The sequence below is a fragment of the Nansenia antarctica genome (assembly GCF_963989245.1).
Source record: "Nansenia antarctica genome assembly, chromosome: 8".
Classification (NCBI taxonomy): domain Eukaryota; kingdom Metazoa; phylum Chordata; class Actinopteri; order Argentiniformes; family Microstomatidae; genus Nansenia; species Nansenia antarctica.
Window position 1 is genome coordinate 8,530,272 of NC_137678.1, and position 105,666 is coordinate 8,635,937.

The following is a 105,666-nucleotide window of genomic DNA, read 5'->3' on the forward strand; positions in this document are numbered from 1 at the left end:
AACCCTAACCCTAGTTTTCCCACATGTACCGTATTCCCACATGTACCGTAACATTGAAGGAAGTTATACTATTTCAATTACTGTAACTCTCACCCACCCCTGTGGGTGAATGCGTACTTCAGAATGGTCAATAGATCCCTTTAGAAAGAAGTCGATTGTCCACACGTAAGATCAAGTTCGAATTACTGTACTGTAATGTCTTTTAGTTATATAGTAAAATTAGCCAAGCATTACAGTAAAACATTCATGAAGAACATATACATACTGTAAAAGGATATTTTCCAACAACATACATACTGTATTTTCTGTAGATTTACATACTGTTCATATGAAACACACAAATCTATGAATGCCCAATACTCTACAGTGATATATTCTGAGAACAGATACTGTAAGGTTTCTAATGTGCTTGGGCAGTTGTGAAAAAAAAGAACATTCTCACACACTGAACATTGTGTTTTCAGTTGTTTTGTTGTAGTCTGTAATGATGCTTATAGTGTTTACATTTTTGTAGGCTTTGAGCAGCTGTTTTGGTGTGAAAGTTTGAGTTTTGAAGAGAGAAGGTGTGGTTTTGTTTATGTAGCTTTAGAAAAGTGTGTTGTGTTTAGAGTTTTGGGAAAATGGAGGAATGTTTTGTGAAATGTGTTTTAGCAATTGAGAAAAACTGTGATTACATTGTGAACCAAGATGGTGAAATCATGTCACATAAGCAACTAACAAATCTCTATGGAGATGGAAGAGGTAAGTAGTTGTCTAAATAGCCACTACTGACTTCAGCTAACTGTAGCCACCCTTCTCCCTGCATTGCGGGTCAAAAGTGACCGAACTTCGTTTGTAGTCATAAATATTGTGTTTTTCATCCAATTGCCTCAAGACCTTAGGTTATCCTCCACACTAGGCCTCTGAACATGTACAATTGATGATCACCACTTGCATTGAATTTTGAGTGATTTATTCAACAGTGACACACCCATGATGTTTTCGGTCATAATTGACCGCCATAGGAAATGAATGGGTATGAGTATATTATGTTCATCCTGCAGATAGAAAACATCTCCACACAGACACACTCGCACAGACACACTCACACAGACACACTCACACACAGACACACACACACCATGTTGATGTTCTGTTATGGTCTTTTTTTGAATATTTCTTTTTCAATAAATGTTCATTGAGGAAAACAGTATCAGTGTCTTGTTTTATATTCTGACTGTTCAAATGAGATGTCAACCATCAAAGTTGGATAAGGGGATCCAGAGATATCACTGCAATACACTCCGGCCAACTTTGACCGAAAATAGTATGGGAAGGGGGATATGAAAGTACACAATGAAACACTGGCTTCTCCTGTATCAAATCAATACATCCCATACATCATTGGAACGGGGAGATTCTCAGCTACAACACTAACTAAAACATCTCCAATAAACACAGCCTACATGGCAAGCATTTTTATAATATACAGTAGTGTACAGTAAACACTATCTTTGAACTTACTGCAAAATTATAACATGAAATTCACCATCATGTCAACCATCATGTCAACCATCAAAATTGGATAAGGGGTTCCGGAGATATCACTGTGCAAAACACACCGGACAATTTTGACCGAGAAAGACATGAGGGTTTGAGTGAACGGGAGCAGTAGACAAAGTTAAACATCGCACGGCCAAATCAACTCAATTAACTTTCTGACTTGTTTGGTGTTTGGTTTACTTTGAGGTGATTTGGCCCAAGACATTTTTTTGTCGACTGCTCCATCTTTGTGTTAGCCATAGTTAAAGTTAGCTGAAGTTAGTGGTGGCTATTTAAACTATTTAAATTTCTCCTAGCCCATAGACTAGTTTCAGTGTAAGGAACCATCTGATTATAAGATGTAAAAGAGTGAATTATCCCTTTAAAATATTCCATATTCGAAGTGATCTGTAGTCATAGTTTACACTTCAGTAAGGCATGCTAATAGTGTCCACTGTGTCATTAAGAATGTGGGGGAGCATGGCGCGTTCTGGCCTGCAGAGAGAGCCAGACTGTTGGTGGGGGATGGATGACGATCTGATTACGGACAGGTGTCAGTAATCAGACTCGTTATCCAACCGGTCTTCTTAACCTGTGTGAGTTTGTTCCCCCGGCAGTGAGCAAGGCAGGGAGAACCTGCTACACGGAGAGAGAGAGAGAACATAATGTTCAACTTGTTGCTCTGGCAGAAGAACTTAAGGAGAGGGACAGAACACTGGACGGTCTGAAGGAACGAATGACTTCTCTCACTGAGTCTGAGCCACACAGGACTGACCATAGTCCACACACAGCAGTGAGCACCCATGACCGACAGCAGGATGATAACGTCTCTCTACCAGAGAGAGAAGAGTCCAGTAGCCAAACACAGCCAGATGGGCCCATCAGACCAGATAACCTCTCTCTACCAGAGAGAGAAGAGTCCAGTAGCCACACACAGCCAGATGGGCCCATCAGACCAGACGGCCCCACTGCAAAAGTAGACATTGTGATACTAATCGATTCAAATGGAAAATTCATTGATGAGAAAAGGCTTTTCCCCAGGCACAATGTGGTAAAGTTCCGCTGTCCAAACACAGAGGCAGCAATGGGTATGCTATCTGAGACTCGCCTTGGATCCCCAAGCCATATCCTAATCCACACAGGTACGAATGACCTTAGAGCGCAACAGGAGAGAGTGGCCCTGTCTCTTAGAGCTGTCGCCGAGAAGGCATGTCACACCTTCCCCAACTCTAAGATAGTGATGTCCACCCTGTTACCAAGGAAGGATTTCCACCCACAGATGATACAAAAAGTGAATGTCAGCATCTCCAGAGACTGTGAAATGTGGCCAAATGTCCACGTTGCCCACTACCCCTATATAACGGTGGACGATCTTTATGACCCGGTTCACCTCCACAAAGAAGCAGTTCCACTGTTTACCAAGACACTGAAAGATGTCACACTAAATCGACGATCAACACCCAACAGGAGGAGCAACATGGGAGTCTCGAACACTCAAACAACAGAGAGACCAGCCAACAGCATGCCGAGGAGAGCCTTCCAACACAGGCCCAAGCAGCAGCACCTACAACCACCACCACAGCACAGACGTCAGGACAACATCAGTCGTATGGATGAAAACCAGTCTGCACCCAGACCCAGGACCTCACCACCTCCAAGACATGTCGTACCACCACCTCCGCAGCAGCAGCAGCAGCAGCAGCAGCAGCAGCAGCCAGGCGGACTGTCCTATGCTGATGTGGTCCGAGGAGCAGCAGGCCCCGCCCACAGCGAACTGAGAACCATCCAGGACATGCTGAGCACTTTATGCTCTCATCTAATGGGCCACAACCAGCGGCAGTGGTCATTAAGCAGGTAATGCTTGTTCATGAAGTAAAAAAAAAAAAAAACATATCTAGGCTACATGCCAAGTTACATTGTAAATATGTCATGTTCTAGACTGTTACTTCTTTCTTCTCAACTTAAAATGTCAATTTGTTACAGTGTCAATGATACAATCGTTTAGCATATCAGTTTGGAATATTCAGGGTTTAAATTCTTATTTATTTGGTTTAAAAAGCAGAAATCTTGAATTTTTAGACAAGGTTACTGGTGTTGATATTGTTATTTTGCAGGAGACTTGGTGCAAAGGAGATGTCCCTACTGGGTGCCCTCCTAACTATAGAGAGATTATAGTCCCATCAACTAAACTAAATGGAGTCACCCAGGGCAGAGACTCTGGGGGGATGTTGATCTGGTATAAGTCACAACTAGCTGACTCTATAGAAATAAAGAAGAAAGGGAAAAATCACATTTGGTTAAAAATACAAAAAGATATAATTTCCAGCGAGAAAAGCATTTTTCTATGCGCAATTTATAATCCCCCAATAGAGTCTCCATATTTCAGTGAGGAGATTTTCTCCATCATAGAAGAAGAGATCAGTCATTTCCAGGCCCAGGGATCTGTGCTGATCATGGGAGATCTAAATTCTAGGACTGGTGAGGAGGTAGACTTTACTAGTACTGAAGGTGACAGTTACATCACTGGAGATAACCTTCTTTTTCCTAACCTTACCAACAGGAATAACTATGATAAAATCACAAACAAGAGTGGAAAACAAGTGCTGCAGATTTGTAGAGCGTTGGGCCTGTACATTGTCAATGGAAGGCTGCGAGGGGATTCTTTTGGACGGTATACGTATTGTTCAAGACTTGGAAGCAGCACCGTTGACTATGCTATAACAGATTTAGACCTAAACTCTTTGAGAGCCTTCACAGTAAAAGAACAATCACCTCTATCAGATCACTCCCAGATCACTTTATATCTAAAAAGGGCAGACACAGGTAATATATGTTCTCAGTCCTGTAATCTGTATAACATAAAGAGGAAATACAGATGGGCCCCAAACAGTCCGGAGCAGTACCAGAATGCTATGGTCAGTGAGTCAACACAGTCTCTTCTAGACTCCTTCTTGTCCCAGACTTACCCTCAGAATACTGAAGGTGTAGAGTGCTGTCTGGCACACATTAACCACATATTTGATCATTTGGCCTCATCCTCAAACTTAAAATGCAAAACAAAACAACAAAAGAAAACAAACAGGGAAAGGTGGTTTGATTTAGACTGTAAATCCATTAGGAAGACACTAAGAAATATCTCCAACCAAAAACACAGGAATCCAGAGAGTCAGGAGTTACGCCTTAGTTACTGTGACACTTTAAAGCAATATAAAAAAACACTGAGAACAAAAAAAGACCAATATTTACAAAACCAACTAGAATTAATTGAAGAGTCTCTGGGATCAAATAAATTCTGGGAAAACTGGAACTTATTTACCAAGAAACATAAAAATGAACAATCAATTCAAAATGGTGATACATGGAAAACACATTTTGGGGATCTTTATAGAAAACCTACAAAGAATGAAGCCCAAGAGCAGATCTCAGATAAATTGAAAACCTTTGAAAGAGTTATTAAGGACTATCAGACCCCACTGGATTTCCCAATCACTGAATTAGAATTGGAAGACAAACTAAAGGTTCTGCAGAACAAAAAAGCATGTGGGCCTGATGGCATCTTAAACGAGATGATAAAATATACCAATAGAAAATGTAAATTGGCCATTCTAAAGGTATTCAACTTGGTACTGAGTGTGGGTCATTTCCCTGAAAGCTGGAGTGAGGGGCTGATTACACCCATTTTCAAGAATGGAGACAAATTTGATCCAAACAACTACAGAGGTATCTGTGTAGGTAGTAACCTAGGGAAGTTATTTGGCAGCATTCTAAATTCAAGAATTATATATTTCCTCACAGAGCACAATGTCTTGTGCAAAAGTCAAATTGGATTCCTCCCAAATTATAGAACATCTGACCACATTTTCACCCTACACACACTAATAGATAAATACACAAATCAAAACAAAGGAACAATTCATGCATGCTTTGTCGATTTTCAGAAAGCTTTCGACTCAGTTTGGCATGAAGGTTTACTTTTTAAATTAATAGAAAGTGGAATAGGGGGAAAGTCATATGATGTCATTAAATCAATATATGAAAATAATAAATTGGCTGTTAAAATTGGTGATAAACACACAGACTTCTTCCCGCAAGGGAGAGGGGTGAAGCAAGGATGTAACCTCAGCCCCACCCTCTTCAATATATATATTAATGAACTGGCACGGTTATTAGAACAATCACCAGCACCTGGTCTCACCCTTACTGACACAGACATTAAATGTCTCTTTTATGCAGACGACCTAGTCATACTGTCCCCAACTAAAGAAGGTCTTCAGCAAAGCCTGAACATTCTTCATCAGTACTGTCAGACTTGGGCCCTGACAGTAAATATGAAGAAGACCAAAATTATGACCTTCCAAAAGCGATCACGGTTACAGAAGAATCAACCAGTGTTCAAAATAGGTGGGACCCAAATAGAACGGACAAATACCTATACATACCTAGGTTTACAAATTACTTCCACTGGGAATTTCTGTGCAGCTGTGAAGGAACTCAAAGACAAGGCAAAAAGGGCTTTTTATGCCATCAAGCGTTCAATTCAAATCCAAATTCCAATTAGGACATGGCTCAAAATATTTAAATCAGTTATAGAATCAATTGCATTGTATGGCAGTGAGGTATGGGGTCCCTTATTACAAAGTGATTGGGCAAAATGGGACAAAAACCCAGTTGAGATCCTGCATGCAGAGTTCTGCAAAACTATTATCAGGGTACAAAGAAAATGCCCAAACTCTGCATGCAGGGCTGAATTAGGCCAATATCCTTTACTGCTAAATATACAGAAAAGATCTATTAAATTCTGGAGCCATATTAAAAAGAGTGACCCTGCCTGTTACCATTATAAAGCCCTTGCCTGCCAAGAGTTGAACATCCAAAAGAGCCCCCTCAGTCAGCTGGTTCTGAAACTAGCTGACCTCTCACCTTCTGACATCACAAACCCCAGACAGCCTCAGTGCAGCTACACTATCACTCAGAAGATTAGACCTAACCAAATTATAACTAAAGAAAAAGATAAATACATCACATATTGGAACGAACTCACACAATCACAACACAAACTAGAAACATATTTGGCTCTAAACAGACAGTATACTGTGGCAGACTACCTAACCACAGTAACTGATAAAAACCTGAGAAAGACTTTGACAATGTACAGACTGAGCGATCATAGTCTGGCAATAGAGAAGGGCAGACACAGACAAACCTGGCTGCCCAGAGAGGAGAGGCTGTGCTGTCACTGTGATGACGGAGCTATAGAGACAGAGTTACACTTTTTAACACAATGTAAAAACTACACAAATATTAGAGAGGAGTTCTTCCCAAAATTTGAAACTAATTTCCCAGAATTCCGAACTATGACAGAAAGGGAAAGATTACCAGCCCTTCTGGGGGAACAGAAAGAATGTGCAGTTTTGGCTGCAAAATATGTCAATTCCTGTCACAAGAAAAGGGACAACCAGTAGGACATACAATATGCCATGTTTTATTCTCTGCACCACCTGCTTTATTTTATTTATATTATTTTTATTTATTTTTTCATGTCATTGATATTATGTTGTTATGTTGTTGTTCGTCATATCTGTGATTGTGCTTTGGCAACACTTGTAAAACGTCATGCCAATAAAGCCTGTTGAATTGAAATTGAATTGAATTGAGAGAGAGAGAGAGAGAGAGAGAGAGAGAGAGAGAGAGAGAGAGAGAGAGAGACTGCACCCCACGAGCGAGCAGATCCCCAAAGGGGAAGCTGACGCCGCAGCGATTATTATTATCTGCTTGTGTTTATTATTTTGAAACAGAATCCCGCCAGCACTTCAGTGACGTACGCTGCGCTTTGTAAGCGAAATAAACGCTCTGATTGAACCGTTCCTCTGTGTCGACCTCCCTCTGTGCCTAGAGACTCTTACAAAGAGCCTTAGTTATTGGGTTAGTGTTACAGATGTACTACCTAGCTCAGCTCTCTTAATAATACTGAACAGAACAAGCTGTTTTTGACCTTGATGGGGGGGCCTTGTTATCCAAAGGCTCCCTGGAGTCAACTCCATTACAAAGAACAATACTTCATCTCACAGTAGGTGCGTTTCCATAAAACATTCTGATTCGCATTTCGAGGTGATCGGCATCAGTTTGAGATGATTCGCATGAGAAGTTTCTCAAGGCCTTTGAGGATCCAATCACACACAGGGAGATACCTTCAGATACATTCACAGTCCAATATCAGTTCTCACAATTCCAAAGGTATCACTTTTAAAGTCCAGGCAGTGGATGTTTAATACATGGATGTTACTTGTCTGGCTTTAGTTCATAATGAGATATCTTTTATTTAATAAAACAATGACTATAGTTATGTAAAACAATAAATACCCCATTATTTCCTTACAGTGATACACAACTTCAGATACAAAATAACAAATAAGTGATACATGTAATCTCAGTCGGTTGTGAATTACCCAGAACATTGGGAATTCATAAATTGCTGCATTTCATTATATCCTATAATTTACCTTTTAGTTTCCTCTCTGTAAACGCTGTCTAAGCTGTATGGTAAATATTACAGTAATGTACGCCTACTTAAGGTCACTGGCAATAGTGGATAATATTCAACACAAAAACATACATTGCAGAATTGTGGAGTGCATAGAAACAATCCAGTTTCCGAGGTCATGAATGCACCGTGTCATAGGCCTATTGTATGTTAGGTTATAGGCTATTATTTTCCCTTCCCAATATTACCATCGATTGAAGAAGTGAAATGTACCTTTCAGGATGATATTAACGACCTTCTTAGGTTGTGCGTAAAGGCTCTCCTTTTTTTAGGTATGCATATTTTCCTGTATCTATAGTATACAATGTTTAAGATATTTATAACCTATCAAAGACATGCATGGTTGCATGATGTCATTAGTAATTAGCACATGAAATAGCTAGTTTGCCTCCTTGATCTCCTTGTCAAGTCCTCCGAACACTCCCATCTACTGCTCTGCCTATATTGGTGGAAAGCAGTGGCGGACTCAGGCTGTTTGAAGGGCAGGGGCGAAAAGAAAAAAAGGGCACCTACTGCACAACATGGGACCCCATCAGTTTAGACCATCGGAAGGGCAGCCAATAGGGCACATCCTCTAATTTCGCCACTCAAAAGGGCACTTTAGTGCAACGTTTTTCAACTGTGGGGGCACATGGTCAAGTTTAGACCATTGGAGTTGCACCAATAGGGCACGTCCTCTCCTTTTCGCCACTCAAAAGGGCATTTTTTTCCACTCAAAAGGGCACTTAAGAGAGACGTTTTTCAACCGTGGGGCACTAGGATGGGGCGGTCGCCCCCCCTGCCCCCCCCCCCCCCCCCGAGTCCGCCAGTGGTGGAAAGTCTGTGTTGGTCGGAGCAGAAGCAACTTGAGGGTGACACCAAATGACCAAAAAAGGTCTTTGCACAAGGTTTTCATTCTGCCACTATTTCGCGAAGCAGATTGAAGCCCGATGAGCTCAAAACAGAGCTCTCCATGTAAGATCGGATCGGTGCCACCCAACTAAAGACACAGCAACGTGGATTTATCGCGAAACCAAAGTGGTCTCACTAGGTTCCGAGGTTTAACACTAGAACAGCCACGAGGGGTCATTATGACCCCTGGGAGTAAAGAAACATGTTATCTCTTTGCACTCGATCAAATTTCAGGACCCTCCTTTCATGCCTTTTCCTAGATATGTGCGTTCTACCACCCAGTATATTTACTAAAGCTATTTTGCAGTTTTTCTGTGTAGGAGGCAGGCTAATTTACAAGCGACCAACTGTGGTCGTTGTGTGTAACTAGCAGCTCGAGCATTGTAAAGAGGCGGGTCATTTAGTAGGTAAAAAAGGCACGGCTGTTCTAGTGTTAAAAAAGAAAATGTAAAAAAGTAATATATATTTAAAATAAAAAAATAATAATGCAATCAATTGTTATTTGTCTAATGTGCTATCTGTATTTGAACCTGCTGGTGACAGCCGACACTCCGTAATGCGCATGGAGTGCTTCGCCAGAAGAGGTCAGTTACTATTGGTTACATGGTAGAAAACACTTAAGGCCAATGCACACGGCGTGCGATTTTGTCGTGTGCATTGGGCTTTACTCCACAAACTTTACATGTGAATCAGTATCACAGGTGCAATGTAAACCAGTCAACTGTCAGTTTTTTGGGAACATCCGCAAACCCTTGATGAATCTGCCCCGAGTGTGAGTGTGTGTGTGTGTGTGTGTGTGTGTGTGTGTGTGTGTGTGTGTGTGTGTGTGTGTGTGTGTGTGTGTGTGTGTGAGAGAGAGAGAGAGAGAGAGAGATACGTGAAATGCATACTGGCAATGACAACAACTTGGCTTAACTTCCTATTTCTACTCATAGGCCGTGTTCGAAATGGCATACTAGCATACTGCATACTACATACTCAATGGGGGGATTTGTCAGAAACAGTGAAGGTTTGATATCGTTTGCACCTCACGGCTATACGACTCCGCCGAATTCGTGAGCTGAGACGATAGCGCTGGGAGGGTGTTTTCATTTAATTTTCTTCAATACTTTTTTCCTGTTTCATTCCACTTTATTACACATAACTTTATTTACATATGGACTTTAATGTTTAGATTTTTTGTCTGGATTGTTTGAGTTAATACCAAAGTCTGGTGCAAATTTCACTTGAATAGATTTAGGCTACTGACAAAATGTTGATGTATTCAATACTTATTTCCCCCTCTGTATATTCCCAAAATGTGGCCAGTTTATCAAAATAACCCATTTATATCTGATCTGACCTTTGTTTTCCACTTCTGTAGGCTAACATTCGCTAGCTACGTTACCGTAGTTACCGGTAGATACCTTTACTGCGGGGTTCGACAGAAACATATTAGTTAAACAAGTTGTAACGATTTGGGGGCCAATATCTTTAGCTAGCTAAAGTAACTAGCTTACTATGTGGTTGTCTTAGAAGTTGGTAAAAGAACAGGATTAAAATAAATATATATGAGCAATAACATATAACAATAAAAAACCAACTTGTTACATCTGAAGCTACAATACTGGGACCATTCGTGACTGGGCTACAGGCAGTCAAATACTAGGCGAACGTGTGTGTAAGACACTAATAAACTTGGATTTTATGCATTTCAAGTGGCATCTTTCTAATCATGACGACGTAGACATGTCTAAGAATGCATTTCACCAAAATAGTACATTCCCAAAATAGTGAAAATACGCTCATCCGTGATCAGACTTAGCTGAGGTGCTGCAGCTGTAGAGTAGCAAAAACGAGTGCAAAAAAGCAGAAAAAGCACCCAAATCTGTAAAAATATATATATATTGCGAGCTTTCGTTCTCTTCAGGCAATCGCATCATGTAAAGCAGTATGACGAGTTTGTATGACGCAGTTTGATGAGACTGAAGAGACGCACAATGCATTCTGGGGAAGTATCCTCACGCCGCATACTCAGAAATGTTGGAGGATTTAGTATACATCCGGGCATTTCTCACGTATACACATTTCACATACTATGCAGTGTGAACGCACTACATACTCAAATCTACATCATACATAGTATGAATAGTTACGCTAGTATGCTATTCCGAACACAGCCACACACTATGGCAAATGCATCATCAACGCAATATTTTTAGATTCATGATTAAACGGTAAGTGACACCATGAATTGCATAATGGAACACTTTGCAGCTATATCGTGGCTGAAAGCTTTGTGACGTATGCTGCCTCCCAGATTGACGCCAAACCAGATTGTAAAGCTTTGACAACGTTGCAGGTAAGCAGATACGATGTTGACACCAGCCCATAAAAACCTCAACCAAACTGATCCAGAAGCAGTTGTGCTGTGGGGGACCATACTGAACCATACACCATTTCAAATACAGTTTGCCAAAAGGGCCATTATAGTTCTCTGGAGCATAGCTGCATAGCTGAATATCTGCTCTCCTGACCGAGCATGACTTTCCCAATAGCTTTGTAGCACTAAGACTATCTTAACCTCCATTGCCTATGAATGGATTTAAGATGATTTCAATGCTACGAATCATTCAGGAACCCTATCGTTAAACGTATTGTTATTGTTGTTCATTATTGTTAAGTTGTAAACCAGCTAAATCCTAACAGAATAAGGCAGTGTAGTATATTTTTACTATGAAGTGTATAATAATGGGCCTGTATTCTTGCTTTTGGCTCTGTAAGATTCTACTGAAAATGGGGGTTTTATGACAGCTTGTAAACACACACACACACACACACACACACACACACACACACACACACACACACACACACACACACACCCTTTTTTAGCCAGATGACCAAACACACACACACACACACACACACACACACACACACACACACACTGACCATGACCATATAAGGATAAAGAACGGGGGAAAGGCTCATTATTGGCTAAAGAGGCTAGGAACAAGCTGTAGAATCTTCTTGACCAGACCTCTGTTTTTGGTTGGGCCAGGGGGGAAGGTATTTGCATATGAAAGGGTATAAATCCCCTGGGCAACAACTGTTCTGTCTCTTGACTTCCTGCGACCCCCGCCCAGATGACCTGATCTCTAGACCAGACGACCATATGCTGTGTAACCGCCTTGTTTGAATAAATAGTCTTAAACTGCTCAAGAACTATTCTTCATTTTTAGCAGCCAACAGATAACTTAATAGACAACAGCAGTAAGGTATGACCTTTCATCAGGTATGTGTGTGTGTGTGTGTGTGTGTGTGTGTGTGTGTGTGTGTGTGTGTGTGTGTGTGTGTGTGTGTGTGTGTGTGTGTGTGTGTGTGTGTGTGTGTGTGAAATACGGGTGACATTTTGACAGTGCAAAACCATGGAGCCGTTGTCAAACAAGACCCAATCACTTCAAATACCCATCATAGCACTTATTTTAAAACATATGGGCTACTAGTGTTCGATTTTAAAGGTATTATCAGCAATATGACATCATTCATTAACAATGGGGTGAAGATATCATAGAAGCAGGATACCACTATTCAGGATACTACTATTCACCATATTTTTGCATACCATTATTCACCTAAAACTATTTTGCTTTGAAGCTTACCCACATAGGGATGAGCCAATAGTGGAATTCTAAGAAGATTTTTGTTAGGTTGTCGTTTATGGCTAAATGTAGACAGTGTGTTAATGTTGTCATATTCCTGAGTTTACCTTTAAAAGCCTGAATAGAAAATAAAATAAGGTTGTACAGAGCAATGTTAAAGAGATACAGCTACTATTGGATGCAATACTATTTCTTTCTCTACTACTACTTTTTGCATTGTAAGGATTCCCTAGCCCTCTTGCCTCTATGGACAGTAACATGGTGTCTGTGGGTTTCACAGCCATCAGACATTTTGACTACTTTTTAAAAATCATTTTACAGGTATGTATTGCATGTTTGTATTGGTTAGGTTTGTCTGTATTGATACTTTGATGTAGAACTCTTTGGGTTCTACTGTACTCTACAATTATCTCTCTGAAGGACCTCATTTCTAATTAACCACCAGTCCCTCCAGTCAGACACCCATAGATACTATATATCATGAACAATACCTTTCACAATCCATCTGTCCACTCCTTGCAGATCTTTAAGAGAAGGAACAGAAAAGCTTATAGGAACTAGGAGGCCCACCTCTACAACATAACCATTTTAAACAGCGTCTTTGAGCCCTTTAGCTGTACGCTTCTGCAGGGCACACAGGTCAGTAAGCTGGGCCCCGCAGCCAACGTCCACAACGCAGTAGTCTGGTGAACACAGAGAAACCCTATAGTTGTATTCTAGAATACACTTTTATTCTTCTCGTGGAAAAAGTAAACGGGTAACTGTGGAACAACAGGGATGATGTAGATCCAATGGAAGTTCAAGGGACGAATCATCCAGAACAGAGTCCGACTGAAGCCTGGAAAAGGCTTCAAGTCAGCAACGGTGGCTTGTTGACTTTGGTGGTCAGACGTAGACGCCCTCGGGGTTCAGGCTGGATGAGACAGGGTTCTGGAGGGCGCGGAGGTCACTAGGGAGGAGGCGGGAGGAGCACTGGAGTTTCAGCGAGCCTAGGGGAGGAGGGAGGCAATGGAAAGAAGAATAGTCGGTGAATTAATCAATCAGTCACTCCATCAATATCTTTACGTCATCAAAAGTTAAACACAATAAATCGGCCCCTTGGTCTTAGTCTGAGTTTCTCTATCTGGGTATTCATATTAGGGGTGGGCATCGACGATCGATAATTGATCGATAAGGATCTTGGTCGATCACAAAATAAAACATTTGGTCGATCACAAAAAAAAAAAAAAAAAAAATCCCCATGGGCAGTTAAAAAAAACGGACATTGGTTGTATTAACATTGACCCCCCCCCCCCCAGGTTAATCAAACTGTGTTTCCTCCCTGTGGTCTGAAAACAGAAACATATGTGGTTGATGATTTAATTCCTGATGGCATAGTTGAGTCCTTCGGTGAGCTCAGAGAGACAGACAGCCTCCCTACAAACCACTAAAGGAGCAACGCTTTGTCTTTAACAAAAGTACAAGAGGTCATTCTGCGGGTATCTTGGACACAATAGTCCTTGATGAAGTCTGTGTCATAAAACATTGACATAACCAGCTAAATAAATAAAGTAAGTCAATCCACTAGAGGGCAGTAGTAACTCATATACCATGGTTATTGGGCTTGGAACAAAATTCAGTGGGTTTTGGTCAGGTCTGGCTTGATTTGTCTTCTTTTTATTTTATTTTACAGTTTCTTATAAATAGTGACACTTCTTTTTTTGGGGGGCAGTCTCACTCTTTTATTGTGATAGAGATAGTAGAGATTTTGACAGGAAGGATGGGTGAGAGAGAGAGAAGGGATGACATGCAGGACATGTCCACGGTCGGAATCGAACCGGGAACCCTGCGGTTACATGGTCGACGCTTAACCCGTTACGCCACCTAAGTGCCCCTGACACTTCTAATAATTGTGACATTGGTGTGAAAATGGGTCCCCTATGGTGATCTCGCTAGGACGCTGCTTGTGTGTCAGTCTGCGTGTCCATTCAAAAACCTAGGGACCTAATCAAAACCAGTGACTCTAGTAGACCAGTAAAACAGCTGAGACACTTGTCTTACCTGTATTATCTTCCACTGTATCTGTCTGGGCTGGCAGCACGGAGACCTTGGTGCCCGTCTGCTGGATGAATTGCTGAAGGTTCACCTGTCTCAGCTCCTTGGTCAGCTGCTGCAGGTTCTGCTCTCTCTCCTGTTTCACACAATCAGTCAACCAACAAGTCATTTCATTGAGTGTCCCAGAGAAAGAGTTCTATAATGCATTCAAATGTTCTGTATAAAAAAGCTCAAATCTGTAATGATAAAACTTAGGGTTAGTTACTTTATTTTTTTCCTTCTCTTTATTTTATTTTACTTGTACTCTTTAGTTGTATCCTTGTAATACCTGACTATGTTGTATTTTGGGAATTGGAACTAAATCATACTAAACATGTATGCCTGGCAGCTTGTTTGTTTGTTTGTTTGTTTGTCTTGTGTATAAAACTGAAAATAAAATATTAAAAAACAACAGTACGGTAACTTGGTTTCCTGCGCGATATAAAAAAACAAACAATCTTAAAGTCTTAACGACTTAAGAAGTGAGTGAACATTTTGAAAATGTCAATTTAATAATAATTTAAAAAAAGTTCTGCTCTCCCCATTTCTCACCTGCAGCTTCTTGCTGGACTGTCCCAGGGAGCGCTCCAACGCTCTCCAGCTGCTCTCCAGCTGGGCCGTGTGTCGGGTCTGCAGGTCCAGCTCCTCCCTCACCTTCCCCACCTTGGCCTGGACCTCCTCCTCGTCGGCCCGCTGGCTGTGCTCCGCCTCCTGCTGCAGCTGCTCCTGCTCCAGCCCCGCCCCCAGGCCCTGGACGCGGGCCAGGTACTGGCCCAGCCGCGCCTCGCAGTCCTGCACACGGCCGCGCAGGTCCAGCAGCTGCTCCCGGAGCTGCCACTCGCTCTCCTGCTCCACCTGCAGCTCGTTGTGCCAGAACTCCTCCTCCTCCGTCTCCACCTCGTTCCTCCGCAGCTCCTGGTCCAGACGGAGGAGCTCTTCCTCTAGTCCACCGCTACTCTCGTCACCCCCGTCTCTGCCGACGCCACCGCCGCCGCCCTCTACGCTGCTCTCCCAGCCCCACAGCTCAGCCTCACAGCAGCAGAGCCTGTTCTCCAGGAGCTGGAGCTTGTCCTTCTGGAGACGCACCAGGCGAGCCAGCTCACAGGTGGGGCTGGGGGGCACGGCCGGCACGCCGCCACACCTGCTCGGGTTCAGAGCTCTCTGCTGCTTGGCTTTATGTGTAGGAGGAGATATGGATGGATGGATTGATGGATGGATGGATTAAGAACATTTAGTTTGACAACCAACTAAGGAATAATAGCCTTTCAAGACAATATATCAGTATTGTAATTAGGATTGGACGGTTTTACGGTTAAACCGAAAACCAAAAACCAGGGTTTCTAAACATGGGAAAGGTTTTTACCAAAACTGTCATAAAACTAGACTTTTAAATGTGTTATTATTATTTTTAATATTTAATCACAACGTCATAAATTGTTACATATAATAAACGGCATAAAAGTGTGTGGTTGAAGATGCTATGGAAGTGATTTTTTAAACAATGTCAATAAATGAACTGTCTAAAAAGACGTGTCACATGACAGCTTTTCCTCAGAACGGAGAATTAGGGAACAGTGTTGCCTGATTGGGCGTATTCCCGCCCAATTGGACTACCGGTACTTATGATCACACTGGGCAGTTTTTAGACAGTGGTTGGGCTGGAAACCAATCCCATCTGGCAACACTGTTAGGGAAGCGAGATACTCCCTTAAAAAGCCTTACGGACTAAACAGACTAGTCTTGATGCAACTTTCATGCCCCCTGTGACGGGGTACATTGCAGACCGCTACACACCGCTACGGTCTGCAGGATAAAATACAAATTGTTTTTGGTAGCACATATGCCTGAAGAAGGCCTATGAAAGACCGAAAGCTCGCGCAATAACGTCGCCTTGGATGAAGGATCACATGGAAGGAGATTAATAAGGGATCATCGGAGAAAAATCACGGAACCTGTCAACATATTGCTTCCGCTTCCATTGCTATGCCGATGACATCCAACTCTACCTCTCCTCCAAAACCATCTCTATGGGCAGAGATATGTGCCACTAGAAACTGAATTTGAATTACTGACATTTGAATTTGAATTGCTCAATTTGAATACTTAAATGGAAAAAAAGTAATTTGAATCACATCATTTGAATGTGTATTGTTTAACTTGAATAACTGAATTGAAAAACTGAATCTGAGTAGCATAATTTGAAACTGAATTTATTTGCTTTCACAATTCAAATGCGCTGCCACACAAATACAAATCCTAAAATTGTCAGACATCCGGATCCTTCAGGAAGAGCAATCGAGCGCTGATTGACCTAACTCCTTTTCGACCAATCAGCACCTTTCATTAACGTACCCAAGGAAGTTTAAAGAACGCACTCCCAGTGTTGCCAACTTGTCGACTTTATCGCTATATCTGGCGACTTTCCAGAGCCCCTTGGCGACTTAATTAGTCAAAAGCGACCAGCGACAAATCAAGCTACTTTTCCTGGTCATTTGGGGAATTACTGTAAAGCATCTAACATATCCCGTGTTCCGCGGTTCACGTTACAACCGAGCTCAGGAGAGACGAGTAGACCTACAGTCTCCCTGGAGAGACCCTGGTGACGCGAGGTTAGCCTACAGCGAGGGTTGCCGTCTTCTCCTCTCCCTCAACACTCACTCACGCAGCCAGTCTGATAGCAGCCTCGCGGGAGCGTACCGTTGTTCCCCGGGTCCTCGGGAGGGGGTGGGTGCGCTTAGCCTCACTTCCCGGGGTGCTATCGTCGAAAACGACACCTCAGTATGTATAGTATATATTTGTGAAACTATGAAGTATTTACAGTGTGTTGCGACTGTGCTTCCGGTGTTTTCGACACAAATGTATTGTAGTAATATAATAGGGCTCCATTCTTTGAAATTGGCGGCTCAACTATGTCATTTTGAATCCCGGTTAACCGAGAAACTGCGGTTATTTTCGTCAACGGTTTCTCAGTTTAAAAAAAAAAAATGGAAACCGTCCATCCCTAATTGTAATTAATAAGATAAAACATGAAATAAAAAAACACAGAAAAAAAACACTTTCAACAAGGCCAAAGAGCTCCAGTCCATGTACGTACCTTCTGTGTCCCGGGCCTTCCCGAAGATGTCTCGCAGCCCCTTCGTCCCGCTGGTGAAGGTGAGCGACTTACGCTTGGGCTCCCTGCGCTTGAGGGACCGGTCAGCGGCTGACGGCCGTAGCTTTGACAGAGGGGGCAGGCTCTGGCGGTAGAGGCCGAGCTCAGGGACGCAAGTTGAACCGCCACCGGGCCGTTCGCTGAGGGAGGGACCGGTCCGCTGCAGAACCAGCTGCACGTCACTGGCATACTGGCCCCACTTGTTGAGGGACACCACAGGGTTCTCCCCTGGGGCCAAATGACGTTCTGTCTCTCTCCATCTCTCGATCAAGGTGTATCTGCCAGTGCGCCCTGTGAAAAAGGGAGGAGGGGCTAAAGATCAGATTTAACAGGACTGGAATTGATAGATTTGCATAGCAACTGTGTAATGTGTATTGAACCGACAAACTATCCGCCCTGAACATTTTAAAATAGAAAGCGCATTGTTTTTCTTTTTAAACCACAACATTTTAGCTTTTTAAACCATAACACTGTTTTTTATTATTATTTTTAAATGACTGGACTTTTTAAATAGGCACTACATTTTATAAACACTGCTATGTCTGTCTGTTTTTATTGTATGTATTAATGTATGTGACCTATGTGTGTTTTTAATGTGGAACTGTATTCTTGAGCTGCACTTCTGCCTGTCGAAGGAGAATTTCTGTCACTGTGTGACAGACAATAAAGCTATCTTGAAGCTTGAATCTATAAGCCTAGTTTGAAGTATGATGTTCTATTTGCAGCTCAGGTTTTCTCAAGGCTCTGCGGAACACTCTCCCACGAGATAACATTGGGGAGGACAGCGCTGGCATCTAACTCTGCACTCAGACAGAGAGATTGTGTTCTGTTCACTATGTTGTATCTTTCCTTCAAGGGTCGCTTGGGACGGGGTGGCGTTTTCATGGGGGTATATTAAGAGAGCTGTGACTCTCATTCTTTGTGTGTTCAGCTGATGCATTCTCTGATTAAACAATTGGAACTTCACTTAGGGTTTTTGGACTCTTTGTTTGTTAAAAGGCTAACTTTTATCTTCTAATAATCGTAGTTTTATCAGAGTGCAGCAGCTTTCCAGTGACTCAACAGTGTTTCTGCCTTCCAGTCTTTTGTCTTACCCAGGCAAGGTTCTCCTCTCCTGCAGTTAGACACACAGCCCCAACCCCTTATCTGAACCCAACCTCAGCAAAGAGCAGAGAACCCATTCCGTTCCACAACTGACATAGTTTGTCATGTGGGTTTGACTTAACACTAACACACGGTGACCCCTGTGAGTAAAAAAAAAGAATTCCATCTTTGCAGTCGATCCAATTTCAGGACCCTCCTTTCATGATTTTTCCTCGATATGTGCGTTCTACCACCCCAGTATCCTTACATTTTCAAAATCACTTCAGGATAAGATAGTATAAAGCTGTTTTTCTGTGTAGGAGGCAGGCTAAAAAAGAAGAAGCGCCCTCTAGTTATCTCTGTGTGTAAATAGCAGATTGACATTCTAAAAAGGGGGTCTATTTGACTAGTAGGAAAAATAGGCACGGCTGTTTTAAGGAACGTTTTTCAAAATTGCTTTCAGGCTGGGGTTACAGGAAGGTTCAATACAATTCTAACCCCAAAATGTGTGTGTTTGTCCGTGTGTGTGTGTGTGTGTGTGTGTGTGTGTGTGTGTGTGTGTGTGTGTGTGTGTGTGCTCTGCTGTAGATAAGACCTACTACAAAGGCCACTGTTTGTCCGTCCCCCCCCCCCAGCAGGGAGCCACATTAAAAGAGCACATTCCCATCAGTCACTATAGCTGAATCTGGACGAAGGCCTTTCACATCAAAGATCCCTGGGCCAGACAAAAGCCTGGACATGTACAAAAGAGGCCGTGGGCCATAAGTCCTGCCCTGCTGTCAGAGTGAAAAGACACAAGCGTCTAACTCTCACAGACAAGCATCTGTGCACGGATCACAACGGAACAGTGTGCCAAAAAACCCTACCTAGTTTATTTATAAAAGTCGACAGAATTTCACTAGTGACTTCGCAAAACTGTTGGTATTGATCACTCTGATACAACTGATACTGGTAACTGATACATTCAATAGTGTGCGATGAATAAGTGAAGCGACAGAGGTCACAATGAGAGCAAAAAGGTATCGGGCCTCCGTAGACACAAGTATGGTGTTCGAATGAGTGCCTTAATATAATAATATACACCATTTAGGTGACACTTTTATCCAAAGCGACTTACATTGCAATGTAGTGCATACATTTCAATGTATAATGGTCCCGGCAGTAATCGAACCCACAACCTATGCGTTGTTAGTGCCATGCTAGCGCCATGCTCCACCAACTGAGCCAGAGAGGACCTCTTTACTTCACCTATGGCCTGGGCCAGCGCTATCACCACCTCCTGGCATGTGGTGAGCTCTGTGACGCCACACACGACCCGCTGCACCCCCTCCACCCACACCTTCAGCTCCATGCCTCTCATCTAGGGGGCCTCATTCCTCCACCACTCCAGAGGGCGCTGTTTGTACTCTCTCTAGCATCCTGCAGAAGAGAGAAAGAAAGAGTGATGTGCTGGACAGGATCAAACTTTGAGCAGTTGTCGGCCGGCGTCATTCAATACCTGTTGCATGATGGGGATAAAATTATGTCACACTTCGTGAGCTTAGAATGATAAGGTTCTATCTCCGTTTAGGGTAGTTCAGAGATATTGAGCGTCAAAGTTTTTACATTCCATTATGTTTTGTGAGATGGAACCTTTGTATTTGATTAATTACTAACTCAAAAATGTCAACTTTTAAAAAATAACACCACGCAGGCATTAATAAACACCTAATGGATCAGATTATGTAAAAAACTCAATTTTGACCAAAAAGGAGATAGAACCTTATAATTCTAACGTCACGACTTGCTAGAAAATGCAATGCTGCATGAGATTTACCAGAGTTGCGAGATCACGGCTCACCTGGTTTTCAGAGCGAGGCCGCTGTGGAGCTTCTGAGTCAATTCTCACAGGGAGCATAGAGCAGCATAGAGCAGCATGTGCCTTCAAGGCACTTTTCATGACCAATCATGAATGTTTTCTTTCACTTTTGCGTCTTAATATTGGTCATATTAGTGTCATTTAATATACTTAAACTTAAGTATATTTCAACTCAAGTATTACAGAAATATAACAACGTATATCTTTTCTTCACTTGGGGAAGTGTGCCTGTTAGAATGCAGTCCGTCTCTGAATTCATTTGTTTCTGCATCAAGTTCTGATTTAGAGACGAAATTGTTGAGAAGCGGTTACATTAACCAAATGCTATTTAATCAGAGAAGAAACTGTAGAGACTTTAAGCCTACGTGTTACACAACGCTCAGTCAGCTGTTTGAACAAGTCTGGATGGGAAAACTGAATGGGGGTTCACAGAATACATTTGGACCAAACCACTTTGCCTCTCTATTCAATAGAGTCTATTGTACCCAACACTTCTGCATGTCACCCTAATGATCCATCCATCTATCTGCAGGGTTCCCACACCTTCTGACACATCAAAGTCAAGCACCTTTCAAGGACTTTCAAGACTCAATTCCCTCAAATTCAAGGACCCAACACGGCATAGTTTGAGACAGATCTAGATGAGAATTTATATACCGGTAATAGGAACTATCCGCTCACAGACAACAATTAAAAAGAGGCTTTTGAATGTGTGAACACTAGATGGTCTCTTGCCTTCTCTACCACAGCACAGCAAAACTATATATTGTGAAATATGTGTAAAGTTACTGTGTTAAGTTAAGCAATACAGAGACTTATCTACTATAATTATGTAAAAAAAAAAAAAATATGAGAGAGAGAGAGAGGGGGGGGGGGATTCAAGCACTTTCAATGACCCATGTCTATTTTCAAAAACCTTTAAGGCCTTTCTTTTCTTTTCTCAAATTCGCAAACTTTCAAGGAAGGATTTCAAGGACCCGTGGGAACCCTGTATCTATCTATATATCTATTGTTTGAAGCAAGTTTTTTTGCCATTGGATGATTTGTGATTTGTAAACTATAATTTAGGATGTGCTAAATCTTGATAGTTTTTATTGTTATGGTTATGTGGTTAGGTTATAAATGCATGATTGAGAACAGCATTAGCAGTACACATTATCATTAGAGTATGGTTCTGTTCCAATGTGTTTCTATGTTCAAGGCCTCAGCCAAGCCTCAGCATTTTCATTTGGTAATGTAACAAGAAACGTTGCTTTGGCCCTTACGTCCTTACGTTAGGACTGACGAGCACGTTCACACTGCTGACAGAAGCACCTCAGCTGAAGGCTCATTACAACCCTGTCATGGACGTGACAGCAGGTCTCTTGGTGCTACAGTGCTAATCTGAACGAGGAGGGCTCCTAGGCTAATGCGCAGATGCAAATGGTTTTGTATCATTTTATACTGAGAAATGTAAGTCTCTCTACAGTTTGGCGAATCTAGCAGCACTCAAGGAAGGCCCATTTCCTTCCTGTAAGGGATGGGCCAAGATCTGTGGCGCAGTGAATAATTCTGACTATGGACAGGGCCCATAACTTGTGTAATCACAGATTTTTAAATATGATTGGTTCCCAAGAATAGTGACCTCATGACCAAGGACAGTTCTATAAATATGAGTCCCACCCATCATTGGGGGCTTTTTGCTTATTGGTCTGCTCATTTCTCTCTGCGCTCATGTAACTTTGCTTAATAAAAGGCCTCTTTGGAGACAATTGATCTAAGCTCTTTGTGCTTTATAAGTTTTACTAAATCTATTAAGAATCAATTATATCCCACAACAGTTTAACTCTCATTTTCCCCCAATTGGAAGAACAGTAATTATTTTTCCTGTCCTGTTCCTATAATTACACATAACACATAAAACACAACAGAAACTCAACTCATGTTGACTTATACTCACAGTCTACCCGTATTCCTGTCACCTGTGTCTACAGCAGCAAACCACGCCACTCTTGTCTCCAGACAATGCAGACTTGTTCCTTCTGCTGGAGAAGCAGAGTGATTTGTATCTGTAGACGGTTACTGCAGACTCCCTGGGCTCAAAGTGCTACAAACACTGTAAATGGGGATGTGCACAGGTGGGGCTGGTGGCCTTGTGGATAGTGAGTTGGACTGGTGATCAGAAGGTCATGAGTTCAAATCCGACCTGGGAACACCACCACTAGTGTACCCCTTGAGTAAGACACTTAACCCTAAATTACTCCAGGGAGACTGTCCCTGTCATCTCTAATTGTAAGTCGCTTTGGATAAAAGCGTTAAAATGTAAACAGCTCAGGGGGATGAGAGCGAGGCAGGCAGGGGATGTGTTTGGACGTATGGAGGGGGTGGTGGTATAGGGGAGGTGTGAGAGGGTGTCCTTTCCAGTAGATACAATAGGGGGGAACTCTAGCCCCGGAGTATCCAGCACCATATGATTCCATCAACAGGATCAAAAATGACAATGATGAGGACTTCATTTTAGAGACACATACTGTAGGAGTTTTGCTTTATCAAAAACCTAATAGAGCTGAGTTCCCTGCAAATTCTCCCTCTTTCTATGTTGTGTTTTCAAGATCTGTCTTGTGTTAAGTGTACATGAAATCACCCCTCCTCTAAGATTGATGCACACTTAATTGTGACCATTTCACAATAAAAGGTCAGATCTTCTTTAGCATTGATCCCCCAATTCTGGTGGGTCTCTACCGAGGGTCAGAGCATGTCCTGGGCATGACCCGTGGTCTCTGGCAGCTGAGGAACCACATGTTTTCCCATGAAGTATTCGGTTGTTAAGTCGTGACGTGTTTCCGGGTCCAAAGTTGGCTGAGGCGCTCTCTTCGAAATGCCTCAGTAATAATAATAATTCATTATATTTATATAGCGCTTTTCCGAGGCTCAAAGACACTGACAAATATGGGAAATACGGGAAAGTGCTGCGTCCCTTGTTGTATGAATAGATCCGAGTCTAAAAAAACGCTTTAGTACACTGGTACTCTGGTGCGGTTTGGACCCGGAAATGGCTAAACGTCACGTTTGACGTCAGACTTAACAACCGAATTGCATTGTCTGAGCTGGTCTGGCCTCCACTAAAAACCTGGAGCTAAACCTGGCTCCCTTTAACACACATCCTCTCCATGACATGGGGGATATGAAGGGGGAGGGAGAGCTATAGTTATCCATGAAAGGTTCACTGTTTTGTTTTCAAGCTTTACAAGGGGTGGGCGGGGGGGGGTTGGGGAGTTGAACCTAGTTGGTGCAGTTGTGTCACAAGATTAGATGTTTGAGGATATCATTCATAAATGTTAGTTGTTTTTTGGGCAACAACAAACAATAAATGTGCTGTTAAATAGTAAACAAATGCAGGTATATTGTCAGTGAGTTTTGGTCTGTAAAACAAAGATGAACAGAAGCGTTAGACTAATGATGAAATGTTAAAGGGGTACAAGGACGTGTTCAGAGGTTGGGGGGTTCCTGTAACAAGTTGCACACAAACAAAAGAGGAGGACCGTCCACATGGGCAGCACTGGCATGACTGGATGCAAACAATCCCTCACCATGGCAACCAGGCCCCAGCTTTGTTACGAGCCTAACACAGCTGACTGGACTTGTTGGCCTCAGCCTGGGAAACAGCCACCGGTAATTAGGAAACAATCCTGCTTTTCTGTTTCTGTCCCTTCTTTCTTTTTCCTTTCTAATTCTCTGTGGTCAGCGAAGGGCCACAAGTGGATTTGACTGGACTGGTACAAACAATTCATGTCACACCTAACCAGCGGTAATTACTTTTCCCCTCCAGTTTTCTTTCTGGAGAATGTTTTGTCCAAGCGATACAACATTTTGGACACACTTCTTACTTAAACCAGACCTTAAACCTTAAAGACTTAAACCTGGTCGCTACTAGCTTTGTTCTGCAGGATTGGTTGCATAGCATAGCAACCAAGCAGCTAATTATTTGAGCCACATTCATGGAACGGAACTCGAGCTGAAATTATCGTGAATTATCAAAACTAGTCTGAATTAGTTCTAATCGCCCTTCGTGGAACAGGGCCCAGGAACCTGCTGCAAACCAGTTTTAATTGAGTCAGGCCAGTCTAAATGTAACACATGTTAACATCTGTAATGTTACTTTTAATCTTTTCCTGTATAATATAGCCTACAGAAAGAAAGAAAGAAAGAAAGATCCAAGTAGATAATGTCATAGAACTGAAGGAGGGTTGTTGCATCTCCAGGCACACATCCGGCAGTCCTCCATGGTCCTTAAACATATATTAACCCCAAAAAGCTGTTAAAGAAAAGGAATATAGCTATCCATCTTGTCATGTTGCCCTTTTTTAAAATCAGGTGCATATATATATATATATGACAGCAGCTGGTGAAAGCAGGAACAAGTCGGCAACCGACCAAATGTTGTGGACATTTATTTTGAAAAATGTAAATAAATGTCAACGTTGTTGAAAATCAATGACACACTCGCTACTCAAGCCAAAATATTGCACTGCAATGGATTCGGTGAGTAACATTTTTCTGAATAAAAGTCTGAACATTTTGATTGGTTGCCGACTTCACTTGTTCCCGCTTTCACTAGCTGCTGTCACATGACTGATCATTATGCATGCCATACCATGTCAGGACGTCCAGAATAAATACAGATGACCTCATGGATGTAGTGGGGAATTTCTGCATCTCAGGCTGTCAGGGGCGTATCTGTTATCAATATTAGAGCACAAAATGGGCACATTGTAACACTCAATATGGTTTTAAAATGTGTTTAACCATAGCTTCCCCGCAGCCAAAAACAGAGACATAATAACATAACAGTGGGTGCATTCAAAAAAACGACCATGAATAAGAACACTAGCTAAAGCATTCTAGTAACAATTTCAGCTTAAACTGACTAGCTAGTTACGGTTAGCTCCATCATTGAAATCTATTTCTAAATCTGGCCATCACTGGATGTAGGCTGGATGTAGGCTAGTAGAACCAGAACCCTAGTAGGCAGGTCAAACCTTTTTTCATTATTAATACATTTCTGGGAAATAACATTTAAACTGAAAAACAATGATATATTTTGGTATTTAACAATAGTATTTGCATCGAAAACATATACATCTCAAGCTCACTCTAAAATGACCTTTTATATTAGGATTTTACACTACGCTTCCTGTTTTCTTCCTGTTCGCTGGGTAAGTTGCCCATTTTCATTACAACATTTTTTGTTATTCAACTGTTCAGTAATTCCGAGCGGTGGAGGAGGTTGAAATTCTGAGTGAAACTGTCTCACTCAAATGAATGGAAATGAAAGGAAATCGTTGACACTATTTAACATCCTCTTGGTGCAGAAGCCAAAACACCTTCCACTGCATCGCTCCTGGTGAGGAAATGTCAGCCTCAAAAGTTGAATTTAAGCAGCTTGGTAGAGACTAGAGAGGCCATAAGCCATTAACCCTGTAAGACTAAGCTTCTGGAGGGGCGAGGGAGTAGTAGTACACACAGGCAATCTGCCATGCGTTTTTACAAGTTATATCTCAGGAATTAAACTATATTTACTATACTTACTACTATATTTCTACAAAATAAAAAAGCAGGAATACAATAATTCCGTTTTTTTAACTACATAAACCATCGTTAGAGAGGATTCTGGAGGAGCCTGTCTTATTTAAACCTCGGACATTTAGGGTTAGACGTTTGGTTTGCTCTTGATTGTTGAAGTGAGTGGGATCGCCAGGGTGAGATCAAAAGCGCTCTCTGAGGCCTTCAGACAGAAGTATGAGTCTGGGAGGGGATTTAAAAAGATCTCCAAACAATTAGAAATCAGCCATTCCACTGTCCTGAAAATAGTTTACAAGCCTGGATTTTCCTTTAGCGACGTTAATGGAATTCCCCCCAGGCCCCAATGTTTCAAATATGTTTAGGTATCCTAATACATTTAAACGAGTGACAAAATATGCTCTTGTTTGCCAGTTAGTGCAATGATATTAAGGCTGTCCCCGACGACGTATTTACATCGCTTTACCCCGAAAGGAGTCCCTGGACACGAAATGACCGAAACATTGTCCCACGAGAGCAATAACGTTTTCGATTCTATTCAGTTTGTTTTCATCTTTATCCCATCACCACCCTAATTTTATGACATTATTATTTTTTATTAGTTATTATTATTCATTATATTATTATAACAAAAATAAACAATACAAAAATAAAAACGTAATATATGCACCTTCAGACACTCAAACTATTACAACACACAATTCGTCACATAACCTTGGGATATCAATCAATCAATCAATCAATAAACGTTCCATGCCGCAGTGAAGTTCTGTGTCGCTCTAAATGCCATCATCATCATCGTGGGAGCAGCGACATGTCCAGTCTAAAACATCTACTGTACCGACGGGTCAAGAACATACCTCTGTCCAGCCGCAGTGCTGGGGCTAAACACAGAAGAAACTCCCGTCGTTCTCCAGTCCCACAGTGCTTTGCCAATTGCTTGGAATTTGCTCTTGGATGAAAACTGCTAAGCCTGACTCCTTCACTGCATGTTATTGTTTGGATCCGTCAAACGGTTTAAAAGTAGTATCAACCTCGTAACCAAGGCTAGGCTATACATCATCAAAGTTTGCAGTGTGCGCTTGTTTAAAGAGCGCGTTCTAGGACACAGCGAGATGTGCTGCGCATCTTCTCAGTACACAAGCCTGGTAGTGGTGCACTCGATTACCTTCTCAGGACAAGCCTGTTAGTGGTGCACTCGATTACCTTCTCAGTACACAAGCAGCCTGTTAGTGGTGCACTCGATTACCTTCTCAGTACACAAGCCTGGTAGTGGTGCACTCGATTACCTTCTCAGTACACAAGCCTGTTAGTGGTGCACTCGATTACCGCCGGCGAGCCTGGACGTACGAGACGGGAGAGGAGGAGTTGAGTACTTGGCCGCTAAAACTCGAGCATCGGGAGCCGGGGAAGGTGAATCGTCACCAGTGAGAATTGTCAGCTTGATGTTCCACAAATCACAACAATTATTTCTCTAACCAATTCAAACAGTGTGAGGACACTGTCTCATTTGCTTCCGAGGATGTTAGGGTTGCTAAAGTGCACAGACCGTCTATGAGTTTCTCCTTCAATGCTTATCGTCACCATGTGCGTTTCTTTATTGTTTTACGAAGGACTCCTCCCGTCACAGCACCAACTTAGTAGTAGTAAGGAGCGGGTGGGGTGGTCCGGCGTGAAATCGAGAGCAAACTCCACCCACCGGAGAAAAGAAAGAAAAAAAAAATCCAGGCGAGAAAACGAGTGGACCCAATTACATTGTAACGGAACTGGGACACCGCAAGGCATTGTGGATCGGGTTAAAGCTGCAATGCACTTACCAATTGGAGCCACTGGGCCAGAAGCTCTCACTGAAAGTACTGACAAGCATCACTTTGATATAAGACATGACAATGACATTTTGATGACAGGGCAAATTGTCCTTTGTGTGTTTGGCACTATTATGATGAGCCTTTGAATGCCAGTATAATTAAATTCAATAACAAGTCTGAGACAAGTTACCCCCTGTCCATATGGATGATTAATTCTTGGCTTTGTTTCTTTCTTTCTATGTTTATTTCTTTTTTTGTAGGCCGTAGCAATAAAAAAAAAAGACTATGACAGAATCGCCTTCGACTTTAAGCCCCTCAAGGCCTCAACTGACGAAGATCCTTGGCTTACATGTCTGGGATAACCTGTCTGCAGTGGGCAGTAATGACAGGCTAGATAGCACCATCGCATCAAATGCGCTAATAGGCATTTACTGCAAGTGAAGGGCAATCAATATCTAATTTTGAAAAGTGTTTAATACAATGCACCCCTAAATAAGGTGCAACAATGCACCCCTAAATAAGGTGCAACAATGCACCCCTAAATAAGGTGCAACAATGCACCCCTAAATAAGGTGCATTGCATAAAAAATAAATGCACCACTTTTTAACCTTATATTAATTATCTCCAGCACCATACCAGTGTCTACATACAGTGCCCTCCATAATAAGAATAAGAATAATAACCTTTATGTGTATAGCACTTTTCCTGCAAACGTTGCAGCTCAAAGTGCTCCAATCATTATATAATCATAATTTAATTATTTAGTCATTTAAAGGCAATATTAAAAAGATGGTTTTTAGTCTTTACTTGAACATATGTGCTGAGGTTGCATCCCTAATGTAAACTGGCAGTAATATGCATTAACCACAGGTTGTCCCGCCACTTTGGGGGTCAGTCAGGCGCGTGTCCCCAAACTGTGACTACTGTGAGTAACAACCTTACCATAATCATTGCACTACTTTGAGAGGAATTCTTAATATTGTAACGATCCTGTATGAGGCCCCGTTAACAGCTCCTCCAAGGGAGTTAACTCTCTTGGTCTAATGGTTAGCGCGGCCGTCGGTTATGTGGGAGGTCGGGGTTCGACTCCTCTCCAAGACTTCTCCATCACAGTGGAGAACTCTACTGTAACCCCCTCCCTGACAGCCAAGAACCTTGGAGTGATCCTGGATAACCGACTATCCTGTGCGGAGAACATTGCAGCAACGGCTCGCTCCTGCAGATTCCTCCTCTACAACATCAGAAGGATACGACCATTCCTTACCAGAGAGGCAGCGCAACTCTTGACCCAGGCTCTGGTCATCTCCCGCCTGGATTACTGCAATGTACTCCTGGCTGGGCTCCCCGCTTCAGCCATTAGACCTCTGCAGCTCATCCAGAATGCTGCTGCCCGGCTGGTATTCAACCTCCCCAAATACTCGCATGTCACCCCTCTCCTTCGCACCCTGCACTGGCTCCCGATAGCAGCTCGCATCAGATTCAAGACCCTGGTGCTTGCATACCAGGCAGCTAAAGGGACAGCCCCTGCCTACCTGAAGGAAATGGTAACCCCCCAAACCCCTGCCCGCTCACTCCGTTCCTCCACCTCGGCTGGCCGACTGGCCCCACCTCCTCTACACAGCAGTCGGGCTGCCCGATCACGTCTCTTCACAACACTGGCTCCCCGCTGGTGGAATGAGCTCCCCACGTCTGTCAGAACGGCAGAGTCACTACCCATCTTCCGTCGTAGACTGAAGACCCATCTCTTCAGGTTACATCTTAACTGCTCCTCCTGAGACATCTTCTGACCCTCACCACTACGTCTCCTAAAGACACCCGCTTTCCCCTCTACTGTGTCCCTAAGAACTTCTATTGCCCCCCTTGTACTGTTTCTCAGTTTCTCCAGTAATATTTTTTTTTTAAAAGTTTTAGTAGAAGGCGATAATAGGGAGAAGGTTTTTCCTTCTATCAGTGGCCCCGGGCCCGAGCTAGAGTACTCTTCCTGCAACGAATAGTGGACTGCTGATTCACATGCTTAGTATTCAAATGTATTGATTGTAAGTCGCTTTGGAATAAGGCGTCTGCTAAATGCCAAAAATGTAAATGTAAATGTAAATGTAAAACACACACCCTAGTAGCTACATACAATGTGCAGTTTTTATTTTATTTTACAAACATCATTGGCAACAAACATACAGTTTAGGGGCAGGAGATGGGCACCTGCCCAATGGTAATTAGGTTTTGGGTTTGTTTTGGTGGAATTGGTGGTTTTTAGACTGTAGTTAGGCTGGAAATTGTCAATCCCATCTGGCAACCCTGTGCGGCTCGTTAGTCCGGGCGCGTGTCCCTCACTGTGAGTAACAACCATAATCTTGTAATCATTTTACCACTTTGCTGTAGATAAGTCTGTTGTTTGTTAGTTGGTTGAGTTGTTTAGAATTGAGACTGTTTAAATTTCTGAAGCTGTCATCTCTGTATTTTTAGAGGAAGCGCGCGAGAGATTCAGGAGCCTGACGCCTCTGATGGAGGTGTACTTGATCCTTCCTGTGAGCACTGCAGTGTGCGAGAGAGGCTTTTCTGCAATGAAGAGGGTCAAAACCGACTGGAGGTCAAGCCTCTCCTCCCTTCAGCTCCAAAGGCTTTTATTCTTGTCTTTGGAAGGCCCTCCACTGGAGCAATTTGATGCAGAAACGGCGGTCCATATGTGGTGGACCACCTGTCAACGAAGACGTCGGCCAGGATTTAACCCTTGGGACTTTAGGAGCGGGCTGGAGGAAGATGTATTAATTTGAAATAAAGGAGGGAGGGAGGGGTGGAGGGGGCAGGGTACTTACCCAAAGCACTTTTTGTACATAATTCATATTCTTAATCGAAAAGAATCGCTGATTACCCTTTCATAATAATTTAAAGTAATATTGTTTAATGAATAGATTTTTAAAATAAAGGATACGTCATTATCAAATCAATAATAGTCACATTTGTTATTTGCACTAACATATATTGTTTTTACAAACATTTTGTATTCGGACAAGTAACTTGAGCTCTCGGACAAGTAAAAGATAAGTTCACTTGTCCGAAGGACAAGTACCTGAAAAAGCTTAATGTCAAGCCCTGCTCAATATCTCTGAACTACCCTAAACGGAGACCCTTATCATTCTAAGCTCACGACTTGGCAGGTTCTGGTTCTGGCCAGACATAACGGATCAACCTCCTCTGGGTGTGGCATGGTTGGTATGGTAACAGTTTTCACATGTCACTCTCGGGTCGTACTAAAGAGAACCTTCCAGTGGGGTCCGGGATGAACCACCTCTCCCACAGGTCCAGATGGACGCAGGGGTAGTCCCAGGGCTTGAAGCGGCCGTTCCAGTGCAGCAGGTGCGCCCCCTGGAGGTAGGTTTCAGAGTAGCGGGCGTCTGGGCTCCAGCCTTAATAAAGGAGAGAACAGAATAAGAAACTCTTCTTTTTTAGCATAAAGAGCGATGGATAGTTAGAGCGCCTTTCACTTTCTTTCTTTACGACCATTATCACTCTCTGAATGGTGTTGGAGAGTTTTTGCCCAGATTTAATACTTCAATATTTTAGGGAGGAATGAAAGAACCCCCCCCCCCCGGAGATTTGGTCAAGACGAGATGGTCTCACCCAGGTGTCTGACGTGCCACAGGGGATCGATGGTTGTGTATTTGTCATGGAACACGATCAGCATGGGTGGTGTGGCCACCCCCCCTGCCATGGCACTGCTGTACAGGTTTTCCCTAGTGGGGGGGGGGAGAAGGAAGTCACTTGTTAACATCTCAAAGGAATAGAGTAGCTGAGTTGGAACTGAACTGGGGGGGTAACAATCTCACACAATCAACAGGGTAGGTTAGGTATGGTAAATGGTAAATGGACTGCACTTATATAGCGCCTTTTTTGCTGCTCCAAAGCTGCTCCAAAGCTGCTCCAAAGCTGCTCCAAAGCGCTTTACAACGGCCTCTCATTCACCCATTCACACACACATTCACACACCAATGGCGGCAAGCTAGCATGCAAGGTGCCGGCCAGCTCACTGGGAGCAATTTGGGGTTCAGTGTCTTGCCCAAGGACACTTCGACATGTGGCCAGCCGGGGCCTTGAACCGCTGATCTGCCGACCTTATAATCATTAGACGGCGACTCTACCTCCTGAGACACAGCCACCCCAGTGGTATGGTCACGGTCAACAGTCAACACGTTCTGTGCTCACCTGAAGTTCTCTTCCATCCATTTCTCCAGCTGTTTGGTGATCTTCTGTTTCTTCCACTCCTTCATGTCGGCCACAAACACCCCGGGGTTGAAGGAGCAGTCGTTGGGGTTGATCCCCAGGTCCCTCACTTCCTGCTTCCTGTAGTCCAGGAAGCCCATGTACGTGGTCTGTGAGACAGGCTCAGAAGGGAAGGATCATTCCATTATTGGGTTGACAAACAAGGGGTACAGCAGAGTTGGCTACTGTATGCTGATCTGAGGCCAGCTGGCCAAGTTAACGTCACTGGACGTTACTAACGTTATGTCGTTACTGAATAAAATAATGTGGTATTGTGGTATGTGACTTCTCTGGATAGCCTAAGGTTAGATAACCTCATTTTTAGCTCAAGCAAACCAACCATCTGAGCATTTTCTTTTCAACTATTATGTAAATTGAGCAAATACTCCCCTCTAGTGGATTATAATAGTACTACAGGCCCAGTCACATACCTGCATGCCCACACTGCGCACCATCTCATGTGTGGAGGGCAGATCACAGTCGGTGGCGAAGGCAGCCGCGTGGCCTGGCTCCAGCTTGGTACGGTACAGATCCTGGATATCGCCTGTAGTCAAGTATCAGTGTTGTTTCAATACAAAAAGTTATTGAAATAATAATAATACAAAGGCTCATATACAACAGCACCTGTCTCTACCTTTCTCTCTCTCTCTCTCTCTCTCTCCATAACTCTTCTAACTCAACAGACATTTTTGTACCTTGGACAATGATGTCGTCGTCTAAGTAGATGACCCTTTTGTGGTTAATGTCGAGGAGAGGCAGGTAAAAGCGCACAAAGTTGAGCTGCAAAACAATTAGGAGACGTTATTTCAACGTAGGGACGGTGCAGCGGTAAAGGTTTGGGACTGTTGGTGTGTGTGCGTGTGCGTGTGTGTGTGTTGGTGTGTGAGCGTCGGTGTGTGTGTTGGTGTGTGTGTTGGTGTGTGTGAGCGTTGGTGTGTGTGTGTGTTGGTGTGTGTGAGCGTTGGTGTGTGTGTTGGTGTGTGTTGGTGTGTGTGTTGGTGTGTGTTGGTGTGTGTGCGTGAGCGCATGGACACCTGAGCACTTACCGGATGCAGCAGCTCCGGCCTGGATGAGTCAGGCTTCACCTTGCCCTTTAGAACCATGGGGTTGAACTCCAGAATCTTATATTTGATTCCCTTTAGTTTGGTTTTCTCTATATATAGTCTATGAGGGACACATAGAAAAACACAGAATAGTATAATAATACAATTCAGTACAATTTAAAACAGAGTGCCTCATAATAATAATAATAATAATAATAGCTTTAATTTATATAGCGCCTTTCAAAAACCCAAGGACGCTTTACAAGGGAATGATGGGACTGACAAAACAGAAAACAAACAAAGCAAAAACTGAAACAGTGACTAGGGGCCAAAGGCCTTGGAGAACAGATGTGTTTTGAGGGCTAGTTTGAAGGAGTCCAGGGTGGGGGCGTTGCGGATCGCTATGGGGAGAGAGTTCCAGAAGGTGGGAGCTGCCATGCTGAAGGCTCTGTCCCCAAAGGTCCGTTATACCGTTACACGACAGTGATGTAAACAAAGGAATGGGGGGGGGGGAGATTGCTATGACTAACCTAACCTTGTTTGTTTGATGGCATCGCGAAGAGTGACAATATAGAAGAACACGCTGGCCTCTGTGTTGCTATAGATACTGTTGATGGTGGCCATGGCCCCGCCCATGCGCTCCTCCGACGCACAGATGATCACTGGGATGTCGCCGTCTGCCTCTGGCGCTGTCTCCACGGCAACTATGTTTGCTTTTGGGTCCTTGGCGAGGCCTATGTGGGACCCTGGAAGCCAGAGGGAAGTTGCTTTATAAATGACCCAGCAACTTTCCACCTTGTTTTCAACGGGAAGGATGCGTTTCATCATAGCGGTGGACCTTGCTGTTGTTGTTTTTTCTTCTTCTATAAAACAGTGTTTGGTGGAAACAGCCCTTAACACAGTCCATGAAATGACATTGTATTTTTTTTATTTTATATATTTTTGTCAGCTTTTATTGAGACAGTAGAGATAGACAGGAAGGATGGGGGAGAGAGAGGAGGATGGAGACAGTAGAGATAGACAGGAAGGATGGGGGAGATAGAGAGAGGAGGATAGAGACAGTAGAGATTGACAGGAAGGATGGGTGAGAGAGAGAGAGGAGGATAGAGACAGTAGAGATAGACAGGAAGGATGGGTGAGAGAGAGAGAGAGGAAGATAGAGACAGTAGAGATAGACAGGAAGGATGGGGGGAGAGAGAGAGGAAGATAGAGACAGTAGAGATAGACAGGAAGGATGGGGGGAGAGAGAGAGGAGGATAGAGACAGTAGAGATAGACAGGAAGGATGGGGGAGAGAGAGAGAGGAAGATAGAGACAGTAGAGACTGACAGGAAGGATGGGGGAGAGAGAGGAGGATAGAGACAGTAGAGATAGACGGGAAGGATGGGGGGGGAGAGAGAGGAGGATAGAGACAGTAGAGATAGACAGGAAGGATGGGGGAGAGAGAGGAGGGATGACATGCAAGATATCAGATGTCAGAATCAAACCAGGAACCTTGTGATATGGTACACACATTACGCCACTAAGCGCCCCAACATTGTATGTGTGTAGTGCTTGTTGCTTGTTCTTTGTGCCAGGGCTTTTGTTCCTTGGCTTGGCTGTAAAGTACCTGGACAGAGGCCCTCAGGTAAGTGTCTGTTTAGAGTGGGACCAGTTGGGACCAGTTCTCACCTGTGTGAGGGGATTTACCTGTGAGTTTAGGGCGTGGCGGGGCCCGGAACAGCTTACTGTGGAGGAGGAGGACCACCATCAGGACGAGCAGCATCAGGAGGGTACGGTTTACTGGAACACCACAGAGAGAGAAGGTTAGTAGCCTGTCAGCGGGTAACACGAGGGGACTGAATTTTAAAATAAAGTTTTAAGATGCAGTTTCCCATCATTTTCTTCCTGTATACCGTATTCTTACAGACTGCGTTTTCATTATTATTATTTTATTTATTTTATTTTTGGGGATTATTATTATTTTTAATTGTTTATCTTTGTTATTATTTGTGGCCCAAATCATACCTGTGGGTGGGGGTGGGGGGTTAAAAAAGAAAGTTAATAAAAAATAAAACAGGGAAACAAGGACTCTCTATGGAAGTGATTGATATGCATCTGTATTGTTTTTTCTGATTATTACTGTTATTACTTCATGGCACTGACTGATTACAACTTGTTTGCAATAAAAGGGTTAGGGTAAAAAAAAATAATGATGCAGTTTCCCCACCTCCCTCCCTTAAAATGTCACTAGTCCAAAATCAGAATGTTCAAATCCTGGTTTCCGCTATAATGCTGTCACTGTAACGAAGGAGGTAGAAACGATTTGGCATCTGCATCCAATCAGAAGTCTTTGAGCCATCCTCCGGGTGCCATAACTAATTCTAACAAGTAACCCACATCTCCCACACAGCCCTACCACGTGTCAGAGGCCGTTCAACTGACTCATCAATCTTAGGCTGGCACATTCCCTGCATAACTCTGGCTGTTTCTTACTGCCTCCTCTACAACAACTAAATACTCCTCAAACTCATCCATTTATTTCACCTCACTGGGAGAGAATCAGTTTAGATGTCAGGCATCAGCTCCCCTCTGCATCACAACTCTTTGGTTGAGTAACAACCATCTGTGAACTTTTTTTTTTTTAATCACTTGAGTTTTTATTGGGTTTCAGCATAGACATGGACAGAACATTGTTTCGTCCCTGTCTGTTTTTGCTTTGTGTTTGTGTCTGTGTGTCTCTCTCTCTCTCTCTCTCTCCCAGGTGTTCGTGATCCCTTGATTGTCTCCCTGTTAATCATCCATCATCAAGTCCACCTGTGTTCCTGTCCTGTCAACCGATCACCTGTCTACCTGTTCCCTATATATGTGGCTGTTTGTTAGTTGTGTAGGTGAGAGGGGTGAGGTTATGTTTGTTTCATTCTATTCTATTCTATTCTATTCTATTCTATTCTATTCTATTCTATTCTATTCTATTCTATTCTATTCTATTCTATTCTATTCTATTCTATTCTATTCTGTTAGTATATTAGTTGGTTGCTACATTTGTCTGTCTAGTGTTTGTTTGGGTTACCTATGGTCCCCGGTTGCCTTATCATGGGAGAGGGCTAGGTAAGATACCCTGGGGTTTACACCACATCATGTAGGTAACTGTTTGTTAAACACACTAGGTAAGAACGAGCGGATGTCACTCATCCTTTGTAGCAGTTAGATTTAGGTTCCGGGTAGATTAGTTAGCAGTTCTGTACATAGGTAGATAGGTTAGCTTAGAGGTGTAGGGAAGCATAGGGCTGGGGTTTTATTGTGACACAGTTCGCAGCCTTCTCCCTCCCTTCCTACCCTCTGTATATTTTCCCCGGTTTAGTTTTTGTATTATCCTTCCCCCCCATGTTTCTTGTTTATTTGTATGTCCATGTTTTCACCTTATTATTATTATTAGTTGGCAATAAATCATTTTCTTTAAAAGGTACACCTTGTTGTCGATCTGACAGTATTTGAGCACCACACACACACACACACACACGGTCAGTTGCTTCACCAGTGCTTGTACACAGGCTATGTTGCAGTCCTCCCTCCTCCCTAGTCTTACATCTGAGGGTGGACGTAACAAACATCATATCTACATCTTATGATAAAACAAAGGGTAAAAAAACATAGCGTAACCCCCCCAAAGAAAACATAACCTTTTTTTAAGTTAAAAGGAAAGGAAAAAAAGTGAAGAAATAAGAAGTCCGGAGATGTTTCAATCAACATGTTACTGTTAATATATTTTGAATGAGTATTCAATTAGAAGGTGTCATGTATCTGTGAACTTTCTAAGTGCTCTAGAGCTAGGTCAAAGTCAACATTATGCCAACATAGCCAATTGCTAATGGTTACATCATTTGTTGAATGTGAAAAGCAGAGAACTGAAATGATGAAATGATGAAATGGGACCCTTTTACAGCCCCTCCTTTCTGGCTACCTCATCAGTGTTGAAGAACATTCAAGATTGGCATGCACGCACGCACACACCTACACACACACACACACACACACACACACACACACGTACACATACACATACACACACGCACATACACAAACACACACACATACACACACACACACACACACACACACATACACACACACACACACGCACACATACACACACGCACATACACAAACACACACACACACACACATACACATACACATACACACACATACACATACACACACGCACATACACAAACACACACACACACACATATACACATACACACACACACACATACACACACACACACACACACACACAGACGTCATTTATGGTGTTGGATGCATTCCAGCTCTGTGGGGGAACACTACCCAGGGAAGCAGGGGGTTCTGCCCGTGCTCTGTCATACAATGGCTGCATTGAGCTCTGTTGCAACCACAACTTAGAGTTAAGCAAACCTTAATATTTATCGACAACAATGGATTGGTTTTTTTGCTGTATTTTTTGTGTTTTTTTGCTGTATTTTTTGTGTTTTTTTGCTGTATTTCATGGACTGTACATTCAATACATACAATGGACTGTACATTCAATACATTACAACTATGACCATTGAATGATGTACAAAAGCACACGCCAGAGAGATGGGAGTAGCAGATATACAAAATCATGTTGCAACTCACTTTTCCTCAGAAGACCCATTTTTCATTGTTCTTCCAGCAACATCTGCAAAGACAGACAGACAGACAGTGAGACCTCACAAAGACAGACGGAATGACCGTCGCAAGGGAGCACCATTATTCCTTGGCATTGGAGCTTAGTTGGAGATCCAACCAAAGGGGTGTTACTGTCTCTACACACATAAAACCCACTAGCTCCTGGGGATGTGAGACCCATATTCTCCATCACAGCTGTTAAAGAAAGGAAACCCTGTCTGGTCCCCTTACATGCAGCATCTACCAGTTATAGCATAAGTATCTACCAAACAATCAAGTTGGGGTAGGAGTTAGCAGGACTTGATAGGAGTTGATAGGAGTTACTTGGCAAATCGAAAGGGATCATATATCTAGTTTATATAGCTTATATATTTTATCTAGTTTATATCTTTTAGATCAGGATTACATACACAGTATAATAGCACACTGCAACAAGACAATACACTTAAAAGACAATGTCAAATGCGTGACAATGTTATCCAAAACATATATGTGTTATATATACATTTTAAGGTAAAAAATCCATACTGTAAGATTTGGGCTATAGCAACACATGATAAGCTCCAGCTTTATTAGATGACCTCTGTACAGAAACAGCTTGTACCTGTCACATCCAGCTCATCCAGAAGAGGCTGGTGCGTGTCACACATGTGGTTGTAGTTTTACGAGGCCTCTCGGGCACGTCCTTCCTGCTGGCATTTTTCAGTAAGCTGTTGTTGCTGACTAACTTTATCGTTTCGCTGACTGGCTTTATTGCTATTGCTGCAAACCTCCCCCTCATTTTGGGATGAAAACCAAATAGTATGAGAGAGTTTATGGAATCTATCCAACTTTTTAATATTGCCTTTAAATGACTAAATCATTACATTATGATTATATAATGATTAAAGCACTTTGAGCTGCAACGTTTGCAGGAAAAGCACTATACAAATAAAAGTTATTATTATTATTATTATTATTATTATTATATAGACACGTGATTTGACAAGATGACTTTTGTTTGGTTTTGGATTGACAGAAACAACATTTCATATGTGAGTCATTCATACCCTGGCCTGTATGTCTCTAAGATTTAGGCTCTATGGACCAGTTTCCCGGACAAAGATTAAGGCTAATCCCAGATTTACCAAGTGAATTTAATCCAGTACTAGTTTTAATCTGTGTCTGAGAAACCAGCTCTCTATGTAGTATAAGAATATGTCAGTTAGGAAACATACAGCTGTGAATGAAGGTCTAATCTCTAATACATCGACCAGGGTCTTTTGGGGGGGTAGGGTAGGGGGCAGTTTCTCTACAAACAAACAAACAAACAAAACAAAAAGAATCCTTCTTCTAGCATTATGACTGCCAGTGGCCCCTGGCCCGAGCAGAGATTACTTTCCTTGCCATGACTGATGGATAGATGATTCACTTACTTAGACAAATGTATTTGTTGTAAGTCGCTTTGGGATAAAGACGTCTGCTAAATGCATGTAAAATGTATATGTAAAGCATATGGCATATGGCGGTGGATATGGACAAGCACGGTTTCAGAGGGAGAGAACATATAGTACTATCACACTTATCTAATAACTGTACAGAGTTTTAAGAGAGTATAAATCTGAAGAATAACCTTGACTATCCATCCTTGAATCCATGCATTATATATATAGGCCTCCGAGATTATCATTAAATAAACATAGATAAATTGGAAATTAATTAAAAGGGGTGTGTCAGTCTCTTCTGGCTCCGGAGCAATGAACTGCGCTCTTTTTCAAAGCTTTTCAACATTTATTTCTAGGCATTTTAACTAGTCTAGATGCATAGAAAATAGTGAACTTACCGAGAGAAGGTGTAACTAATTATTCCCACCACATAGGGAGATGTTCACCGGTCTCTGTGTCTCATGGTCTTTAATAACGGTTCGCAGAGAATAACCTCCCCCTGCCCAGAGCAAACCGCAACTTTTTTTTCTTCTTTTTTTTCGGAAGTTCCTTTCCAGATGTGCCTAATCTTGGTCATCTGGACAGGCCAGATGGCTTGTCTTTGCTGTAACTGGGGGAGATAGAAATATAGTAAATAAAGATAAAAGTATAGTGTTCTACACACAAAGGCTGCTTATACGTGATTAAGATAATGTCAAGGTAAGCCTATTATAATATAAGTATAAGTATAAGTATGGCCATTTGACCAATTTGTTCTTTTGGCATATGGCGGAGGGAGCTACAAATGCACAAGCACTTATGTGTTCATTCAGTATAAAGGAATAACCAAAATAAATCTTAAACACACTAAAACTAAACTATTGTCAGTGTCACTCGGTCATTATGGGTATCGTCACTATCAAGGACTACAAGTCCCAGTCCACAGTTCTGCTACAAGGGCGATCAAAATGTGTCACATTATGTCATACCGACAGCATGTTTGAGGTATTTTCAGGATACTCGCAAACTGATTGTTGAACAGTATTGATACCTTTATTGTTAAAACCTTGATTTTTCAGTCACGTGTACCGTTTGTTTTAATTTTGTTGCACTGTTGAGGCAAGCACTAAAGCAGAATAACAACAAAACGAGAAGGACATTGGTTGGCCAACATATTAATATGATATCCCATTGCATTTGTTTAGAAAACACGGAGTGACGTTCCACTTTATAATAACCTACAGATATATAATTAGTCTGAGTCAAACTTGGACAATTTCACATAGAGCTCGCTTCAGTCGTTTAACTTGCGATGGTGGAAGAGAGTGCATTTAAACATTTAATCAAGCTTACTCAGGATGGTGACTTGTGCATGCTCCGAAAGGAATTGGGTGACAACACTGTCGCACGCGCTGTCAACAAGAAACATTTGGGGAAATCGGGCGATACGTTGTTGCATTATGCCGCCCGTCACGGCCACGTGGACGTAGTCCAGTTTCTAATCAAGGAGATCGGGATGGACATGGAACTGTACAATAACCATTACAAGAGACCTCTGCACGAAGCTGCGTCCATGGGGCAAGGCGAATGCGTGAGCTACTTTATTGCCGAAGGAGCCAAAGTAGACTGCTTAAAAAAGGCTGATTGGTGAGAGACATAATTATGCTTGCACTACATTTGATATTCACATAAATATTCAATATGTATACGATTTTAAATCACGGTGCTTTCATCCCCTTCGATAGCTCAGTTGGTAGAGCGGAGGACTGTAGAGGCTAACTGCTGAGATCCTTAGGTCGCTGGTTCAAATCCGGCTCGAAGGAATTTTTTTTGAATGGCTTGTGGGACATCCCGGTACTAACATAATACTGTCCCGGCGTATCCCATCAACGTCGCTAAAGGAAAGTCCAGGCTGATTTTGATCAGTCTCGCTAGATTTATCAACAAAATAAGCCTGGATTTTCTGTTAGCAACGTCAATGGAATACCTCCCCTCCGGGAAAGCCAATGTACCAATATGGTTATAATCACGACCACCCCCCCATCCCCTCTCAGGACCCCTCTGATGATGGCCTGCACTAGGAGGAACCTGGGGGTCATCCAGGAACTGCTGTCCAACGGAGCCGACCCTACACTGAAGAACAAGGACGGTTGGAACTCCTTCCACATAGCTTGCAGGGAGGGGGACACCGCAGTGATACAGCACCTCCTACTGGCCAATCCTGCCGTTTGGAAGACAGAGAGCAAGACTCAGAGGACCCCCCTGCACACTGCAGGTATGCCTGTACTACACTGTAATGCTGCCCCATGAAGCAGTGGTGTAGTCTAGTGTTTTCTAGTGGGTATACTGTGATTTTTCCCTCCCAGCCTCATATCGTTCATTTCGGCATTAAAATAAATAATAATAATAATAATAATAATAATAATACATTTTATTTATATGGCGCCTTTCACGGCACTCAAGGTCGCCGTACAACAACAAATCTAAAAACAGCCACAAAATTCAAAACACAAAAAACATAGAAATATACAGTATAAAACATATAGCCAGCAGCAGAGCAGCACGGGAAAAGCAAATCAACAGGGATACGCCTGCGTAAACAGGTGGGTTTTGAGGTGAGTTTTAAATGAGATGATAGAGTCAATGTTCCTGATGTCGGGGGGGAGGGAGTTCCAGAGGCGAGGGGCGGAGCGGCTGAAGGCTCTAAACCCCATGGTGGACAGACGGGCTGGGGGGACGGTCAGGTTGATGGAGGAGGCAGACCTGAGGGACCGGGTGGGAATGTTGATGTGGAGGAGGTCGGACAGGTATGGAGGGGCGAGGTTATGGATGGCCTTGAAAGTGTGGAGAAGGATTTTGTAGTTGATGCGGTGTTTGATGGGGAGCCAGTGGAGTTGGTGTAGAATGGGGGTGATGTGACTGATGACAGGGGTTCTGGTGACAATACGGGCAGCAGCGTTCTGGACCAGTTGGATCTTGTGGAGGAGTTTGTGGGGGAGACCAAAGAGAAGGGAGTTACAGTAATCTAGGCGGGAAGTGACGAGGGAGTGGACCAGGATTGCGGCGCTGTTGGGAGTGAGTGAAGGGCGGAGGCGGTTGATATTACGTAGATGGAAGTAAGCAGACCGGATGGTGTTGTTAACGTGGGAGTGGAATGAAAGGGTGCTGTCGAGGACGACACCCAGACTCTTAACCTGGGGGGAGGGGGAAACCAAGGAGTTGTCTATGTTGAGGGTGAAACTGGGGTGCTTGGTGAGTGTGAGTTTGGAGCCAATGAGAATTACCTCTGTTTTATTGCTGTTTAGTTTGAGGAGATTTGAAGTGAACCAGGATTTAAGTTCCTGTAGGCAGGCACAGAGGGAGGAGGGAGGGAGGGTGGAAGTGGGTTTGGAGGAAACGTAGAGCTGGGTGTCGTCCGCATAACAGTGGAAATGAATGTTGTATTTACGGAAAATCAGACCAAGTGGGAGGAGGTAGATGATGAAGAGGATAGGGCCAAGGACAGAGCCCTGGGGAACACCAGAGGAGAGGGGGGTCGGATGGGATGTGAATGATTTTAACTGTATAAACTGAGTGCGGCCAGAGAGATAGGAATGGAACCAGTGTAGAGGGGTGTCAGATATACCAATGGAGGCTAAACGGTTAAGGAGGGTGGAGTGCGATATAGTGTCGAAAGCGGCGCTCAGATCGAGTAGGATGAGGATGGATAAGAGTCCGGAGTCAGCTGCCATCAGGAGGTCATTTGTGATTTTGAGGAGGGCTGTTTCTGTGCTATGAAGGGGGCGGAAGCCAGACTGGAACTGTTCGTAGAGGTTATTGTTAGAGAGATGAGTATGAATCTGTAAAGCCACCACTTTTTCCAAGATTTTTGAAAGGAATGGCAGGTTGGAGATGGGACGGAGGTTATTGAAGATGTTGGGGTCTGAACCAGGTTTCTTCAGAATTGGTGTTACAGCTGCGGATTTGAGAGATGATGGGACAGAACCAGAGGTGAGGGAGGAATGGATGATTGTAGTTATCAGGGGCAGGAGAGAGGGGAGGGAGGCTATGACCAGGGAGGAGGGCAGGGGGTCAAGTTGGCAGGTGGATGGCTTGGATTTCCGGATGAGTTTAGATAAATCGGCAGCAGAGGGGAGATGGAAGCAGGAGAGAGGTACAGAGAGGGGGGGATGGGGAGATAGGGGAGATGGACAACTGGACATAAGAGGGGTCAGTTGCTGGTGGATGTTGGCTATTTTTGAGTTGAAAAATGACATCAGGGAGTTACAGTGGTCAGTGGAGTAGAAGTGTGGGGGAAGGGAGTCGGGGGGGCGGAGTGAGTTGTTGACCACTGAGAACAGGGCCCTGGTGTTCCCAGCACCAGCAGTGATTTTGTCTGTAAGATATTGGGATTTGGCTGAGGAGAGGGCGTCTTTGTAAAGGAGGATGTGGGCATGGTGCATCTGTTTGTGAACAGTGAGACCGGTTTTTCTTGAAAGCCGCTCCAGCTGACGTCCATTTGGCTTTCAGCAGACGTAGGTGAGGGGAAAACCAGGGGGCAGAATGGGGGAATGAGACAGTCCGGGTTTTGAGGGGCGCGAGTGAGTCCAGCAGAGTGTGGAGTCCATCATTGTAATGAGAGACGAGCTGATCAGGGGTGCATGGGGGGGTGATGATGGGGAAAGTGTCGATGCCTGTTATGAGATCTGCTAAATTAATATGTTTGATGTTGCGGAAGGACATAGTACGTGACTGTTTGGTTTTGGATAGAGACAAACTTAAGTTAAATGAAACAAGCATGTGGTCAGAGATGGGGAGGTCAACAGCAGAACAGTTGAGGGGAGTGACACCTGAGCAACAGACCAAGTCCAAAATATGACCTTTAGAATGGGTAGGGAAGTCAATTATTGTTGGAGACCAAAACTGTCCAGGCAAGAGATGAAGTCCTTAGTGAGAGCATGATTACTATTATCCATGTGAATATTTAAATCACCTAACAGAATTATGTTGGATGAGAGTGAACAGATGTGCGCTGCCTGTCTATATAACGTTATATATATCTAAATTACAGGTTATAAGGCTGATCTGTGCATGATAGTGCTGCATTTTGGCATATTTCATGTCGCATCTCCCCCCGTTGATGGTATATGACGCTATAGTCAGTCCCAATGGTCCAAATAGTGCTTTGTAACACAGACGGGGTGAATTTTATGAATGAAAGTGAAAGTTCTGTCACAAAACGCCGTTACGTATCCTCACACATTTTGAAGTGGGTATATGGAAATCCTTGGCCTTTCCTAGTGGGTATACGGCGTAGTCCTGCGTATCACCTAGACTACACCACTGCCATGAAGGCATGGTAGGCCTAACTGATGTCTCACAAAGGTCTGGGGTATACACAGCTATGGAGATGAATGTAAAGATTCCTCCTTTTATACCTCAGGTTTTCCTTCTGTTTCAGCGATGCACGGCTGTGAAGAAGTGGTCAGCGTCCTGTTACAGAGGTATGCTTGCCTGTGTTTTTGTGTGAGACAGACGGTATATATGGGCAAGGAGGATACTGTCAATGTGTGCCAGTCAGTGTGTTTTTGCAATTTGAGTTGAGTTGACAGAGTCAGAGTGAGCCACATATAATGAAGCGTCATCGTGTAGTGGTGTGTTAGACTGTTTGTAGTAGTGCTGACTGACGCTGCCGCTTCCCTGGCTGGTCCCAGGTGTGCCTACGCTGCTGACTGCAGAGACAGCTGTGGGGTAACACCCTTTATGGACGCAGTGAGGAACGGACACATCTCTGTGGCCAGACTACTGCTGGAGAGGCATCAGGTACAGGGGGGAAATTATTCCGTTAGAAATACAAACCTATAATATATAGATATTATCTGACATTTAGAAGATTGAGTGTGTGTGTGTGTGTGTGTGTGTGTGTGTGTGTGTGTGTGTGTGTGTGTGTGTGTGTGTGCGTGTGCGTGTGTGTGTGCACGTGTGTGCACGTGTGTGTGTGTGTGTGTGTGTGTGTGTGTGTGTGTGTGTGTAGGCCTCTCCCATGGCAGCAGACATCCTGGGGGCTCGGCCAGTGCACCAGGCTGCCGTCACGGCCCAGCAGGAGGCGCTGGAGTTCCTAGTGAGGGACCTCGGTGTCGACGTGAACCAGAGAGCCACTGACATGCAGCTCACTGCCATGCATTACGCAGCCAAGGTTAACTCACAATCTCTATCTATTGTATCAAGGCAGAGACTAAACCAAATTGAGACTGGATTCCTATACAACAGGCAAATGGTGGGGGCGTGAACGTCTCTGTTTATATTTCTGCATTTAGGAAGGCCACACGAGCACAATGAAAACACTTCTCCACTTAGGAGCAGACCTTCACGCCAGGGACAAAAAGGGAAGAACCGGTAAGCAGCAACGCACTTTGTCTGCAACAATAATCAATGGCCAACACATGGAAATCAAAGTTTCAACCACAAGCAAAACAAGAAATTCTAGTTACAGTATGTCATGCTGAAGATGACATTAGATGCTAGGGGTTCTAATTTAAGCTAACCCTTCTGTGTAAGCTAATTATCCTGATACAAAGAGCTCAAACTACAAAACACACACAGCTGGTCTCTAATGCAGGTTGTTGAGCTGTGTCATCAGGCAGGGCAAAGCTGTGTGTGCAGGTATAATATACAAGTTGCGCCAATAAGATTAGGCTAGATTCGATTAGATTCAACTTTATTGTCATTGCAGAGTACTATACAACAAAATGCAGTTTAGTATCCAACCAAAAGTGCAAATAGTGATATAAGGGCATGACATAAATAGAACAAGAATGGTAGTGATAGGTGACTATGCAATATACAGTATGTGCAGAGGTAGTATTGTAAACATCAGTTAGAGGTATATACAGTTATGGGCTATACAGTTATGAGCTATGTACAATTAGGTAGTAGCTAATACAGTGAGGTAGTTTATGTACAGTATATCTAATGTGTAAAAGTATAAAATAATCTATATCAGGAAACATGAAGATGAACATGAACAATAAGCAGTCAGTCATGGGTGTCATTTCGTGAGTTTAGAATGATAAGGTTCTATCTCCGTTTAGGGCAGTTCAGAGATATTGAGCGTCAAAGTTTTTACATTCCATTATGTTTTGTGAGATGGTACCTTTGTATTTTATTAATTACTAACTCAAAAATTTAAACATTTTAAAAATAACACCACACAGGCATTAATAAACACCTAATGGATCAGATTATGCAAAAAACTCAATTTTGACCAAAAATGGAGATAGAACCTTATAATTCTAACGTCACGATTTATGTCTTACTGCCTTTCCTTCTCTGTCCACCAGCTCTTCACATAGCGTGTACCGGGCAGCACGCAGGGGCGGTCAGGGCTCTTCTCCAGCTGGGCCTCGCAGACACCCAGGACGCCTCGGGCACCACAGCCAAGCAGCTCGCCAGGAAACCCGACGTGCTCAGTGTGTTTGAGTGCGACTTCACGTAAATTAAAAGTCTCAATGAAGAAATCCAAATGGGATTGACATAAGAGCTAAATGACACCTGAATAATAAAGGTAATCCTAAACCATGTGGACGTATTATATATTCAAGATTCAAGATTCAAGATAGCTTTATTGTCTGTCACACAGTGACAGAAATTCTCCTTCGACAGGCAGAAGTGCAGCTCAAGAATACAGTTCCACATTAAAAACACACATAGGTCACATACATTAATACATACAATAAAAACAGACAGACATAGCAGTGTTTATAAAATGTAGTGCCTATTTAAAAAGTCCAGTCATTTAAAAATAATAATAAAAAGTCCAAAGTATCCAAATATATGGATGTTATGAGTAGGGATGCTCCGATCTGGATTTTTGGGGCCGATACCGATCACCGATTTTTTTCCTCAAGATCAACCGATACCGATACCGATACCGATTTTTAAAAAAATACATAACTGTAGGCCTACTGACTGGATAGCCTACATATTTTTTGCTTTTTAGACAAAAGTTTTGATCCATTAGGCACCAAGCAAACGCAGACCCATTTTTATGGCATAGTAAAAGTCTGGCCTATCACCCAGTTAGGGCCTGAAGCCCAAGTCAGTCGATATGGCTGTATAAAAGACATCATAAACGTGGCCTTCATGGTTTACATACTGTTACGTCCTCCTATGTTTTCTGTTCAGTTATCTGTCTTCCCCAGGGGGGAAAAAAAAAAAAAAAAAAAGATCGGTTTTTGCGATCGGCCATTTTTACCGATCACCGATCGAGTCATTTGGAGTGAAATCGGCCGATTTAAATCGGTGGCCGATAAATCGGAGCATCCCTAGTTATGAGTGTAGGCAATGCATGATTGCTCTTCAATGTACTCCGGGTGAGGGTGAGCAGAGTTATAAGAAGATGGAACCATGCAAATAATGGATTGATAGGACCATAGACTTGATATATAATGGACCATTCAAAAATATTGCTATCTATTTATAGGAATGTGTAAATTCAGTTGACAGAATATACAGATCATATTTTGGGACATTATATGCCTGCTGTGTGACTGCGGGCATTCAAAGGTTTAGATGCACTTAAGAATGTGTAAGTGTCGAATTAGAATGCTGTGTGTGAGAGTTTGTCACCACCAGACCTACTGACACACCAATAAGCAGACTTTGAAGGATGTTATGAGGAGCCTGTGTATCAGGAAATACCTGCTTCGTAAAGGTGGAGGTGAATCATATCCTACAATGACAACACATAGTGGACTTAAGGCACTCACACACAGTATATCAAACACAGCTGTGCACACGCACTAGGCTGAAAGTTGTGAGTGAGTGTCATTAAACCAGACTGCAAACAAAAGGTTGTTAGTAAGGTGATAAACAGGCCAACAATATGACGAATATTGAATATTGTACATGTTACGGTACATGTGGGAATACGGTACATGTGGGAAAACTAGGGTTAGGGTTAGGTGCTACGTCGACTTGGTACATGCTGGCATGTCTAACCCTAACCCTAACCTTAACCTTAACCCTACCCCTACCCCTAACCTTAACCCTAGCACCGTAGCACCTGACCCTAACCCTAGTTTCCCCACATGTACCGCATTCCCACATGTACCGTAAACATATACAAATTCATAAAGCAGGTCTTAGTGACCATTATGTTTCAAACGATGAAGAAGCAGGTATGAATTAATGATCAATGTCGGTCTGTCTCCACACACAACCTGACACAGACCTCCTACGTCACTGACAGAAGCGTTAGGCTCCTCCCCCACCGTGAGCAAGTATATCCAGCTGCAGACATCAAATCCATCACCCGGAAACGTGATGGACCATACGTCATCATACCGCGCCTGCATATTTGCATAGACTACGTCTTTGATGTCTGCAGCTGGACCCTTCTCCCCTTCTCACCGTGAGGCTCCTCCCCCACCGTGAGGCTCCTCCCCCACCGTTAGGCTCCTCCCCCACCGTGAGGCGGAACCGCTCGACGCCGAGCCGCAGCCCCTCTTTCATTCCGAGAGCTTTGCTGATCTCCATTTTTTCTTCGGGCCGAAATAATTCAGGAAAAGAGAAGCAAAGACTTGGAAAAATGAATGAAGAATACGATGTTATCGTCCTCGGGACCGGACTGACGGTGAGCAGGAACACCAGACCGTTCCCCTGTGCCTTTATCTCAGCGATTAAGCTAAACAACCTGCCAAGACGCTTTAGACAGAGGATAGAGATGATAGCTAGCTAGCTAGCTAAGCTAACCGTGGTTTCCTCCTTGGCTGGTCACTGGGAGTAGCCCTGAGCCTAGCCTGGCTGGGGCCTCGACACACACTAACCTTAGCCAATTGACTTCCTCTCACGTTCCAATGCCACATTTTTTGCATTCACACATGTTTCTTAGCAGGTTGAGATGATTAACTCACACGCGTATATTTGAATGCATTATCCACCCCAGGTACTAAAGATCAATTAGCTTAGCTTAATGATCACAGTCATAAAAACTGGTTGGTTAGCTAGCTCAGCTAAAGTGGCTATCGGACAGCTAAACGCGTCATGCTTTTGTGTTAGTGAGCTGTGGGCTGCTAACGTGTCACGGGCTGGTCGTGTTAACGTGTTTTAGCTTCAGAAGCTGTCAGGTTCGGTGTGTGGATAGTTGGCGTTTTAATCGGGATTTCCCTATCGACTGTTTAACACATTTCTCCCCCGTGTGATAGAAGTTTTTAGTTGAAGAGGGTTTTAAAGGCACTTGGGGTTTCCCGACCGTACCGACAACAGGCTGTGTGTGTTTGGGGTGGAGATCTGACAGCATCGCGTGACGTTAGAATTAGAAGGTTCTATCTCCATTTTTGTCAAAATTGAGTTTTTTACATAATCTGATCCATTATGTGTTTATTAATGCCTGTGTGGTGTTATTTTTTTAAATGTTGACATTTCTTAGTTAGTAATTCATAAAATACAAAGGTTCCATCTCACAAACATAATGGAATGTAAAAACTTTGACGCTCAATATCTCTGAACTACCCTAGACGGAGATAGAACCTTATAATTCTAAACGGAGATAGAACCTTATCATTCTAAACGGAGATAGAACCTTATCATTCTAAACGGAGATAGAACCTTATCATTCTAAACGGAGATAGAACCATCTCATTCTAAACGGAGATAGAACCTTATCATTCTAAACGGAGATAGAACCTTCTCATTCTAAACGGAGATAGAACCTTCTCATTCTAAACGGAGATAGAACCTTATCATTCTAAACGGAGATAGAACCTTATCATTCTAAACTGAGATAGAACCGTATCATTCTAAGCTCACGATAGGCTGGCAACATGTTCCTCTAGCCTGGCCATGGCGCAACACTGTTAGATGGTTTATTGGGTATTGATTCATATATGAATATAGCCTCACCCCGTCATCTCTACACCTGCCTACATCAGTGGAACCTCTCTATAGAAGCCGTGGGAACAGCGTCAGCTAGGCAGCGTTATTGTCTTATTGTTTGAAGTTGATCGACTTACTATTACTATACTATTACTATACTACTAATACTATTTCAGTGGCAGGATATTCAGTTCCTGGGATGATCGTGTCCCTGTCGCGCGTTTTCTTTTCTTAATGCATTTGGAGTGTTTTGACAATGACAGTTATCCATAAATGCCCTCGGTAGCCTTTAATTTGTTTCAATCGATATTACATTGCCCCTTCTTTGCTCAGAAAGGCCCTTCTTTTTACCCCAGACGTGAACAACTCGTGATAGGATCGACCGCGCTGGGAGGACGCGGAGAGGCGACGGTGTCAGTTGAACGCTTCCTGTCTGTCGGGCGTCATCGGCCTGGGTCCTAGTGTGTGTGTGGGTTCACATCGAAGGGGAAGCTATGGCTGTAACCCATGCTGTTGTTTTCACTTAGACGTAAACACAGACAGACAGACACAGAGGGTTGTATTATAGGACTTTGGTCGACATCTGTCCCCTACTAAGGATTAGACGAGGGAGTTTATAGACACTTCTGTTACACCACCATCACTTAATAGCGTAGGCCGGCAGGTCATGTAATCTCATTTAGGTGTTTTGCTTTTCCTGCTTTTCTTGATTTTACTCACAACAATGTACAGAATAGCCCAGAGTGCATAGCAGATTTGACAGCGATTCAATCGTTGTTGTTTGTGTTTCCTTGTTGTCACATTCCAAGATGACGTCGTTTAGGAATACCGTACTCCATCCAAGAATAACGTAGAATCTGAATCCCGAGCAACCATATTATTCTGTGTGTTCTCTAGCAGGATGTCAGGCTTCTGGCTGGTCAGCTGTAGTGATTGGGGTTGGCAGCAGGGTAGAGGGGGTTGGATTTAGGGTTGGTGACTCCTGTGTTGTTTTAGTTAGCAGATGGGTGTGGTTCTGTGTGCACAGAGGAACTGAGAGTACAAGGTCAATTCAGTTCTGCAAAAGTCAGACATCCTTAACATCTGAGGTATCACATAGCTGGCAAACGCAAATATAGAAGTATACCACACTGAAGGGCTTAATCACTCTGCTGCAATCCAAAGGTATAGCATAGGCTAGTCCTGTTGCCCCACCACCAGCCACCACACGCAGTGATAATGACTAAATTGTGGTCTATGTGGTTCCCCTTTGTGGTTGAGGAAGACTAGGGAGGGGAAGGAGAATTGTCTTGTTCTGTGAATGTATTGTCTTGGTTCTCCTCCCTCTGCAGCTGAGGCCTTACTAGTCTAGCATCCCCCTCCTTCCCGCCTCTGAGGCAGGGCAGTAGGCTGGGCTGGAGGACGGCGCTGTCCATCTGTCCCCTGCTAGGAAGGGAGGGGTGTCATGGACACCTCCATGACACCACTACATGGCAGTGTGCCTCATGTCATCTAATTTCCAGGCGAGCCTTTGTCCTGACAGAGGGGGGGGGGGGGGGTCAAAGAGGAGATGAAATATGTTGTCGGTAGAAGATTAAAGTGACACGTTTTGAGCATCATCCAATTAGAGACAGAGGCAAGAGAGGACGGTGGAAGGTTCTTTTAGAGTTCCAGAGCCAAACCCAAACCCATGGAAGAGTTTTAAAAAGAAATGTCAAGGTGGGCAGACACTCGGTCTCTCGGTCGACTTTGTCCCAGCGTGTCGCATGTCATGTGACTGTGGTGTTCTGATCTTCAGAGAGCCTCCCGATGCCTCGCCAGCCTCTGACGGAGCCACAGAACCTGTCACTTGCCATAAACCTACCTGTTTTCTTTTTATTGGGCTGCTGTGTTAAAGATTTAACCTCAGTCTGTGTTTTATTGACTTGAATCTGCAGAGTCACTACCCATCTTCCGTAGACTGAAGAGCCATCTCTTCGGGTTACACCTTAACTGCTCCTCCTGAGACATCTTCTGCCCCCCAGCACTGCGTCTCCTGAAGACACCCACTTTTCCCCTCTACTGTGTCCCTAAAAACTGCTATTGCCCCCTTGTACTGTGTCTAATATATATATATATATATATATATTTTAAAGAACTTGGTTTAGAAGAAGGTGATAGAAGAAGGTTTTTCCTTCTATCAATGGCCCCGGGCCTGAGCTGGATTACTCTTCCTGCTACGACTGGTGGATTGATGATTCACTTGCTTCGTATTCAAATGTATTGATTGTAAGTCGCTTTGGAATAAGGCGTCTGCTAAATGCCAAAAATGTAAATGAATCTGCCTGCGTTTTGAATGGGTTTCTTCCCCTTGTGATGAGGAGACTGCCCCCCAGCTGCAGGCTGTATCATAGCCTTGGCCTGTATTTGTAGAAGCAACAGCAGGGCAACTTGAATCACATGTCACTGACAAGGACTCACAATGACACGTCAGATTTGTCTTCCAGGCATTTGTTGCCATGTTTTTCTTTTTCTTTCTTCTTCCAAGATGTTTCCTCTCCATGTATATTTAACGACCTCACGAAAACAAGGACTTAACGCCACCCAACCAGAGAGCAGAACAGTCTTACCTTCCTTGCTCCTGTGTTCTTCCCATACGAAGAGGAAAATATTAACAGCTTCCTTTTTCCACATGGTCGAGTTGCGTTTGCCGAGGTATTTTTCTCTATGAATCCTCCAGGCACGGTTTGGACTTTCAGCGGCAATTCAGTTATGGTGCCGTTCTGGGTGAATAGCAAGCTAGGCTAAATAGGCTATACTTGGTAGTAATTGGTGCGAAAAATTGTAATCCATTCCTATAATGTACAGGCTCTTTTAACTTCATTAGGTTACACTGTAAAGGTGTAGGCCTTCTGAATTGGAGCTATTTGCATAATTGTATCACTCTTGTCTATTTTTAAAAGGGCATATGTGGTTGTTTGTGGCTTGTGAGATGTGCACACTCTTCAACAGTGAATGTGAACAGTGCAGGACAGAAAACCCAACTCTTTACTTTCTTGTGGCATCAGGGTCTCCTTCTGAGTGGACATTGATTTTCCCCTAAGAGACCTGTCAGTGTTGTTCAGCTCAGCAGGCCGTCAGCCCCCAGCTGGTGTGATGATGTAGGAGAGTCTCGTGCTCCGCCAGCCCCCTTCCCCTGCCCAGCTGTGCTCATGGCCTGAAACTGCATTCACTGTTTTATAGTTTAATATCTTAAAGGACTAGGCTATGTTACAATTTAGCCATGTGTCATTCATACATCGGAGATGGTGACAATAGAGGAGACACTGATTTCAAACATGTCGGTCTTGAAATAAATAAAAACCTCAGGCCTCAACGTGGTCATTGTCTCTTCTCTAGATGAAGAAATGTTACTGCCACTTACTGACCCTCATGTTGGCCTAGTGAAGGGGTTTACTGCCACTTACTGACCCTCATGTTGCCCTAGTGAAGGGGTTTACAGGACTGTTATTATGGGGTGGCTGTGGCGCAGGAGGTAGAGCTGGCGTCTAATGATCGCTAGCTTGGCAGATCAGCGGTTCGAGCCCCGGCTGGCCACATGTCGAAGTGTCCTTGGGCAAGACACTGAACCCCAAAATTGCTCCCAGTGAGCGGGCCGGCGCCTTGCATGGCAGCTTGCCGCCATTGGTGTGTGAATGTGTGTGTGAATGGGTGAATGAGAGACCGTTGTAAAGCACTTTGGAGCAGCAAAAAAAGCGCTATAAAAGTGCAGTCCATTTACCATGGTGGGTCAGAGTGACCCAGGCGTAATAACAGGGGGCCGGGTGCTGTTTTCGTCCCCCTGACTCCGGTCCTGAATTGCCGTCATCTGAAAGGGACAGACTGAGGCGAGAGGGAAACAAAAACAATAGCAACCGTGTCATTTCCTGTGTCACAAATGGAACGCTCTCTCTGGCCCTGCTACGTACACCAGGGGGGTGTGGGTGGCAGGGTTCCGTGGTGTCCTGTGTTTGTGTTGACAGGGACACGGGCCAGTCCCCCCACAACCATGTATGAAATGGGCCATCTTTTTTCCCTTGGCCACAAAACCCCATCATGCACTGCTTCCCTCCTGTTGCAATCACATTATTTTGAGTCATTCAGCAGATGAAGCCAACAACTGTTGGGATTCTTTTTACAGTACACACAAATCATACTTTCAAGTCCATAAAACAATGACCAAACAACAGGTCAGACCCCGTCTCCTACCATCACTCTATCTTCATGAGATAACTCACTCACTTCTGTGAGTATACCGTGGTTCATTGGAGCTTTTTCTTTTGTATAAATAAAGTCCACATAATCACATGATGCGTGAGTTTTTTTTTTTTTTTTTTTTTTACTGCTTCTACAAACCCAACTGCTGTAATCGTATTAAGAACCACTAGCAGTGGGAATTCCAGAGTGAGTCTCACTCACACACACACACACGTTTCCCCCCCGCAATACCGGGTAGTGGTAACTAACATCACACACACACACACACACGGCCACTCCACTGCCATGACCCAGGAATGCTAATGCTAATCCTATCCTACCAATACACAGGGAGATGTCAAAAATGCGGTGGTCAGGCACGGGTTGTGGTGTGATCGTGCCTAAATTCCGTCCTTTAAATGGAGCGTGGTTTTTGAACTGGTAGGTCTAGCCCTAACTCCTGATTCTCTGCCACTGCATAGCTTTAGCTTCAGTGGCTCAATGCCTTGATTTTGTGGTGGCACTTACACTTACAGTGAAGACAATTCTCTTCCTAGAATGACAGAGGGAGAATGTTAAATAGAGTTCTATATCGTGGAGCTCCGCCCCATAGGGGAGCTCTGCTCCTATTGGTTTACCCCGCTACCTAAAGTAGCCAATGACTGAATTTTTCGATGCCTGCGCCCGCCCTGGGGTGCTATAAAAGGGGCGTCCTTCGTTCCCTCATTCTGCCAAACATACAATACAGCCGGGTTTGAACAAGTCGAAGTGGGCCAGCAGCCCTATGGGGCTCCGCTCCACTCATAGAACTGGAGTCTATCTCCATAACTATCGTTCTGCTTTCTGGAAGTCTGGAAGTTTCTGGAAGTCCTCCCTACTGGTAATGTGAAGCAGCCTGGAAGTCTTCTACTGAATGAACTATGAACTCTGTGGCTATGCCGTCCCTCTCCTGCCGTCCTATCAGACGGCCAGAACGTTGGTCAACCCCAACAGCCTTACTCTTGTCATTACGATAACTGTACATAAGTCCACGACTCTCGCCTAGTAACACTTCTCATAATTTCCTGTCGTGCCAGTAATAATGTTGATCAAACATAGTCGGTTTATGACTTTCCATTGATACCGCAATCATGACAACCACTGGATATATAGGACCTAGAACATTGGACATAGCCAGTGATCAGATCTAAGCACAAACAGTCAGTGGAGGTTATGCGTGGGGAATCCAACAACATTTCGTGAGCTTAGAATTCTAAGGTTCTATCCCCGTTTAGAATGATAAGGTTCTATCCCCGTTTAGAATGATAAGGTTCTATCTCGGTTTAGGGTAGACTAGTTCAGAGATATTGAGCGTCAACGTTTTTACATTCCATTATGTTCTGTGAGATGGAACCTTTGTATTTTATGAATTACTAACTCAAAAATGTAAACATTTTAAAAATAACACCACACAGGCATTAATAAACACCTAATGGATCAGATTGGGTAAAAAAAACTCAATTTTGACCAAAAATTGAGATAAAACCGTATAATTCTAACGTCACGATTTGAAGAGATGATTCTGGAGATCCTGCCAGCTGGACCAGCCCGCTGTGGCCACTGTCTGTTATCAGATCAGAGCGTGAAAAGACAGAGGCAGGCCAGACAGGGCACACATTCATTACTTTCACTAAGAGTCATTACTGTTAACAACGCCTTAATGTCTCCTCTCTCCCTGCGTGTTTAAACTCGGCTGTGTCAAACGGGAGGGTTTTGGTGCATTTAACTACCAGAACAAACCCTAGAATGTTTTGTGCTATATCTGTCCTATGGCAACAATTACAAAAGATATCCCTAACCTTGCTCAAACTCTTATTTCGACAAGATCCAAACCCCACAGCTCAAAGATGGTAGTCAGTATCTACAGTAGTTCTTCTTTATTTTGAGTTAATTTACTTTTCGATGAGTCATTACAAAATGCGGCTGTGGCACAGGAGGTAGAGCCGCCGTCTAATGATCGCAAGGTTGGCAGATTGGCGGTTCGAGCCCCGGCTGGCCACATGTCGAAGTGTCCTTGGGCAAGACACTGAACCCCAAATTGCTCCAAGTGAGCGGGGCCGGCGCCTTGCAGGGTAACTTGCCGCCATTGGTGTGTGAATGTGTGTGAATGGGTGAATGAGAGGCCGTTGTAAAGCGCTTTGGATAAAGGCACTGTATAAGTGCAGTCCATTTCTAATGTGCTTGACCTGTGTACTATTGGGCAGCGTATCTGTGATTGCAGTCAGTGTGATACTCAACCCTCTTCTCCTCGTGTGTCTCGTCCCACAGGAGTGCATCCTGTCTGGGATCATGTCAGTGAAGGGAAAGAAGGTTCTGCACATGGACCGCAACTCCTTCTACGGGGGGGAGAGTGCCTCCATCACGCCCCTGGAGGATGTAAGTCAACCTCTGACCCAAAGTGTGTGTGTGTGTCTGTGTCTGTGTGTTGTGTGTCTGTGTCTGCGTGTGTCGAATGATAAAGCATGGAAAACGGAACAAAGAACTTGTCGTAGGAGTCTAGCGAATTGTAATATTCTTCCAAATTGATGAGGACACGTGATCAGCGTGATCTCCAAGCGTGGTGCCAAGTTGCTGCTTAACTAAACCGGATGGTTAAACGCTGTTGAACTGTCTCTCCCATAGCTCTATAAGCGCTTCAGTCTCCCAGGCACCCCACCGGAGACCATGGGAAAAGGCCGGGACTGGAATGTGGACCTCATCCCCAAGTTCCTCATGGCCAACGGTAAACACCACTAATCACCACCACACGGGTTATTATAACTCATGACTCCTCCACAGGCCTCACGTTGAAGAGGGGACAAAACACCCAGCCATGTCACACCAGAATAATACAGCAGCCTGTCATGGCCAGATTCCAAAGCGCAACCCATCCTGTTGCCTAGCAATGACTGCTGTAGATGCGCTTGATAAGATGTTCGGGGGAGAGAGAGAAAGAGACACAGAGAGAGAGAGCGAGAGAGAGCAAATAGGAAGGATTTAAATTGCGGTCTTTATTCTTTCTCTATCATGGATTTCTATGAAATGTTGTGTGCTGTCAGAAGGGGTCTCCTAGCCTGTATTGAAGGGGTTGTAAGGCTGACGGCTCTCCTGTCTCTCACCCCTTCAGGTCAGCTGGTCCGCATGCTGCTCATCACACAGGTGACCCGTTACCTGGACTTCAAGGTGATCGAGGGCAGCTTCGTCTACAAGAAGGGCAGCATCTACAAGGTGCCGTCCACCGAGACGGAGGCCCTGGCGTCCAGTGAGTAGCACAAGGCGGATGTGGGGAATGAAGCATGTTGGGTTTGTGTCTGGTCAGCTCAGCAGGGCTCGACATTAACGCCGTTTTACTTGTCCGGAGCAAGTAAAACTTTCGCCGGGTTTGTTTGCGCGAGCACGGCGACGCTGCTGGATCCTGGATATGTTTACCTGTCTAGTCTGGCGCCTCCGCCGTCTGTTGTTCTTCCTGCACACAGGTAAAAATATCCGGGATTTAGCAGCGTCGTCGTCAGTATTGACTTTTAGGAAGACTTAATGGCTTGTTATTGTTGTTGTCAGGTACATAACAGCTTTATGAAGTGTTAACTTTATTAAATTTGTTTTTCAGATTTTATCCCTTTTTCACCCAATTTGGTATCCAATTGAACCCAACCTAGCATCCAATTATCCCCTGCCTATTGCGTAGGATCCGCCGCACGACCCCGTGGCCGGCAGCCCCAGAGGAGATCGCCAGGCAGACTAGCTGACTGGCTTCTCGAGCCCAGCACCGTTATTCCGGCACCCCGGGGGCGCTGTTGCGCGACGGATCCTTGTCCGGAAATAGTCCTATACCGCCCTCTGGAGCGGCCGCTCAATATGCCGCTCCCTGTGTGCCCTGGCCATATCTGGGTCTGGCGAGACCGGGATTCGATCCCAGTCCCCGGTGGGCAGCTTGCACTAGTGGCTAGTGCTTAGACCGCTACGCCACCGCGGGGCACTTGAAGTGTTAACTTAACAGAGTGTCACTCCAGTTTATGTTTTTGAACGTTTTTGGGACGTAAATGTGAGATAATTAACTCTTTGACTGCCAGCCATGTTCAGAGCGGAGAGCTCCACACTGCCAGACTTTTGGGGCATTTTTGCTGAACTTTGAAGACCCACCAAATATTGACTTTTCGGACTACATAAACATTGAACATATCTACCAAAACTTTAGACTCTCTTCTTTCATCAGAAAAAGAAAGTTTGTTTCTAGCCTCTTTGAGTGTTTAGAAATCGGCCGTAGAACATAGGGTGGTTTCAGCAAAAACACCTGATTTTGACCAATAAACAGAGAAAACGAGCTTTTTCTGCAGAACTTTTTTTTTTTTTCTCTGCACTTTTTCTGTATCATCCGACTCTGAACTGTTTGAAGAGTCGCGCGATGCTCCGCAATGCTCCGCTCCGCGTCGCAATGCTCCGCGCCGCGTTTGGCACATACCCTGATCCGTTTCGCCATTACTACAACCCACAGCAAGCCACTTCCTTCTCCAGGCTTTTATCGAACTACTGCCCCCATCTGGGACCGAAATACATTACACCCAAGTCTGAAATTCACTCGCTAGGTGTAGAACATGTCAATAACGCGATCCCCGCGATTTTTTTTTCTTTTTTCTATAAGACGCCAATTGGCGTCTTTGGCAGTCAACGTTACTATTCTATAAGACGCCAATTGGCGTCTTTGGCAGTCAATGAGTTAAGCAATATCACACAAGAGGAAGTGCTGTTATAGTGAATATCAGCACGGCTGTGATTGGGTCGTAGGTACGAGGCCGCAGCCCGAGTAGGAAGACAATCACAGCCGTGCTGATATTCAGTATAACAGCACGACCTCCAGTGTGATATTGCTTTTATACAACAGTTCTACAGCGCCATTTATTAGTTAACAGTAATAAGCGACAACAGATTATGATTTGTTTGTTTATTTAATCATAAAAATTAAAATAAAATAGTTCCACAACTGAACTTCAAATGGACTGTTGCCTAGTAACCTGAACACAAACATGTAGTCTAATTAACGGTCATTTAATAGAACATCTGTGCGGCGGAGTGATGCATATAATTAAAAGTCCCAGTGCGGTGTACTGCATATCAGCACTCATGGAATGCCTCTTGTCCAATCAAATTACTTGGTCGGAACTAACTGTTGTATAACATTCGCTAACGATAATGCAACTCTCATCTCGTCTCATCTCCAGGTCTGATGGGTCTGTTTGAGAAACGGCGCTTCAGGAAGTTCCTGGTTTTCGTCGCCAACTATGACGAGAACGACCCCAAAACCACGGAGGGCGTGGACGGCAAAAAAACATCCATGAGGGACGTCTTTAAGAAGTTTGACCTGGGACAGGACGTCATCGACTTCACGGGCCACTCCCTCGCCCTCTACCGGACAGACGAGTGAGTGACCTCGTTACCAGAGCCGCCCTCCGTTGCGACCAAAGAAACATCCACCCTCTTAGATGACATCACACCGTTTCATAGCAGTCATATATGACACCTCCCTGGTCATATCGAACCGTTAACAAGCCGTTGAATTTTTCAGAATGACTTTTTCTTTAAACCGATGATCTCCCCTCCCCTTTCAGGTACCTGGACCTGCCCTGCATGGACGCCATAAACAGGATTAAGATGTACAGCGAGTCTCTGGCCAGATACGGGAAGAGCCCGTACCTCTACCCCCTCTACGGCCTGGGAGAGCTGCCCCAGGGGTTCGCCAGGTAACCTCCGCTCGGGTCCTGACCTCTGACCTTTCAGGGTTCCACATTAACGGTTTGCCTGAGTAAAAAACATTCACCGGGTTTGTTTGCGTGACAGCGACGACGCTGCTGGATCCTGGCATCTGTATGTCGGTGTGCAGGAAGAACAACGGACGGCGCAGGCGCCAGACCAGACTAGACGATCGTGGAGTGAAGATGTTATTAAAGCGTACGCGCAACCTGTCCACCTGTCTGGTCGAACAGCGCGTACGCTTTAATAACATCTTCACTCCACGATCGTCTAGTCTGGTCTGGCACCTGCGGAGCAGTCTGGGTCCCGGATCCAGCAGCGTCGTCGGCGAACAAACCCGGCAAATGTTTTACTTGAGAGAACGTGTACAGAGACTGAGAACGTACACAGAGACTGAGACAGACCTTTTCCAAAAACTGATGTCTGTGGTGCTGGTGTAAAGCCAGTGGGAAGTACAGAAAGACTGTGTAAGGTAGGGAGATGAAAGGTATATGGAAAGTTAGATCTTTACCTTTTCTTTTTACTGTTTTCCCCTGCTTTTTCATTCTATGCATGTATATGTTTTTATTTATGTTTTTATATTCACTTTATGTTCTTATTCCTGTTGTAAACAGGGCTTAAAGTTCTCCGGCACTGTGCCGGATTTCCGGCGCGGGGGAATTTTGAGCAAAAAAAAAAAAAAACTGCAATTGCGGCATTGCGCCGACGTGGTGGCGGGAGCGCTGTTTCACAAATTTATTTGTATTTCTTTTTATTTAACCTTTATTTAACCAGGCAAACATGTAAGAACAAATTCTTATTTGCAAATGCAGCCTGACCAAAAAGCAATGGCTCTTTGGGGGGGGGGGGGGAGCTAGAAATAAAACAAGGTTAAGTAATACAATAAACAATAAAACAATAAAACACTGGCAAATACAGATGCATTAAAATACTAACAGTCAGAGAGAGGGGAGAGAGACGGAGGAGGTAGGGGTGAGGAAGAGCGGAGGTGAGGGATAGCGGGGGTAGTGGAGCAGGGGTACTTAAAATGAGGCAGTGATGGGTTATGGGATGGGTGAGAGACGGTGATCAACAGGTGCATTGATCGACTATGGTTCGCTGCAGGATTTGTTTGAAAGCAGTGAGTGAAACAATATTCTTTTTTTTGTTGTGGTTATTATTTATTTTGGTAAATTATCAAACAACAAACATCTAGACGTCACAACAGGGCCTCACACCGTCACACAGTTTTCATAGAGTAGATTTTCACAAGAGACTGGGTTGCATGTTATGATCATTAGAACTTGGTATCGATGTGATTTCTCATGTAGATTGAGTCCTAGGTCCCTAACCGTAACCCTACATCTAATATAGAAGTATTAATGTCCTCCTACATCTAATATAGGAGTATTAATGTCCTCCTTCATCTAATATAGAAGTATTAATGTCCTCCTACATCTAATATAGAAGTATTAATGTCCTCCTACATCTAATATAGAAGTATTAATGAAGACCTACATCTAATATAGGAGTATTAATGTCCTCCTACATCTAATATAGAAGTATTAATGTCCTCCTAAATCTAATATAGGAGTATTAATGTCCTCCTACATCTAATATAGAAGTATTAATGTCCTCCTACATCTAATATAGAAGTATTAATGTCCTCCTACATCTAATATAGGAGTATTAATGTCCTCCTACATCTAATATAGAAGTATTAATGAAGACCTACATCTAATATAGAAGTATTAATGTCCTCCTACATCTAATATAGAAGTATTAATGTCCTCCTACATCTAATATAGGAGTATTAATGTCCTCCTACATCTAATATAGAAGTATTAATGAAGACCTACATCTAATATAGAAGTATTAATGTCCGCCTACATCTAATATAGGAGTATTAATGAAGACCTACATCTAATATAGGAGTATTAATGAAGACCTTCATCTAATATAGGATAAATAACAAATAAGTTAGCTTTCGTGTTTGCTAGCGAAACAGCTGATAGTTGATGTTGACTGCTTAAGGAGAATACATATTTGAAAGTACAGAATGCCTGAGAGCCTTATATTGCATTATATTACATTATATTTTGAATGGTCATCTGGTGCCTGAATATTGTTTTTTCCTTTACATATATAATGACATTTCCACCATAAATTGATGGAGAAAGGGCACAAATTGATGCATATCAATTCACCAGAATGCAAGAAATTAAGTGTTTGATGTTTAAGGACCCCCAGACAGCCCCGCTTCATGGGTCCCCCCCGATGTCAAACACCACTGGTACCACCTCCGCCTAATTTTGAGCCAGGAAAAACCCTGAGTAGTGACGGGAAGCCTTATGGGACGTGGTGCCAAGAAGGAGAATATAAGTCATAGTGGCTTAATAAGTAATCAGTTTGTTCTTTTAAAGACATGTATATATTTTATTCTGTATTGTTATAGTGATAGTGGCTTAACTCTTTGACTGCCAGCCATGTTCAGAGCAGAGAGCTCCACACTGCCAGACTTTTGGGGCATTTTCGCTGAACTTTGAAGACCCACCAAATATTGACTTTTCGGACTACATAAACATTGAACATATCTACCAAAACTTTAGACTATCTTCTTTCATCAGAAAAAGAAAGTTTGTTTCTAGCCTCTTTGAGTGTTTAGAAATCGGCCGTAGAACATAGGGTGGTTTCAGCAAAAACACCTGATTTTGACCAATAAACAGAGAAACGAGCTTTTTCTGCAGAACTTTTTTTTTTTTTTTTTTTGCTGCACTTTTTCTGTATCATCCGACTCTGAACTGTTTGAAGAGTCGCGCGATGGCCGCAATGCTCCGCGCCGCAATGCTCCGCGCCGCGTTTGGCACATACCCTGATCCGTTTCGCCATTACTACAACCCACAGCAAGCCACTTCCTTCTCCAGGCTTTTATCGAACTACTGCCCCCATCTGGGACCGAAATACATTACACCCAAGTCTGAAATTCACTCGCTAGGTGTAGAACATGTCAATAACGCGATCCCCGCGTTTTTTTTTTCTTTTTTCTATAAGACGCCAATTGGCGTCTTTGGCAGTCAACGTTACTATTCTATAAGACGCCAATTGGCGTCTTTGGCAGTCAATGAGTTAATAAGTGATGCAATCAGTTTGGCCTTTTAAAGACATCTAAATATATTATTTTATTTTGTATTAAGTATAAAACAGTATTATGAATGAATGAATGAATGGTCTTTATTGTCATTACAGTTTTTCCCAATTGCTAAAACACAAAAGCCAATTCTCTAAACCAAATGACCAGTTCTAATAATAATAATAATAATTCATTGAATTTATATAGCGCTTTTCTGAGGCTCAAAGACGCTCTAAACACATTTAATAAAACTAGCTCCCAAACACAATCCTCCTTTTCTCATAAATCTAAACACATTTTGTCTTGCTAAAACACAAGTTGCAAAAAACTCTGCTCAAATTCTCAAATTAAAGCTCATGTGATGCAAAATGCTTGCCACAGTCAGCAAAATTTGAACACAATGAACACACCTGGCTTCATTCATTAAACATAACGACTCAAAATTTACGACACTTGTTGCAAATTATTATGGTGTGTGTGTGTGTGTGTGTGGTATAGTTCCATAAATAAATAAAAAAACATCACACCCTGAACATTGTTTTCAGTGAGTATTGTTGTGTGTAATGGATCCTCTGTAGTGTTTGCATTGAGTTGTGATACAGTACAGTATTGTACATGTTTTTTCAAACCTTTATTTACGTAAAACTCGATAGGACAACAGTGCAACAACTTCACGGCTGAACTTTAGTAACATTTCGGACATCATATGCCATTTAAAGGGGGGAAATAGATATCTCAAAATGCATGACTATCATGCAAAATCAGCCTTACTGTAATGTAAAATATGTAATGTTAGATATAACGTTAGACAGGGAGCGCAGATTTATTTTTCTGCATGACTATCATACATGTGGGAAAACGGGTTGGGGTTAGGTGCTAGGGTGCTAGGGTTAAGGTTAGGGTTAGGATTAGGGTTAGGTGCTAGGGTTAAGGTTAGGGGTAGGGTTAGGGTTAGGATTAGGGGTAGGGTTAGGGTTACGGTTACGGTTACGGTTAGGGTTAGACATGCCAGCATGTACCAAGTCACCCTAGCACCTAACCCTAACCCTAGTTTTCCCACATGTACCGTATTCTCACATGTACCGTAACATTGAAGGAAGTTATACTATTTCAATTACTGTAACTCTCACCCACCCCTGTGGGTAATTTGCGTACTTCAGAATGGTCAAGAGATCCCTTTAGAAAGAAGTCGATTGTCCACACGTAAGATCAATTTCGAATTACTGTACTGTAATGTCTTTTAGTTATATAGTAAAATTAGCCAAGCATTACAGTAAAACATTCATGAAGAACATATACATACTGTAAAAGGATATTTTCCAACAACATACATACTGTATTTTCTGTAGATTTACATACTGTTCATATGAAACACACACATCTATGAATGCCCAATACTTACAGTGATATATTCTGAGAACAGATACTGTAAGGTTTCTAAAAATGTGAACATTGTGTGTTTTCAGTTGTTTTGTTGTAGTCTGTAATGATGCTTATAGTGTTTACATTTTTGAAGGCTTTGAGCAGCTGTTTTGGTGTGAAAGTTTGAGTTTTGAAGAGAGAAGGTGTGGTTTTGCTTATGTAGCTTTAGAAAAGTGTGTTGTGTTTAGAGTTTTGGGAAAATGGAGGAAAGTTTTGTGAAATGTGTTTTAGCAATTGAGAAAAACTGTAATACAGTACAGGTACCATACAACAAAATGTAGGAGGGGGGGCTCCCCTGGTGCTCGGAAAAAGACTAAAAACACGAGGGCCAAGGGTAAAATAAAAAAGGGAAAAGAGCTGGTTTACATAAATAAAGGCTATGTACACTATCTACTATACTACTATACTATACAATAAAACACTGTGCTGTACTCTATGCTATGCTATAAATATCCTAACTTTTCCTATATCTGAACCTTATGTACACAAGGGTTGTCATATTGCACATTCATTTAAAGTATTAATGCATTTTAACATTGAGACATATATTTTGTATTGACTATAAAATAGTATTAATGCATTTAAACATTGAGACAAGAAGCTGTCTTCTGTACCCGCTCTCCCAATATCTCAAACTGTGACCCCCCTCCCCAAGAAAAAGTTTCAGGCACAGGATTTTTTTCCCACTTTAAGCCCTGTGTAAAGCACTTTGAGCTGCATTTCTTGTATGAAAGGCGCTATATAAATAAAGCTTTACTTACTTACTTACTTGCCCCAGGCAATCGGTCAACCGTTAATGTGGAACCCTACCCTTTTGGATCTCATTATCAATTGATAGAAGAAATAAATGCTAGTCAGCTAAATGAATAGAATACGCCGGAATCTAGAACGGTGTGCGTCTACTTCGTATGTCTATTGTCGGAGAGTTTGAACCATCTCTCTAAATTGAAGTGTGTCTCTCTTCCCTCCAGGTTAAGTGCTATCTACGGAGGCACCTACATGCTGAACAAGCCCATCGAGGAGATCGTCATGGAGGACGGGAAGGTGGTGGGAGTGAAGTCTGAGGGAGAGGTAAGAGAGACATCTCTCCCTGTGATGGACGCTGTACACTCAGCACGAGAGTTGAGGGGGGCATTAGGGGGGATGAGGGGGGGTGGCATCCCCCCCTGAAATAAAAACGGTCAAAATCATCCCCCTTCTAAAACTGCCATCCCCCCCTTTCCATCCCTTATGTCATTTTATCAATGAACGTGGCATTACTGCTATTTCAACATTTAGTTTTGCGCATATTGAGTAAAATACTGTGGGGGCGAGGGAGGGGGCACGCACACATGCAATGACATTTCTACCACGTCACCGACACTGAAGTCACTGACGCTGTGGGGATGCTACAATTGTCCCCATGATAAAATCCACCATCCCCCCCAGATCTTCTTTTACAACTTGAGTACTGTGTACACTGTATAAGCTTGTTATGTAATACTAATGCTTGACCTCTGACCTCTCCCTCAGATAGCCCGCTGTAAGCAGCTGATCTGCGACCCCAGCTACCTCATGGACCGCACCAAGAAGGTGGGTCAGGTGATCCGAATGATCTGCATCATGAACCACCCCATCAAGAACACGAGCGACTCCAACTCCTGCCAGATCATCATCCCCCAGAACCAGGTCAACAGGAAGCACGGTGAGGAGCCCCCGCAGGAAATGATGTCACAAAGGCACAAAGCCGGCTAAGATAGAAGTAGGATCTGAGGTTCTATGACCTTCTATGACCTTCTATGACCTGCACCCGACCGCTCTGACCAGTTTAAAGGTTTAGACGTGTGTAAATGTGTGGGTTCTCTCTCCATGCAGACATCTACGTGTGCATGATCTCCTACGCACACAACGTGGCGGCACAAGGGAAGTACGTGGCCATCGTCAGCACCACGGTGGAGACCCCCGACCCAGAGAAGGAGCTGAAGCCTGCAACGGACCTGCTGGAGCCCATCGAGCAGAAGTATGAGAGCGTGTGTGTGTGTTTGAGAGGGAGTGTGTGTGCGTGTGTGCGTGTGCTTAAGAGGGAGCGTGCGTGTGTTTGAGAGGGACCGTGTGTGTACGTGCGTTGGAGAGGGAGAGTGTGTGTGTGTGTGTGCGCGCGTGCGTGCGTTTGAGAGAGAGAGAGAGTGTGTGTGTGCGTGCGTGCGTTTGAGAGGGAGCGTGTGTGCGTGCATGCGTTTGAGAGAGAGAGCGTGTGTGTGTGCGTGCGTTTGAGAGAGAGAGAGAGTGTGTGTGCGTGCGTGCGTGCGTTTGAGAGGGAGTGTGTGTGCGTGCGTGCGTTTGAGAGGGAGCGTGTGTGCGTGCGTTTGAGAGAGAGAGCGTGTGTGTGTGTGTGTGCGTGCGTGTGTTTGAGTGGGAGCGTGTGTGCGATTGAGTTATTATTGGTGTCAACGTCACGTCTATGCATGTTAGTGAAACACCTAACTGTGTTCTCTGCTGTCTGTCTCTGCAGGTTTGTGAGCATCAGTGATCAGTACGCACCAACCGACCTGGGCGACGAGAGCCAGGTGGGTCCACAGCACGGCCGTCGCTCCTTCTGACTGTTGTGTCTAGGGGTGGGCATCGACGATCGATAATTGATCGATAAGGATCTTGGTCGATCACAAAATAAAACATTTGGTCGATCACAAAAAAAAAAAAAAAATTTTTTTTTTTTTTTTGTGATCGACCAAATGTTTTATTTTGTGATCGACCAAGATCCTTATCGATCGTCGATGCCCACCCCTAGTCTGAAGTTTTGACTCGTGGCTCAGTCAAAACCCAGTGACGTCCTATATGCTTTATTCGATAGTAATAAGAGAATGGTGTTTTTTGATATGCCTCTTACGTCGTAACAATTTATCTTGCTTTTTTTCGATCTCTTCATCCGCGCAGATCTTCATCTCCCGCTCCTACGACGCCACCACTAACTTCGAGTCCACCTGCGACGACATCAAGGACATCTACGTGAGAATGACCGGCACAGAATTTGACTTTAACGAGATGGAGCGCAAGAAGAACGACATCTTCGGCGACGCAGCTGACCAGTAGAAAATTCAACGTCAACACTCCTGAATATCAGATAACAAGCCGCCGACAACTGAAATCTTCAACAAAAAAAATGTAAAAAAGAAGAAAAAAAAACAAAAAAATATGTACAAAAATTGGGCTGGCTGATGATCCAAGTATATGTTTTGCCCATTATGAAAGTTAATGATATAGAGTTAAAATATAGCATCGCTGGATGATTTTGCTTTTTATAATCACATTCAGACAGATATTGCACTGAATATTGGATAATACCCTACATTCTTCTTCATCATGTATCTGCCAACTCTTCTCTTCTAGACGAGGGCATGTAGTCCAAAGATGCCAAATCGATTGAACTATTATATCTAATATAAAACAGCAACGCAAAGTGGTTTTCTGGGAGTGGGAGGGTCAAATCAATCTTATTCAAATACGGAAATAAAGTAACCATGTAAATGCATAAGTGTTTGGGGGACATGAAATGTGAATGTTATTTTTTTCAACAGATCTAGTGTTCTTGTGAGGGAGGGAGGGAGGGAGGGAGGTGGATTGGCTTCTTCCATTCGTATTCAAGTTGGGTTCTCCTTACATAAGGACAACCCAGTGTTCCCAGCGAAGCTTCATCTGATCACCACAATAACCATATACAGAAGGAAAGCTTTTAATTGTATTTCAGTGACCAGCTCAATTACATCCCCCAGTCATTGTGGTGTCTGATAGTGCAGGGGGCTTGTTGTTCCCCTGTCTTAGAGTGGCTGACCTCCAGCCTCCAATCAGGCCTGGGCAAGGCATTATACTGTCCTTAGGCCATGCCACTGAGCAAGTATAGCCCAGCGGCAAGGCAAACTACCCAAACCTGTTTTGCAGCAGCTTGTATCAGAGGAGATGCAATATGTCCTTTACTTCTAACAAAGAAATTATGAGAAAGCCAAGCGGTTTGAAGCAGGTTGGGGGAAATGTGGTAAAGTTGACTGTAATTGCTTTAGAAGGACCAAATGTCTACTATGGCAGTATTGATATGATCAGGGCCCTGTGTGAAAATGTCATCAATGTTTAAAAAAAACAACAACAACAAAAGAAAACGATTTCAAAACATGGGGCTCAAATGATTTCTGTACTGCACAGTAAAAATGAACTTGTGAAAAACCAACTCTGTTTATTTCCTCTTGTTGAATGTTCTGCTGTGAGGGAATTCTGCTAGGTGTGACGGACCTCTGGGCCTTTGAGTTTAAACTGCTGGTATTAACTACCGTAGTATTAACTGGTAGTGTTAACTGTATTAACTGGTATTAACTAGTATATATAGGTTCTATCTCCGTTTAGGATAGTTCAGAGATATTTAGCGTCAAAGTTTTTACCTTCCATTATGTTTTGTGAGATGGAACCTTTGTATTTTATGAATTACTAACTCAAAAATGTCAACATTTTAAAAATAACACCACACAGGCATTAATAAACACCTAATGGATCAGATTATGTAAAAAAAACTCAATTTTGACAAAAATTGAGATAGAACCTTATAATTCTAACGTCACGATACGTCAATTCCCATAACTGGAGAAGTTGATTCTTAAAAGCACCCAGTACCAGGGGTGCAAACGTGTCACCTATCTGCTAAATTAGCCGTTTTTATCTCAAAATATGTCATCCATTTGAATTGTGTAGATCTGCAAAAAATATATTTTGGGTGGGGGGGGGTCTGTCTCATCCAAGTCACATGATGCGCGAGCTAACTAATCTCCCTGTCTGCTGAACTCTATTGCTGTTGAAATAACCTTAAGCTTCAGGCAGCTAGGTACAATTCCAGACAGCATAGAGAACACAGTCACAGTAAACTGTTTTCGAAGTAATTCTGCAGGTGTTAAGGTCAGGGCTGCCGCTACTTAGACATGCATCATTGTTAAACCACCGTTAGTGCTAGCGGTATCTATTTAACACCATTAGTGCTAGCGGTATCCCCCCCTAAGGTTAGCCACACAAAGAAAATGGGTCACCTTTTTGGGCCATCACCAGTTTGCATAAAAACCCTGCAGAGATGGGTGTTCGGCCTACGAGAACACAGTCACGGTAAACAGTTTTCAAAGTAATTCTCCAGGTATTAAGGTCAGGGCTGCCACTACTTACACATGCATCATTGTTAGACCACCGTTAGTGCTAGCGGTATCTATTTAACACCATTAATGCTAGCGGTATCCCCCCCTAAGGTTAGCCGCCCAAAAAAATGTGTCACCTTTTTGGGCCATCACCAGTTTGCACCCCTGCAGTACATTTCAGAGCCTTTTCTACAACAGGCGTCTTCAGTTGAGTGACAAGTTGTCAGCTTGGTAAAACCATTGCTGTGTTCCAAAATGCTTTGTTGCACTCTATCTAGAGTGAATACCGTAGTTTATAAAGTCTAGATAGAGTGCTATTTTGGAACACAGCTCCCATGTAGCCTATGTATTTTGCATTGGACATTATGCTTCGTTAGAGGCACATTTTTCTCAATGTCAGATTGCAAAGGATGATTTTGATTTTGAGTGATTGCAAAATGGCTCTTCTGAGAATTGTAGCTCCTGATCTCCTGAGATCATAACTGTTCATTGCTGATCCTTTATACAGATGATTAAAATGCATTAGATAAAGTTATAACATACCTATATATACAGAGAGTATCCTGTCTATGATCTCCTACCTGCTATCTCCTTCTTGTAGTTCTCTTTAGAAGACAGAGACAAAGGATGAAGTCGAGATGGATTTCGTAGATTACTGGAAATAGTGACGGGTCGCGAAGGAACCGGGTATTTGAATCGGCTCTTTGTGGTCAACGTTATCGAGTCGCGAATCTGAAGAGTCGTTCAAATCAATACAATGTTACAGACTTTAACATATAGCTTATACATTTCTAGAGCTGAGAATACATGGGTGTTTTTGACAAATGAACACAATACTTTTATTCTAATCTAACTTCTTGACTCTCGCATCCAGCAGGCCCGTTACTTTCAAAGCACGTGTGTATCTGTGTAAGTGTGTGTGTGTGTGTGTGTGTGTGTGTGTGTGTGTGTGTGTGTGTGTGTGTGTGTGTGTGTGTGTGTGTAAGTGTCATTTTTTTTTTTTTTTGCATGATATCAGCCGAGTCCAGTTAAAACAGATGGATCCTAATATTTTTTAAATGTTTTTATAATACATACAATACATCATTTATGTGCACAAGGACCAATGAGAACGTAGTCAAAATGATGATTTTAACGAGGAGCCGTTTGGGAGACGAACGAACGGCTCTTCTCAGTGAACGCAGCCGAATGATCCGACTCACTGAAAAGAAGAAAACTCGATCAGTTTCGTTTTCAACAAAGTTGAACAACGTCTCAGAACTGGAGCTATAGCTCCTCCCATAGCGATTTTGTTGTTATGCAAAGAGTACTGACATTTTTCAATAAATTAAAACTAATATTTAATATCCTACTCAAGTAGCTACTGTGTAGCTGTCAGATTTAAGGAATACACGTACCATTTAGGTTAATATACCCACCCATACTGTAACTCATGTGAACCTGAACCTTCATATGTGTAGCGCCCCCATGTGTTAACAGAGAGTAACTGCAGCTCTTAACAGCATCTGACCTGTGGCTGTCATGATGACATAATATAAGTAGTTATGGGGTAATGATATCACTCTCCAAGCTATTAATCTCCTGTGACTATTGTATACGAACAACACATATACACCATGAGAGAGAGAGAACGAGAGGGAGAACAACAAGAGAAAGCCAACATGGATGGGAAACTTAATGGGAAACTTAAATACCTTACATGGTATGATTAATTTTGAAGCCACTAATCCACTTGTCCTAAGAGAAACCCTACCTTCAGGGAGTCATCATTATTATCACATGTCGTTTTGGATAAAAGCGTCAGCTAAATGAATACTATGAAGTGTTCAGCTTTGCTGATCACATTCTTAGTTTAGGCCGCTAGATGGCGACATTGGTGAATTAAATGAACTACACTGTGTAGGTTGAACAGAGTGCTGTAGGCTGTTCTTTCTTCCCACTCCCTAGGTGTTGCCACATAAAAGCATTATAGAGGGTCTAGATCAGTGGTTCTCTAACCTCTCCTCGGGGACCCCCAGCCACTCCACATATTTGATCTGTTCCACCACCAGCACACCTGATTCAACTAATCAAGTACAAATCATAACTGCTTATTTCATAATTGTTACAGGCCTAATGACAATAACATTGAATCTAATCTTATCTGATAAAGCTAAACCACATAGGATTAACCAGTTAGCAGGCCTGTGAACAAGATGAACACTATTTACACTGCGCGAAACGGCCAAATCCATAACGCATCCAACAGCCTAGATAAAAATCCATATATAAAACTATAAGATGTTCATTAACCATATATCTCTTGCTGTATGGGTGTATAGCCTACCTTTTTGTCTTCCTTAGAAAAGGGCACTTCAATAGGAGGCAGTGGAGATATACACTCACTGAACACTTTATTAGTAACACCTGTCATCCATGTACCCAACCTGCTTTGTGTCAACAGTCCAAGCTGGTGTAAAGTTCAAGGGGTTTCTTTGGCACACTTTGGGCCCGTTAATACCAATCAGCCATCGCTTGAAGGCCACTGCCTATTAGAGTATTGTTTCTGACCATGTGCATCCCTTCATGGCCACAAGGACCCATCTTCTAATGGCTACTTCCAGCATGATAATGCAGCATGTCGCAAAGCAAAAGTCGTCTCAAACTGGTTTCACGAACATGACAATTCAGTGTTCTTCAGTGGCCTTCCCAGTCACTGGGTCTGAAATCCAATAGAAAACCTTTGGGATGTGGTAGAACAGGACATTCACAGCTTAAAAGTCCACCTGAAAAATCTGCAGGAATTGTGTGATGCAATCATGTCATCATGGGCCAGAATCCAAAGGAATGTTTCCAACAATTGGAATGAATGCCACAAAGAATTGAGATTGTTTTGAGAGCAAAGGGAGGACCTTCCCAGTATTAGTATAGTGCACCTAATAAAGGGTTCATATATAGTATATACTGTATAATGTATAAGGGTATAATATTATTCAGAGAAACTCTCGTATACAAAATGACACAAAACACCAGGAGAAAGTAAAAATAAGCTTTTTAATGACTGCATGAAAACCATGTTCATAACATCATTTAATAGTCCTAAACCAGAGAACCAAGGCTTATACATCGCTGCATCAAACCAAACCAGTTCTGGTAGTATTAACTGTATTAACTAGTATTAACTGGTAGTATTAACTGTATTAACTGGTAGTATTAACTGTATTAACTAGTATTAACTGGTAGTATTAACTGTATTAACTAGTATTAACTGGTAGTATTAACTGTATTAACTTATTCCAGTTTGGCCAGCAGCTGGTGGATATCCTCTTGGCCATGATGCACTCCTTTGAGTCCCCTGGGAACGTTGCGACAGGAGGACAGGCTCAAGTAGTTTAGAGCTGTAGACTGGCCGATGATTAACCTGCAAAACACAGAAAACATAGGATTTTCTGATTTGAGTGGTTGCTGTAGAGGGCAATAGGGGTAGGTAGTGAATAGTGAATTGGACTGGTGATCAGAAGGTCATGAGTTCAAATCACTAGTGTGCCCTTGTGTAAGGCACTTAGTCCTACATTACTCCAGGGAGACTGTCCATGTAATATGTAATTGTAAATCGCTTTGGATAAAAGTGTCTGCTAAATGGTTAGTGTAAAACATTTAAATAATTAAGGGCAGGTCACAAGTGTTGCGATTCAAAGTAGTAGTAGTTTTTTTGTCTTGTTATGATAAACCAAATCAGGAGACATATCCAACACAATATCTTAAGTTAAAAGTATTGGATTCATTAGTAGTTTCCCCCAATAATGAGCTTTCAGTTGAATGGTGGAGGTTGGAATCAGATGTGGTCTACCTGAGGGCAGATGTTGTGACCTTGGTCCCCTTGAGGTTTAGCGACCGCTAGCCTTCTCGTCCCTGCGCCAGGTTGGCCATGGCCCTCTCCAAGTCCCCCTCAGGGGTGAGATGGTTTGAGAAGTCCAGCTCCTGCAAGGTACTGCTCCATTTCTGGGTCAGCAGATGGAGTCCCATCCAGGATGCAGACGCCTTTATGTCGAGGTGCAGGCCCCAGAACAGACACTCAAGCTCTGATGAAAACAACACAGAGAACAGCAAGTGAGTTTAGAATATATAATCTGTGTTGTCACTGGTACTTCCTGGTAAGTAACCAATGAGGTAGCAAGAGAGACGAAGTCATATCATGCATTTGATTTAGGGTTAAAGGTCACATGTTGTATCAACAATGGTCTGGATGAACATGCCTGTGGTGTTGTGGACTTATAAAGCAGCATAACAAGCATGTACACATCAGGGTTTCCGTTAGAAAAATTTGCCGTCGGACATCGTGTCCGGGAAGAATTCGATTTACCGGACAAACGTGATATATTCCGGTCATCATATTAAAATATAATAATAAAAAAAAAATCCAAAATCGTATATTTTTTTCCTCCAAATCTAATGTTTGTCGCGGTGATTACTGTTGTGTAGCGGCCTATATATGCCATTTAATGTCTATTTCTCATCCGATACGATTAGATGCGAGCTATATAATATATAATAATATAACATGATTTGACGCATGCGCGCTATGCCATGCGTCAAATCCAGGGCTGAACGGGTCCAGCGCTGAACGGGCGCCTCACTGGGAACTGAACAGACAGCATCGATCAATGAACGGACTCCACATTACGTTAACTGAAGTTTGTTAAATTGTTTGGGATTAATGTGAGTTTTCTATTTTCTCTTTACAGTTTTACCCTTTTTTTTTTTTTAAATCAATAAAACAACGTCATTTCTATAAGTCTCGCTGGTTGGGAAGGCATTTCGTTTAGCTCGGGAGTATGACAATGGGAAGAACATAACTGTTTATTGAGAAACAATTGATAGGCAGTCTGGGATACGTATATAAAGAAATACCACAATGTCTAGATGTATAACATTTTATTGAACAGTAACAGTGCAAGCATGTAGGCTACGGGGAACAGGGATTTTGGTCAGTAGGTCCTTTGTACAGAGGGCGTTTCTCTCCGACAACGCGTTCCCAGGTACCATGGAAGTCATAGGTAGTCCAGCACACTGACAGAGAGACAGACAGACAGACAGACAGACAGACAGGCAGGCAGACAGACAGACAGACAGACAGACAGACAGACAGACAGTCAGCTTACTTCTACCCTTTTGAGTGGAATTACTCCTTTAATTAGCTGTTAGCCATCTCAAAGCCCCCTGAGTTGCTCGTCAACACTGAGAATAGACCACATTATAGAAACCAAAACACCGTTTTTTAAAATCCACAGGGAATAACCGAGAGTGTAAGGAAAGGCACACCCAGCGCTGTCAGTGGTGGGGAGACTTGAAGTGGCTTTGCTTGATTTCCATCACAGATTCAAGGATTGAAACACTGATGAAAATAGGGAGTAATAGTGATGGGATTATTTTAGATTATTTTAGATTAGATTAGATTAGATTAGGTGAGATTCAACTTTATTGTCATTGCAGAGTACAAGTACCAGACAACAAAATGCAGTTTAGCATCTAACCAGAAGTGCAAATAGTGATATAAAAACAAACACTTAACTTTCGGGGAAACTGCTAAAATAAAATAAATAAAATAAATTAAAAAAGAAAGCGACTATTAGCACCGCCGAATGACAACAAACGTATGAGTAATGAGTAAAACAATGTCACTTTTATAGTATGTTGTTTAACTTGCCCTTCGGTCGCCATGGCTCTGGTGTGTGTAGCAGCTTCAGCTAGCTGGCTGGAAACTTCTAGGGGTGCGTTCGTAAACACGCTCTGAGAGCGCCGGAGCGCACGCTGGCTTCGATGTCACAGAGCGACCGAGTCGTTCGATTGGACGAGAGGCGTTCCGCGAGTGCTGATCGGATTTCCAGAGCGTGTTTACGAACGCACCCAGCCAGCTTTAGCGAATTGTATTCAAAGGGAATTATTTTCACCGGACAATATGTCCGACGACTTTTCAATTTGTCGGACTTCACCAAATTTTACCGGACAAAGACCGGCAATTGCCGGTTAACGGAAACCCAGGTACACATTCAACTGAACATCTCTGCTATTCTATTCATATCGCTGTGTACAGAGCCACCCAGTGAGGGTATGGCCCCTATAGAACACAACATAGAACAATACCTTCACAAGGGAGCCAAGTAAGGCCAGCTGATGTAACCCACGAATAGCCTCTCAGGTTCAGCACACGCAGCTTGGGGGAGTCGTAGAGAATGTCCTCTAGGGCCTGGTCGGTCATGTAGGACACATAAGAGGTGGTGACCAAACACAGCTCCTCCAGCAAGGGGAAACCGATGTCGGCGCCAGTCCTGTTACGCGTCACTATGGGAATTGGTACGACATCCAGCATCCGAAAGGTCTGGAACAAACAAGAACAGATAAGTAAAGCTCAGGTGGTGTGTTACATTTTACATTTGAACATTTAGCAGACGCTTTTATCCAAAGCGACCTGAAGCAGGCTTCATCCAACCTCATTAATTAAATGCTGTTCTATTCTATTCTCAAAGGGCTTATATTTCAGTCCCTTAGCAACTATAGAACCCAAAAGGTTCTACTGTCCTTGTCGGAGAACCTCATGTGTGTCAGTTGTCTTTCACGCTGTACACTACCAGCCACCCTTGGTAAAAGCCCAGATATAAAACCATGGTGTGTTGTTCTGTTTTAAGCCATAGAAACTGAATAGAAATGAAAATGTTAACCCTAAAATTGGACAATAAAGCTTTTGAACTTGAACGTGATCAATACAATGAATGTATGTTTAAAAGCCTTTATGCCTGTGCATCCTGCTTTCAATTACTTGATCTGTTACTCTCCAAATTAACATTTAACAACAGTGGATGTTTTAGTACCAAAATCTACTACTAAAAAATGATTGGTATGTCATGGTAACAAACAGAAAAATCCCTGTCTCTGTCTGGTGGGTCAATCCTAAGTACAATACCTGCAGTTTAGGACAGCCATTTTGTAGAGCTTGGACACGGATGGGAAGCTCGTAGTATCCTTTGTCCAGGTTTGAGTTGATATCCAGCAGTTGTAACTCAGGGCAGCATCCTCTCTATAGAGTTATCAAGTTCATTGGGTAATTAGCTAATGCAATACATGTATTGTAAAATCAGTGTTGGGGAAGCTATTCTGAAAATATATTTAACTAGATTACCAATTACTTAACAAGGAAAGAAGTTGAACTATACTAAAACTACCCGTGAGAGAAATATAGTCTGAATTATACTAAAGCTACTTGGAAAAAAGTAGTTTACTACATGGAAACTACTTTATCCAACAAATGACAGTTGGTTACTGAAAGATGACCATCACATGTAGAGTTCAAAGTCAACGAGGGAAATTATGATTCAATGATAGTGGGTAGAGACTGAAATCATCATCATCATTCAGGTCTCCTGAATTAGGAATTCATAGAAGGGTAAACTCACAGAGATGGCAGCGAGAAGTCTGTAAATTCTGCACCCGTGGGTAAACAGAATTTGTCTAATCTGACTGCCATGGGATCCCAAGTAGGTGACAAGGCCTTCAACCTGCACCCGTAGCAACAATAGAAAACGATCAAAGATCTATCTATCCACTATAACACAAAGCATTTCTCTAGTCCTATTACAACGAATGTCTGTGAAATTCAGAGTAGCCAAAAACACCAACACGTAGTGAACATTATGATTCGTCAAGACTAAAAATCACTCCACCGTCAGGTAAAGTATCAGACTGTTAAATATTTTGACAACAGCGTGTGCGTTTGGCTGTGTGTGTGTGTGTCTGTCTGTGTGTCATCCATTACATGTTTGTGAACACACTCCTTGGTCTACCTCTGAGTTCTGCACGTTGATGCTATCCAGAGAGCGACAGTTGTCTGCAAGGCTCTGGAAGGCCTTCCCCGTTACACCAGTACAAAAGCACAGCTTGAGTGAGCGTAGGTGAGGGCAGGACCGGGACACAACCTATTTGGAAACATTTTAACATTTGACATAACATAAAGGTTGATAAAAACAATGGCTTGCAAGTGCCTTGATCCAATTGAAATGTAGAACAAGTATCGCACAACGAACATATTTTGTTAATGGAGGCACGAAATAGCAAAACGACATTATGTAGCCTTACCTCTACAACATAGTCAACTTGGTTTTCCCAGTGATTAAGGGAAAACTCTCTGAGTTGAGAGAACCTGAAAAACAGACAGACATGTATAATAACACTGTACACACTTAGAGGTGTTGTCAAGGTGAAAAGTTGTAGGAGCATGCGATATCCATCCATAAGGTTACCCAACATGTCCCAGTTGAAGTTACCAGAATTCATAGTTACTGTACCAGGATGGAATCATACCAAACAATAGGCCACTGACCTGTTCTGCGCGAGCCAGCTGATGGTGTTCCTGATCTTCAGTTCTGTTTCAGGTAACTGGGTCTTGCCTGGTTCTAACCAGCAGTGGCCAACAGAAACATTCCGCCAGAGAGCTGGAATGTCTGCTGCAGCGTTCCATCGACGGCATACTCTGGCCGCCCTGCATCGGCGGGATAGAAAGCAAAATATCATCCTCTATCACCAGAGATTTGAAATGCCTATTTATTGATTTAGTGGTATATGCCTTGTGTATGTGTTGTGTTTGACTTACTGATGTCCATATATTGGTGGATTAGGCTGCATCTATTTACTTCATCATATTTTAATAGTTATTTTATGTTCAAATAAACTAAAAGGACAAATAAACATATTTTAAATTGATAACTTGGAAGTAACTATGATCTATGTGCATTACATGAGTTTAATGACACTGAGATGAGCACCCAAAAATGCATTACCTGCACAAAAATGGTACAGCACCGTCTTTCTGAACCACCAACTTAAATATATGAACTAACACCTCCACAGGTAAGCTTTGACCCCATCTCTCCAACCCCTCCTCTGAAAGGTGCTTGACCAGTGGCTTCTTCTGTGTTGGATTCCTCTTGACTACCATCTTCCTCTTAGCCTGAGAAGACGCAGCACCGTCCCCTGACTCCATCTTCAATAGGTCTCCAATGGTCACCTAGCCCACAAAAGCACTGGACACAAATCCCGACTTATCCACGTCTGTAACACAAAGAAATGAAAACAGTAATCACTGGAGCCCACAAATTAGTACTTCGAGGCCACGAATTAAGTAGCCTATTTTGAGGCAACAAATGACTAGCCTATTTCGTGGACACGAAATTTAAAAAGAGATCCGTAGTATTCTAAAATACCACTCAGAACTACCGTTAATTGTCTCGTTAGGAGGACGAGACTAGAATAATAGGCAAGCATTAACATAAGTAGTTACCTTGTTAACTACAGTAGCTTATAACAGTTCATAACTCATCATTATAACACAACTAGCTAGCTAAGCTAGGTCGCTAGCCTTCTCTCCCGTGTTCAGGCGGGAATATGCGACACGAACGGAGCTGGCTTTCTGACTAAAACTATCTCTGGATGAATCTCATGAACAGCTATCTACTTACCACAGTTCGGTTAACTCTTCTATGATCTGTTATATAGATTAACTCTATATAATACTTACTTTAAAAGACAACAGACAACAGAAGATGACGTTGAGCAGATGATGTCAAGTTTGAAGGGTATACCGCCTGTCCACTAGGTGGCAGAAGTTCACCTCACAGTCCGTCGAGAAGTAATGGATGCGATTTAGCCAATCAGCGTGTGTTTGGAGTCACGTGTCAAGTGTCAAGTGTCAAGTGTTTGAGGAAAATAATTAATACTTATTATTATATATAATATAATATAATATTATATTATATTATATATATATAATAATATAATATTATTATTATAATTATAATATTGAGGAAAGCAGTACGAACAGTGCCGTGGGCTGAGCTCGGAGGATATTCTCAAGGCCATCCTCAATATGAAAACAGAATTCTCCGGTAAACTTGAAAAAGTTCTGTCTGTAATGGACAATATCAGCAGAGAAGTCAAAGAATAATTAATTAATTAACCGCAAAGCAAGGACTCCTTGCCCCAAAGACGGAGGATTAAATTGATCTCCCCCGTGATTCTCTGCCTGGAACCACACATCTTTGCCTACTCAACTAGCTTATTTCCTGTCAGAGACCCAGCCTCTGCTTTACAATGAATAATGAAAACAAACAGATCTTGTTAGCGAACTCAGACCGTTTCTCATGAGTTGTCTTGGCGACAGACTGACGCAACAGTGGTTTTCAGTGAAATGTCATTTGTGATAAATACTTTAAATGAATATTAAAATATTCTCTCCTTTGTTTCAGGACGACGAGGGTGTCCAGCCATCAATATAACCAGGGACCAAATAGATTTTCTTATGAAGCAAGGCAACACAGTTAAGCAAATGGCAAACATTCTGGGATGCTCCTCATCATTTCTCTACAAGAGGTCGAAGTTGCTTGGTATACCAGTGAGGAGTAGATTTTCAGTGACAGGTGATGAAGAACTTGAACGTCATGTAAGACGACTTCATGGCCTGTATCCAAACTCTGGATATGAGGTAATTAATGGGTTACTACTGTATTCTAGAGTTTTATTGCTGCAAAACATTTAATTCTATTTTTTTAGTAATTTACATGATTACAATTTCAGATGATGAGAGCCTTGCTGCGTGCAGATGGACTGCTGGTTCCACGGCGTAGGGTGCGTGAGATGTTGGCTCAGATAAACCCAGCAGCTACTGCTAGGAGATGGAGCAGCACTGTGGCAAGACGGGTGTATCATGTACCATACCCCAACAGCCTGTGGCATATCGATGGGAATATGCGCCTCATAAGGTGAATTCATCATGGTAAAATTGTTGTTTGCCTGCAACTCAAATAATTATTGTGGTAGGCTATTGACAGTGATGACATTTAACACTGCATTGTCATAACACCTTGCAACTATTTGATGCCTTTTTTGTTTTTGTTTCACACTTTAAATATTTACTTGTTTATTAACCACAAGTATTTGTTCTGTCTTTGTATTCACCATTTTAGATGGGGCTTACCGGTTCATGGTGCCATAGATGGACACTCTCGGCTGATCACTTACCTGAGTTGCAACACTGACAACCGTGCCACCACTGTGTTGTCTCAGTTTCTTAAAGCCACATCCCTTTATGGACTACCCTCTAGAGTCAGATCAGATTATGGTGGTGAGAATATACAGGTGGCCTTATTCATGAATCTTGTGCAGGGCATTGAGCGGCGGAGTTTCATTACAGGGGAATCAGTCCATAACCAGAGAATTGAACGTCTTTGGAGGGATGTGTTTTTGCATGTGTTGCAATCCTTTTACAGCATGTTCTACTCCCTTGAGGATTCACAGCTTCTGGATCCCAGTGATGATATCCACAAACTTTCACTTCACATTGTTTTTCTTCCTGAGATTCAAAAAAGCCAAGAGCGCTTTAGGGAGGCCTGGAACAACCATGCTTTGCGTACGGAACACAACCGAACACCAACTCAAATCTGGACAGAAGGAATGCTCTCAAATATGGCAACGGACAGTGCAGCAATCAACAATGTGTTCGGGGAAAATCCCTACACACCACACAATTTGGAGGCAGTTCTGGCGCAGCATGGAATTGACTCTTTACCCACTACTGATGATGATGATCTCCCAGCTGTAATTGTAGAGCAACCTCAAATCAATCTCAGTCAACAGAAACAGGAGTCAATCTGTCGTGCCATTGATCACATCTGATTTGAAGATAAAGTATCTGACATGCTGTGCAGACATTTCAAATCTTATTGCAACCTGAAACTTTATACCAGTTTTTCAAATGTTAATGCGTATGACATGTTTGAAATGTTATGACTAAGTAGTGTTTTTGACTTCATATGTGCACTTCTCTTAAGCTTATCAATGACACATTTTAATATAATAAAAGCATGTTTACTGTTGTACTACTGGGGTAATCCAGTAAGCATGTTGCATGTTGGCAAAAGACAACTTGAAATAAGTAAATGCTATATTTCAGCAGTGGACGTATGAGCTGTACAGTCATTTGGTAAGTCTATTGTAATCGTTAAAACCTCTCAGTGAGCAAGTCTGAAATCATAGTTGGTATAATTGTAATATAACAGTTTATTAACAGTTGACATTCAATTCAATTCAATCCAGTGAACCACTCTACTGGTTTAGCATTTGCACAACATGCAGTCAACGGACCTCAATGCAAGTTAAACAGGCCATCCTTAGGCTGCAAAAACAAACAAAAAATTGAATTGGATTTGTGGACAAGATGGAAATCCCAGTGGAGGCACTGATGAAGCTCCAGAGGTGAACTCCAGCACCTTCTCGAGGGTGATTGGACTGCATTCTCCTTCTGTAACACAAGAAATTATTATATTACAACACAATATAAACAAGTTTAAGGAAGCTTTTTTTTACCCATTGTAAGGTTCTATCTCCGTTTAGAATGATAAGGTTCTATCTCCGTTTAAAAAAAATAAGCTTTTTAATGACTGCATGAAAACCATGTTCATAACATCATTTAATAGTCCTAAACCAGAGAACCAAGGCTTATACATCGCTGCATCAAACCAAACCAGTTCTGGTAGTATTAACTGTATGAACTAGTATTAACTGGTAGTATTAACTGTATTAACTGGTAGTATTAAATGTATTAACTAGTATTAACTGGTAGTATTAACTGTATTAACTAGTATTAACTGGTAGTATTAACTGTATTAACTTATTCCAGTTTGGCCAGCAGCTGGTGGATATCCTCTTGGCCATGATGCACTCCTTTGAGTCCCCTGAGAACGTTGCGACAGGAGGACAGGCTCAAGTAGTTTAGAGCTGTAGACTGGCCGATGATTAACCTGCAAAACACAGAAAACATACGATTTTCTGATTTGAGTGGTTGCTGTAGAGGGCAATAGGGGTAGGTAGTGAATAGTGAATTGGACTGGTGATCAGAAGGTCATGAGTTCAAATCACTAGTGTGCCCTTGTGTAAGGCACTTAGTCCTACATTACTCCAGGGAGACTGTCCATGTAATATGTAATTGTAAATCGCTTTGGATAAAAGTGTCTGCTAAATGGTTAGTGTAAAACATTTAAATAATTAAGGGCAGGTCACAAGTGTTGCGATTCAAAGTAGTAGTCGTTTTTTTGTCTTGTTATGATAAACCAAATCAGGAGACATATCCAACACAATATCTTAAGTTAAAGGTATTGGATTCATTAGTAGTTTTCCCCAATAATGAGCTTTCAGTTGAATGGTGGAGGTTGGAATCAGATGTGGTCTACCTGAGGGCAGATGTTGTGACCTTGGTCCCCTTGAGGTTTAGCGACCGTATGGAGCCGGCACCTGTTCCCTGCGCCAGGTTGGCCATGGCCCTCTCCAAGTCCCCCTCAGGGGTGAGATGGTTTGAGAAGTCCAGCTCCTGCAAGGTACTGCTCCATTTCTGGGTCAGCAGATGGAGTCCCATCCAGGATGCAGACGCCTTTATGTCGAGGTGCAGGCCCCAGAACAGACACTCAAGCTCTGATGAAAACAACACAGAGAACAGCAAGTGAGTTTAGAATATATAATCTGTGTTGTCACTGGTACTTCCTGGTAAGTAACCAATGAGGTAGCAAGAGAGACGAAGTCATATCATGCATTTGATTTAGGGTTAAAGGTCACATGTTGTATCAACAATGGTCTGGATGAACATGCCTGTGGTGTTGTGGACTTATAAAGCAGCATAACAAGCATGTACACATTCAACTGAACATCTCTGCTATTCTATTCATATCGCTGTGTACAGAGCCACCCAGTGAGGGTATGGCCCCTATAGAACACAACATAGAACAATACCTTCACAAGGGAGACCAGTAAGGAAAGCTGATGTAACCCACGAGCAGCCTCTCAGGTCCAGCACACGCAGCTTGGGGGAGTCGTAGAGAATGTCCTCTAGGGCCTGGTCGGTCATGTAGGACACATTAGAGGTGGTGACCAAACACAGCTCCTCCAGCAAGGGGAAACCGATGTCGGCGCCAGTCCTGTTACGCGTCACTATGGGAATTGGTACGACATCCAGCATCCGAAAGGTCTGGAACAAACAAGAACAGATAAGTAAAGCTCAGGTGGTGTGTTACATTTTACATTTGAACATTTAGCAGACGCTTTTATCCAAAGCGACCTGAAGCAGGCTTCATCCAACCTCATTAATTAAATGCTGTTCTATTCTATTCTCAAAGGGCTTATATTTCAGTCCCTTAGCAACTATAGAACCCAAAAGGTTCTACTGTCCTTGTCGGAGAACCTCATGTGTGTCGGTTGTCTTTCACGCTGTACACTACCAGCCACCCTTGGTAAAAGCCCAGATATAAAACCATGGTGTGTTGTTCTGTTTTAAGCCATAGAAACTGAATAGAAATGAAAATGTTAACCCTAAAATTGGACAATAAAGCTTTTGAACTTGAACGTGATCAATACAATGAATGTATGTTTAAAAGCCTTTATGCCTGTGCATCCTGCTTTCAATTACTTGATCTGTTACTCTCCAAATTAACATTTAACAACAGTGGATGTTTTAGTACCAAAATCTACTACTAAAAAATGATTGGTATGTCATGGTAACAAACAGAAAAATCCCTGTCTCTGTCTGGTGGGTCAATCCTAAGTACAATACCTGCAGTTTAGGACAGCCATTTTGTAGAGCTTGGACACGGATGGGAAGCTCGTAGTATCCTTTGTCCATGTTTGAGTTGATATCCAGCAGTTGTAACTCAGGGCAGCATCCTCTCTATAGAGTTATCAAGTTCATTGGGTAATTAGCTAATGCAATACATGTATTGTAAAATCAGTGTTGGGGAAGCTATTCTGAAAATATATTTAACTAGATTACCAATTACTTAACAAGGAAAGAAGTTGAACTATACTAAAACTACCCGTGAGAGAAATATAGTCTGAATTATACTAAAGCTACTTGGAAAAAAGTAGTTTACTACATGGAAACTACTTTATCCAACAAATGACAGTCGGTTACTGAAAGATGACCATCACATGTAGAGTTCAAAGTCAACGAGGGAAATGATGATTCAATGATAGTGGGTAGAGACTGAAATCATCATCATCATTCAGGTCTCCTGAATTAGGAATTCATAGAAGGGTAAACTCACAGAGATGGCAGCGAAGAGAAGTCTGCAATTACTGCACCCGATGGTAAACAGAATTTGTCTAATCTGACTGCCATGGGATCCCAAGTAGGTGACAAGGCCTTCAACCTGCACCCGTAGCAACAATAGAAAACGATCAAAGATCTATCTATCCACTATAACACAAAGCATTTCTCTAGTCCTATTACAAGGAATGTCTGTGAAATTCAGAGTAGCCAAAAACACCAACACGTAGTGAACATTATGATTCGTCAAGACTAAAAATCACTCCACCGTCAGGTAAAGTATCAGACTGTTAAATATTTTGACAACAGCGTGTGCGTTTGGCTGTGTGTGTGTGTCTGTCTGTGTGTGTCATCCATTACATGTTTGTGAACACACTCCTTGGTCTACCTCTGAGTTCTGCACGTTGATGCTATCCAGAGAGCGACAGTTGTCTGCAAGGCTCTGGAAGGCCTTCCCCGTTACACCAGTACAAAAGCACAGCTTGAGTGAGCGTAGGTGAGGGCAGGACCGGGACACAACCTATTTGGAAACATTTTAACATTTGACATAACATAAAGGTTGATAAAAACAATGGCTTGCAAGTGCCTTGATCCAATTGAAATGTAGAACAAGTATCGCACAACGAACATATTTTGTTAATGGAGGCACGAAATAGCAAAACGACATTATGTAGCCTTACCTCTACAACATAGTCAACTTGGTTTTCCCAGTGATTAAGGGAAAACTCTCTGAGTTGAGAGAACCTGAAAAACAGACAGACATGTATAATAACACTGTACACACTTAGAGGTGTTGTCAAGGTGAAAAGTTGTAGGCGCATGCGATATCCATCCATAAGGTTACCCAACATGTCCCAGTTGAAGTTACCAGAATTCATATGTACCAGGATGGAATCATACCAAACAATAGGCCACTGACCTGTTCTGCGCGAGCCAGCTGATGGTGTTCCTGATCTTCAGTTCTGTTTCAGGTAACTGGGTCTTGCCTGGTTCTAACCAGCAGTGGCCAACAGAAACATTCCGCCAGAGAGCTGGAATGTCTGCTGCAGCGTTCCATCGACGGCATACTCTGGCCGCCCTGCATCGGCGGGATAGAAAGCAAAATATCATCCTCTATCACCAGAGATTTGAAATGCCTATTTATTGATTTAGTGGTATATGCCTTGTGTATGTGTTGTGTTTGACTTACTGATGTCCATATATTGGTGGATTAGGCTGCATCTATTTACTTCATCATATTTTAATAGTTATTTTATGTTCAAATAAACTAAAAGGACAAATAAACATATTTTAAATTGATAACTTGGAAGTAACTATGATCTATGTGCATTACATGAGTTTAATGACACTGAGATGAGCACCCAAAAATGCATTACCTGCACAAAAATGGTACAGCACCGTCTTTCTGAACCACCAACTTAAATATAATAACTAACACCTCCACAGGTAAGCTTTGACCCCATCTCTCCAACCCCTCCTCTGAAAGGTGCTTGACCAGTGGCTTCTTCTGTGTTGGATTCCTCTTGACTACCATCTTCCTCTTAGCCTGAGAAGACGCAGCACCGTCCCCTGACTCCATCTTCAATAGGTCTCCAATGGTCACCTAGCCCACAAAAGCACTGGACACAAATCCCGACTTATCCACGTCTGTAACACAAAGAAATGAAAACAGTAATCACTGGAGCCCACAAATTAGTACTTCGAGGCCACGAATTAAGTAGCCTATTTTGAGGCAACAAATGACTAGCCTATTTCGTGGACACGAAATTTAGAAAGAGATCCGTAGTATTCTAAAATACCACTCAGAACTACCGTTAATTGTCTCGTTAGGAGGACGAGACTAGAATAATAGGCAAGCATTAACATAAGTAGTTACCTTGTTAACTACAGTAGCTTATAACAGTTCATAACTCATCATTATAACACAACTAGCTAGCTAAGCTAGGTCGCTAGCCTTCTCTCCCGTGTTCAGGCGGGAATATGCGACACGAACGGAGCTGGCTTTCTGACTAAAACTATCTCTGGATGAATCTCATGAACAGCTATCTACTTACCACAGTTCGGTTAACTCTTCTATGATCTGTTATATAGATTAACTCTATATAATACTTACTTTAAAAGACAACAGACAACAGAAGATGACGTTGAGCAGATGATGTCAATTTTGAAGGGTATACCGCCTGTCCACTAGGTGGCAGAAGTTCACCTCACAGTCCGTCGAGAAGTAATGGATGCGATTTAGCCAATCAGCGTGTGTTTGGAGTCACGTGTCAAGTGTCAAGTGTCAAGTGTTTGAGGAAAATAATTAATAATTATTATTATATATAATATAATATTATATTATATTATATTATATATATATATAATAATATAATATTATTATTATAATTATAATATTGAGGAAAGCAGTACGAACAGTGCCGTGGGCTGAGCTCGGAGGATATTCTCAAGGCCATCCTCAATATGAAAACAGAATTCTCCGGTAAACTTGAAAAAGTTCTGTCTGTAATGGACAATATCAGCAGAGAAGTCAAAGAATAATTAATTAATTAACCGCAAAGCAAGGACTCCTTGCCCCAAAGACGGAGGATTAAATTGATCTCCCCCGTGATTCTCTGCCTGGAACCACACATCTTTGCCTACTCAACTAGCTTATTTCCTGTCAGAGACCCAGCCTCTGCTTTACAATGAATCATGAAAACAAACAGATCTTGTTAGCGAACTCAGACCGTTTCTCATGAGTTGTCTTGGCGACAGACTGACGCAACAGTGGTTTTCAGTGAAATGTCATTTGTGATAAATACTTTAAATGAATATTAAAATATTCTCTCCTTTGTTTCAGGACGACGAGGGTGTCCAGCCATCAATATAACCAGGGACCAAATAGATTTTCTTATGAAGCAAGGCAACACAGTTAAGCAAATGGCAAACATGCTGGGATGCTCCTCATCATTTCTCTACAAGAGGTCGAAGTTGCTTGGTATACCAGTGAGGAGTAGATTTTCAGTGACAGGTGATGAAGAACTTGAACGTCATGTAAGACGACTTCATGGCCTGTATCCAAACTCTGGATATGAGGTAATTAATGGGTTACTACTGTATTCTAGAGTTTTATTGCTGCAAAACATTTAATTCTATTTTTTTAGTAATTTACATGATTACAATTTCAGATGATGAGAGCCTTGCTGCGTGCAGATGGACTGCTGGTTCCACGGCGTAGGGTGCGTGAGATGTTGGCTCAGATAAACCCAGCAGCTACTGCTAGGAGATGGAGCAGCACTGTGGCAAGACGGGTGTATCATGTACCATACCCCAACAGCCTGTGGCATATCGATGGGAATATGCGCCTCATAAGGTGAATTCATCATGGTAAAATTGTTGTTTGCCTGCAACTCAAATAATTATTGTGGTAGGCTATTGACAGTGATGACATTTAACACTGCATTGTCATAACACCTTGCAACTATTTGATGCCTTTTTTGTTTTTGTTTCACACTTTAAATATTGACTTGTTTATTAACCACAAGTATTTGTTCTGTCTTTGTATTCACCATTTTAGATGGGGCTTACCGGTTCATGGTGCCATAGATGGACACTCTTGGCTGATCACTTACCTGAGTTGCAACACTGACAACCGTGCCACCACTGTGTTGTCTCAGTTTCTTAAAGCCACATCCCTTTATGGACTACCCTCTAGAGTCAGATCAGATTATGGTGGTGAGAATATACAGGTGGCCTTATTCATGAATCTTGTGCAGGGCATTGAGCGGCGGAGTTTCATTACAGGGGAATCAGTCCATAACCAGAGAATTGAACGTCTTTGGAGGGATGTGTTTTTGCATGTGTTGCAATCCTTTTACAGCATGTTCTACTCCCTTGAGGATTCACAGCTTCTGGATCCCAGTGATGATATCCACAAACTTTCACTTCACATTGTTTTTCTTCCTGAGATTCAAAAAAGCCAAGAGCGCTTTAGGGAGGCCTGGAACAACCATGCTTTGCGTACGGAACACAACCGAACACCAACTCAAATCTGGACAGAAGGAATGCTCTCAAATATTATGGCAACGGACAGTGCAGCAATCAACAATGTGTTCGGGGAAAATCCCTACACACCACACAATTTGGAGGCAGTTCTGGCGCAGCATGGAATTGACTCTTTACCCACTACTGATGATGATGATCTCCCAGCTGTAATTGTAGAGCAACCTCAAATCAATCTCAGTCAACAGCAACAGGAGTCAATCTGTCGTGCCATTGATCACATATCTGATTTGAAGATAAAGTATCTGACATGCTGTGCAGACATTTCAAATCTTATTGCAACCTGAAACTTTATACCAGTTTTTCAAATGTTAATGCGTATGACATGTTTGAAATGTTATGACTAAGTAGTGTTTTTGACTTCATATGTGCACTTCTCTTAAGCTTATCAATGACACATTTTAATATAATAAAAGCATGTTTACTGTTGTACTACTGGGGTAATCCTGTAAGCATGTTGCATGTTGGCAAAAGACAACTTGAAATAAGTAAATGCTATATTTCAGCAGTGGACGTATGAGCTGTACAGTCATTTGGTATGTCTATTGTAATCGTTAAAACCTCTCAGTGAGCAAGTCTGAAATCATAGTTGGTATAATTGTAATATAACAGTTTATTAACAGTTGACATTCAATTCAATTCAATCCAGTGAACCACTCTACTGGTTTAGCATTTGCACAACATGCAGTCAACGGACCTCAATGCAAGTTAAACAGGCCATCCTTAGGCTGCAAAAACAAACAAAAAATTGAATTGGATTTGTGGACAAGATGGAAATCCCAGTGGAGGCACGGATGAAGCTCCAGAGGTGAACTCCAGCACCTTCTCGAGGGTGATTGGACTGCATTCTCCTTCTGTAACACAAGAAATTATTTTATTACAACACAATATAAACAAGTTTAAGGAAGCTTTTTTTACCCATTGTAAGGTTCTATCTCCGTTTAGAATGATAAGGTTCTATCTCCGTTTAGAATGATAAGGTTCTATCTCCGTTTAGAATGATAACGTTCTATCTCCCTTTAGAATGATAAGGTTCTATCTCCGTTTAGAATGATAAGGTTCTATCTCCGTTTACAATGAGAAGGTTCTATCTCCGTTTACAATGAGAAGGTTCTATCTCCGTTTAGAATGATAAGGTTCTATCTCCGTTTAGGGTAGTTCAGAGATATTGAGCGTCAAAGTGTTTACATTCCATTATGTTTTGTGAGATGGAACCTTTGTATTTTATGAATTACTAACTCAAAAATGTCAACATTTTAAAAATAACACCTAATGGATCAGATTATGTAAAAAAACTCAATTTTGACAAAAATGGAGATAGAACCTTATAATTCTAACGTCACGATACGTCAATTCCCATAACTGGAGAAGTTGATTCTTAAAAGCACCCAGTACATTTCAGAGCCTTTTCTACAACAGGCGTCTTCAGTTGAGTGACAAGTTGTCAGCTTGGTAAAACCATTGCTGTGTTCCAAAATGCTTTGTTGCACTCTATCTAGAGTGAATACCGTAGTTTATAAAGTCTAGATAGAGTGCTATTTTGGAACACAGCTCCCATGTAGCCTATGTATTTTGCATTGGACATTATGCTTCGTTAGAGGCACATTTTTCTCAATGTCAGATTGCAAAGGATGATTTTGATTTTGAGTGATTGCAAAATGGCTCTTCTGAGAATTGTAGCTCCTGATCTCCTGAGATCATAACTGTTCATTGCTGATCCTTTATACAGATGATTAAAATGCATTAGATAAAGTTATAACATACCTATATATACAGAGAGTATCCTGTCTATGATCTCCTACCTGCTATCTCCTTCTTGTAGTTCTCTTTAGAAGACAGAGACAAAGGATGAAGTCGAGATGGATTTCGTAGATTACTGGAAATAGTGACGGGTCGCGAAAGAACCGGGTATTTGAATCGGCTCTTTGTGGTGAACGTTATCGAGTCGCGAATCTGAAGAGTCGTTCAAATCAATACAATGTTATTGATTGATTGATTGAAAACTTTATTAGAATGTTTGCAGAAGTAGGTACATGAAAGTACATATTACATACAAGGTCAAACTAAGAGGATAAAAACCCAAGAAAGCCACTGGCTTATTTCAATTGGGGTCCTTGATTTTCAATTCATCGTTACATGTAAGACAGACATAAGAAAAGAACTAGTACTATCTACATGATAATACAGACAAATAACTATTACTATCTACAAGATAAACGTACATCCATCATGGGAAGAACAATACAACAAAACATAAGGTATGTACAGCGGGTAGGACAGGTGGGGACATACACCACAGGTGGGGGCGGGGGACAAAACACAAAGTATGTACAGTGGGTAGTTCAGGTCTTTTAATCTGATTTTTGTTTTAGAGGGTCCAGTTACGGATTGCAGCCTCCTGTAAATGTTTTTTGAGAGTGGTTTTGAAGGTGGGCAGTGTTTTGCACTCCTTTAAGATTATAGGAAGGGCGTTCCACATCTTTACTGCATAGTTTGCAAACGAGTTTAAACCCTTGTTTGTGGTGCAACGCGGTTGAACGTGGTTCGTGGAGCTTCCTCTGGTGTTGTAAGTGTGGACGTTGTTCACTTTTTGGAAGTATGTTGACAGGTACTTGGGTGTCTTTGTGGTGTAGCGTATCTTGAAGACTAGGCCCAGTGCAAGCTGCTGCACTCTGTCAACTACTCGTAGCCAATCAAGGCTCAAAAAATGAGCAGCGGTTAGATGTGTCCTAGGGTTGAGGCCCAGCAGAAGCCTAACCAGTTTATTTTGGGCTGTCTGGAGTCTTGTTTTATGGGCCTTTGTGGTTCTATAGTACCATGATGTTACGGCATAGTCGAAGTGACATTGAATGAGAGCTCCTGATAGGGTCCTCAGTGTGTTTTTACTGACAAGTGAGGATATCCTGTACAAGAATCTAGTTTTATGGTTCACTTTTTTGATTACTTTTGCTGCCATTTTATCTCCGGAAAGAGATAAGAGAAAGAGACTTTAACATATAGCAAATACATTTCTAGAGCTGAGAATACATGGGTGTTTTTGAAAAATGAACACAATACTTTTATTCTAATCTAACTTCTTGACTCTCGCATCCAGCAGGCCCGTTACTTTCAAAGCGCGTGTGTATCTGTGTAAGTGTGTGTGTATAAGTGTCATACTTTTTTTGTTGTTGCATGATATCAGCCGAGTCCAGTTAAAACAGATGGATCCTAATATTTTTTTAAATGTTTTTATAATACATACAATACATCATTTATGTGCACAAGGACCAATGAGAACTTAGTCAAAATGATGATTTTAACGAGGAGCCGTTTGGGAGACGAACGAACGGCTCTTCTCAGTGAACGCAGCCGAATGATCCGACTCACTGAAAAGAAGAAAACTCGATCAGTTTCGTTTTCAACAAAGTTGAACAACGTCTCAGAACTGGAGCTATAGCTCCTCCCATAGCGATTTTGTTGTTATGCAAAGAGTACTGACATTTTTCAATAAATTAAAACTAATATTTAATATCCTACTCAAGTAGCTACTGTGTAGCTGTCAGATTTAAGGAATACACGTACCATTTTAGGTTAATATACCCACCCATACTGTAACTCATGTGAACCTGAACCTTCATATGTGTAGCGCCCCCATGTGTTAACAGAGAGTAACTGCAGCTCTTAACAGCATCTGACCTGTGGCTGTCATGATGACATAATATAAGTAGTTATGGGGTAATGATATCACTCTCCAAGCTATTAATCTCCTGTGACTATTGTATACGAACAACACATATACACCATGAGAGAGAGAACGAGAGGGAGAACAACAAGAGAAAGCCAACATGGATGGGAAACTTAATGGGAAACTTAAATACCTTACATGGTATGATTAATTTTGAAGCCACTAATCCACTTGTCCTAAGAGAAACCCTACCTTCAGGGAGTCATCATTATTATCACATGTCGTTTTGGATAAAAGCGTCAGCTAAATGAATACTATGAAGTGTTCAGCTTTGCTGATCACATTCTTAGTTTAGGCCGCTAGATGGCGACATTGGTGAATTAAATGAACTACACTGTGTAGGTTGAACAGAGTGCTGTAGGCTGTTCTTTCTTCCCACTCCCTAGGTGTTGCCACAAAAAAGCATTATAGAGGGTCTAGATCAGTGGTTCTCTAACCTCTCCTCGGGGACCCCCAGCCACTCCACATATTTGATCTGTTCCACCACCAGCACACCTGATTCAACTAATCAAGTACAAATCATAACTGCTTATTTCATAATTGTTACAGGCCTAATGACAATAACATTGAATCTAATCTTATCTGATAAAGCTAAACCACATAGGATTACCCAGTTAGCAGGCCTGTGAACAAGATGAACACTATTTACACTGCGCGAAACGGCCAAATCCATAACGCATCCAACAGCCTAGATAAAAATCCATATATAAAACTATAAGATGTTCATTAACCATATATCTCATCATATAGTACCATGATGCCGTAACATCATGGTACTATAGAACCACAAAGGCCCAAAAAACAAGACTCCAGACAGCCCAAAATAAACTGGTTAGGCTTCTGCTAGGCCTCAACCCTAGGACACATCTAACCGCTGCTCATTTTTTGAGCCTTGATTGGCTACGAGTAGTTGACAGAGTGCAGCAGCTTGCACTGGGCCTGGTCTTCAAGATACGCTACACACCAAAGACACCCAAGTACCTGTCAACATACTTCCAAAAAGTGAACAACGTCCACACATACAATACCAGAGGAAGCTCCACGAACCACGTTCAACCGCGTTGCACCACAAACAAGGGGTTAAACTCGTTTGCAAACTATGCAGTAAAAATGTGGAACGCCCTTCCTATAATCTTAAAGGAGTGCAAAACACTGCCCACCTTCAAAACCACTCTCAAAAAACATTTACAGGAGGCTGCAATCCGTAACTGGACCCTCTAAATCAAAAATCAGATTAAAAGACCCGAACTACCTGTAATGTTTAGACCACCTACTGCCACCCGGTGGTAGACTCGATACACTGTCAAGAGTCAAGACCCGGTCATGCGCAGTCCGGAGTCAGTGAATGCATATGCTGTAATGCGTGCACATCGAATAACTAAAGAGTCCAATTGATATCCAGTGTGTGTCTCATCATTTATACATTATATTCTTGCTACACGTCAGAATATCACAATGGCGACGAGGATTCAAAGTGGAAACGCCACCAGTGTCGATTTTTGAAGGAGGAAGAAGAAGAATCCGTCCGGAAAAGTCGAAGTGAGTAGTTAGCTAGCAAGAAGCTAAGCTAAGCTACCCAGGCTAACGCTAGTATCATGCAGTCGGCATTTTCGGGCCACATGGCCATACAGCCATTCGACACAGAAACCGATCCCAGTTCGCTTGGAACGCGATGGAACAAATGGATCAACCGATTTGAAAATTACACCGTAGCCACAAACATTACTCAAGAAATAAGGAAAAGGGCACTGCTGCTTCACTTAGCTGGAGAGAGAGTCCATGATATCTACGACACGCTGGCTGACGACAGTGATGACTATGAAAACACAAAGACGAAGCTCCACGGATATTTCTCACCGAAAAAGAACACACACTACCTTGTGTACAAGTTCAGACAAGCCATACAGCTTCCCGGTGAGTCTTTAGACACATTTCATACCAGACTGAGGATGCTAGCTAAAGATTGTGAATTTGCAGATGCAGACAGAGAAATAGTCGCGCAAATAATACAGAGCTGTACCTCATCACGGCTGCGCAGGAGAGCGCTCAGAGAGCCAAACATGACTTTGACTAATATGTTAGACCTAGGGAGAATGTTAGAGATCTCTGAACAACAGGCAGAAAGCATAGAAGAGAAGGCTGTCACCGCAATCAATGCACTGCATCTCAAGGGCGCCAAACATGCAGCATACAGGCACAAAGAGAAGAGCTTGCAATGTAGAAACTGTGGAGGAAATTATCCACACGAGGGTGACTGTCCAGCCAGAGGGAAGGACTGCAGGGCCTGTGGAAAGCCTAACCACTATGCCAAACACTGCCGTGGTCAGAAATTTGCACATCAAAGCCAAGAGGAAGACACAGCTCACTACAAGCAGCGGAGCACTAAGAAAGTGAACCAGGTGACAGCATGCTCCGAGACCAAATCAAGAGACTCATCAAGTGGAGACGAAAGGTATGTGTATGTAATCAACAGCACAAGTATACAGCAACCCCAGACCAACATCAAGCTGAATGGTGTCAGTGTTAAAATACTGATTGATTCAGGAGCAGCTGTCAACATAATTAATGAAGATGTGTTAAACACACTTGACCCAAAGCCTATGCTCAGCACAGCCATGATCAAAATATTTCCATATGGGTCCAACAACGCTCTACCTATCATTGGTAAATTTGCATGCAAAGTACAGGCTACTAACAAGCGGACAGAGAGTGTGTTCTACGTTCTCAGAGGCGACGCCGGACAATCTCTGCTCAGCTACGCAACTGCCAGTGAACTAGGGCTGATCCAGATCATCAATATGGTGAACACGCCGCCAGTGATGCCACCCAGTGGGCGTACTGTCGCAGATGAGCTCGTGCAGAGCTACCCAGAGCTTTTCACCGGAATCGGAAAGCTGAAAGACTTCCAGGTGAAACTGCATATAGACCCCGACATCCAACCGACGTGCCAGCCGCACAGACGGGTCCCTTTCCATGTCCGTCAGAAGGTCGAGGCGGAGCTTCAGAAGCTGGAGAACGACGGTATCATTGAAACTATATCTGGACCAACACCCTGGGTTTCCCCGATCGTCACACCACCGAAGCCAAAAGACCCTGATAAAGTCCGAATCTGCGTTGATATGCGTCAGGCGAACACAGCAATTCAGCGAGAACGACATATCACCCCAACAATGGACGATGTAATACACGAGCTGAACGGTGCCAAGGTATTCTCGAAGTTGGACCTCACAGCAGGCTACCACCAGCTCGAGCTGCATCCAGAGAGTCGTTACATCACAACGTTCACAACACACCTCGGGCTAAGAAGATACAAACGCCTGAACTTCGGTATATCATCCGCCGCTGAAGTGTTCCAGAACGCCATCTGCCAGACGCTGCAAGGTATACCGGGCGTGAAGAACCTCAGCGATGACATCATCATCTATGGCGTCTCTCAGGAAGCACACGACGACACTCTGAGAGCAGTGTTTAAAAGACTGAAAGACAGTGGTTTGACACTCAATCGCAACAAATGCGAATTCAACAAGCAGCGCCTTGAATTCTTTGGGTTCATTTTTTCTGCCGACGGGATTTCTGCAGATCCAAAGAAGGTGTCAGCCATTCACGACGCCAGCGACCCCAAAGATCCAGGTGAGATCAGAAGTCTTCTGGGCATGGCCAACTACTGCGCCAGGTTCATAAAGGACTACTCAACCATCACTGCACCGCTCCGTGGGCTCACGAAGAAGGACGCTCCGTGGCAGTGGGGCAGTGATCAAGCTACGGCACTCCAGACGCTCAAGGACAGCCTGACGAGCGACACAACAATGTCATATTTCGATCCCAGGAAGGAGACGGAGCTCATTGTTGATGGAAGTCCGGTGGGGCTAGGCGCCATCCTCTGTCAGAAAGGAGGAGGGGGAGAGAAGCGCATCATAGCCTACGCCAGCCGCGCACTCAGTGATGTAGAAACGAGATACTCGCAAACAGAACGTGAGGCCCTAGCCATCATCTGGAGCTGCGAACATTTTCACCTGTATCTGTATGGACATCCATTCACCATGGTAACCGACCACAAACCATTGGAGATGATATGGAATAACCCGAGATCAAAACAACCTGCACGGATCGAGAGATGGGGCCTCAGACTACAGCCGTACAACTTCAGAGTGGAATATAGAAAAGGAGCTGACAATCCAGCTGACTACATGTCTAGACACCCTCTCCCGGTACAGTCGTCACAGAACACAAGAGCATCCAAGGTTGCAGAGGAGTACGTTAACTTCGTAGCACTTCAAGCAACACCCAAGGCGATGACACTACAAGAGATACAGCGAGAGACATTGAAAGACACACTCCTGCAACAGGTCAGTGCACACATCAGAAATAACTCATGGCGTTTAATCACAGACCGCTCACCAGGTGCTGCTGCACTGAAACCATACAAGCTCGTCAGTGATGAACTCACAGTGTCCACAGGTAACGACATCATACTGCGAGGCACCAGGATTGTCATACCTGCAGCTCTACAGCAGAGGGCGCTGCAGATTGCTCATGAAAGCCACCAGGGCGTAGCTAAGACAAAGGCCCTACTCAGAGAAAAGGTATGGTTCCCTACCATAGACCAACAGGTAGAGACCATCACCAAGACCTGCCTCCCATGTCAAGTGAACACTCCAGTTACCCGGACCGAACCACTCAAAATGTCTGAGCTGCCAGACGCACCATGGCACAGTGTTAGTGCTGACTTTTATGGCCCACTCCCATCGGGAGAATATCTGTTAGTTATAGTCGATGACTACACACGATACCCAATTGTTGAGCCAATTCGATCTACCTCAGCAAACACAGTCATACCAGTCATGGACAAAGTCTTCTCCATGTTTGGAATCCCAAGAATTGTTAAGACTGACAACGGACCTCCTTTCAACAGCAACCAGTTCGCTGAGTTTGCCAACTACCTAGGGTTCAAGCACAGGAAGATAACACCTCTATGGCCACAAGCTAATGCCACAGCTGAGAGATTCATGCGCACCGTCGGGAAAGTACTCAGAATCGCCCAGATGCAGAGGATGCCATGGAAACAACAGCTGCACGTCTTCCTGCGTGAGTACAGGTCCACTCCCCACAGCACGACGAACACGTCACCTGCCGAGTTACTATTCCAACGGAAGATGACCACCAAGCTACCCTCAGCAGACACAATCACCATCCCTGCTGACGAAGAGATACGCAGAATCGACAGAGAGGCCAAGGCAAAGATGAAAGCTCTCTCAGATGCTCGACGACACGCTACGCCTTCTGACATCAAGCCAGGAGACACCGTCCTGTGTCGTCAACCAAAACAGAACAAGCTTACTACGCCTTACAACGCAGAGCCGCTCACAGTAATCGATGTCAAAGGTTCCATGATAACAGCTGGAAGAAGTGGTTACACCACCACTAGGAACAGTTCATTCTTTAAGAAGATTGTCCGAGACAACCCAGACACTCTAATGGACTTAAGTTCAGAGGTCAGTGAGGAAGTAGGCCCAGCTACGCCTCCACCCGCACCTCCGCCGAGGTATCCAGTTAGGGAGAACAGACAACCTCCCGCATACCTGCGTGACTTCGATTAAAGAGCAGGAGTACCAAAGGACTGTTAACATGTTCTTCCGAGTTAACAATGTTCCAAGTTAATGGACTGTTTGAATGTTATGCACTTTATCATTTATTAAAAAAAAAGGAGTGATGTAATGTTTAGACCACCTACTGCCACCCGGTGGTAGACTCGATACACTGTCAAGAGTCAAGACCCGGTCATGCGCAGTCCGGAGTCAGTGAATGCATATGCTGTAATGCGTGCACATCGAATAACTAAAGAGTCCAATTGATATCCAGTGTGTGTCTCATCATTTATACATTATATTCTTGCTACACGTCAGAATATCACACTACCCACTGTACATACTTTGTGTTTTGTCCCCCGCCCCCACCTGTGGTGTATGTCCCCACCTGTCCTACCCGCTGTACATACCTTATGTTTTGTTGTATTGTTCTTCCCATGATGGATGTATGTTTATCTTGTAGATAGTACTAGTTATTTGTCTGTATTATCTTGTAGATAGTACTAGTTTTTTTGTCTGTCTTACATGTAACGATGAATTGAGAATCAAGGACCCCAATTGAAATAAGCCAGTGGCTTTCTTGGGTTTTTATCCTGTTAGTTGACCTTGTATGTAATATGTACTTTCATGTACCTACTTCTGCAAATCTTCTAATAAAGTTTTCAATCAATCAATCAAACTAGTATTAACTGGTAGTATTAACTGTATTAACTGGTAGTATTAACTGTATTAACTAGTATTAACTGGTAGTATTAACTGTATTAACTAGTATTAACTGGTAGTATTAACTGTATTAACTTATTCCAGTTTGGCCAGCAGCTGGTGGATATCCTCTTGGCCATGATGCACTCCTTTGAGTCCCCTGGGAACGTTGCGACAGGAGGACAGGCTCAAGTAGTTTAGAGCTGTAGACTGGCCGATGATTAACCTGCAAAACACAGAAAACATACGATTTTCTGATTTGAGTGGTTGCTGTAGAGGGCAATAGGGGTAGGTAGTGAATAGTGAATTGGACTGGTGATCAGAAGGTCATGAGTTCAAATCACTAGTGTGCCCTTGTGTAAGGCACTTAGTCCTACATTACTCCAGGGAGACTGTCCATGTAATATGTAATTGTAAATCGCTTTGGATAAAAGTGTCTGCTAAATGGTTAGTGTAAAACATTTAAATAATTAAGGGCAGGTCACAAGTGTTGCGATTCAAAGTAGTAGTAGTTTTTTGTCTTGTTATGATAAACCAAATCAGGAGACATATCCAACACAATATCTTAAGTTAAAAGTATTGGATTCATTAGTAGTTTTCCCCAATAATGAGCTTTCAGTTGAATGGTGGAGGTTGAAATCAGATGTGGTCTACCTGAGGGCAGATGTTGTGACCTTGGTCCCCTTGAGGTTTAGCGACCGTATGGAGCCGGCACCTGTTCCCTGCGCCAGGTTGGCCATGGCCCTCTCCAAGTCCCCCTCAGGGGTGAGATGGTTTGAGAAGTCCAGCTCCTGCAAGGTACTGCTCCATTTCTGGGTCAGCAGATGGAGTCCCTTCCAGGATGCAGACGCCTTTATGTCGAGGTGCAGGCCCCAGAACAGACACTCAAGCTCTGATGAAAACAACACAGAGAACAGCAAGTGAGTTTAGAATATATAATCTGTGTTGTCACTGGTACTTCCTGGTAAGTAACCAATGAGGTAGCAAGAGAGACGAAGTCATATCATGCATTTGATTTAGGGTTAAAGGGCACATGTTGTATCAACAATGGTCTGGATGAACATGCCTGTCGTGTTGTGGACTTATAAAGCAGCATAACAAGCATGTACACATTCAACTGAACATCTCTGCTATTCTATTCATATCGCTGTGTACAGAGCCACCCAGTGAGGGTATGGCCCCTATAGAACACAACATAGACCAATACCTTCACAAGGGAGCCAAGTAAGGCCAGCTGATGTAACCCACGAATAGCCTCTCAGGTTCAGCACACGCAGCTTGGGGGAGTCGTAGAGAATGTCCTCTAGGGCCTGGTCGGTCATGTAGGACACATAAGAGGTGGTGACCAAACACAGCTCCTCCAGCAAGGGGAAACCGATGTCGGCGCCAGTCCTGTTACGCGTCACTCTGGGAATTGGTACGACATCCAGCATCCGAAAGGTCTGGAACAAACAAGAACAGATAAGTAAAGCTCAGGTGGTGTGTTACATTTTACATTTGAACATTTAGCAGACGCTTTTATCCAAAGCGACCTGAAGCAGGCTTCATCCAACCTCATTAATTAAATGCTGTTCTATTCTATTCTCAAAGGGCTTATATTTCAGTCCCTTAGCAACTATAGAACCCAAAAGGTTCTACTGTCCTTGTCGGAGAACCTCATGTGTGTCGGTTGTCTTTCACGCTGTACACTACCAGCCACCCTTGGTAAAAGCCCAGATATAAAACCATGGTGTGTTGTTCTGTTTTAAGCCATAGAAACTGAATAGAAATGAAAATGTTAACCCTAAAATTGGACAATAAAGCTTTTGAACTTGAACGTGATCAATACAATGAATGTATGTTTAAAAGCCTTTATGCCTGTGCATCCTGCTTTCAATTACTTGATCTGTTACTCTCCAAATTAACATTTAACAACAGTGGATGTTTTAGTACCAAAATCTACTACTAAAAAATGATTGGTATGTCATGGTAACAAACAGAAAAATCCCTGTCTCTGTCTGGTGGGTCAATCCTAAGTACAATACCTGCAGTTTAGGACAGCCATTTTGTAGAGCTTGGACACGGATGGGAAGCTCGTAGTATCCTTTGTCCAGGTTTGAGTTGATATCCAGCAGTTGTAACTCAGGGCAGCATCCTCTCTATAGAGTTATCAAGTTCATTGGGTAATTAGCTAATGCAATACATGTATTGTAAAATCAGTGTTGGGGAAGCTATTCTGAAAATATATTTAACTAGATTACCAATTACTTAACAAGGAAAGAAGTTGAACTATACTAAAACTACCCGTGAGAGAAATATAGTCTGAATTATAAGCTACTTGGAAAAAAGTAGTTTACTACATGGAAACTACTTTATCCAACAAATGACAGTCGGTTACTGAAAGATGACCATCACATGTAGAGTTCAAAGTCAACGAGGGAAATGATGATTCAATGATAGTGGGTAGAGACTGAAATCATCATCATCATTCAGGTCTCCTGAATTAGGAATTCATAGAAGGGTAAACTCACAGAGATGGCAGCGAAGAGAAGTCTGCAATTACTGCACCCGATCATCCCGATGGTAAACAGAATTTGTCTAATCTGACTGCCATGGGATCCCAAGTAGGTGACAAGGCCTTCAACCTGCACCCGTAGCAACAATAGAAAACGATCACAGATCTATCTATCCACTATAACACAAAGCATTTCTCTAGTCCTATTACAACGAATGTCTGTGAAATTCAGAGTAGCCAAAAACACCAACACGTAGTGAACATTATGATTCGTCAAGACTAAAAATCACTCCACCGTCAGGTAAAGTATCAGACTGTAAAATATTTTGACAACAGCGTGTGCGTTTGGCTGTGTGTGTGTGTCTGTCTGTGTGTGTCATCCATTACATGTTTGTGAACACACTCCTTGGTCTACCTCTGAGTACTGCACGTTGATGCTATCCAGAGAGCGACAGTTGTCTGCAAGGCTCTGGAAGGCCTTCCCCGTTACACCAGTACAAAAGCACAGCTTGAGTGAGCGTAGGTGAGGGCAGGACCGGGACACAACCTATTTGGAAACATTTTAACATTTGACATAACATAAAGGTTGATAAAAACAATGGCTTGCAAGTGCCTTGATCCAATTGAAATGTAGAACAAGTATCGCACAACGAACATATTTTGTTAATGGAGGCACGAAATAGCAAAACAACATTATGTAGCCTTACCTCTACAACATAGTCAACTTGGTTTTTCCAGTGATTAAGGGAAAACTCTCTGAGTTGAGAGAACCTGAAAAACAGACAGACATGTATAATAACACTGTACACACTTAGAGGTGTTGTCAAGGTGAAAAGTTGTAGGCGCATGCGATATCCATCCATAAGACAACCCAACATTTCCCAGTTGAAGTTACCAGAATTCATAGTTACTGTACCAGGATGGAATCATACCAAACAATAGGCCACTGACCTGTTCTGCGCGAGCCAGCTGATGGTGTTCCTGATCTTCAGTTCTGTTTCAGGTAACTGGGTCTTGCCTGGTTCTAACCAGCAGTGGCCAACAGAAACATTCCGCCAGAGAGCTGGAATGTCTGCTGCAGCGTTCCATCGACGGCATACTCTGGCCGCCCTGCATCGGCGGGATAGAAAGCAAAATATCATCCTCTATCACCAGAGATTTGAAATGCCTATTTATTGATTTAGTGGTATATGCCTTGTGTATGTGTTGTGTTTGACTTACTGATGTCCATATATTGGTGGATTAGGCTGCATCTATTTACTTCATCATATTTTAATAGTTATTTTATGTTCAAATAAACTAAAAGGACAAAGAAACATATTTTAAATTGATAACTTGGAAGTAACTATGATCTATGTGCATTACATGAGTTTAATGACACTGAGATGAGCACCTAAAAATGCATTACCTGCACAAAAATGGTACAGCACCGTCTTTCTGAACCACCAACTTAAATATATGAACTAACACCTCCACAGGTAAGCTTTGACCCCATCTGTCCAACCCCTCCTCTGAAAGGTGCTTGACCAGTGGCTTCTTCTGTGTTGGATTCCTCTTGACTACCATCTTCCTCTTAGCCTGAGAAGACGCAGCACCGTCCCCTGACTCCATCTTCAATAGGTCTCCAATGGTCACCTAGCCCACAAAAGCACTGGACACAAATCCCGACGTATCCACGTCTGTAACACAAAGAAATGAAAACAGTAATCACTGGAGCCCACAAATTAGTACTTCGAGGCCACGAATTAAGTAGCCTATTTTGAGGCAACAAATGACAAGCCTATTTCGTGGACACGAAATTTAAAAAGAGATCCGTAGTATTCTAAAATACCACTCTGGGTACCGTAGAACTACCGTTAATTGTCTCGTTAGGAGGACGAGACTAGAATAATAGGCAAGCATTAACATAAGTAGTTACCTTGTTAACTACAGTAGCTTATAACTGTTCATAACTCATCATTATAACACAACTAGCTAGCTAAGCTAGGTCGCTAGCCTTCTCTCCCGTGTTCAGGCGGGATGCTACACGCACGGTGCACGCACGATGCTACACGAACGGAGCTGGCTTTCTGACTAAAACTATCTCTGGATGAATCTCATGAACAGCAATCTACTTACCACAGTTCGGTTAACTCTTCTATGATCTGTTATATAGATTAACTCTATATAATACTTACTTTAAAAGACAACAGACAACAGAAGATGACGTTGAGCAGATGTCAAGTTGAAGTTCACCTCACAGGTAATAGAAGTAGATGAAGAAGTAATGGATGCGATTTAGCCAATCAGCGTGTGTTTGGAGTCACGTGTCAAGTGTCAAGTGTTTGAGGAAAATAATTAATAATTATTATTATATATAATATAATATAATATAATATTATATATATATAATAATAATATAATATTATTATTATAATTATAATATTGAGGAAAGCAGTACGAACAGTGCCGTGGGCTGAGCTCGGAGGATATTCTCAAGGCCATCCTCGACATGAAAACAGAATTCTCCGGTAAACTTGAAAAAGTTCTGTCTGTAATGGACAATATCAGCAGAGAAGTCAAAGAATAATTAATTAATTAATTAATAAATAATTGTAATAATTTAATTAATAATAAATTATTAGTAGTAGTTAAATTATTAAATTATTATTATACTACTATTATTATACTACTATTATTATACTACTACTATTATTATACTACTACTATTATTATACTACTACTATTACTACTACTGTTAGAAAATATTGCTACCCGGCTATCTAAGCTAACAACAAGAACGTCGCATCTGCTGTGCCGTTGTCAAGACAACCGCAAAGCAAGGACTCCTTGCCCCAAAGACGGAGGATTAAATTGATCTCCCCCGTGATTCTCTGCCTGGAACCACACATCTTTGCCTACTCAACTAGCTTATTTCCTGTCAGAGACCCAGCCTCTGCTTTACAATGAATCATGAAAACAAACAGATCTTGTTAGCGAACTCAGACCGTTTCTCATGAGTTGTCTTGGCGACAGACTGACGCAACAGTGGTTTTCAGTGAAATGTCATTTGTGATAAATACTTTAAATGAATATTAAAATATTCTCTCCTTTGTTTCAGGACGACGAGGGTGTCCAGCCATCAATATAACCAGGGACCAAATAGATTTTCTTATGAAGCAAGGCAACACAGTTAAGCAAATGGCAAACATTCTGGGATGCTCCTCATCATTTCTCTACAAGAGGTCGAAGTTGCTTGGTATACCAGTGAGGAGTAGATTTTCAGTGACAGGTGATGAAGAACTTGAACGTCATGTAAGACGACTTCATGGCCTGTATCCAAACTCTGGATATGAGGTAATTAATGGGTTACTACTGTATTCTAGAGTTTTATTGCTGCAAAACATTTAATTCTATTTTTTTAGTAATTTACATGATTACAATTTCAGATGATGAGAGCCTTGCTGCGTGCAGATGGACTGCTGGTTCCACGGCGTAGGGTGCGTGAGATGTTGGCTCAGATAAACCCAGCAGCTACTGCTAGGAGATGGAGCAGCACTGTGGCAAGACGGGTGTATCATGTACCATACCCCAACAGCCTGTGGCATATCGATGGGAATATGCGCCTCATAAGGTGAATTCATCATGGTAAAATTGTTGTTTGCCTGCAACTCAAATAATTATTGTGGTAGGCTATTGACAGTGATGACATTTAACACTGCATTGTCATAACACCTTGCAACTATTTGATGCCTTTTTTGTTTTTGTTTCACACTTTAAATATTTACTTGTTTATTAACCACAAGTATTTGTTCTGTCTTTGTATTCACCATTTTAGATGGGGCTTACCGGTTCATGGTGCCATAGATGGACACTCTCGGCTGATCACTTACCTGAGTTGCAACACTGACAACCGTGCCACCACTGTGTTGTCTCAGTTTCTTAAAGCCACATCCCTTTATGGACTACCCTCTAGAGTCAGATCAGATTATGGTGGTGAGAATATACAGGTGGCCTTATTCATGAATCTTGTG

At 42.7% G+C, this 105,666-nt stretch overlaps 7 protein-coding genes across 7 annotated transcripts; 2 read left to right on the forward strand and 5 right to left on the reverse strand.

Annotated features, from left to right (window-relative positions):
* Window positions 1-13,482: 13,482 nt before the first annotated feature.
* rassf8b (Ras association domain family member 8b) lies at window positions 13,483-20,264 on the reverse strand (the record flags this gene model as incomplete). The annotated part of the gene is made up of 5 exons (XM_080537406.1): window positions 13,483-13,586; window positions 14,629-14,767; window positions 15,223-15,842; window positions 17,765-18,112; window positions 20,153-20,264. 5 exons carry the CDS (start codon window positions 20,262-20,264, stop codon window positions 13,483-13,485), a joined length of 1,323 nt encoding a protein of 440 aa, XP_080393532.1.
* Window positions 20,265-31,355: 11,091 nt separating this feature from the next.
* On the reverse strand, window positions 31,356-38,089 carry LOC308163458 (glycosyltransferase 8 domain-containing protein 2-like; the record flags this gene model as incomplete). The annotated part of the gene is made up of 9 exons (XM_080537645.1): window positions 31,356-31,534; window positions 31,749-31,861; window positions 32,331-32,497; window positions 32,819-32,931; window positions 33,083-33,167; window positions 33,434-33,551; window positions 33,966-34,164; window positions 35,119-35,211; window positions 38,071-38,089. 9 exons carry the CDS (start codon window positions 38,087-38,089, stop codon window positions 31,356-31,358), a joined length of 1,086 nt encoding a protein of 361 aa, XP_080393771.1.
* A 2,729-nt stretch (window positions 38,090-40,818) lies between these two features.
* ankrd16 (ankyrin repeat domain 16) lies at window positions 40,819-46,986 on the forward strand (the record flags this gene model as incomplete). The annotated part of the gene is made up of 7 exons (XM_080537382.1): window positions 40,819-41,153; window positions 41,561-41,781; window positions 44,947-44,989; window positions 45,200-45,308; window positions 45,520-45,681; window positions 45,803-45,881; window positions 46,826-46,986. 7 exons carry the CDS (start codon window positions 40,819-40,821, stop codon window positions 46,978-46,980), a joined length of 1,104 nt encoding a protein of 367 aa, XP_080393508.1. The 3' UTR covers window positions 46,981-46,986.
* Window positions 46,987-48,988: 2,002 nt separating this feature from the next.
* gdi2 (GDP dissociation inhibitor 2) lies at window positions 48,989-68,030 on the forward strand. The gene is made up of 11 exons (XM_080537776.1): window positions 48,989-49,119; window positions 56,862-56,969; window positions 57,216-57,315; window positions 57,700-57,834; window positions 59,789-59,987; window positions 60,176-60,307; window positions 65,820-65,919; window positions 66,361-66,532; window positions 66,703-66,847; window positions 67,340-67,394; window positions 67,762-68,030. The coding sequence occupies exons 1-11, from the start codon at window positions 49,075-49,077 to the stop codon at window positions 67,915-67,917; spliced, it is 1,347 nt and encodes a 448-aa protein (XP_080393902.1). The 5' UTR covers window positions 48,989-49,074; the 3' UTR covers window positions 67,918-68,030.
* A 5,229-nt stretch (window positions 68,031-73,259) lies between these two features.
* LOC308163803 (F-box/LRR-repeat protein 6-like) lies at window positions 73,260-79,002 on the reverse strand (the record flags this gene model as incomplete). Its single annotated transcript, XM_080537993.1, has 9 exons — window positions 73,260-73,389; window positions 73,819-73,865; window positions 76,150-76,347; window positions 76,930-77,043; window positions 77,420-77,521; window positions 77,801-77,938; window positions 78,099-78,162; window positions 78,343-78,501; window positions 78,800-79,002. The coding sequence occupies 9 exons, from the start codon at window positions 79,000-79,002 to the stop codon at window positions 73,260-73,262; spliced, it is 1,155 nt and encodes a 384-aa protein (XP_080394119.1).
* A 3,681-nt stretch (window positions 79,003-82,683) lies between these two features.
* LOC308163804 (F-box/LRR-repeat protein 6-like) lies at window positions 82,684-94,934 on the reverse strand (the record flags this gene model as incomplete). The annotated part of the gene is made up of 10 exons (XM_080537994.1): window positions 82,684-82,813; window positions 83,243-83,480; window positions 83,796-84,030; window positions 84,613-84,726; window positions 85,103-85,207; window positions 85,487-85,624; window positions 85,785-85,848; window positions 86,024-86,182; window positions 86,481-86,707; window positions 94,893-94,934. The coding sequence occupies 10 exons, from the start codon at window positions 94,932-94,934 to the stop codon at window positions 82,684-82,686; spliced, it is 1,452 nt and encodes a 483-aa protein (XP_080394120.1).
* A 4,321-nt stretch (window positions 94,935-99,255) lies between these two features.
* Window positions 99,256-103,264, reverse strand: LOC308163805 (F-box/LRR-repeat protein 6-like; the record flags this gene model as incomplete). The annotated part of the gene is made up of 9 exons (XM_080537995.1): window positions 99,256-99,385; window positions 99,814-100,051; window positions 100,367-100,601; window positions 101,184-101,297; window positions 101,670-101,783; window positions 102,063-102,200; window positions 102,361-102,424; window positions 102,605-102,763; window positions 103,062-103,264. 9 exons carry the CDS (start codon window positions 103,262-103,264, stop codon window positions 99,256-99,258), a joined length of 1,395 nt encoding a protein of 464 aa, XP_080394121.1.
* Between the last annotated feature and the right edge of the window lie 2,402 nt (window positions 103,265-105,666).

What these genes read in the sequence shown, in the direction of transcription:
- gdi2 (XM_080537776.1), top strand. Translation starts at nt 49,075, where the DNA reads ATGAATGAAGAATACGATGTTATCGTCCTCGGGACCGGACTGACG. An exon ending in CAAGTTCCTCATGGCCAACG is followed by an intron (nt 57,316 to 57,699) that starts GTAAACACCACT and finishes TCACCCCTTCAG; the next exon opens with GTCAGCTGGTCCGCATGCTG. An exon ending in CCAGGTCAACAGGAAGCACG is followed by an intron (nt 66,533 to 66,702) that starts GTGAGGAGCCCC and finishes CTCTCCATGCAG; the next exon opens with ACATCTACGTGTGCATGATC.